At 27.3% G+C, this 144,179-nt stretch overlaps 6 protein-coding genes across 9 annotated transcripts; 3 read left to right on the top strand and 3 right to left on the bottom strand.

The window, feature by feature from the left end:
• Positions 1-708: 708 nt before the first annotated feature.
• Positions 709-23,670, bottom strand: LOC135930000 (serine/threonine-protein kinase Sgk2-like). Of its 2 annotated transcripts, XM_065466758.1 has the most exons (13): positions 23,546-23,670; positions 20,237-20,577; positions 19,995-20,078; positions 19,657-19,808; positions 6,614-6,779; positions 6,222-6,286; positions 5,799-5,856; positions 4,646-4,882; positions 4,406-4,518; positions 3,868-4,146; positions 3,436-3,749; positions 3,002-3,331; positions 709-1,759 (listed from the first exon to the last, which is right to left on the bottom strand). In XM_065466758.1, exons 2-13 carry the CDS (start codon positions 20,294-20,296, stop codon positions 1,524-1,526), a joined length of 2,094 nt encoding a protein of 697 aa, XP_065322830.1. In that variant the 5' UTR covers positions 20,297-20,577; positions 23,546-23,670; the 3' UTR covers positions 709-1,523. The 2 variants fall into 2 exon arrangements, with proteins under 2 accessions (XP_065322830.1, XP_065322831.1); XM_065466759.1 differs by lacking the exons at positions 19,657-19,808; positions 19,995-20,078; positions 20,237-20,577; positions 23,546-23,670 and adding an exon at positions 13,076-13,189.
• Positions 23,671-29,922: 6,252 nt separating this feature from the next.
• On the top strand, positions 29,923-37,498 carry LOC135929381 (peroxiredoxin-2-like). Its single transcript, XM_065465927.1, has 6 exons — positions 29,923-30,064; positions 30,107-30,224; positions 30,269-30,385; positions 30,425-30,547; positions 35,144-35,309; positions 37,168-37,498. Exons 1-6 carry the CDS (start codon positions 29,962-29,964, stop codon positions 37,234-37,236), a joined length of 696 nt encoding a protein of 231 aa, XP_065321999.1. The 5' UTR covers positions 29,923-29,961; the 3' UTR covers positions 37,237-37,498.
• Positions 37,499-50,510: 13,012 nt separating this feature from the next.
• LOC135930559 (peroxiredoxin-4-like) lies at positions 50,511-56,772 on the top strand. 2 transcript variants are annotated; one of them, XM_065467378.1, is made up of 8 exons: positions 50,511-50,614; positions 50,736-50,783; positions 50,826-50,943; positions 50,988-51,104; positions 51,145-51,267; positions 52,774-52,939; positions 55,158-55,207; positions 56,604-56,639. In XM_065467378.1, the coding sequence occupies exons 4-7, from the start codon at positions 51,034-51,036 to the stop codon at positions 55,182-55,184; spliced, it is 387 nt and encodes a 128-aa protein (XP_065323450.1). In that variant the 5' UTR covers positions 50,511-50,614; positions 50,736-50,783; positions 50,826-50,943; positions 50,988-51,033; the 3' UTR covers positions 55,185-55,207; positions 56,604-56,639. The 2 variants fall into 2 exon arrangements, with proteins under 2 accessions (XP_065323450.1, XP_065323448.1); XM_065467376.1 differs by lacking the exon at positions 55,158-55,207 and having other exon boundaries at positions 56,604-56,772.
• Positions 56,773-79,127: 22,355 nt separating this feature from the next.
• On the top strand, positions 79,128-85,540 carry LOC135930568 (solute carrier family 52, riboflavin transporter, member 2-like). Of its 2 annotated transcripts, none has more exons than XM_065467394.1 (7): positions 79,128-79,243; positions 80,148-80,492; positions 81,451-81,781; positions 82,070-82,300; positions 82,358-82,569; positions 82,803-83,054; positions 84,718-85,540. In XM_065467394.1, the coding sequence occupies exons 2-7, from the start codon at positions 80,202-80,204 to the stop codon at positions 84,913-84,915; spliced, it is 1,515 nt and encodes a 504-aa protein (XP_065323466.1). In that variant the 5' UTR covers positions 79,128-79,243; positions 80,148-80,201; the 3' UTR covers positions 84,916-85,540. The 2 variants fall into 2 exon arrangements, with proteins under 2 accessions (XP_065323466.1, XP_065323467.1); XM_065467395.1 differs by having other exon boundaries at positions 79,169-79,230.
• Positions 85,541-86,208: 668 nt separating this feature from the next.
• On the bottom strand, positions 86,209-96,884 carry LOC135930319 (alpha-1A adrenergic receptor-like). The gene is made up of 6 exons (XM_065467101.1): positions 96,723-96,884; positions 94,892-95,009; positions 92,988-93,108; positions 89,957-90,071; positions 88,195-88,702; positions 86,209-86,330 (listed from the first exon to the last, which is right to left on the bottom strand). Exons 1-6 carry the CDS (start codon positions 96,882-96,884, stop codon positions 86,209-86,211), a joined length of 1,146 nt encoding a protein of 381 aa, XP_065323173.1.
• Positions 96,885-140,011: 43,127 nt separating this feature from the next.
• Positions 140,012-140,732, bottom strand: LOC135929860 (PAT complex subunit Asterix-like). Its single transcript, XM_065466595.1, has 4 exons — positions 140,626-140,732; positions 140,473-140,584; positions 140,332-140,429; positions 140,012-140,288 (listed from the first exon to the last, which is right to left on the bottom strand). The coding sequence occupies exons 1-4, from the start codon at positions 140,658-140,660 to the stop codon at positions 140,219-140,221; spliced, it is 315 nt and encodes a 104-aa protein (XP_065322667.1). The 5' UTR covers positions 140,661-140,732; the 3' UTR covers positions 140,012-140,218.
• Between the last annotated feature and the right edge of the window lie 3,447 nt (positions 140,733-144,179).

The following is a 144,179-nucleotide window of genomic DNA, read 5'->3' on the forward strand; positions in this document are numbered from 1 at the left end:
ATAACAAAAGGAGTTGCTAGAAATTGAATCCAATGAACCCGTAATCAGAAATGAGTCTATAAAACATTTAGTGATGAGAAAGGAGACCTATGGTAACAAGTGTGACCATTATCTGTAGAACATGCGAATAATGTAGACTGGTTTGATATCTGCAATGGTTCAACTCATGAAAATATTTTGTTATTTGGGACACACTGAAGGTAGATGGAGGTGTTGATTTTGCTGTTGTTGCAAATGTCAGATATGCGTGTTCGAAGCTGCGAGAAACGCCGTCTATTCCAACAATAAAACATGTATCTCTATGCGAGAATGTATTATGATGGTGAAATATGGGTAATAACTGTAAAGGAAGCTAAATTTAAGGAACCGAGATGAAAATGTTATAGCTATCGAGAGAGAAAAACAAGTAGTGAAGTGTGAGATTGGATGGGAATAGAAGAGATTGGAGGGGTGACGAAAAGAAATAGATTGAGGTTAGATATGTAGAACGAAAGATGATTGGGTAAAGAGATGCCCCTAGATGGGAGAAAGGGAATTAAGGCTTCGAAGACTCAAAACTCGTGGATAAGTGATAACGGATAATCAGAACAATAAATCTGACCAAATAGCGATGATCAGGAGCGGTAAAGGGGGATCATAGAGGAAACCGATATTTAGGTAAGCCTTAGTTAACGGATAAGTTATTATATATTTACCAAATAAATATAATTCATGTTTCTGCGTGTCTTTTTATATTAATACAAATTTGTTAAAATATAATTGAAAAATCTTTCATAATTTTGCTAAAATCATGACCGAAACCTTTTAAAATGTAAGCCCGAACCGTCACATTTTAATTTCTCGCCCCAGTTCGGGTGCTTGATGGAAAAATTATAACTCAATAAGGTATAACAATTATCATGGCGAGTTGCGTTTGTTATTCATAACTAATATTGTTTAATTTCAATATATATAATATTATATTCATTATTTAAAAAAAAAAAAATTAAAATTTTAATACAATATTATGAGTAGTCGTTAAATGCTCATTTAAAAACAAAAATGTCAAATTCGAATTTCATTCCTATAACCATCGGAAAAATTTTATGGATATAAATCAAGACTAAAATTTTCATGTCCCCTTATAGAAAAATAAAAAAAAAATCGAAAAATGAAGATAGAAATAATAATAAATGTAAATAAGTTGTCAATGTCAAATGTCGATTTAAAAAAAAAAATTTTTTTACTATTTAAAACAATTGATTCTTTTTTAAAATAATTAAATTAAAAAAAGGAGAAGAAAAGAAGAAATGATAAAAATTTTTTTTTTTTTTAAAAAGCGCGAAAATAAATTTCCGTTTTTATAAATTAAATCATAATAAAAAAAATGCAACAAAGCCATAATAATAAATAAAAAAGGATATTCATCCACCATCTTCTAACGTTATATATTTAATTTACTAATTTGGTCAGTTTTACTTCCATTTTTTTGTGATTGCATATTATAATATCTATTCTTTTATAGTAAATGGAAATAATTTTCATTATTCTTCAAGCGTATGATGAACGTAAGAAAATCCTAAGAACTCGCTGTATTCATCATCCGTAAACTTCAATTCGATATTATCTTCCCGGCATCCTTTGCAATGAGCAGTCCCTAAAGGGTGGTGTTCTGGTCGTGAAATTTTCGGCATTTTGACGTGCTCGTCTAGCTTTGACATCACCGATTTCGCACATTCGCAGTAGAAGCCACTATCTTTTTTGTTTCCTATACTTTGACCTAATTTTTAATTTTAAGAAGTTTAAAAATATAAGTTAAACAAATAAATAATGACAGATAATATCAGTCATGTTTCTATATTAACCAACCACATAATATTTCCTTTAAAGAGAAAAATAATTTTATATGAAAAGGTTCTATTAATTAAAAGCTGTGTCGACCTCAATGACATAAATTACTTACCCAAACTGAAGTTTTAATCTTTAAAATACACGTTAAAGCTAAGAATATGGATCAGCTGATGTGATACGCCATTTTGATTTTTTCAAAATATTTTTTAATACATAAATTGAACTCCGAATTTTTCTTCTTAAGGTTTTCATAAAATTTTTATGTAAATTATTTATATGGTTTGCAGTTGTTTTCGAACAAAAACTTTAAAGCAAAAAATTTTTAATGTTTATTTCTCTTTCAATTTAAACATATCATTCATAGGAACAAATATCTTAAAATATAACTTTTGCAGTTAAATTTATAAATTATTCTATATCAGCTGAATATCTATAAAATTGTTTTAAAAATTTTTAAATAAATTTCTTTGTATAAATAATATTGTATCAATTGGCATTGTATAAAAATATCATAAATAATCGAAATATTCTTAAGAAAATTAATTTATAGCTAAAATTAATATTAAATACATGTGAACTTCTTTTATATATATTATATATCATAATAATTAATGGACGCCATGACTGAGCAAGGATTTATATATTCCTTTAATTTAATAGTTAACCATTTTCATCATTCAATTTTAAAAAATATTTATAAAAATTAAATATTTCGCAATAAAATTTTTTCCTTCAAAGTTTCAACAAAATTATGCTGGCGATTTACATTTTTTTAAATATTATTTTTTATAACAATGTTTGTGTTTAATAGATGATACAATAATGGTTTTAAACTTTGATGTCATTCTTTTAAACTTCCTTCATTAAGATAATTTTATTCTATATTACTTTCCAAATTTTATATGGTAAAATTATCCTCGTAAAAAATAAGGAGTTCTATTAAAAAAGCCACAATTTTCTATTTATTCAAAAATAAGTTTATAGAAGTATCGCGATTTTGCTGAACCCTGTCCTATATGTCATTAGCTGTCTATAAAATATTAAATTTTTTGATCCAATATTCCCTCAAAACAGATCTGATAATCCATTTTAGGCGGATATCAGAACACCTAGGAAAGGGTGAATCGACGCAGTTTTAAAAATGTCATATTTACGGGCTTAAAAAGCCTACCTTTTTTAGTGAAACTATAATTATTGGTGTCGTCATGATGCTCGTAGTTGTCGAGTGATTTATAAATATTTTTAGCGGAATGGTCATTAGTCAGTTGATTTTCGGCGACTGTATGTTGACGCGAGTGCGAATTATTTTCGGCGAGAGCAGTTTGGTAAGATGCCGGAACCGGTTCTTCTATGAATTCTGGATCGAAATGTCGGAAGTCCAGAGGGTGGGTGAGGGATGGATCGAAGGGGGGAGTAATACGAAGGGCCAGCAAGGCTTGCCAGTCCAGATCGGCGAAAAAGGGGTGTTCTTGAATTTCTAACACGTCTCGTTTGGAAGCTCCTAAAGTTTATATCGCGTATATATTATAATTGGCGGTACTGTGAAAATCCCGTGATTTGTAAAATGTCTTATAATTAACTTTAAAAAAAATAAGATAAATTTACCCAATCTTTGTTCTCTGTCTTTTTGTAGCAAGGCCTTTAATAACTTTTTAGCTTGATGAGATGTTTGGTGACCTTCCTTTTGTTGACAATTGACCCCTTTTTCGTTTTCGCGATATTTTTGCGAATTAGGTTGACTGTGTCGATGTTTCGAGTTTTGTTCAGGAAAAGTTAGGGGTTTTGTCAGTATCGCTCTGTACATTTTGGCGGTATCCCGAGAGTAAAATGGCGGAAGGCCGAAAATCATTTCGTACATTACTGCTCCCAGGCACCACCAATCAACCCTCCTGTCGTAGTAATATATCTCACTTTTGCCGCTTTTACAAAATTTTTAAAAGATAGGTAATAAATAGGGTTAAAATATTTTAATGAGATATCAAATAAATAGTATAAAATTATAATGTAATGTCATAAATTAATGATAAATAAAATTACCTATTAAAACTTGGTAAGGCTTCGCCAGCATCTTCATCGCTTTGCTTATGGCCGAAATTCCTGTGGGACAAAATTTCTGGGGCCAGGTATTCTGGCGTTCCACAGAAGGTGGTAGCCAATTGACTCACCCAATCTGGTTCTGAGTCCGATATCGATTGACATTGAGATTGGTGGGGGGTGATGAGAACATCGAAATCAGGACATTGCTTACAAAGACCGAAATCGGTGAGCTTGATGTGACCGGCACGGTCCAACAAAATATTTTCTGGTTTAAGATCACTTTTAATTAATTTATTTTTAATATAATAAAATCAGTTTTTTTTTGAAAGCAATAAAATAAAATTTCACCCACCAATTTACTCTATAAGCCAGCTTCCTGCATTAGTGTCAATTTACTTTATATCTCTCCTTCCTCATTAGCGATTGATTTGGCCATCTTTAGATAAAATGATCCCCTCGAAACGCAAAAATAAATTAAGTAACAGAGATAAAAATATCCTTTTATAATACTTATGCAGAGTAAATAAAGTTGTTATACCGATATATAATATCCATGGAATGTAGGTAACCCAAAGCGCTAGCTATTTCCGCTCCATAGAATTTGGTCCTCTGCTCACTGAATCGCTTCTCCCGTTGTAAGTGCAAGAACAGCTGGAAATATTTTTATATTTATTTTAAAAAAAATGTTAAGGCTATGAAAATAAATTCAAGGATAATTAATGTGTGTTTTAAAAATTTTAACATTTTATGCACCTATAAAAGTTTATATTAAATGAACCTCCCCTCCATCCACATAGTCCAGCACGAAGAAGAGTTTATGCTTAGATGTGAAAGCGGCCCAAAAGCGAACCAAGAAAGGATGAGGTCTCGCTTGGACCAGCACATTCCGTTCCGCCATCACGTGACCACTTTCGTTTCGAGCAGAAACCAGAGCCTTATCCAGAACTTTGATAGCGTAGTATTTCGTGGGAACATTAACGTCGGCGTCAGCTGAACGTCTTTTTGATAGCAAAACCTACCGCAAAAACGAATTTAAATTAAAGACATGCTAAAGTTAATAAATATTTTATATGGTTAAATCATAGGAGGTCGATTTATTCCATCTTTCAAACATTGTAGTTGGCTAATTGTTCTATTTTTTAGCAGGCCAATCCTATTAGCCGAAAACGATTATAGACTAGGAATTTTTTTTGAAATTCTAGCTTAACTTCGAAATATGCAGAAATACATTAATTCTTCGTCCATTAAAAATCTAATACCCAACCATACTAATCAACAAGCTCTTTATCAATCTTATATTTTATCTTAATTTCAAACATAATATTTAAATTCTCTTTCACTAATATTTTTTTAAAGTATAAAAATATATTAATAGTCATCATATAGACCTCACAAAATCGATATTCGAACTATTCGTTATAAAAATTTTTATCGTTTTTTAGAAATTGAATTTAATTTGAAAGGCAGGATTGTATGAATAAGTTATATAATGTTTAAATTTAAAACAGGAGTTAATAAAATATGAGATTCATAATTTTTTGATAAGATTTTATATTTTTAAAGCTATAAAATTATTAATTTTGATTGTTAAAACAGATATAATATGATGGAGGTGCAATCAAAGCAATGTTCCCCTACATATAATCTTATTTAAAAAATTTCCATGACTCCTGATATGCCCGAGGGAGATGATATACATATAATGATATCTTATTTTTTTTTAAATATTTAAGTATATTTTTTTTTATATGTATATGGACAAAAATAAAACTTTTTACTATAACAAAAACAAAAAAATTATCAACACATTTTTTTCCGCACCGGAAAGGGTTAAATATGGTTTAATTATTCGTTTCGAATAATACGAACATCTGAAATACTCGATTATATGAGGTCTAGCTAGACACAGATAATATTTATATTCTTTTTACTTTGCCAAAGCTTCCTTTTCCTATGACTTTCAGAAATTCAAAATCGCTAGGCTTCATTCTAAATAAAATTAAGAATGTCATTATATTTATTTGTATAAATCAGAGACCAAGTAATTTTAGGCCCAGATTCTCGAGCAGGATCAGGGCCTGCTGGCCTCGGATATCGCTAAAGTGACACCTCCAAATGTGAGTCAAAGGCAATTGGATAGAAGATATGAAAAGGATTTTGGATGAGGGGAGTTAAGATAGGGTTTGTAGGTTTCACTGTTATTCATCAACCAAATTAAAATAGCAAAAATAATAATCGGATTTAAAAGAGTACGAAATTGATAAAATAAATGTTTTGATTGATGCAAAATAGCAATCGACTTATTTTAAAAGAAAAGTTCTATAAAGGATATATATATATATATATAGTTTTACTGATTGGAAAATTCTTTGTCAGTCGTAGCATCTTTCCCAGTGAAAAAAAATCCTCCTTTCTCGTCCTAAAAATCAATAAATTAGATTTATAATGAATTCATATTTTATTTCCCGCGTTGTTTATAATCGGTTATTTTATATTAATAATTAAATTACAAAATGATAATCGAAAGCATGATAATTTAATTTTTGAAAACTGTTTCCGATAAAGTAAAAATCATGTGGTCAAACTGTCATCCTTAAATTTACGATTTATAACTCATCGTCTTAGTTTGATAACCACCCATCGAGTTATTTGTGACTCCCCCCCCCCTCCTCAAATAATGAATTAGCCGATAATGGCAATTTAATAATATTTATTTTATATATAAATTATTATATACGCGTCTTACTTTAGCAACTGGCGGATTCGAAAAGTTTGATACATTCCCAGAGGAACTAGAAGAGTTCGATTTATCGTGACTGCCCGAACTCTCGAGGGATGAATGAGAAAGGGTACAAGCTTTCGAGGGTTTAAAACTTTTGGATTTTAACCCTAGGAAGTTTTGAACTTCGGCCCTACAATAAATTTAAAAAATTATTATTTATTATTTTCAGTGTTGGAAAGTTTATTTAAATCCATCTTTATCACGCCATTTACTTGGAATTAAAAATGGTTGCCCTTGATTGATATAAATCCGAATTAAACATGAAAGCAAGGTTCGTTTTGTTTTTTTTTTTAAAAAAAAAGTCGAGAACAAATCAATCACATTATTTCGGCGATATCGGATGCCCCGATATTTTTTATCGGATCGGATCGAGCCCATATTTCATATTTTTTTAAAAATATCGGTTATCGGCCAATACTATAAAATTTTCCGGTCAGATAAAATGGTGTCTTAAATTTAAAAAAAAAAAATTATTTCAAATTTGATAATATATTTTGTATTATATAAATAGATTTAATGTTTTATTATATATAAAATAAGTGATTTATCAATAAAAAAAAAATATTTTATAATAATACTTTTAATATAACTGATCATTTTAATATATTTAAAATGACTTAAGTTATAGTTAAATTGTAGATGTTATACTATTTAAAAGTATATGAGATAAGTATAAGATGTATGTAGTGATGCAAAATCGCTCACCCTTTATAACCCAATTATTAAATTTAATAAAAAAAAATTACATTATATATCATTTATTTTTATAAAAGGTTTACAATTTAGTCAATTATCTTCTAATATAATACACACACGTGTCAGAAATATATTAAATTATTTCCTTTTTACGTCAATTTTACATTTTTTAAATTAGGCCAAATTTTTATTTTGAAGGCAATTGTGAATATTATTTCAAAAACCCATTATATAAAGATGGATATAATTTTTGAAAAGTTAAGTGTTCAATTACGTCATTTTTTTTTATTAAGCGCAATAACGCGCTATATTATGGCCCCCCAGGGGAAAAAATTAACTCAGCCATCCTTTAATACCACCTAAGCTTTAAAAAAAAAATTTTTTATAATGGGATTTAGTGTTGCAAAATCGCTCCATTTGAGCCGATTTTTAAAAAGGACTAATCAATATTTCAGCCAAAAAAAATATTGCTTAAACCTCGAGACTTACCTTTGTGATCTACGAGCAAACAGGTTTGAGTAATAGTTTTTCTGATGAGTTAGCCGTTTTTTAAAAATCGACTCATAATGTAAGAAAACGATTTTGCAGCACTAGATGTATACTTTAAAAAATTAAAACGATTAGTATGTTCACAGAATACAAAATCAGATGATATCGATCGGTAATCGGCTATTAAATCGGCCTCCAGAAAGTGGTATCGGTACACACCTAGTAGGAAGGAAAAGAGTATATAGAATAATAATTTCTCATTCTCATTTCAAGTATCTGTTTTTAAACATGTCACATTTAATTTAATAATGTTTGTAAAAAAAACCCTTGAAATTTAAAAAATAATAATATTGATAGAGAAGAACGAGAACAAAAAAGAATAAGATAATTAATAGTAATAATATTTTCAATGACAATTACAATTGTATTCACAACTTTTAAGTTTTAACATTATTTTTAATTTATTACATTTACATCGAAATTCAATCGTAAAAGAGAAACAAAGAAAAATTGGCAAATATTTTAATTTTCAATATATCTTTTTTTTTCCCAATAATGAACATGGAAAAAGAAGAATGGAATGGGGTAGGGGGTAATTTAAATTATATTTTAATTTTTTTGCCAAAAAAAAAAAAATTTGGGTCACCACAATAATGACAATTTAAAATGTTTTGATCTGGAAAATTAAATATTTATTATTTACAAAAATGAATAACATTTATTTTTAAATTTCGAAAAAAATATAAAATAAATGTCGCTATATGCCTGCGGGGCAGAAAACAAATTTATTTTAAAAACGCAGTAAAGGATGGTTCGGTAAGCGCTTAGCATATGACAAAAAAAGGCTTCTTTGCCATTAAATTAATTTTGGAAGCCCTTATTTTATTTTATAATAATCCCCCTCTCCCCCAATGTTATATCGGTTTTTGAGCTGATATTATCTTAATGCCCATAAAGCCGGGTATTTTACGCAAAACCGGATATCGGATTGGCTTCGAAGATATCGAATTTCAGATACCTTTCCAATATTTTTCTTTTTTTGTGATTTTTTTTTTAAATTAAGAGCCAAATTTTGATAAAAAATAACCTCCCCCCCCCCACATCCAAATAAATTTGAAAATTAAATAATAATTTTTGCCAATTTGAAATATTTTTTCTTTTGTTATAAAAACGTAATCAATTTTAAATCTATTTCAAAAAAGATACAGTTGATTTGAATATAAAATTTGTTAAGTTAATTGAAATGATATTGTAAAGGTAATTAGGAGGTTAAATTGTAATCAAATTAAATGACAATTATATGAAATTATAGGTGATATATATTATTAATTAAAATTCTAAATATCTGCCTGAATAGAATGTGATTTTTGGAATAAAGATATAATACACCGCGTTATAAATTAAAATAAAAAAGGGTGCTCTAGCTGCATTTATGGAAAGGCTGTTCTATTCAGAAATAGACAAAAATCAAGACCTGCTAGGACGTATTCCGAGGATTGAATCCCGCTTAAAAAAAAATAAGGACATTTTTATGTCATAAAATGATACGATACGAATAACAAAAAAACAAAGTTACGATATTAACCAAAAAGGTGTAACATTTCGTAAAAGAATTGCAAAATTCAAAATTAATAATCAGGTGGCGTATTACCAATAAGTCATAGGATATGTATTTAATTTTAAAAGGCGTGATAATGTATCTAATAAGGAAGTGGCGTGGTGAAGTGACGTCAATCTAATGGCTATAATTAATGAAGTAACTCAATTAGTTACTCCCAAGTATGAGATACTTAAAGGTAACGTTTATAGCACTTCTAATAAAAAAATAATTATTGCTTAATTTCCCATAAGGGGGGGAGAGGTGATTCAAAATCAGGACCGATATGCCGCGATGCGATGAATACTTAATACCGTATTCGTTTTGTAAGGTATAAAATCCATAATGGATATGTAGCGTTAAGGTAAATACCCATTATTAGCTGAATACTGTGTTGTATAACACTTAAATATATTGGCGACCATCTTTACAAAAATTTATTAAATATCTCAAAAAAAATCAATAGTAAATATCATTTTTTAAAATATATTGGCTAGAAAAATAGTATTTATAATTTATATAAAAATTTCAGCTTCAGATATATTGGCGGCCATCTTTATAAACATAAAATAAAAATACCAATTATAAAAATGAGTACCCTAAATTGAATACAATCATATTGTCACAGGTGGATAATTATATTGACTCAGATTAAAATCAATGACAAAATTTTTATAAATTTAATAATTTGCATATCATATAATAGTCAGTTTGTTGCGATTTCGAAGAATATTGATTATGCAATTTCTTGGAGTTGATTTAAGAATAGGTTATTAAATTAATAAAAATGGGTTCTCCATAAATATTGGTTTAAATGAAATCTATATATAAATTTTGCATTATTATTTTTGTCACGGTATAACATAATATAGGAAAAAAATTTATTGATTTAATTGATAATAGGGATGTGCCGATATAGTTTATCAGATCGGGCCAATTATTCCTCCTTTTTATTAATATCATTAAATTTACCGATCCGATAAAATGGCATCTTGATTTAAATTTTTTTATAATATTAATATTTAATATTTAGAAAAAAATAATTTTATCAAGTTAAAGAATTCTTATATAATTGGGGTGATAAAATTTTTTTTATTTAAAAAAACGAACGAAATAATTAAAAATTATGTTAAAGTAATTAATATAAAAAATCATTTATTTTTTATAAGCTTATATTGATCGCGAATAGACTATATATGGGATATTACTTTCCGCATTATAGAAAGATTTATGGAACAAAAAAAGGATAAAAACGATTTCACTATAATATAATGTTTAGATTAGATTTGATGAATATAAATAAATATGCATAAAATATTAGGTTAATTAAAAGTTGATAACTAGTGATATATTTTAAATGGCTTATGTTATGGTATAGTCATTACTATATGTTAAATTAAAATATATATTAATATGTATAACGAATATAATCAGATTTGTAATATCAGATAGGTAGTCGGCCGATATCGATATAACGTCGGATAGGAACGGAAGTGGTATTGGTATACCTCTAATAAAAAATCTTCTTGTAATTTCCGTTATTTAAATATATGTCGATCAAGGAAATATAAATGCGCACTGGCAAAATACTGGTATTCATCCGCGATTGTTTAGGATATTTGTCTCATAATAAGGAATAAAAAAAAAGAAAGAAGGTGTGAGTCGTAGATAATTCAAGCGCATCTTTCCTAATTTGAGCAATATTTATGAGAGCTCTCATAATTTTGAACGAGTAATTTAAGACGAATGATGATCAATTTAGTCTACCGCTGTCTAATACTTTTCGATAAAATGAGGAAAATTGGACACGCTTTATATATATTCTATTTGGGTCTTGTGCCATGTTTCTAGAGGGCGATTAGGGTCGACTCTGAATGGGAGGAAATGAAGGGGGGGGGAGGAAGAACGTTCGCAAATTTTAAACGAACATCAATGCAAAAAACACTCTTTTTTTTGCAATCATCATCTCATTTTATGTCCAATCTCTTCTTTATTTATTGATTTTTATAAAACTCGGACAGACAATTTAATTTAGAAAATTTAAATTATAGTTTATAAAAAAACCGTATTTCAACAAAATGACCTTCTATAATAAAAAAGATAATATATACGCGATATTTTAATAACCTATGGCCAATTTTTTAAATATTTTATTTTATTTTTTTTTAAAAAAAATAATTGGTGATGTTGTATGAGAGACAACGTCTAAAATGCCCAGCCCAGAAAAGGATAAGGTTAAAAGTTTCCGAGGTGTGAGCCTTTTAGTGTGACTTGGCCCTCGAGGCCAAAACGTAGATAGTTGGCGTGTAGATAAATCAAATTTTGGGGAAAAATTAAAAGTTGAATAAATGTTCGATAGAATACGAATAAAATCTAATTCGATTTTTTTGTAATATTTGTTTAAGGTGCGTGTTAAAACCTAAGGCCCGACACTAAGTCTTTACGACGAGCAATCAATAGCATTAAATTAGGTTGACATCCTTTCAAAACCTAACTCTAAAGTACTCATTTTTTTAGTAAAAGTTATTCCGTCGAATTCAAATAAACTAATAAAATCTTCATTTTCGATTGGTAAATGTTGAACAGAATAATTTAGTACTCGTTTAGGTGCGAATCGAATGATTAATTCGATTTTGTATAAAAAAATTTCCATAAGATATGCAAATTTAAAAATAAATTTTTTTAAAAAAAGGGAATATTTTTCTCTTCGGGCAAAACATTTCTTGATTATTTCATATTTTTGATAATCATATTTGTGCCTATAAAATAGACACTCCCAGTATAGTTGGTTAATTACAATATTTTTAACCAAATTAAAAAGCCTTAGTGTCAATGAATTTCTAGGCTCACGCCTGTAGATTAAGCCGATATTTAGCTAACTATACTGGCAAAATGTAAAAGATCTCTATTATTTCCTTTACTTCTGATTGTAAAATCTTGCCATTTCAAATAGTATATTTTTTTAAATTTTAGTTTTAGGAAATTTTAAAATGGTATATAATTGTCAACAATATACAGCGAAAGCCAGAGAAAATTAAAATATTATTAGATTTTAATTTTATAATTCCAAAAATTATTTAATCTACGAATAATTTATTTATTGTCATAAATATTTTTTGATCTATTAATTTTTCATATTCGATTCCAATAATTTTATTTTAACATTATATTATTATTGGTATTTGAATAGAATAATTTGTTATTAGTGTTCGCAAATTATGGATAGCATGAAGTATAATTTTTGATAATATTAGTATATCTAACGACATTACAGCTGATTTAATTCGTAATCTAAGTATGGCGATGCGATGTCCGTAAATCTCAAAAAAGAACAAATTCGGATTCCATTTTTGGGGATTCGAATTATAATAAAAATATTTTATAACCAATAAGATTATTTTTTATTCATTCTGGGGGGGGGGGGGGGTAATGTTGTTAAACGGCTCAATTTGGCTAGAAAATCGGTTAAATCGAGCCTAGTGGAGTAAAACAAATATGGCCTTGTTAAGGTAGTAATTTATAGTTATCGCAGCGATGAGGAGAAAATTACGAAATCAATGCCGCTTTATACTATATAAATGGATACCAGAAGTATGTCGAATATATATATGCAATTATACATTTATTTATTTTATAGCAATTACTTAAAATGATGAATTCCCATTCAAATATGAAAGAAAGGAGAAGAAAAAAATCTTGATAAAAATCTTGAAAAAAACGATTTGAACTATATATTCATATACCTATAATTAATTATCAAATTATTTTTACATTTTTTATTACTTTCAAATTAAATTTAAAAAATAAAACATTTTTCAGATGACATACTTCATCACAGTTAATATAATAATAAAAAAATACTTTTTAAAAAAAATTGGCACAATCTTAATATTTATATTTATGATAAAAAAAATAATAAATTAAATTATAAAGATAGGGGAGAATGAGTTGTATCCTTCTTCGATTTTTTTTTATCTTCTCTATCAAAGAAAAAAAAACTAGCCAGAATAAGTCGGAACCTAATCTTCTCATAAATAATAATGATTGGCATTATGGTGCAGCGCATCAAATAAAGAGTTAAAATTTAGGAAACCAGCCAGAATGAGTCGGAATCAATTCTTCTTATAAATAATAATGACTGGCATTATGATGTGGTGCATTAAATAAGAGTTAAAATTTCTGAATGAACGCCATATTCGATTTTAATAGTAGTTAGGGTGATAAGAGGAACTAGTGCATTTTAAAAATTAATTCATTCGTTGACAATTTTTTTTTTTTAAATGATAACTAAAAAAAATTTTGACGTATAACAAAATCAAAATCACATTTATATCATATCATTATATTCCTCAAAAAAAAGACGGGGAAAAAAATTATAAATTTAAGTTTCTAATAATTTAAATCTAATGTGTGTCACTCACGTTAAAAAATGGAAAAGAATGCCAAATTATATTATACTTCCCCTTCATGTGATTTTTATTTTTTTTTGAAATGGGAAGGGTGATCAAATGCTATCGCCACCCTATTTATTCGGTGCGCACAAAATGAGCGTTAAAAACGCTGGATTGCAAGCGCGAATAATGCATTTCAAATGGCTTAATGCAAATTGGTAAAATTACCGTTTGGCGTTAGCAACCATTTTAAAAAAACGCAAATAGGTTTGCTTTTACATAACTTTTCTTATTTGTTCGCTTTATAATATTACGTAAGATGTATTATTATAAATAACTTACTTATAATCCTAAAAAGGAATATTTAGAGATTAAAGAAATAAGAAGGGACGATAATATAATTCTCAAAGACAAAATCCTTTTTTTCTAGAACTTATTTAAAATTTTGAATCGACGATATTAATAAAAAGTCAGCCTCAACTTAACCAAGGGATGCGCTACGCTATGCTACGTTTATTTTATTAAAAGAATTAGGGCAAAACGTGAACGCTCAATTTATGTGTTTAGCCACCTCGCGAAAAAGCCCAATCTTTAAAGAAAGAAGGAATAAAAATTGATTATCGAGAGAACCCATTTTTATCTTATATTTATCGAAATTTAAATTTTTCCGATTGCCACCCCCCCCCCCTCCCATCCATTTATAAAAAAAAATATATTTGTTAATTTGTCAATTTTTTTTTTGGCTGCGATCAATTTTGTATTTTTTTTTTCTCGCTAATTTGTAATTTTTTTTTTTAAATGATCGGGAAATAAATTTGTTTTTTTTCTCCCCAAAAAAAGTTAAAAATTGTTTTTGGAACTGTGAATCGAGATAGAATTTGGGGGATTAAGGGCGTGGTGTCCAAAGTCAAAAAAAAACAATAAACTTCGTAAATTTCAATAAATTAATTTTTTTTTAAAAAAAATAAAATTTTCACTTAGGACACCTTCCCCACATCTATAGTTTTGACTTTCTTTTTTTTACAAACGATAAATAAGAAAATTTTCTCCCAAACATTTCGATAGAAATTGGAAAAATAATAGTTTTTTTCTGAAAAAAATTTATTAAATACGTCCATATGGTTTACTAATTATGGGTATTTTTTTTTGCAATCGTTTTTATTGAATTAGAACATTTCAAATGGAGTCAAGATAAGGTAGCCATCAGCTTTATAGGTTTCAGTGCATTGCGAATCGGTGAGGGGGAAGTTTGTTAAACGACTCTCTTTTTAAAACCTACCCAATATTTTAGCCAAAAAAAAGTTCACGCATAAGAATTTGCTCATAAATGGCGGCTAAAAATGAAATCTCGAAGCCAATCTCTTAATTTAATATCGGCGACGTTTAACGATATTCGTGGAAGGTTCTTACGTTACCCGAATTTTGATTTATTTTCAAGTAAAATTTTCATATATTATTTGCCAATTTTTTTTTTCTTAAGAATAACGTTAATTTTTTTTTGGAGTACTATTACCTGTGTTTTTATTTTTTTTTTTAATTTTAAAAAAAAAATCGATTTTTAAAAAGTTTTAAAAAATATATATGTATCAAAAAAATTGAAATCATTGATTTACTTAAATTTCGATTACAAAGAAAGATAATCGTGTTTAAAATATCTTATCTATACATCTTTTTTCAAAGCAAACTCCCGGAGCTATTATAACTGATCCCGTCAAACCGATTTGGCTGACAAAATGTGAGTTAATAATAATTGATAATGATAATTCTAGAACATCGAATCAGATCCCAAATTTAAAATACGGGTCCATTTTGCCCTCGTTTGGCAAGGGGACCAATCTAATATTATAAATGCTAGAAGCAAGGTTTGTGGAGCCTAACTACAATGATTAACCTAAATATCAAAAATATACTTAATAAACTTTCGTAACTTTAACGAAAGAAAGAAATAAGGTATTTTTAATGTAAAAATAAAGTAGTGGCCTAAATCATTTTTTCGAATTTACCAAAGTTTATTAAATTTTTAAAGTTTATAAAGTAGTGAAATTATAACGAAAAAAAAACAATATAAATTTATATTTTTCAAATTAAAATAAGAAATAGTCAGTTATATTAATCAAAATGGGAAGTATAAATAATTTGATAGGAGGAATTATTAAATTTCAAATTTAGAAAACTTTAAAAAAAATTTATTGGAAGATTATGAACATGATTCATAATTTAATAAAGTTAAGAAAGTTTTGAGGTTTTTATTAAAAAATATATTTAGGTCATAGCCTAAAGTGGCGCTGGTGCTTAAAATTTTTCGGTAAATCATATTCTGGGTTCTAATGATTCCAAACTTGGTTAAAGCAAAGCAAAAACAAAGATGAAACAAGAAAAAGACCCTCTAAAAATAATTTATAATAAATAACTTAATATTTATATAAATTACTTCCGGTTCTTAGGGAAATTTTAAATAGGTTCTGGTTCTTAGATTTCAATAAGAGAGGTAACCAGGTTCCGTGAATTCCAAATCCCCAAATGGGGAAAAAATAAATGAATAAATGAAAACAGAAATGCTTACAGTATCCTATTCATCATTTCCAAAAATATTGGGATATTTCCATTTCTCGAGATTGTAAACGAGAAAAAAAAATGATGAAAAACTTCGCTGATTTCATTATCAATTTTTTTTATCAGCTATTTTTAAATAAAAATAAAAAAAATAATTAAACTTAGATTAAACCAGTTCTGTAGCAACAGTCCCCTAAGGATGTTAAATAATCAAATTTGTTTCTATAGAACGGGTTTAATCTAAATTAATTATTTTTAAATTTGTTTTCATCCCAAGATAGATATATTCATTATCATGCCAGAAATCGATTTCCCCAATTTTTTCCTCAAATTTTTTTTTTTTTGATTTATGAATAAAATATGCTAATTTTTTTTTTTAAATAATAAATTTAAATTTAAAATAAAAATACATTGAGTGATAATTAATTACTTGTCATAAAAATGATGTAATAGGATATGATGAATGACTATAGTTTGGTAATTGTTTTCTTCGAGTTGTTTTATTTTCAATAGTTCTAGCCGGCTAAACCCTAGTTATAACTGAAAAAATATCGCTTCCGTCCCTGGGGGTTTTTTTTAAAAAAAAATGGAGTTCAACTTTAAAGAACACAAAGATACATGAACTCGTGCTTCAATGATTAGCGAATTCTCTAATAGTTGCTAGATTCAAAGGGTGTCGTTAGACGAGAATACATTCAATTTACTTTATTTTGCATAACATATACTCAAATTTTGGAAATCTACTTTCTAAAGTAACGTTTAAAGACACTATAATTGGCAGATTTTAGCTATTACCCAACCAACCCTTAACCAATTTTAACACTTAAAATTTTTTCAATCATTATTAATACAAGTTATAATCCTGATTTTTCTTTCTTCGTTATAAATATTTACCCCCCCCCCCTACGACAAAGTGTTTACAGTGTTTTTTAAAGTCAAATATCGAAATTTTTTTAAAATTATCTTTCATCTTGTCAAAATATTTATTTTTTAATTGACTCCTACTATTTACGTTTTGATATCTAGGTCTATAAAATAGCAATCCGCTCCACCTTACAAATATTGTCCTCCAAAGATAATCGCATTCATTCGTTGAAGGTCGGTTCAGCCCAAAAAAGATAGTTGGGGTGGGGTAAAAAAAAATTTACGGGTTGGGATGGACAACTTTTACCGAATATATTTTACGGGTCAAGCCAAAAAATATCTAATAGAATATTTACACGCCAGCCCGTACCAACCTATACACCAATCATTCATTTCATTATACCATTTTTTTGTAATTAATTAATTAAATATGTATTATATCGTATCCTATTTCAAAAATAGGAAATAAATTTTTTTTAAAATTCTATTTCAAAGCTATAAAATATTAAAGGTTTCTTTAAAAAAAATTTTTTTAAAGTTTTAATAAATTAAGTAATTCTTTCTTTTAAAATATACAATTCAGGTATAATGTTTAAAAATAATTTATTTTTTTTAATGAAATAAGAAATATAACTTTCAAGGTCCCATCTAAAAACAATTATTTATTATATTATATTTTTAAAATAAAAATTTTAATCCCAATAATTGTGGTTTTTATTTTTTTGCAATTTCTCTTCCTATGATTTTCAAAAAAAAATGGCCTTGCGAATTTGTGATAAATATATAATAATAGATATTTAACAAATCCGAAATGTTTGTTCATAAATTAATGGCCATTTACAGCAATTTTTATGGTCATAATGTTAATATATATATATGGTTCATTAATCATGAATATTTTACCAACTTTAAACAATTTATCAATTCTCCACCAAGTTATGTATATAAAACAACATTTTGAGTAAATATTGTGAACCTCGATTCTGCCAATTTTTACATTTTAGCCAGAAAAATTACCTTACGTCCATGAAATTTTCGTCAAATATTATATTCATCTCTTGGGGAAAACTCGAGACTAAAGTAATACTTTTTGGCTAAAATTATGAATTCCAACCCTTTTTATAAATAGACCAAATCAAGGTTTCCAATTACACTAATCTAGAATTTATTTGTATAATTTCCTTTATTTAACATTACCCCCATACATTCATAGTTTTTATATATACCTAGCCGATAAATAGCATAACCAGCATTTTCCTTTGTGAGAGAAAATAGTTTAAAGGCGGAAGGTTAAAAAACAGGATAATTTTTTTTACATAAAAATCGATTTATTTGATTAATTTGCATGATTTTTTTTGTTCTAAATCAAATATAAAAATAATACAAGTCAATAATGACAGCAGAAGTGTAAAGTTAAGAGAGATCTGAAATGTCCGCCTCATAGGCCGGGCGGTGCCGAGTAAAGTCTGATTTAATTTTATTTTTGCCAGGTTGAGGGTGCGAAAAGTAGAGTTGAATAGAGTAATAAAAAAAATATATTTTAAAGCCTAGTTTTGTTAAAATAATATGTATTATTTTTCTTATAGTCTTAATGATTAAATGACCGGCTAATATGATAGTTTAATTCATAAATACGATTTCCTTTTCCTACATTTTGTGATTATTGCTATAATAAGAAAATCACATCATTATTAATTAATTTACCATATGATATATTTCTAAATTATAAAAAATATGGCTGGGCAATCTTTGTAAAAACTGTTAAAGGCCGGGTTCAAATGAATGAGACAGGCGCAAAACTACTCCAACGGGGTCTGGGCCATATTCAGACCCATAAAAGGCATTAATTGAATACATTGATTTATTACATTGTAAATTAATTAAATAAACCATTGTTAAATTAGGGATGTTGAATTGACTAAAAAAAACTTTAATATATCAAATATCTGACAGTCAATAAAAATTAAATTAGTTTTTATAAGAGTATTTTAAAAAAAATAAAAATAATATAAAAGATTACCACAATCACGTCTAATAAAATTGAGAAATTAATTAAAGCCTACACGTAAAATACAGTATTAATATGATTTTTTGTAAAACATTTCCTTATATTTGTAACAACCTTTTTTTATATATAAAATTGTTTAACTTTGCTCTAATTGTTTGTTTTTTAAATATTATCAATATGTTAATTTTTATACTAATTATAGCAGGTAAAAGAATTTTGTAAGAAGGTTACAAATATTTGGAAATATTTTACAAATCATTTATATGGAGTAAAAAAGAGTTATAACTAAAATGTTTGTATTTGAAAAGGAAGAAAATTGAAACCCCCTCACCCCCCCCCCCTCTCTTTCTGGGTCATGTAAACACTAAAAATAATTTTTCAAATAATAGAGCGAAAAAAATGAATAAACTTTTCAAACAAGGTGGCGTTGTTGATAATGTCACCCACGAATTGTGTCATTCCTTCGCTAAATCTTTTGACACTTGCTATGTAATGATAGAATACCAATTTTTTCAAGCCCGGAATTTTTTTGAGATGAGACCCCGGGAAACACGTTTTAAGCTGCCATTTTGTGTTGAGAGATAGAAATAATAAATTTGCTCTAAAAAATATAACGCCTTTCCATATTTTATCACACTATTCTTATCTATAATCTAATTTAATACTATAATTATGTTTAAAAAATTACTCACCTTTATAAAGTTCATGTGATATAAAATATATTTTTTTTAAAAAAAATGGACTTACAATGGTCCTTAATTGTTGAAATTCGGAATATTTTCTCAGAACTGACCAAGATTCATTGTCAGAGGTAAGCGAAAGTTTATATAGCTATTATAAAAAATTTATAATTAAATTAACTCGACTTCTCTCTAGCGAAAATGCAAAATTATTTTAATTTATTACATGTTTAAATAAAGATTTTTTTTTTAAAAAAAAGAGCGTCTGCGCAATATAATTGAAATTACAATAATAATTAATATACTTACTGGATTCTTAAGATCAACGTTCCATCCTTCGATTTTAACGTCGCTAATGCAAGCTTGCATGTCTGGAAATTTTTTTAGCGGTCAGGATAATATCAGGTACAATTTTAATTTTCACTTATATTCAAATAATCTTCGATTATTCAATAAGAATCAATAAAAAAATGGTGTCGAGATTATAATAATTTGATTCGAGGTCATAAAATGACCATTTCTTTCATTCGGATTTCCGTATAATAAAAGGGATAAAATTGCATTTAATTAATTATTTGTCTTTATATCTTTGCTCGGAAAACTGCACAAGGAATCATATGAAATTTTTGCTTTTCTAATCTGTATTTACACTATTTATTTTATTTATTTAAAATAAATATATTTTTGTTAAGTTATTAGATTAAATTAAATTTGTATTTCATTATTCCTTGAAAAAAAATGTAATAAGGGAAGGAGTACCGCCATATTGGAATTTAATAAGATAATTGCAGACTTGTTTATAATAATCATTCATTTATTTTCGGATAAAAAATTTTACAAATTTTAAGTTAAAAAGGCAAAAAATAGCGGCCAATATTTATGATTATAATAATACTCATAAATAATCTTGATTATATTTTATAAGTTGTAAATATATTTTTATTTTTAAAAATATCATATTCTGTTTTCAAGTTTTTAGATTTAATTTTATACATTTTATAAATGTTTTTGAATGTTATTTTGGCATCAACCTATTTATTTTTTCAAATATCTAATTATCGTCAGGTAATAAAATAAAATTTTTTTTAAAGAAAGTTACGAGAATATATATTTAATATAAAAGATAGAATCATTATATTTTTTTAAATATTTCTTAGAGATTTTATCTCATTTTCTCTTATTATCCTAAATGTATAATTAAGTGCGTAAATAATCATTTTTTTAAATAAAATCGATTAAATTTAGCTAAAACCAGCTTATAAAATAAAAAAGTAGGTAATCCATTAACCCCCTATTATCTTTATTTTTCCAGGAAATTTTATTAAATAGTAAATTTATTTTACAGACGTTTTATATTATATGATTTCCAAGAAAAAAAATAAAGGCAAACATAAGAAATATAAATTTGCCCTGCAAGTTAAATTTTACAAAAATTAATATTTACTATTTCTACAGGTAGCGAAATTTTTATATAAATCGATTTTATTAAATGCTCATTTATAAGAGGGAAGGCCCAGAATTGATTGTATATTTTATTTTAAAACAAATCAAATACTAAAACACCTTGGCATATTTTTATTTTCGTAATTAATACTTTTTATAATAAAAAAAATATGAAAACGATAATTAATTAAAATCCTTAAAACTCTGATGGGCAATTTAATTCTTTGATAATTATAGTCTAATTTATGCACATCATATTCATTAAGATTTGACATTTATATGAGCATCCATAGGGATTGATTTTTTTTAAAGCAATCTACATATATATATATATTTTTTTAGGTAAAAAATTATGCATAGGTAAATTCTTCAGTTTAATCATTAAAGCACTTAATGGATCATTTATTAATTTTAATAAAAATCAATTTAGAATCTATGGGTAATATTATAAACTCCTATCAAATAACTGATACAAAATACAACATAACTAACAAACATCGTAACCCATGATTTTATCTTTAAAGCAAGAAATCAATGTGTTATTTTTTCAACTTTAAATCATTTTTTAAGCACGTTTTATTTAAATTTAAAAATCTGATTTTACTAAAAATATATTCCAACATGTTTAGAATATGTATCTTATGAATTGTGGACAATTTTTCCATATAACTTTTAGTCATTTTAAATTTATATAATAAATCTATGGAAAACCTATACAAATTATATTAAGTCCCAAAGTTCATAACAAAATTGTATGAGTTATATATTCCAAACATGTTGGAATACATTTATGGTAAAATCAAAATTAAATATTAAAAAAAATTTTGAAAAATAACACATTGCCAGAAAAAACACATTGAAAGATATGCTAGAGAGCTGCAGAGGTACCATCTGCACAGCTCTGCCAGAATTTATTTTAATAAAATTTTGGCCCTGTTTGGCTCGGATTTTATATTTTAAGGCCTGACAGACCTGATTTTTTTTAAAATAAAATTTCAACTGTCCCACATTTTTTTTAAAAAATATAATTTTAAACTTAATAATGGTTATTTAAAATATTTGGCTTAGCCTAAGTATTTTTTTTTTGAAAAATTTTAAGGCCTGGCTAGGGTATTTAAAAAATTAAAATATGGCCCAGCTTGTGTACCCTGGTTGGGCTTAGGGTCATGCCTGCATACTATGTAAACTAGTTATTTTCATTGATCTCTCAGCATTTAGATTAAACCTGTTAATTTTAAATTTTATTTTAAAATAAATAAATTATATATATATATCTGAAATTATTCAAGATAACATTTTTTTTAAATTCAAGGTTGTCTAAAAGCATCAAAAAAAATCCAGGTCAGGCTTAAAAATATTTTCAAATCCTATTATGTTATTTATTAAAAGGTAATGCTAATAATTTTAAATAAAAGATTTTTTTTTAAATATCCAACCTTGTGTAATATAATTTTTGGGCCAAGCCAAATTTGGCAAATTATTTTATAAATGAATAATGCAAATATACACTTTTTCTTTAAAAAATTTGTTATGGGCCAAGCCAGCAACCTTTATCAAAGGGTATATTAATTAATTCTTTTTTAATTGATAAGGGTAAAAATAATAATACACCCCTTGAAAAATGCAGTAATAAAAAAATTTTGGTTGGTTAAGCCAGGCAGAAATTTTCACAAGTAAGGCTAGGTCAAAGAAAATTTGGATTAGTTTTACAATGGACAAATCTTGAAATAAACTAAATTTATATCATTAAATTTTTAGAAATACACAATGGGAAATAGGAGATTATTTTATTAAAATATATTAAATAAATAAGCACCAAAATACATCACTATTAAAATTTTATAAAATGAATCTAATAATAACTTTATTCAATTTTATTAATAATTAAATATTATTTCTATAAGTGGCAATTATCAAGGTTTAAATTAAATGACTATTTAATTATTACAAAAATATTTTCTATAAACATTAATATGCAAATAACTTGTATATAATAAAAACTCATAATAAATTTAAAAATATTTTATAAAATTATTTATATGTCCAGATTCAAATCATTTAATCAAAATAATAAATATAAATATGCAACTTTAAATTTTTTTCCATTGAATTATCATAGATATATTTAAAATACACAGAATAAACATATATATTAATGTTTGATTGATATCTTACATGCAATGATGAATTAAAATGATAATATAAACATAATAATAGGAGTCGCTAAAGGTTCAACTTCTCCAACCTAACCCAAAAAATTAAAAATAATAAAAAATATAAATTTTTTTAAAAATAGTGGAAGGATTAATTTTTATATCATATTAAATTGCATTTTCAAATTAGATTAAATATATCTATTTTTAAATAAAATATAAGGCATTTAAATTAATCATGGATAGTTTTTAAGAGGCGCAAGGGGCGGAAAGGGAAGCTGAATATCTTTCAATTCTGTGGCCTTCTATTCTATCCTCTAGACGAATTGTAAATATTTTAAAGGTATTTTAATATCTTTTATATCATCTTTCTGCACATTTAAAAATATTTATGTTGTTAGTTTTACCCGAACAGGAATAACTTAATAAATTTAATTTATATTTATCTTTTATTTTTATAACTTTCAGGTAATAATAATTTCATTTTTAAATAAGTTTAATAAATTGAATAAGGTTCGTTAAATATAAACTTATTGAAGTTTTAAATAGAATAAATGTGAATAAAATATAATATAATAACATAAGGTAATAGAATCTTAAGCTGTACCAAATATTAAACTATTTAATTTGAATATTGAAATATCATGTTTGACAAAATTAAGAAAGTTAAATAAAAATTTTTATTAATCGGTTTTACCAAAGTAAAAGAAATTTAACTTAAAGATAATTATAAAAAATGTCCATGAAAAACAAAATATAATTTCTGATGGAAAATATATATGGTGCATGTTAAATATAATATCTATGTGACATGATAAGGAATTTACATATGCTAAAGCTATATAGGCGTAGCCAGGGGGGGGAGGGGCAAGGGGAAATTCTCCCTCCCCCTTCAGAAATTTATCACTTTTTGTGAATATCATTTTAAGCTAATAATAAATATCCCCCTAAGTCCTCCCCCCCACTCCCTGACCCCCCAAAAATGTATGCATATATTTTAAACAATAATTTGAAAGAAAGAATGTAAAAGTTGACATTTTTTTATAAAACTATTCATCATAATTTATACATTTTTGAAAAAAGCATTTATATATAAAAAAAGTGAACCAAAAATGTTTTTAAGAAACAAGGATAAAGAGAATTGTCTTATAATTATTAATAATTGATCCATAAAATTACTAAATAATATAATATATCAAATATAATTTTTTATAAAGTGAGTAATTTTAATTTATTTATCTTAATAAAATTAAATAATTATAAAACTATTGATAAAGATCATAAATTAAATAAAAAAATTAAAGCACAATACAAACAATAGAATATTATATGTCGTAGATTTACAATATATCTAATTTTATCAATTATCATATGACAATCAAGCAATTTTTACCAATTTAGCGAATTATATATTAAACAGAAAACTAATATTGATAAGGACATCAAAAAATATCTTTTAAAGACATTGTGGGATGAATAATATGAAGATTAATTTTTAATATCATTTTTACTTAAAATAAATAGATGGCGTTAAATAATTAAATACAAATTGTTGCTTATCAAGAGCATTGATTAGTAAAATTTGTTAAAATAAAATATTAACTGTGATATATTCTCTAACTGTCAAATATGTCTGTAAAAGTGGAATTTTATCTAGTATTTTGTAACTAATTCTATATAATAGAGGAATATCAACTATATGTCTATTAACTTTTTATAAACAAATTTCTTATGCTTGTTTGGAATAAATTATTACCATGCTTTTATAGGTTCGGGTGCGCTCTATATACTCTTAAAAATATCAAAGAGGCAAATAAGCTAAAATGCTGTCAAAATGGCCTCTATAAGTTTGAAACCAGAGATTTAAAGACGAATCCGTTTTTTACATTCGTTCCGTCAAAAGTCAATCTCATTAAAAATGATATATATGTTCAAAGTGCGTCCGTTCCGATACCAGCTCCTTCATATTTCGATTAATCCATTGGGATATAGGGAAACACATATATTGTGACTTCAAAGGTATACCAGTTACTAAGCGTTAAGTTTACTACTAGGGGAGCAATCAAAAAAAATATTCTTCTTTTTATTTATAAGTCAAACCATAAAACATTAAGATTTATAAATAAGTGGAATTCGTCTTTGTTTTTCATAAAAATGTTCAAGTACTAAATTATAAAAGTTATTGCTGGATTTTAAATTTTTTAACAATTTTTTCCCAACCAAAATCAAAGATAGATTCGATAATCGATTTTGACTCATCCAGCTTCTGCAATAAGATTTGATCCTTTTTAAATATGAAAAACCGTTCTGCAATTTCTATTGTTGAAGCCAAAGTTAGTATGAATTAGCATATTTTAAAAAACTCTTTAAAACTTTTCATCAAATCAGTACATATAAAAATTCAAGTATTTCATTAACATTCTTTTTCTTTCTAAATTCTTCGTCCCGAAATACTACTTTTAATTCAGTTTCCAGCTTGTGTAGGTCAAAAAATTGAGAATAAGTGCCATTTAAATTAACTAATAAATATTTTGGGAAATTTTGATTATTTGGTATTTACTAATATCCAACAATTCGACGAATTTGATATTTTTTAGTGTATCTAACTGAAAAACAATTTAATTGATTATATTATCTGTTATTTTAATTATTATATTTTTATTAAATATTTTGTATTGAGCTATCCTGAACAAAAGAATCCCACACAAATTATAGGGAAAATTTACAGTTCCATAGTACAACCAACTATTCTATATAGTTCGGAAACATGGCCAACCAAAGAATCAGACGAAAGAAGTCTATAAACTACGGAGATGAGAATGCTGAGTATGATTGCTAGGGCAACAATAAAGGATAAAGTGCGCAGTACAAGAATACTAAGTAGTTTAAAGGTAGTGCCCATTAAGACTAAGTTAATGGTAGACTTAGGTGGTATGGGCACACAATGAGAAAGCCTATGAACTACATAGGAAATAAGGTTGAGAGTTTGGAAGTGATGGACAAACGTAAAAGAGGAAGGGCAAAACTTCAATGGAGCCATAAAATTAGAGCCAATATAAAGAAGTATAAATTAGATAAAAGAGATTGTATGAATAACATAGAGAGGAGAAAGATGTTGAAGGAGCTTACCACCAGAAAAGGTGAAAGCTAAAGAGAAAAAAAATTTATCCCAAAAACATCAAAGTTTTCTATGTTTGTTAATAGAATTTCGGAAATCTTTAATACTTTTAAGACCCTTATATCGTTAATTTAGTTTGAAGTATATCAAATAATAAATCAGATCTAAAAATATTTATTGGAAAAATAACAAAATCAGAAAATTTGCGTCATTTAATATATTTAAATAGCTACGAGGGTTATTAAAACATCATTATCCCAAACAATATCAGATTTTCCATCATTCATACTTTCAAAAAAAAACGACTAGATCCTTTAAATAATTGAAAACTGTTTGAACTAGCTGACCATTGTATTCCCATCTTGTTGGGGCTACTCATGGTAATCTTTTTCGACATATTTATTAAATTCCGCTGTCCGCTTAGATGATGTACTAAAAAAACTGGTTAAACCAGATAAAGTTGCAAAATAACCTTACATTCTTTAATTTTGCTACAAGATTTTATAATATAAGATTTAACCTATGGTCAACGCAATGAATATAAAGTGCTAAAGGATTGACGTCTTTTATTTTATCTTGCAGTCCATGTGAATCGCCTGACATAATTGCTGCGCCATCGTAACTTTGACCTATTAATTTTTTCATAATTTTTTTATCATTCAAAAATATAATGACAAATTTTGAAGAATTAGCATCTCGAATAACATAAAAGAATTAAATCAATCTTTCATACAATGTCCCATTATATAAAGCATATTTAAGAACAACAGCCAGTTGAGATTTATTATTTATATCAGTTGTTTCATCCAATATTATTGTTATAAATTCCGTTTCTTCCAATTCATTTAATATTTTTTGGTATACGACACATGAAATAGAACTAATAAAATCATTTTGAATATGGCTTGATAGTCCAATAAAAACTGCACTATTTTCTAAATGATGTTTCAATAGTAAATTTTCTTCCGCCAGCAAATAAATTAATTCAATATAATTTCCTCTATTTATTGAATTAGAAGATTCATCATTACCAAAGAATAAGAGCTCCTGAATTCCAAGATAGAGTTGATCAATATTTTCAATATATTTTCACTAAATGTTTTTAATTGAATCATCGACAGTAAAGAGCGGTTTATTCTTCATGACGTTTAACTGCCTTTGAAAAATTTTTCATATCCGAAAATCCTTTATCATATCGAAAACATATTTTTCCTTTGGAAATAATAAGGATGACCAACAATATAGAGAATTAGAAAATTCATATCCAGTGAGCCACTCATATTTTTCATATTTATCAATAGAAAAATTACGAATGCAAGATTTGATTTTTTGTAAAGTTTTTTGAAATTGGTTTTGGTTTTCCTTTTCCAATAATTAATCGCATTAAAATTTCTTGAGCTAAATAATAATATCAATAAATTTAATAATACAATTAAAATAATAAAGCATTTTAAAAATGGGAAAATTTTTTATTTAGAAAAAGTAAGAAAATTTTTTTTATTTTCTCTTTAATTTATTTAAAAAAATAAGCATTTTTTTATTTGCTTCCCCAACGCTTATATTTTAATCGTAAAATTACACAATTACCATAGCATGATTTCAGGGTTGGGCAAATTTTCAGAAAAATGTATTAGGATACAGATACTTTAAAAAATTTTGTATTTAAGTTACAAGATACTAGATACTTTAGAAAAATTTCAATAAGATGTGATACAAAATATTTGTATCTTTTTTTAAGAAAAAGTATATAAGATAAAGATACTTGTATCTTTTTTTAAGGAAAAGTATATAAGATACAAGATACTAACTTTAAATAGTCAAAATCCAAATGTATAGAGTATTTTCTTATATAAATATAAATTTATAAAAAATTTGAAAATAAATTGTAGAAAATAGCAAATTTATTATATGATAATGCGATATTTTTTTTAATAATTAGTAATTTTAATACATAAGCATCATAAATCAGCATTATTTTTTAATATTATTAATTTTTCAAATAATTTATCATTCAATCTTTGACGATTTGTTTAGTCAATTAACCATATTAGCAAAGCTAAATAATCGTTCAACGGGGGCATAGGAGGGTAATATTGTGTTATATTTAATAAATATTTCTTTTAATTAATTTTATAAAGAAAATTATATTTAAGCATATATGTAAAAATTAAAAAAATAAATATGAAAGGTGGTTTAAATATTGCTAAGTACTATCAAACATATAAAAATGGTGCCCCAAATATTTGAATATATTTTGGCCTAATATTTAAATTAACGACCTCTTTTTTTATCAATATTAGTTTTCTTATTCTTTTCATAGATGATTTTTATATATCATTTTAATTTCATTATCAATCAATAATATAAAAATTTATTTTAAAATACTTCTAAATTTAGCAACAGATATATGGAATATGAAATGATAATGAATATGATTATAAATATGATTTATTATATAATTATATATTATATTTTTAAATGCTTGACAAAATATGATGACGAGTTTCGCAGAACCACTTATAGATTTGTGGCATTCTTATCTTAGATACAAATATCCGTGATACTGCCCAACCCTGCATGATTTTCTCCTATAAAAAAATAAGCAATATTAAATTTGTTTCCCTCGTATATATATTTTTTAAACTAATAAAAAAATTACACCAAAAAATATCGTACGTGAAACATGATTTTTTAAAATATTAATCTTAAATAATAAGCAATTTTAAATTTGCTACCATCATGTATATTTATTTAACGTAGTATTAGTAAAGGTAATAGAAAATATTTTAATGTAGTAAAAATTATATAAAATTTTTTTTAACGAAGTCAGTTAAAATTTTTTATAGTATGGAGATTATATTAAGTTTATTTAAGAATTTTGTAAAAAAAAATCTTAAGGGAAGCAATGCTTCCCTTGCTTCTATGGACTATTTAAATTTTTGGTCTATCAAACAATAATTACGACTCCTTAGGTATAGCGAAAAAAAGTCCAGACATATTTATATCTAGCCTACAACAATATATTTAAATTCATGGTTTCAACTAACTGTTCATTTGGGAAAGGTGCTATAACCCTAATCAAATTAATTAGTCATATAAGCCATAAAACAACAATTTCAAGGGCCCTTCGGACTAAACAAAAATCAACTAAGAATATTACTAACTAACAAAATTTTATTTATTTACTTTTTTCTAAATATGTTATCATATATACATTTTATTCTAATTGCTTTATATTCGATTAATAATTTTATAAAAATTATTATATTTAACAATTGTCATGTTATCAAAACATATGATAAATCAGGCACGGATTTAAAATGTTCCTGAAAAAAATGCTAAATTTTTTCCTTACTTTATTATATTGCGGTATACAAGTAGGTCCTATACATTCTGAACATCATCAACATTTGCAAACATTTAGTAAATTTAGATATAATATTTTATAAATTATTTAATATTAAGTTGGTAAGCCAGCGCCAAAATTTCATACAGTTGCTATATTCGGAGATAAATTTATTCAAATTAATTCTTCTTATCATGCAGGAAAATATCTTGTTCTTTTCTTTTACCCTTTAGACTTGTATAATATGATATTTTTATAAAAAATATTGATCTTTATTCAAGCACTTTTGTATGCCCAACTGAAATACTTGCATTTAGTGATAGATTTATGGAATTTGAAAATTTACAAACAAAAATTATTGCATGCTCAGTTGATTCAGCTTATACTCATTATGCTTGGTCAGACACTATAAATAATTTTATAAAAATTAAATTTAGGGTAAAAACTCCTAGAAAGGATGGTGGTCTTGGAAAAATTAATATTCCACTAATGTCAGACTTAAATCACAACATATCTAAATCATATGGAGTTTATTCCAAAGAATTAGGACATACATATAGGTGAAATAATATATGAAATGATAAATTGTTATAAAATAATATTACAAAATGTAATTATATCAATGCAATATGTTGTATATAATTTTGTTTAACTTATTTATACCTATAATTTTGATTTACTTTTTTGAATGGCATCTGGTACTAACCTTTGTTAATTGGTAATAGATAATCAGTTTTTGAATAGTTAGAAGCTTATCGAAGCTTGCTTGTTAAATACCTTTTGGCAACAAGGAATTCAGATATGCTATGGCAATTAGGCTGGGCTTAGATATTTTTACTGTATAACTGTCAAAGATATGTGTTATTGTGTGATTCTGATGCTAGACATCCACTCCATAGTCTTATCAATAGATACAATTATATACAACACGAAAAAATCAATAAAATCATCTAAAATTTATTATTAAAGCCAATGTACCCTTATCTAGGACATTGAGACACTTCAATCATAATTCATGGCCTGATTGTTGTAGTAATACCAACTACTAATTATAAACAATACGACCACTGATTTATATTTCAATTTATTTTTTATATCAAATTTTATTTATTATTTTTCGAATGTTCGATTCTATTTTTAATATACAATATACATAAATAATCATTTATTAATTTATTACATTTCCTTCAAACAATTTAAAGTTAGATTTCTTCAATAAACCTCTTTGTAGGTTTACGGTTTCTTGATGAGCAACGTAATGTGGTATTTGTATTTGTGTTTGTATTTGCTTCATTCACTGGCACAACCATTTCTGTAACTTCCAAAGAACTTTCATGATTTGGGATAACTAAACGATTTCTTAACTGATCTGCATGCTTCCGTAATGTTTTCCCGGAAGATTCAACAATATAAGAATAAAGTCCTATTCTTTCTTTAATTACTCCCTCTCTCCAACCATTGGTATTTTCATTATTTAACCATATAGGTTGTGAGATTTCAAATTCTCTTTCCTTTGAATGTAAATCATGATGAAGGCTTTGTTTATCATTAGCTCTTACTATTTCGTGTTCGGCATTTGGTCGGATCCAATCCAGACTTGTTTTCAATTGCCTCCCAAACATAATTTTAGCAGGAGATCTCCCTGTGGAACTATGCTCTCCCAATCGGTAGGTTGTTAAAACCTGTGTCATAGCTTCTTCGGGATCGCTAATTGAATCTCTCGTTGCATAATACCGACCTTTCAAAGTTCGTACTGTACGTTCAGCTAATCCGTTAGTTTTTGGATGATAGGGTGCTGAACGTATATGACGTATGTTATTTAAATCACAATACCTACGAAATTCCCCAGATAAGAATTGTGGTCCATTGTCTGACACAATGTACTTGGGTATTCCAAACCTAGCAAACCATTTTTTTAGTCGTTTTATCATAGCATCAGCAGAGGTATTTTGCATTAGATCAACTTCTAACCATTTGGAATAGGAATCGACACCTATTAGCCAGTATCGCGAATCTACTGGTCCAGCAAAATCAATATGGATTCGCTCCCAAGGTTCCTTTCCAACAGTCCAAGAATATAGAGGTACTTCTTGAATACTAGGTCTATTTTTCTGGCATCCAGAACATATTTTGATAAAATTTTCTATATCAACATCACATCTGGGCCACCAGCAATACAATCTAAAAATAGATTTCATTACATTTTCCCCAGGATGTCCCCGGTGAATCATTCCTAACACTGCATTTCTTAATTTATTAGGAATAACCAATCTCCCATTCCATTCTATAATATCACGATTGACAGAAAGCTCTTCCCGTCGATTATAAAAATTAACTATTTCTTTATCTTTATGACGATCAAAGTTTCGCCAACTTTGCTGAATATGTATTGCTACTTTTTTTAATATTAAATCTTGCTTCGACTCTTTTCGTAGAATATTTTCTGACAATTGCATATCATCTAAATTAATACTTCGAATATCCAAAGCATGTTTAGAATCTTGATTCTCTTCCGAAATTTCTTGGTGTTTATTAATCAAATCTCGAATTCTAGGATCTAGTGTTATGCAACATTTTTCTTTTTCAATATTGTTGACCAAATTGCGTACTTGTTTAATCATAACCTGACGAGGCATTTCTAAATTGAATGCTATAATCCATGGTAATCCGAAAAGAGGCACCCCAGTTGTATTCATTATTACCACTGGTAGAGTCCTTGTCTGTGATCCAATCCTAACATTGACTTGGGTCTCGCCCTTGACGTCTAACGGATGATCACCATATGCAGTCAATGGACTGGTTGGCCTAATTTTTGGTCGCCCAATACTTGTCCATATATCAATTCCTATCAATGACGCTTGTGCACCAGTGTCAAATTCAAATTCAACATCTAACCCATTTATCTCTGCAGTTAGTTTTGCTCGATTCTCTCGATTTTGTTGAATCTTCCAAATATTATGAATAGAATCACTTGATGACACTCTTATATAATTTAAATTCTTTGATTTACAGCAAACTGCAAAATGACCAATTTTTTTACATTTATTACATGCCGCATTTGTAGCTGGACATCTCACTTCTCGGTTATGAATAAAACCACATTTATAACATTTAAGTTTATTATAATCTTTATCATTATTATATTTGTAGTTATTATTCTCTTTATCAAATGTATTATTATACTTGACTTTATTATAGCCTTTATCAATTGTAGTCGTCGTTTTTATTGGATGTTTATAATTACTATCATTATCATTTCTTTTGTTATTAACATTTATCTTATTAACAACTGGCATATTTTTATTTGCCATTTCTTTATCTGCTCGCTCAGAAGCTAATGCCAGATCAAGAATAAATTGAAAAGTCAGTACATTATTATCTCTATCAAGACCGTCGGGATATAGAGCTCTAAGATCTCTTTCCAATCCCGGTATTTCCATGCCAACCATAAACTGATCACGTAAACGCTCGTCAATATCATTAAGATAATGACAACGCTTTCCAATTGTTCTAATTTTATCTGCAAATTCAGTTATGGTTTCAGTTGTTCTCCGTAATCTAACGAAATCAAATCTAGAAGCAAAAGCTGTTGACGTCGGTTTAAATAGTTTAAAACATATTGACTTAATTTCCTTAAAAGATAAAGTTTCGATCGAATCAGGATAACAAAAACGGTCCACCAACTCAATATTCTTATTGCCAAAAAATGTTAAAAATATATCTTTATATTGACATTCAGATGGGCTTACGTTTTTTAACCGAAAACTGGCTTCCCATTGAGAAAAATATCTGTGAATAGAAGTATCCAACTCGAATTTATCAAATTTAATCGTAGATAAATCCGCTATTTTTTTTGAATCTCCATTTAAGGAATTATTTTCTCCATTTAAGGAATTATTATCTCCATTTAAGGAATTATATTCTCCATTTATCGTCGCCATTTGTAGTAATACCAACTACTAATTATAAATTATACGACCACTGATTTATATTTCAATTTATTTTTGATATCAAATTTTATTTATTATTTTTCGAATGTTCGATTCTATTTTTAATATACAATATACATAAATAATCATTTATTAATTTATTACAATTGTATGCTTTAGCTACCTGGGATATGGGCAAACAAATTTTATGGAATTTTACATGTATAAGCATTTTTGCCCCTCTTCACAATAGTAATTGTGTTCCATTAGGAATTACTGAGAAATGATATTTTTACAATATTCCCAATTAGCTAAAAACAATATACTTATATCCATTTTTTTCAACAAACTATTAATTTGGAAAAGAGATTAAGTCCCTAATTAAATTTATCTCCAAAAGTTCCCTAAGACAACAATTTTGAAATTGGTAAAACAAAAAATTAGCTTTGAGCTCATAGACCACAATAAATTATTTAAGGCTTCCTGGCTATCTACTGAAGAAGATGATTATTATTAAAAAAAATTTTATATTGTATTTATATCAGAGACCTGCTGAGGTACCATTAGCATGGCCCAGTGTATTTTTTTGGCCCAGAGCCCAGATTTTATATTTTCAGGCTCATTCTAATTTTTTAAAAATATAATATTTTTATAGCTATTAATGGCTATTTAAAATATGTGGCCTGGCCCAGGTATTTTTTTAAAATTTTTTTTTAAGCCAGCTCTGGTATTTAACAAAAAAAAAATTATGCACTCTGCAATTGTATGCTAATCAGATACCTGCAGAGGTACCATTTGTACAATATAGCTTGGCCCCGAATTTTTTAATAAAATTAATTTTCAGGTCTAGCCCATATTTTCTTAAAATATAGTATATTATTTATAATTTATTTAGGTAAATATTTCAAATTTTGCCAGGCCTGGGTATATTTTAAAAAATATTTAAGGCTTATCCTAGTCCAGTTATATTTAAAAAAATTAAAATACAGACTGGGCTTAGAGCCTAGTCAGCAGGCCTCTGATAATCATACATTAGTAGTGTTGTTAAATAGCTCAATTTGGGCGATTTTTAATCTAATAGCAAAATCTTAAGGCTTGTGTAATATATTTCTGGATAAATTGAGTTAGCTCTTTTTAAGTCCGCTAAAATTGAGCTTTTCAACAACACTAATCATTAGCTTATGTTCATTTAAATTTGAACTCTATTAGAAGTTTTATTTAACCTAGGGGTTTGTTCATAATTGATCCACGGGGTATATTGAGGCAAATATCGATAAATGATCTCCCAGTTGGTAGATCAGTTGAAGAAACGTTGAGACTTTTGCAAGCTATTCAACATGCTGATAAATATGGGGAAGTATGTCCAGCTGATTGGAAACCAGGAGATATATCGGTTATAATATGTTTACATGATATTTCAGTACATTTATCGTTTTCTAGTGAATTTATTTTATTTTAAAAAATAAAATACGTAATCAATATTAAATTTAAGTGGTATATCAAAGATCTAGTAAGAGTTAGTGCTGTGTTGCCAAATATTTAGCAAAGAACCGACTAAAGAATCCACAAATTTTAGTTCACTTATATTGCTCAATTCTTGTTTTATAAATTTGCACTTTATAGCTTTATTTTTTGAAATTAATTAAAAGTCATTTATATCTATATTGAGTTTAAAAATTTTCGATAAATATGGTGATTTTTCTTCTACTTATGCCATGGAGATACTTAATTTTTGATACTTTTATTTCAAATATCTGAACAGAATTGTCTATATATATCTATATATATATTAATTTTATAATACTTTAGGTAAATAAAATACAATTTTATAAAAATCACTTAAGGCATATAAAATAATGATAACAATTTTATAAAAATCAATCAATACAAAAAATGTTAAATCTCAATTTAATCTTTTAATTTTAATATGAATAAACATCATGTTGAGGACCTCAACTGTAGAGAGTACATTTGAAAGAAAGATCTAGATGCCGATAAATTAGAAAGGGCAGATAAATGTTCTTAATCTTGAGATTTATATTTAAACCTAATTGGGAATGATTTATTGTTAAAAATGTACCCCCATGGTTTTTTAAATTCACCCATCTGCTCATTTAAAAATTTTGCTGACCACCCGTACAATATAAAAGATATTTTAATAACTGGTTTGGCTCTAATTATTTATTTGAATGCAATTTAATCAAACTTATAAAATATCTAATGTTATGAAATAATAAAAAAAAAGACAATTTTTTAATTTAAATAAAAGTTTTTTCCGCTCATTTCTCTCGAAAATATTTAAAATTCACCTGCCCATCACCCGCCAATTATTTTTAATATCCGCCCTCCACCTGCTCACTGTTAAACATATTTTCAACATTCACGCACGCCCGGAAAGTGGGCTAGCTAAAAACCTGCCTATTACAGACTTCTAACTTTAATCGATACCTCCATTTCATAAATACCCAAATTATCTTCTAAATATTCAATTGTCTCTACTTGTCTCATAGTTAATTTGTCTCACCTCGAAAATATCTTAAAATGATTGTAAATATTGTCAATTTTAAAGATAAATACCAGACATTAAATTTAAATGCTAAACGGGACCTCACCAATGTATAATAACCGAGATAGATAGATTTGCTAAACGAATCTTTAAAAAAATTGCATAGGTTTTGGAATTTTAAACTCTATTTAGCGGAAATTTTGATAATAGATCGGATCCGAGGGGGCTAAAATACATAGGTTCATATTACCCCGGATTCGATGGATTGTCTTTAAAATCAGTTCTTCTTCTTCTAACAAAATAATTTTAAGCTTCTGAACCCTAATTTTGGTTCGCAACTTATTATATATATTTTTTTAATTTAATTGGCTCGCATAGATTCAGAATTTTTTTTTACAAATTGCTCCATCGATTCTGCCAGTACTACGTTGTGTATAATTAATAATTTTAATTGTTTCTGTCTTAATTTTAGACTGGATTCTTTGTGGTAACCGATCCGTCACGATTAGCTGATTGATTTTAAAAATCTTGTTTATGAGATCAATTTTCCTATGTTATTATTAATTTTATTTTTAATTTCTATTCATGATAATAATCTAAGGATTATTGATTTTAATTTTTAAAAAATCCATCAGCTGTTAAATTGTGACAGATCGGATCCCATCATGAATCCACCTTACTCGAAAATAATTTTTAAAAAAAAGGATTAATATGAAAATAAATTATTTTTTAAAAAATAAATTAGATAACACCTGATCCCGAACAAAAGTTACTATACTTCCAGGCTGTTAACAAAGTCAAAAAAGAACTTTGAATAAGAGTTGTATTATTCAAAATGTGATATTTTAGTTATTATGATTTTACTATATCTATACTTTATCTGTTGTCGTAAACACTGACCAAAAATTATAAATCCAAAATTAGAAAAGGCAAGTGATTAATATAATTATAATTATTACCGTAAATATTCACATTTTATTTTCATTAAAATATATTTGTTGCATGTGGGATTTCATAAATGTAATATTTTCCTCGGATTTTACATGCCTTTTTGTTCCTATCTAAAAATTATTATTTTTGTTTCGATGAAAGGATATGAAAATATTAATAAATTCCCTTTTAACCCCATACTTCTCGTATTAAATATATTTTTTTATATATTTTAAAAAAAATCCTAAAACATTAGGTTAATTTTTCAATAGTTATTAATGATTTTAATTTTAGTAATATTTGTTCAAATACGCTTAGCTGGTAGAAAAAAAAATAAATAATTGTATATTATGATAAAGAATTAATAAAATAAATAATTAAAACAACAAAAATTAATAAAATAAAATTTTTTTTTTATTTACATTTGCTTATTGTATAGAAGGTACTAAATATATTTTATTTTCAAAAAGGTAAGATATTTTGTATATTGAAAATTATTATATATTATAAAAATGAGAGTGTGGGGGAAAAAAATACAGAAAGAATGGCTAAAGATAATGAACTAGAGAAGGGGATAAATAGATATATTAAAAAATTGGGGAAAAGGATCATCCTAGGGGTGTATGGATGTTGAGAAAATTGGAGCGAAATCTCCAAAGAGATCCTTTGGCGGAGGTAGAACATCTCGTTATGATCTTCAGTATTGATGGTTATTTCCCTTAGCAATTTGATAAACGAAAAGTCATCGCTGATGATTTCTAAAGTATTGGTGGCGATGGGGACATAAATTACTTTTAGCTGAATATTTATCTTAAAGATTTGATTATTGATATGAACTATTAGACTTGGTCGATTATTTTATACTGGTGTAGTCCCAGATTGGCTGATAAGGGGGGGGGGAAGGGTGCCATTGGACCATGATATTAGGATCAATATCGTCTGATCTTTTGAAACTATCACGTAAAGAAAACCCTGAAAATATTTGTAATAAGGTGGCTGCCTATCGTTTAACCACACAAGTGGAATAAATAATGTTGAGAGAATCAATCCGAGAATGGTAGTGGATGGTTTCAAGCCATTCGTAATCTGTCTTGGCTTTAAAGATAATTAAGTTGAAGTTAATCTAAAGTAAATCGTTTAAAGAAAAATAATTTACGGAACAAGCAATAAGAGGAGTATTCCATTGTTTTTATATGTGAGCGGAATATAGAATAAAGGATTGTTTTTACTAGTTGTCCAAGTCAGGTGCTAAGTTTAGAAGTTGGATGGGTGTTTACAGATCATACGAAGGTTTGCATCCATAATAGAGGTCTACAAACCCCAACCCTCTTTGGTCCTAGATTTGCCCGGCATATTTAACAAAATATCAGGCCGGCCCGTTAAAGTTTTACAGAAAGTCTATTTTACTCTATTATTTATAGATTCACCATTTTAGTTAGACAGCCCTTAAAATACAAAGAAACAAACATGTTGTAATTCATTTTCACTAGTATTAATAAAAATCAAATATTCGCTTTAAAATTCTAAAAATATACCAAAATTTTAAGGCTTGGCTTTATTAAAATTTTACGAAAAATCAGAAGGCCCTGCATGATATTTGATATATAAATTAACCGACCTGAATATTTTTTTTATTCAAGAATCTTCTAACGGTTAGAATATTTTTTTAAAAATTTGGTCTGGTGGGTTTTAATTTTTTTCCCCTGTCCCCAGGCCGTATTTTCAGACTGGCAAGGATTTGCAGATCTCTAATCCTTAATGACGGCAGTGAAAACGGATCCCTATCTCACCAATTTTGTAGGCAAGGTGACTTGTTTAGAGAATCTTATGTTCATGAGGGATTGAAATAGATTTGATTTTAAGTTCACTGGGAGCCACGAGATCCTCTTGGTGTGTTAAAAATAATTTTTTAGTAGAAAAGAAAATAGATTGTAGCTGAGAGGGTGAATAAATAAGAATATTTCATTTCAGTTTTTTATAATAATTTTGGTTGTTTTTCATTTACAAAATATATTTTTTTTAATATTAAATAGTTGAGATTTTAACTTTGCCATTTTAAATACAAGTATAAAATATGCTATTGGATTCATTTATTTATATTCAAAACATATACAGTCCACAAAAGGACGACACATAATCATACCATTCCATATTTACATCTTATACATGTATATCCATAACGTGTGAAAACATTTCTCTGATCACCTAATTCCTTGGATCACTTCTCCCTATTTGATAGCTAATCGTTACCACAAGTATTCCCGATACTCCCAACCCTGAACCTGAATTCATAGTTAGCGGCGAAATATATAGAATATGGATATTTTGATATTCCTCTCAGCGAATTCACGCTAGCTTTGAATTCAGGGTGAACGTAGTAAGCTAATCAGCCTAAGTTCAGTCCCATCCTTGGTTATATTTTAAAATGGTTCCATAAATCATAATTTTTCCCAAACATCATCTAAGTAAATAGAGCAATAATAATACCCTTTTTTAAAGTTATTTATATTAAACACTTTAAAAAAAAATTAGATAGTTATATTTGTTAACCATCATTTTAAAGAAGTTCCCTCTTCTACCATTTCAAAAAGAGCGAACTTCCACTCCTGCTAAAAAGTTTTTAATAGAAGCGTATCGTCTTAACTGCTTCTTTGATTTTAATTTTTATAATATAAAGTGCGCACAGTGTTGTTAAATGGCTTGATTTGAGCCGGTTTTTATAAACGGTCAATATTTTCGTCAGAAAATTTTTTGACTAAACTTCGAAATTTCGCTAATACCAAGCCTTTGTGATATCTATGACCAAAATTTTCAGACTTGAGTAATATTTTTCTGTATAAATATTGAGTTAGCTGTTAAATTCAGCTCAATACGAAACTTTTAACACTATTAAATTAACATTTTTTTTTGATCTATATATTTTTAATCAAACAAAATGATATATAAAATTTTTTTTTATAATCTATTATTTTCTTTTAAAGGTAATGTATATTCTAAATTTATATAGTATATTATATTACTGATAATCAGGGTTGTGCATTTGACCGGTCAAATATGGTCAAATTCAAATAAATGTTTTTTAAGACAATATTAATCCTATATATATAATAGTAAAAAATGTATGTATATTAAATTATTTACTAAATTCTATAATGAATGTTTCGCTCTTTATGGCAGAGCCTTGTTCTAATTTATATTCAATCTTATCATTTTCTTTAACATTTTTTAATCAATCTTATGTTATGATATACTCCTGCCAACTTTCTGGTTGTCGAGATCTTCAATCGAATTTCTTAGACACTTCTCTTAATATTCAATGTGAACAAAGCCCATTCCAACAACATGAACCCGATATCTGATTGTTTTTTATGAAAGTTACTGGTTTCCACATATTTTGGCTATTAAATACTCCGCTTTTACTTCTGAAATTTATGATTTCACTTAAAATATTTTGATGATCATCTCTTTATGAAACGACTAATTTTTGTATTATGTCATATGCTTCATCAAACTAAAGTAAGATGCTCCCCTTATATTGGGAATTTAATAAATAATCAGCAATGCAGTGAGAGCACATGTATATGTTTTCTTTTTCAAACTTATCTATAAATATTTTTTCTTTAGGTTGGTAAATTATAAAATCATGGACATGATTGTATTATGTGTTTTCTAAATTAAGCATCTTGTTTTTTACGTAAGCCAAGGTCAATTAGCTAAATGTTTATGAATAGTTTAAAATTTTAATGTCCAAAATATCGTTTAATATATTGATAATTTCTCAAGGACAAATATCCAACTTCTTCAACAGGTGCTTTCTTTCATTTTTATATTTGCTCATTACATTTTATTTATGATACCCATCTTGTTTGAATAATTGTACATAATGTAATATAAATTGGCAATTAGTAATTTTCTCAAATCATGCTTAAGTAAAATTTTTATATTTATTTATATATTTAGATCCAATCAAATTAATAATGAGAAAAATTCTTTTTTTTTTATATTTCAAATTGAAATTTTAATATTTTAATAAGAAAATTTTATATTTTTATATAAAATTATAAATATACTCTAAAATAATTTGTAAACAAATTAGATTGATAAATATGCTTTAAATACATATTAGATTAAATAAATGAACAATTATGTTAATAATATTTTTATGGCATATGGATTAGATGTCGATTCCTTTTTCATACGAAATAATAGAAAACATAAAAATTCGAGAACAACAATATTTGCAAAATAGTGTTGTATACGCTTCTATATATTTAAACCCTCGATATCAAGTTTTATTGAGTATTGAGCAAAAACAAATGGCTCTTTAGGATATATGTCATACGCTAAACTATATTGGAGGCTACGACATTACCTACTGGTAGTAATAATAATAATGATAGCAACATTGATGATCTTAAAATTTTACTTTTAGATAGAGAAAAAAAATCAAATTATCATCAGATAGATAGGAGGATTAAAAAATTCATATTGCATCTTTAATAGAAAAGTTATCAGAAGTTTAAAGAATAAATAAGGATATAAATATTTTAAAATTCTGTGAAGAAAATTCTTCTGTATATTTAGAATTATATATATCTTATCTAAAATCGTCATGAATGTACCTGCGACACAAGCACAATAATTTATGTATTATATAAATATCTATCTATTTTAGGTAAGAGTAGAACGTGGTTTTTATCTTTGAAATATATATTGTCTAATTTACGTGGAAATCTCAAGGATGATATTTTAGAAGATATTATGATTGTGCGATTGAATAAAATATTTAAAATATAAATTATTTCATTTAAAAACTTTTTAATAGTAAATTATGAATGTGTATATATTGAAGTATAATAATAAAATAAATAAATCTTATTTTGAGTCACTTTTTTTATGTTCCCTGAACCCGGACCCTTTAAATTTTATTCCTGTACCCGGACCTGGACCGTTTTTTTTGTCGAAGCACATCCCTGTTAAAAATAATAATAAATGTTTTAACGTAATAAAAATAACATTATTTTTTAAAGTAATAATGTGCTAAAAATAATAGGAATTTTTTCAACATAATGATAAAAGAAAATTTATAATGGAGGCTTCGTCACTGGCGATAATTCATATTTTTCAGCATAGTCTTACGAAAATATTTTATTTTCTGATTGGCCACTAGCCTTATTACTATTAATTCCACCAGTTATTTACCACTTATTCACAACTATTTCCTAATCCCGTTATTAGTAATTGGTTAGCCCGTTAGTCTTATTATATTATCCATGAATATATTATAAAGGAATAAAATCAAAATTATAATGATGTAATATTTGATTTTTTTTAACCGTGTTTACAAAATTATTCCTTTAATAGTGAAAGTAGTTAAATAAATTAATAATTCAAAAAAAATTATTTTGTAATCTCTAAAATATTCTAATAGATGTTGAAATAATATTTCCAGATTTATTATATTATTTGATATTAATTTTAATAATAATTAAAAAAATATTTAAATAAAATATAATATTTATAAAAATAAAATCTAATCGATAGTTATATTTTACTTAATCAATTTTTATTTATATTCAAAAAATCCTATTTTATTTTTATATAATATATGTACAGCATAAATTTTATAAAGAAAACATGGGTACCTATTTTTCCAATATAATATAGAAAATATTTGATATAATAAAAATAGAAATAGAAATAAAGTATTATCAAATATCATGTTTTGTACCAAAATAATGATTGAAATACATAATTAAAATAGCATTATATCTATCGGCCACTTTAGGAATCAATAATCCCTTAACTAGGTTTAGATATTGTATGCCAAAACTATATGCAATTTAAGGGGAAATTTTTTTTGGACTATAATATTTTATTGTAGAGATCAGAAACGCCGTATACTAATTATATAAAAGAAAACTAAAATACTAACTAAAAAAAAGAATAAGTCAGACTACCTCTTCATCTTTACGAAAATAAATATTGACATCAGACTACAATTCCCTAATTCCAAATCTCAAAGGTATGGAATATTTGCAAAAATACGTATTAAAAAAATATAAATATATCCCAATATTTTGTTACTATTCGAATATTCGAGGATATTAAATAAATATTATTTGAATATCGCCATGAATTGTGGCGTATTTAGTAATTTATCTGAGAAATCTATATAATATCTGAAATTATAGAGTTATTTATAAAAATATAGATATACCTAATTAGTGTTGTTAAACGGCGCTATTTGGTTTGGCTTTAAAATGGCACAAATACGGATTTAATTAAAATATATTATATAAGTCTCGAGATTTAGAAAATAAAGGGCCAAACTTTTTTTCCATCTATGAGTAAAATCTTCAGGCTTTTATAATATTTTTTTGACTAAAACCTTAATCGGGCCTTTAAAATGGACACATGTTTAGCCGTTTAGTGCATTATACCTCATATACAACTAGCCAATATGGAAGTTTTGTAAAATGCCTTTTAGATGTAGTATTTTATATTCAACTATAAATTTAAAAAGATATTGAAATAGTATTAAAATTTACAATTCCAACATATCTAAATAATTGTAAGATAAAATATTAGCAATTTATAAAATATATATATGGTCTATAGATTTCTAAAATTATTGTTATCATCAAAACTCCATATATTATATTTTAACTATATTTCTGAAATAAGATTAAACAAATTTGGTTTTAATAATATAAATTTAAATTTTATTCACTTCATTCTTTTTTCTATCACAATCTATTTATACTCAAAATATCAAAACAAAGTTAATTGAATATATTAAACAATAAATAATATAAGATATTCAAATGATATAACGTTAATATATTTTAAAAATAAATAAATATTCAAATGACATTAAAAATAAATTAATATTCAAATGACTAATCAACATTCCCCCTCTACTACAAAGAACAACGCTTCTTCTCAGCACTCATCGAGAGCTTGTTGTCCTAGAAGTTTTTCCTGTTTCGATTGTACTCGGTTTCTTCTTTGTTAGCGCATAAGTCTCAAATATTCTCGTAGGCTTGATTCTATCATGTAGGTTTGATAAAATCGTTTATTAGAGTTGCGTGAGTTTGTACGTTTTTTATAGGCTTGAATCAATCGCGTAGATTTGATAAAATCGTTGAACGTTATCGTTAGCTTGATATCCTTATCGTATGTTGTTCACATTTCTCAAAATTGTTATTATCATGTTTCATAATTAATCCAGTCGAATATTAGAATTTGGAATAAATCGGAATATGTAATTTGGAATAGTTGATCAAATCAAATATATGAATAATATCCACGAATAAAATTTTGAATTTCGGAATAATAAAATATGTAATAAGGAATGATAATTTATGGAATAAGGAAAAAAATTTTAATCCAGAATAAGGAATGATAAATCATAATGATTATTATATTATTTTTTAGGTGTTAAGTTAATCATAGCGTTTTATACTTTTAGCGTTTTATGCGTTTTATATTTTTTGCGTTTTACATTTTTTATAAGCGTTTAAATTTTGAGCACGTAATCTTTTAAGTAATCAGGTTTATTTTTAATTCTTATTGGTCTAGTAATTGGTATCTTAATCTCATTCTTCGTGTCCACACTTCCCCCCTTAGAGGAATTTTTAGGGTCAATTTCATAATATTTTAAACTGTTGTAACATTCTCTTCTCCTTAACTGATCAAGATGCCTACTTACTATCCCTTTATCAGTATAAACTTGAAACATGGTGTTACTCTCTTTAAGCTTGATGCTGCCTTTGCACCACGTATCATCACCCTGTTTCTTATACCAAACATAGTCTCCTCTATTAAAAGTTCGATTTCGTGGTAACGACATGAAGACTTCACCAACTTTATCCTCCAAAGGTTTTAATAAATCCCACTTTATTCTAATGTCGCGGTTAAACATTCTCTTGGACGGTGTAACTCCCGTAGTGTCATTTGGCGTGTTTCTATAGTTGAACAAAAATCTGTCCAGCGCAGTTTCTAAGTCAATCTTTATGTTTCTTTTCATATGAGCTTTAAATGTTCTCACCATACGTTCATCTTTTCCATTAGATTGCTGATGGTAGGCCGACGTTAGTACATGTTTTATACCATAATTGCTGCAAAATTTTTCAAAATCTTTGCTCGTGAAATTGGTACCATTATCTGTAACAATAGTTTCAGGTATATAGTTTTATAAATTTCCTTTAACGTGAATTCAGTCGTAATACTCTTTACCGGAACTATAACCGGAAATTTACTGTAAGCATCAAAGATTATCAACCAATTCTTTGTAAAAAACGGACCCGCATAATCTGTGTATCCTTTCAAATGGTTTAGTTGCTGCTACCCATGGATTTTGTATTTTCTTTGGAATGTCATGATAAATATTACAATCATCGCAACTTTTGACTTCCATATCAATGTCGTTGACCATACCAGACCACCACATACGATCTTTGGCTAAGGATTTAATTTTACCTGCTCCCAAATGACCTTCGTGTAACGCCTTCAGTATGTTCTTTCTCAGACTTGATGGAATTATTATTTTGTCGCTTTTGTACAGACAATCTTTAATGATACTTAGTTCGTATTCAATATTTTGATAAGTTTTGTTTTTAATAGGCACATTATTTCTTATGTCACTCGTAACTTGGGATAATTCAAAATCTTTGGACGTTTCATCACGTATTCGGTCAAAACTAAGAGGTATATCGCCAAAGTCATTTATAATCGCGATATCATCAATAACGTCATCATCAATTACTTGTGGTAGTCTTGAGAGGCAATCAGGAACAACATTGTATTTACCAGCTTTATATCTGATGTTAAAGTCGTAACCCCCCAAAATTATACTCCACTTCTGTAACCTTAATGACATGGTGCTATTATCTTTGAGCCCTTTGGTGAAAATATGGATTAGCGGCTTGTGATCCGTTACAATAGTGAACTTAGTCCCTATCAAGTATTCTTGAAAACTCTTGATAGCAAACATAATGGCCAGAGTTTCACGCTCAATATTGGTATAGTTTGTTTCGGATTTTGCTAAAGTTCTTGATGCAAAAGCTATCAGTTTTTCTTTGCCATCTTTTTCAGTGTGGAACAAAACAGCTCCTAAACCTCTTTTAGATGCATCAGTCGCAATTCCGATAGGTAGTTCAGGATTAAAGTACGTCAAAGCTGGAGGAAGACTAATCAATGTCTTTAGATCATCAAAACTTTTGGAGTGTTCCAAATTCCACTCCCATTTTTCTTTGTTAACAATCTTGTATAAAGGATCAGCTATTTCAGCGAAGTTGTTCAAAAATTTTCTGTAATACCCGGCCATACCTAGAAACGTTGACAATTCCGTGGCTGATTTTGGTCCCGGCATTTTAACGATCGCCTCGATCTTGTCATGGTTAGCGTGGATCCCCTTGGCGTCGATGTCGTGTCCTAAGAACCTTAGACTTTTTTTGAAAAATAAGCTTTTTGCAAAATTAGGCACTAAACCATGAGATAGTATTCTTTCAAAAACCTTCTTTATGTTGTTGAAATGAACTTCGTCACTACTTCCCGTAATTAGTAGATCATCAATATAAAATATGACATCTTTCATGTCACCGAAAATTTGATCCATAATTTGTTGAAAAATCGCAGATGAAGTCTTTAACCCAAAAGGAAGTCTGATAAACCGGTAGTACCCCCTGTGTGTAGATATAGTTAATATGTCTCTGCAGGTTTCGTCGATGGGAATTTGTAGGAACGCATCCTTGAAATCTATCTAGGTGAACTTCTTCCCTTCCTTGAGTTTAGCGATAAGATCGTTTATTCTTGGAAGTGGGTATCTGAAGTCCTCAAGGGCTGTGTTGACAGTGTCTTTGAAGTCGGCGCAAACCCTAACGCTCCCATTATCCTTGTAGACAGCGGTTATCGGACTTGCCCAGCGGACATCTGTTACCGGCTCAATGACTCCATCTCCTATCCATCTCATAAGTTCTCTAGTAACAGCGTCTATCTTTGAATAAGGTAACCGTCTAGGTGGTATAATTTTCGGTTTGGCGTCATTACGTAGATATATCTTGACATTCCCTTTGTTGATCGGTTTTTTAGTCAGTTTAGATTCGCAATCATTTATTAATTTCTTTATTTCATCTTCATAGTTGGTATCAATGTTTGCTATAAATTTGTTCAAAATATTACTAAAGGCATTAATCCACATACGTCCCAATAACGCATTTTTATTAGATTTAACGACCACGGCTTGCAAGTGTTTGGTGATACCTTTATAGGTTACTTTAACTTGAGTGACGCCAATAATTTGAATTAAGTTTCCATCATAAGCTGTGAGTTGTAGAGTGGACTTTTTAAGATCTTTAATACCTATTTGTTTAGCCATATCATGAGGTATAATTGTAAACTTGGATCCCGTATCAACCTACATAGTAACAACAGCATTATTTACTTTTAAAGTAGTCATGAACGCATTATCATTAAGTTTAAACTCAGTTATTTTGTTGATATTAAAATCACTACCATTATTATTTTGTGTAGGGTTATTTTTTTTTCAACCATACTTCAATGTTCATGTTACAATTGATGTTACTTTGATTCACGTCATTATATTGTAATGGTTTTCTTTGATTAATATTTTGATTATAATTTTTCCACGTATTATTTACTCCATTATTGTTGTTATTGTAGGATTGATATTGATAACCATATCGATTATTATATTGACTCTGATTTCTTTGATTGTTGTAAGACCTCCCATTATAATTATTGTTTTGCCAAGTACCTCTACCATAATTATTTGAATTGTTATTGTATTGCCAGGCATTGTTTCTATCATAATTGTTTGCATTATTGTTGTTGTGCCACAGTTTCTTCCGTAATAGTTTGAAATGTTAATCGAAGATTGGTTATTACGAAAATTTCTAGAGTTACCCTCACTGTCTCGAAAAATATTGTTTTGATAGTTTCCGCTAGCACTATCATTAGGCCTAAAATCATTATAATTCCTCTTCTTAAAATCAAAATTTTCCTTACGAGTGTTACGTCCATTATAATTAAAATTATTTTCTTTAAAATTATTATGTTCATAATCATTAGAATTATTCTCATTAAAAAGTACTTTTGCATGGTATTTTATCCATGTTTAAATTGTAATTTTTTTTATTTTTATCCAATTTTTTATCATTGTATGCATAATTTGTATCGCTAACGTCTGGTTTAATATTGCTGCCATCTAACTCCACTCCTAATTTCATCATCTTATCTAAGCCTTCGTGCTTATGTTTATTTAACCTTCTGATATTATCATTTAAAGAACAAGTTATTAATTTCTCAATCATTCTTGTATCGTTATCAAAATCGCATTTTTTATGAAGTTTTGAAATTCTAAAATAAAAAGTATGGAAGGACTCCTCGGCACCTTGTACCGCTAAGTTAAAGTTCTTTATATTTACATTAATGTCCTCACTTGGAATTAATAGTTTCAATTTACCAAAAACAATATTAAAGTCTTTTAACTGTGCTTTAGAACATATCGACGTAACTTGGTCTACAATCTCAATTGGTAAGCTACATAGTAGTGTCCTAACTTTAGATGAGTCTGACTCAATATGTCCTTCAAAGTATGTTTCTATTAAGTTAAGATAAGTCTCAGATAATTTTCCTGATAACTTGGGAAATTTAGGAACATATTGAGTGTGTATAAGAGTTAATTTTTCGTCCATGATAAAATTTTATTTAAGTAAAGTAAACTTTCAATATTTAAAATGGGTAAAAGCAAAACATTGTAGTTCATTAAAATCAAATTAAAGTTGTCTAAAAATTTTAATTTTAATCAAGAGAATATGGTCTACTAGGTTTTAATAGTTTATCTATAAAAATTCTAATTCCTAAAGAGGATTTAGTCCACTAAATTTTAATTTGAATTATCTATAAATATCTAGACTTAATTCGTCACAAGGAATTAAAAATGTTTTATTGATATTCTATAGGTTAAACATCGCGTAAATTTATATTTAATAACGTAACATAGGGAAAATTTTCTATACCCTATAAATATAGTATGTCAAATATGTAAAGCGTAAAGATATTTAAATTTTAATATTCCGTAATTTCACAAGATATAAAAATGAAATTATTTTCATCAAAAACATAGGGCTTCCCATTTAGAGACATATAGGCATCAATCATTTTTCGTAAGGACTTAAAATAAAAGACAATTTCATTCATTCTATTATCACGGACATAAGAGAATTCATTACATACTCCCATTTCCTTCAACATTTAATCAATAATAATGCACTGAGGTATATTATAAGCTTAAAAACAAAACATTGTAACGTAAAATGCAAAGATTCCGATCAAAAACTATTTTTTTATCATATTACTCTTTTTATTTATATATATATATATATATTTTTTCTTTTTTTTTTTTACCTTTTACGATTTTGTAAATTTGGATAAAATTTTGACTATCAAAAAGAAAAGTCAAAAAATTTTGTCTGTCCTTTTATCATCTCCAATATCGAACGACGAATTTTCTTTTACGATTTTGTAAATTTGGATAAAATCTTGACTATCGAAAAGAAAAGTCAAAAAAATTTTATTTGTCCTTTTATCATCTCCAATATCGAACGACGAATTTTCTTTTTATTTTTACAAAAGAAATCAAGGTAAGGATATTTTTTTAATTTTTTTTTTAAAAACTTTTATTATTTAACTTTATTTAATTTTTTTTTTAAAGAGAAAGAAAAACGAAAAACGTACGTAACCGGGGCACCATGAAATAAGATTAAACAAATTTGGTTTTAATAATATAAATTTATATTTTATTCACTTCATTCTTTTTTCTATCACAATCTATTTATACTCAAAATATCAAAACAAAGGTAATTGAATATATTAAACAATCAATTTAAATAATATAAGAAATTCAAATGATATAACGTTAATATATTTTAAAAATAAATAAATATTCAAATGACTTTAAAAATAAATAAATATTCAAATGACTAATCAACAATTTCTTAATTATTTAACCAACTTATTTTAATATTTAAAATTGTATATTATTAATAATTAATTTATATTAAATATATTTTGTTATAAGCATAATTATTTAATTATATCAAATATTGAAATTTTATCATTTAACAAAATGTGGTTGATTAGTATAAAGTCGCAATTATTTTTTATACGTAAAGTTTTTATATAAATGTTATACCAACCAAATCAGGCACGGGTTTAAAATGTTCGTGAAAAAAATGGTAAATTTTTTCCGTTATTTTTTATATGTAAAGTTTTTATATGAATGTTGTACTAACCAAATCGGGTTTGAAATGTTCCTGAAAACAATGCTAAATTTTTTTACTTTATTATATTACCTAGGTCCTATAAATTCTGAACGTGAACATCATCAACATTTGCAAACATTTAGTAAATTTAGATATAATATTTTATAAATTATTTAATATTAAGTTGGTAAGCCAGCGCCAAAATTTCTTACAGTTGCTATATTCGGAGATAAATTTATTCAAATTAATTCTTCTTATCATGCAGGAAAATATCTTGTTCTTTTCTTTTACCCTTTAGACTTGTATAATATGATATTTTTATAAAAAATATTGATTTCTATTCAAGCACTTTTGTATGCCCAACTGAAATACTTGCATTTAGTGATAGATTTATGGAATTTGAAAATTTAGATACAAAAATAATTGCATGCTCAGTTGATTCAGCTTATACTCATTATGCATGGTCAGATACTAATATAAAATTTTATAAAAATTAAATTTAGTATAAAAATTCCTAGAAAGGATGGTGGTCTTGGAAAAATTAATATTCCACTAATGTCAGACTTAAATCACAACATATCTAAATCATATGGAGTTTATTCCAAAGAATTAGGACATACATATAGGTGCAATAATATCATATGAAATGATAAATTGTTATAAATTAATATCACAAAATGTAATTATATCAATGCAATATGTTGTATATAATTTTTTTAATTATAATTTTGTTTAACTTATTTATACCTATAATTTTAATTCACATTTTTGAATGGCATCTGGTACTAACCTTTGTTAATTGGTAATAGATAATCAGTTTTTGAATAGTTAGAAGCCTATCTAAGCCTGCTTGATAAATACCTTTTGGCAACAAGGAATTCAGATATGCTATGGCAATTAGGCTGGGCTTAGATATTTTTACTATAACTGTCAAAGATATGTGTTATTGTGTGATTCTGATGCTAGACATCCACTCCATAGTCTTACCAATAGATACAATTATATACAACACAAAAAAAATCAATAAAATCAACCAATATTTATTATTAAAGCCAATGTACCCTTCTATCTAGAACATTGAGACATTTCAATCATAATTTGTGGCCTGATCTGTATGCTTTAGCTACCTGGGATATGGGCAAACAAATTTTATGGAATTTTACATGTATAAGCATTTTTGCCCCTCTCCACAATAGTAATTGTGTTCCATTAGGAATTACTAAGAAATGATATTTTTACAATATTCCCAATTAGCTAAAAACAATATATTTATATCTATTTATTTCAACAAACTATTAATTTGGAAAAGAGATTAAGTCCCTAATTAAATTTATCTCCAAAAGTTCCCTAAGACAACAATTTTGAGATTGGTAAAACAAAAAATTAGCTTTGAGCTCATAGATCACAATGAATTATTTAAGCCTTCCTGGCTATCACCTGAAGAAGATGACTATTATGAATTTTAATTTTTTTTTTGTATTTATATCAGAGACCTGCTGAGGTACCATTAGCATGGATCAGTCTGTTTTTTTGGCCCAGCCCAGCCCGGATTTTATATTTTCAGGCTCATTTCTAATTTTTTAAAAATATAATATTTTTATAGCTATTAATGGCTATTTAAAATATATGGCCTGGCCCTGGTATTTTTTTTAAATTTTTTTTGGCCAGCTCTGGTATTTTACAAAAAAAAAATTATGCCACTGTTACAATTGTATGCTAATCCTTGGCCCCGAATTTTTTTATCTAGCCCATATTTTCTTAAAATATAGTATATTATTTTTAATTTATATAGCTAATAATGGCAATTTAAAATATACAGCCAGGCCTGGCTATATTTTAAAAAATATTTAAGGCTTATCCTAGTCCAGTTATATTTAAAAAAATTAAAATACAGACTGGGCTTAGAGCCTAGTCAGCAGGCCTCTGATAATCATACATTAGTAGTGTTGTTAAATAGCTCGATTTGGGTGATTTTTAATCTGATAGCAAAATCTTAAGGCTTGTGTAATATATTTCTGGATAAATTGAGTTAGCTCTTTTTAAGTCTGCTAAAATTGAGCTGTTCTACAACACTAATCATTAGCTTATGTTCATTTAAATTTGAACTCTATTAGAAGTTTTATTTAACCTAGGGGTTTGTTCATAATTGATCCACAAGGTATATTGAGGCAAATATCAATAAATGATCTGCCAGTTGGTAGATCAGTTGAAGAAACGTTGAGACTTTTGCAAGCCATTCAACATGCTGATAAATATAGGGAAGTAAGTCCAGCTGATTGGAAACCAGGAGATATATCGGTTATAATATGATTACATGATATTTCAGTACATTTATCGTTTTCTAGTGAATTTATTTTATTTAAAAAAATAAAATATGTAATCAATATTTCATTTATGAGGTATATCAAAGATCTAATAAGAGTCAGTGCTGTGTTGCCAAATATTTAGCAAAGAACTGACTACACAAATTTTAGTTCACTTATATTGCTCAATTCTTGTTTTATTATAGCTTCATTTTTTGAAATTAATTAAAATTCATTTATATCTATATTGAGTTTAAAAATTTTCGATAAATAAGGTGATTTTTCTTCTACTTATGCCATGGAGATACTTAATTTTTGATACTTTTATTTCAAATATCTGAACAGAATTGTCTATATATATCTATATATATATTAATTTTATAATACTTAAGGCATATAAAATAATGATAACAATTTTATAAAAATCACTTAAGGCATATAAAATAATGATAACAATTTTATAATAATCAATACAAAAAATGTTAATTCTCAATTTAATCTTTTAATTTTAATATAAATAAACATCATGTTGAGGACCCTAACTGTAGAGAGTACATTTTTAAGAAAGATCTATATGCCTATTAATTAGAAAGGGCAGATAAATTCTTAATCTTGAGATTTATATTTAAACTAAACCTAATTGGGAATGATTTATTGTTAAAAATGTACCCCCATGGTTTTTTAAATTCACCCATCTGCTCATTTAAAAATTTTGCTGACCACCCGTACAATATAAAAGATATTTTAATAACTGGTTTGGCTCTATAATTATTTATTTGAATGCAATTTAATCAAACTTATAAAATATCTTATGTTATGAAATAATTTAAAAAAAACAATTTTTTAATTTAAATAAAAGTTTTTCCCGCTCATTTCTCTCGAAAATATTTAAAATTCACCTGCCCATCAAATTATTTTTAATATCCGCCCTCCACCTGCTCACTGTTAAACATATTTTCAACATTCACGCACGCCCGGAAAGCGGGCTAGCTAAAAACCTGCCTATTACAGACGTCTAACTTTAATCGATACCTCCATTTCATAAATACCCAAATTATCTTCTAAATATTCAATTTGTCTCACCTCGAAAATATCTTAAAATGATTGTAAATATAGTCAATTTTAATGATAAATACCAGACATAAACGGGACCTCACTAATGTTTAATAACCGAGATAGATATGCTAAACGAATTTTTAAAAAATTGCATAGGTTTTGGAATTTTAAACTCTATTTAGCGGAAATTTTGATAATAGATCGGATCCGAGGGGGCTAAAATACATAGGTTCATATTACCCCTAATTCGATGGATTGTCTTTAAAATCAGTTCTTCTTCTTCTAACAAAATAATTTTAAGCTTCTTAACCCTAATTTTGGTTCGCAACTTATACATTTTAACTGGCTAGCATAGATTCAGAATTTTTTTTACAAATAGTTCCATCGATTCCGCCAGCACAACGTTGTGTATAATTTTAATTGTTTCTGTCTTAATTTTAAACTGAATTCTTTGTGCTAACGATCAGCTGATTACTTCTTTAAAATGATGGTTAACAAATATAACTATCTAATTTTTTTTTAAAGTGTTTAATATAAATAACTTAAAAAAGAGGGTATTATTATTAAGATTGCTCTATTACTTACGTGATTTTTGGGAAAATTTATGATTTATGGAACCAATTTAAAATATAACCAAGGATGGGACTGAACTTAGGCTGATTAGCTTACTACGTTCACCCTGAATTCAAAGCTAGCGTGAATTCGCTGAGAGGAATATCAAAATATCCATATTCTATATATTTCGCCGCTAACTATGAATTCAGGTTCAGGGTTGGGAGTATCGGGAATACTTGTGGTAACGATTAGCTATCAAATAGGGAGAAGTGATCCAAGGAATTAGGTGATCAGAGAAATGTTTTCACACGTTATTGATATACATGTATAAGATGTAAATATGGAATGGTATGATTATGTGTCGTCCTTTTGTGGACTGTATATGTTTTGAATATAAATAAATGAATCTAATAGCATATTTTATACTTGTATTTAAAATGGCAAAGTTAAAATCTCAACTATTTAATATTAAAAAAAAATATTTTGTAAATGAAAAACAACCAAAATTATTATAAAAAACTGAAATGAAATATTCTTATTTATTCACCCTCTCAGCTACAATCTATTTTTTTTATAATAAAAAATTATTTTTACACACCAAGAGGATCTCGTGGCTCCAAGTGAACTAATAAAGCCAAGCCTTAAAATTTTGGTATATTTTTTACAATTTCAAAGCGAATATTTGATTTTTATTAATACTAGTGAAAATGAATTACAACATGTTTGTTTCTTTGTATTTTAACAGAACTGTTTAACTAAAATGCTGAATCTATAAATAATAGAGTAAAATAGACTTTCTCTAAATTTTTAACGAGCCGGGCCTGATATTTTGTAAAATATGCCGGGCAAATCTATTAAAAAATTATAATTTTAAACGGACCAAAGAGGGTCGGGGTTTGTAGACCTCTATTATGGATGCAAACCTTCGTATGATCTGTAAACACCCATCCAACTTCTAAACTTAGCACCTGACTTGGACAACTAAGATAAAAACAATCCTTTATCCCATATTCCGCTCACATATAAAAACAATGGAATACTCCTCTTATTGCTTGTTCTGTATAATATTTTCCTTTAAACGATTTACTTTAGATTAACTTCAACTTAATTATCTTTAAAGCCAAGACAGATTACGAATGGCTTGAAACCATCCCCTACCAATCTCGGATTGATTCTCTCAGCATTATTTATTCTACTTGTGTGGTTAAACGATAGGCAACCACCTTATTACAAATATTTTCAGGGTTTTCTTTACGTGATAGTTTCAAAAGACCAGACGATATTGACCCTAATATCATGGTCCAATGGCACCCCCCCCCCTTCAGCCAATCTGGGACTACACCAGTATAAACTAATCGACCAAGTCTAATAGTTCACATCAATAATCAAATCTTTAAGATAAATATTCAGCTAAAAGTAATTTATGTCCCCATCGCCACCAATACTTTAGAAATCACCAGCAATGACTTTTCGTTTATCAAATTGCTAAGGGAAAAAATAACCATCAATACTGAAGATCATAACGAGATGTTCTACCTCCGCCAAAGGATCTCTTTGGAGATTTCGCTCCAATTTTCTCAACATCCATACACCCCTAGGATGATCCTTCTCCCCAATTTTTTAGTATATCTATTTATCCACTTTTCTAGTTCATTATCTTTAGCCATTCTTTTTGTATTTTTTTTTCCCCTACACTCTAATTTTTATAATATATATACAAAATATCTTACATTTTTGAAAATAAAATATATTTAGTACCTGCTATACAATAAGCAAATGTAAAGAAAAAAAATTTATTTTATTAATTTTTGTTTTAATTATTTATTTTATTAATTCTTTATCATAATATACAATTATTATTTTTTTTTCTACCAGCTAAGCGTATTTGAACAAATATTACTAAAATTAAAATAATTATTAACCTAATGTTTTAGGATTTTTTTAAAATATATAAAAAATAATAATATTTAATATGAGAAGTATGGGGTTAAAAGGGAATTATTAATATTTTCATATCCTTTTATCGAAACAAAAATAATAATATTTAGATGGGAACAAAAAGGCATGTAAAATCCGAGGAAAATATTACATTTATGAACAATCAACAAATAGATCATAATGAAAATAAAATGTTATTTATTATAATAATTATAATGATATTAATTTGTCTTTGCTGATTTTGGATTTATAATTTCTGGTCAGTGTTTACGACAATAGATAAAGTATAAATATAGTAAAATCATAATAACTAAAATATCACATTTTGAATAATATAACTCTCATTCAAAGTTCTTTTTTGACTTTGTTAACAGCCTGGAAGTATAGTAACTTTTGTTCGGGATCAGGTGTTATCTAATTTATAATTTATTTTCATATTAATCCTTTTTTTAAAAAATTATTTTCGAGTAAGGTGGATTTATAATGGGGTCCGATCTTTCACATTTTAACAGCAGATGGATTTTTAAAAAATTAAAATCAATAATCCTTAGATTATTATCATTAATAAAAATTAAAAATAAAATTAATAGTAACATAGGAAAATTGATCTCATAAACAAGATTTTTAAAATCCTCCCTCTTCTACCATTTCAAAAGGAGCGCACTTCCACTCCTGATAAAAAATTTTTTTTAAAGAAGCGTATAGTCTTAACTGCTTCTTTGATTTTAATTTTTATATTTGCTCATTACATTTTATTTATGATACCCATCTTGTTTGGAACATAATGTAATATAAATTGGCAATTAGTAATTTTCTCAAACCATGCTTAAGTAAAATTTATATATTTATTTATATATTTAGATCCAATCAAATTAATAAGGAGAAAAATTCTTTTTTTTATATATTTCAAATTGAAATTCTAATATTTTAATAAGAAAATTTTATATTTTTATATAAAATTATAAATATACTTTAAAATAATTTGTAAACAAATTAGATTGATAAATATGCTTTAAATACATATTACTCCATTAAATAAATATAGTTTATTGAACAAGGGGAAAAGTTCAATTCGCCTGTTAAGTCAGAGATTGATTGGAATTAGTGGTAATTTGTCTTTATTTGACGTATTTATCAAGAATGAAATAAAATTAATAAATTTTATCTGTATTATATCAAAAACATTATTTATATATCTCGTAAATCAATTGTTTCCAATCACGTTATACAATTAACAACCTTTAATATATTATTACAATCTAAGTATATATTCTTTTCGCCTTAAGTGAAACATTTGTCAAAAAGTAATTGAAAACACCACTTTCATGATGTAAGTTGAATCATACAACATAGTTATTCACCAATTGACCCACTTGCCAACCCTGCTGATGAATTCAATTCAAAGCAATTCTTCTACATTATTAGGCTATTTTTTTCTTTGTTTTAGGAACTTGTTTTATTGTAAAATAAATTCATATTTTTAATATCTATTTTGATCTCTGCTTATCCATTACCATCAATTTAAATGCAGGATGAATAATAGCAGCGATGATATTATCATTATTGTAAAAAGGTCATTATAATATTTTGAACACTCGTTTTTAAAATCAACTTTTTACAATCATAGTTTTCATACACACATTCTTGAAATACCAATGAAATCCTATCATAATAGTTTTCGCACACACCTTTTTGAACAACCAATGAAATTAAATCATGGTTTTCAAGCATACGTTGTTGACCAACGAATGAAATCTGATCATTACAATTTTTGCCCACACGTTGTTGAAAATAACGCATGTTTTACTTTCAGCTATTATTAAAATAATGTTGCATAATTGATCTCGAATCTTATTAATGATCTAAAATAAAATTCCGATCTCTAATTGAGTTCGATTGTGGAATAATTTTTCAAATGATGAAAACTGTTTCTTAGATCTTGGTATCTTGGTCAATCAACAACCTAATATTTTACTAAATATTATCAACTTAGGCGTACCTTATTCACATATTAGATCATTAAGCCTGTTTTATGTTTCGCAGCCCTTAAAATAAAAGTTAAACTTTAATACGAATTTATTTAACACGACATGAACATATTTTCTAGCAATAATTTTATATTCCTATTAGTTTCTAATCTTATTCTCCGAATATTTTAAATTATAGTATATCAGTCTTTATTCTCAATCTGCGAATATTTTCAATTATATCTTTTAACAAATCTTAAAATTATTTAATCTCTACAATTTATGTTCCTTTTTTTATCACAGTTATCTATAGTGATCAATTATATAATAACTTATAATATCTAAAATCTTGAACATTTTATAGTTTCAATTAGATTCTGTTAGATTCAGTAGGTTTCTAAGTTTACCAATAACTTCTCTGTTAAATAAAAAATTCATAAATTATAACCTTTAAATAACTATATTTTTATATTTTATCTGCTATGAATGCTAACTTTATCAATCTCTATTTTTCATTTTGGATAATCTTTAATTTTGCTACCCAATTTTGTTTAATCTTATCAATTATTTACAAAAAATAGCCTGTTATCTAAATTAGCTAGATTGTGACTTACATTCCTCTGATGGAAGGCCAACCATCAGAGCCTAACATAAAATAAAAGTAAATATGTTTGATTAAGCTCGCTAAATAAATTCAATTACTATCAATCATTATTTTAACTTTTCTCAATAATCTCTAATAATTTCTTTAAGTTTTCATCATCACGTTTCATTATTTAGTTCCGTATTAATGATTTTACTATCTCTTTATTAGATGATCCAATATAATTATATAAATATAATTATTATTATTATCGTCGAATATAAAATTAAAAAATGTTGAGTTGGAGTCATATATTGCTATGCTTGTTTTATAAATGTTAATCCTATCTGTCACAATTTTTTTATATTTTGTATAAATAATTTTATATGGATATCGATTATGTTAGCAACAAAAATTACGAATGATTGATTATTTACTCATCTAATCCAGTTATAGAAACTTGATGCGTCGAAATTTTATGCCTAAAAAAAATTTTTCGAAAGATGTAACAGCTTTTTAATGATTGTTTGATGTTGCGATCAAAACCAATGTATATGTATATATTCGTCGAAAAAAACATTATTACCAATATGTTAGCTATATCGATACAATTGACGAAAAACCATGATGGATTGGGTTTTGATTGTATTTCCTCTATTTGTTCTTGAAACACCATGACCAAGAAATTGGGCAAATAACAAATGAAATAGAGCAGAAAATACAGTAAGGGTGAAATATTCCTCAGGAAGCAATGTCTTAAATCAGCTGTTGATTCTTTGAGCTTAAGTGCTAATATATTAAATATCTCGTTAGGGTTTATCCTGCGTTTCCTCGAGTATAATTTAAACAATGCATGAGTTATACTGCACCCGAAATAGAGTATTAATAAGCCAGGAATAATCGACAATAATATTTCCCTAAAATAATTGTATGAAACCGTCCATCTACCTGCCTTAGTCCTGTATTCGATATATCTATAAAAAACCTCATTGTCATTATAATGTGAAAGGATAGGTAAAATTGATTTATTGGACGAAAATAGCACCACACTATTCGTGGCAAATTGTTCTGATAAAGAGAAATTGAACATAGGAGCCATCTTGTAGACGAAACACTCACTTAACTCGTACCAATAGTAACTGGAATAGCACAATGATATGCACGCTATTATTATTATGTATGGTAAGTATTTGAATACCCTGATGTTCGTGAAACTTTTATATTGATGAGGATACATCACGGCGACAAATCTTTCGAACAAAATAACGCAAAGGCACCAGATGGAAGCCTTGCTCAATCCAGTGATGATGATAAACGCATAATGAGCTCTGAATATCGCCAGCCATTTGAACTTCATACCTTGTTGCCTGGAGTGGACAAGCAGGAAACTGTAGGAGTTCCTGATCAGGCCTACCCAACACGTGACGGCATTGAGAAAAGCGATGAATTTTAAATTGTAAAAATTCAAAGTATAACGCCTGATTCGTATCAGCAAATAAAATACCAAGGAATTGCCCAATATACCCGAGACGAGAAGCATGGGTATAACTACCACGTTCAATATTGTCTTGAAATCCCAAATATGTAAATTATAGGGGCATTGTGGTAGCGGTGTTGGCATAATTTTTTTTTGTTTTTTAAAAAAAAAGATTTTAATTTTATTTTACGATAAATGGATCATACGAATATATTTTTTTCCTTTTTTAAAAAAATAAAAATAAAAATATACGCTATACATTTATAAATTTTAAAACCTATAAAAAATGGTAAATGATCACTAAGTGCTAATTATATTGAATTTAAAATTAATCCTGATGGGGGAGGATTAATTAGATCCTTAAAATGAAGATAATATGATTTAAATCCTCTTTATAATCTATCAGATTATTTTACGGATATTTTTCTCGTGCTTGATTAGTGTAGTAAGCTGTCTTAGAATTTTTTTAATAAAAAAAAGGCTCCAAATAATTAAGATAATAATTGCTATATTTTTAATATTTAAAATTATAATATAAATTGAATTTTTTTTTTCTATTGAATGCGGGTTTGTCCAATTTGAATCTTAAATTGCTTAATTTTATCTCAAAACATTTAAGGCGCAAAATGATTTTAAGCGTAAATTTAATCGAACAATCTTACTAAATATATTCATTGTTTTCTCTAACAAGGGCCCCATAGTTAAATAATAATATTCATCATATTTAATATATTTGTAATGAAATATTTACTCTCGTTCAGAATAGTAGCCTGTGGGTTTTGCTTGCTCGAAAATTCGTACGATCATATATTTTTTTCTACCCCCATTAAGTATTAGGTCTAAATAGCTGGCAATCTTCAGAGTGCGTTTTAGTGGCAATTAACAGCGAGCTTTTCGATGCTATCATTTGATGTCTGCGCATTATCATGTTTGAAAGACTTATGGCTATGAGATATCCCTATCATTATAAAATCCTCATGAACTTGTAAATTTTCAAATACTTCCCTTATGTCATAGTAGTCTCTTGCCTTTGATTGTGCTTCTCACTAGAGACACGGAATAAAAATGTGCATGTTTACCAGGCGTCCACTTTCAATATATCTCAAATCAATCTATCATTTACAATGAAGAATTATTTTCGAAATATTAGCTTCAACTCTCGAATTATGATAATATTTCTGTTTCCTATAAATATTTTAAATACAAGGGTAACAAAAAAATATGGATGATTTTGTACAATCAATTTAAGGAAGCTGTCCATAGTGTCTGCAATTCTTATTCTCTATTTTGGTTGCAATTCAACTCGCGCGTTGTTTAAGTTACATTCAAGAAGGTGCAAAATAATAAATCCTATCCGAACAATGAATATCTTGCTTGGTAATTATCACTTTCTTAGGTGATCAGCAATTATCGATTGGAATCATTGCTTCCTAAGAAATATGTTTCCCATTTTGTATTTTCTGTTCTATTTTATCTGTCACTTACCCACTTTCTTGGTCAATATTTTATGGGAACAAATAGAGAAAGCAAAATTAAAACCTAGCCCGTCATGATTGGTCAAATATGTCGATATAGGCAGCCTATTTGCTGTAGTGTTCCTTTCGACGAGTATATATATTAAAATGTATATACATATTATCTTTCGATCGCAACAACAAATATATCATTAAACGTTATTTCACCTGCCTAAAAATATCTTTTAATGGACGATTTTGAACTTGCTATGTTTGGATTAGAAGAGGATCTGATTGAACATTAGAATTAGTACTATCCTTATAGTTTTACCGTTTTTTTTTAAAATATAATTTAACCTTTAAAAACTAATGCGATTATAACAAAATAATGAAAAATTAGAACACGTTATGACCCTGTATCAAATCGTTTCTTGTATACATTTTAATATTTTTATTTGGTTTTCAGGTAAACTTTATCATAATTTCTTACCGCAAAATAAATAGTAACTCAAAATTTTTAGAAATGGCATGTATGGGTTGGTAATCAGCAGAGTTGATAAAAAATACTTTTAAAATAATTCTAGATACAGATACATGGTCTAAAATAATATCTAGATACATATATTTTAATCAAAAATCTATCTAGATACAGGTACAGATACCACATTTTGTATCTAGATCCTTTAACAACTCTGGTAATCAGAAACCTGAACCTCTATTTATAACGGTTTGATTATGGTTAAAAAATCATCATTATTAAGACTCTTGGGAATTTTGTACAGGTTCGGGATTGGGCTAATTTTAAAGGTTTGGTTCAATGAAGTTCTAATTATTTTTATTGACTCAACATAATCGGTCACCATCGCATATAATTTTAATTTGTAAATAATTTTATTATAATTTTTGCTAACACTTAGTTTAATTTAATCTGATTGATAGATGAGATTAATTTTTTTTTTTTTCATTATAAATATTCATGAATGATATATATAAAAAAAATATACATTGATACAAAAGTATCATAATTCATTTCTAAAGCATATTATTTGAACGTAAAGAAAAATGTAAAATTATTGATTTTATTTTGATTCAAAAACGGTTATAACCGTTTTCCTCGGTTCTTTTGCTCCTTTCAAAAAATTTTTATATCGGGTTAGCTACTGTTATGGTGCAGATATTTATAAAGGTTTAATGCTGTTTCGTGGTTTATTACGATTTACTCCAGGTTCCTGATGGTATTAGGATTCTTTAGATCTTAAAGTACTGACATAATTTTAGTGTGCATTCTAAGACAATCCTGTCACATAAAGTATTTATTGAAATAATTCTTATTATATAAAAAAATTCATAATATTGTTAATGCGTAACATTTTTCAAAAAAATGATATGGATTTGGAAGTTATGAGAATTGCGAAAATTAGTTTACCAACTTAAAAAAAAAACTAAAAGAATTTCTCTAGATCTATGTGATTGTCAGCGAAACAAACTTATATGATTATAAGGTTAGCAGGCCTGACTTTCATTGACAAAATCGTTTCAATATTAACGTGATCTCAATGAGTATTACTGTAAAATAACCGTTTTTATTATTTTTAGATTAATTTTTGACTCAAATCAATAAACGATTTACGATTCATCAAATTGCTCTAATCCACAAATAATGTATCTTATAACTCCCTATCTATGTTCTATCTGAGGATATATTAAATCTTGATATTGAAAAAATTAAATATTTAGGTAAATTGTATTAAGAAGGTTATAAATGTATTAGCAAATTAATTTCAAAATTTAAATCATGAAAGATTAATTTTAGTAGATAATTCTAGCAACACCGTTCACGTATTTTAAAATAGATTGTATGAATTATTCCAAATATATTAAAATTACTGTCCATTTTATGATACTGAAAGGCACAAATGAAAGACCTTTTCTTCATTACAGAGAACAAAAACCTATATCTAAAGTATACACCATCTTAAAATCGATTGAATGGAGGACTAATTTTACTTAATATACACAGAGACCTAATCGCCAACACAAAACAAATTATTAAAAAATTGGCACAATCGCAAAAAAGGATTAATTTTACATTTAACGATATTTTGATTAAATTTTTAAATCATTATAACAAGAATTTTAAATTTTATTGTGATTCACATACCGGTTTATATTTTTTTTAAACAGTATTATATAAATAACGGAAAATAGTGCAAAAAACACCAAAATAAACAGCAAAATAAAAATGCCAGAAAACACAAAAAATTTATGCCACATAAAATGTGACAAAACGATGCAAAATTTGCTAAAAAAAACTGATGGCTAATTATTTATAGTGGTAGAATGCTATAAATTTACAAGTTAGGGCAGTAGGATATCCAAGGTTTTATTCAGGAACCCATCCAGACGCTCTATATATACCGGATGAAATCACGACGTGTTGATGAGAATAAAGGGGAGTTGAGGGTTTTGTCTATTCGAAAAATTAAATAAATATAAAAGGGTCTAGCTAATTATTAGAACTTAAAATCACAAAATATGTTTTTTTTTACTTCGGGGTCCGTCAAATTCCTAAAACGGGTCTCTAAATACTTTACTGGTTAGGGTTATTATCTATAAGAAAATAATGTTTATGATTTTCGATTCAATTAAAATGATGGGGGGGGGGGGGTTTAGTAAATTGCCACTGATTTGATGTCATATATATATATATCCATTCATTCCTCCAAAAATATTGTTAAAAAGAAAATGATTTTAAGGGATTTATAATCTTTATTTTTCGTTATTAAATATAATTTCGAAAAAAAGAGCAAATAAAATAAATAAATTAAATTGCACATATTTTCACGTTAAAATTGAATGTAAATTCTATTATCGTTATTTATTAATTTCAAGAATTTAAATAATCCTTAATCCAACAAAAAAAGGTTTAAAATTGAGATAAATATAAAATTTAGTTTTAAACCAATTTACAGGGTAAATATGATAGAGCATAATCATCCCAGCAATAGGGCCTAAGGAATTTTAAGATCATAGTGGCATACTTGAAAATTCCTTGGGATTTTATTCAATTGACATAATCAAACGTTTTAACCTGCATAATTATAACTTAAAATTCAAAGCTTATTTTCAACATGGTTGCCTTGTGGTATGCTTGCTCGGAAATTTCTATAATTTTTTAATTTTCTGATCCTCGCAAGGGGGTTACGCCTAAATAGCTTGCATTTTTAGAACCTATTACCGTCGCATATTTATCAGCGAGTATTACCGTGTTAGCATTTGGTATCTGTGTATTATCATATATGTAAGATTTGTGGCATGAGGTGCCTTTACAAAACCATCAGAACATCAAAATCTTCAAATATTTTCCTTGTGTTACGGTGGTGTCTTGGGTTAGTTTGTTACTATAGACACAGAATAAAAGTGTGAATTATTTACTAGGGATTCCCCTAATATGTCAAATTTCTATATCTCAAATCAATCTATCATATACAAAGAAACGGTTAATAAAACATTCTTTCCTACTCTTTCGCATTATATAAAAAAAATTTTTTTCCTATAGATACCTTGAATAGAAGAGAAAAGAAGATATGTGGATATTTAGCACAAATCAGTTAAAAGAAAATAGAACTGTTTATATTGCATGAAGTTCTTATTCTCTACTTGGATTTTAATATAATTCACGAATTGTTCAAATTATATTCCGGAAAATATAAATCCTACCATAAGAATGAATATATTGTTTGGTAATTATTTTATTGCGGAACAGCGGGTTCCAGTAGAATCACTTCCCAAGGAATATATATTTCTTGTTGTATTTTCTGTTTTATTTTACTAGTCAACTAACACTATTTTATAGGATCAAATAGAGAAAGCCAAATTAAAACCTAGCCCATCTTGGTTTTATCATGAATTGTGTCCATCTAGTTAACCTATTTACTGTTGTGTAGATGAGCATGTACATTTGCATTGCTTTCGATCACAACGTCAAATATTTGAAAAGCGTTGCTTTACATGTTGAAAGCTCCCTTCTAATGGATCGACTATGAAACTTGCTATAGTTGGATTAGAAGAGAATCTACTTGAACATTAGAATTATTTTGTTACTATCTTTAAGTTATTACTGTTTTTGAATTGATCATAACAAAATGAATAAAAATTATACAAACATTACTGCTCTATAGTTGCATATATAAATTTACATATTTATATTTGGCTTATGGTTCACCTTATCATGTTTATTATCCATAATCAAATAATAACTTAAAGATTTTATAATAGGGAAATATGGGGTTAATAATAGGATTCTGTAAATTTTAAAATAAAATTAAATACACTCAAAGACAATTTAGTCACATTGGGAGTTTTATTGTAATAAATCTTATAAAAAAAATTCTTGCATTTTCAAACTAATTAAACCAAATGTACCCTACTAGAGGAACATAAATTAGTCCAAACCCAATTTAATATAAATATGTAAAATTAAATTATATTAAAACTTAAAAATTAATTCAATCATCATCATCAGTATTAAATAAACAATAGAAAAAAAGGATTCTAATTATATATTATATAAAAGAAAAATTATTAGATCAGCATATTATATATGTTTAGGAGCAAGTTATAAATAAAATAAAATAAAATGTTGAGTAAAGGGTGCCAAGAAGAAGGAATATAATCATCTCGTTTATGACTATTTTAAGTCTTTTATGTATTCCCAATCGCCTCTTTTTTAATATATATTTTTTATAGATATGGTATTTTAATATTTTATAATCAAAATTTTATTTTATTGTAAATTTTTTTTTTTAATTATGAATTTGAAAATAAAAGGATGTTCAGTTTAATTTTTCACAACCGAATAATTTATTATTACCTTGAAAATTTTTTTTTTTGCTTTCCTAAAAATTTTTGGATATTTTTAATTAAATTTTGGGATATTTTCAATTAAATTATGGATATTTAATTATTGAATTGACAATGAGATAAGTGTAGCGCTCCAAAAACTAAAATTTTATAAAATTTAAAGAATTATTTTAAAATAATTTCCCCAAAAAATTTACTATTGATTGCTATTCAAATTTTTTAAAGATGGTTTTCTGTCAAATTATATTTGAAAGAAAAAAAAAGAAACATTTTATAGATAAAATAATTCAATACGCTAATTAAGGTAGTCGACACTATCAAATAGTTAAATGCAAAACTATATAAAATATTGATTGACCAATCAAAATTGATTGATAATGATCTTTATAAAATTATAAAAAGATCCAAATCGATATGCTTACCTTCTTTGAGGTTCGGCTTAGAATAGGGTGAAATATCTTAGGGTTAAATTCAGTTTAGGATCAATAAGTAATTACGGTTAATCTCGGCGTATCGGTTCGATTTGAATTGCTAAGGTTTCCTTCCTAAAAAGTAGATACAGTATGTTCCATAATATGTAATCATCTTATTAATAATAATATTTTATGATTCAAAACTAAACAATCCCTTCCTGGAAACAATAATATCTCATGATTTACGAGAATCTCTTTGTTCGATAAAAATTTTGTTTAATACACTCTTTTGAATTTATAGAGATATTTCAGGAATCTTGCTAAAATTTCGTGAATATTTTACTAAAAGATTTTCTTATAAAATAAATAACTACCTCTCTTCCTCCAAATTTCAAGTTTTCGCTCCCACCTTCTCGCTGTCAACTTTTTCCTAACCCGAGGCATGCTTTATTCTAGAGAACATATAAATCGTCGGTCTAAAATTAGAATTCTCCAGCTGCAAAATTCTTGAAACTGGGGAAAAAAAACGAATTTAAAATTTAGATCCAAATATAGTGGAGCAAATTAAACACTTTATGAATCATTTTTTTGTAAAAAAATTCTCCAGAGAATTTATAGAATAAAAAGAAACCTAAATTTTAAACATTTCAGCATGTATAGGGTAGAGGAGACCGGGGCAAAACCAAACGGGGCACATGTCAGAATACCTTTTCATTTAAAAAAATAATAAAATTTGGAGCCTGAAAATTCAGTCACAAAATAGATAATGCGATAGAATGACAAAAATATTATATATATACTATATGAATGTATGTAAAATTTATTACCCTAACCTGAACGAAATCCTCAAAAATGTCCGTTAACCGGGTTACCCTTTCGATTCATCTGCTATGTATTATAATCTATAAAAATTTAATTGTTAAGTATCAACTGTCATATTTAAATTTTTTTTCCCCTACATTGTTTATATGGCGAATCGCTTGCTATCCTTATTTAGCATAAAGAAATGTCCTCAATCATCAGAGTTGTTAAAGGATCTAGATACAAGTATCTAGATATAAAAATGTGGTATCTGTATCTAGATAGATTTTTGATTAAATAATCTGTATCTAGATATTATTTTAGACGTTGTATCTGTATCTAGATCCATTTAAAAAGTATCTTTTAACAACTCTGTCAATCATCGATTTTATTCCTTCTCCTAAAATAGATATAATTTGACAGAATAAAAGGGACAGATTGGTCTCAGGTAAGGTGTCAGAATGTCCAAGAGGCTACCACAAAATACAGATTTAGAGGACGCTTGAAAAAACATTTAAACTATTTTTTCTTTGCTGAAACAAAGTACAGCGAAATTAAAAATAGGTTTTTACTTAGACACAGTTTATAATTAGTTTATTCATTTTTTTTAAAATAATCATGTATCTTTTTATTTTTTAATTTGAGCGCTCATTTTTAGTGAGTTGCCAATAAAAGATCATTGTTTCAAATGTTACCTAAAAATATTGTCATGAAATGTTAATTACCATATCATAGAATTAGTAGCACGAAACAAGCTGAAAGACCTAATATGCTATGGATCTTTATAGAGATATTTGCTTAATTCTTATAAATATATATACAATAATAAATATATATGATGTTTATTTTCTTAAAGCTTTATTTGTCTAATGCATTAAGGAACTCATATGATTATTATTTTATTTTTAAAAAAAATATTCAACTAAAATCTAACTATGAGATTTGAGTGACTGTAACTCAAATAAGATAATTATTATTTGTGTTTTTGGACAAAGTAACATTTTAATGTAACTAGTAAATATATTTTCTATAACAATATCTTATAGCTTTTTAAAAATGTTTATAACCACCCTACTGTATAATTTATTTTTTGATGTTGGATAACCTTATTTAAAAACATTTGATATTATGTCATACGCTATTTATTCTAATTACAGACAACATTATTAGACAGTGAAAAATATAGAACATCAAAACTTTTATATCTAATTAATACAACATTTAACATTATATAGATTTACAAATGGACTAATTAATTAATTATACAAATTAAAATGTAAAAACAATTTTGATACAATTAATGGTATTATACTATATTTACATTTTTAAAAAAAGACACTCATTTTATAAAATTCTAGATTTGTTTAAGGTAAAGTTCGATTATGAGGAACTAATTTTTTGACGCTGTTTGCCAGATAAAGATTAAGCTTACGCAAATATGTGTACAATGGAGAAAGTTTAAGAACCTTAACCACTTCTACCTTATAAGCAGGATTTACTATTACATTGAGGTAGAAGGTCAAAGATATGTACATATACTCTAGAAGCGTACAGGTAGCGAAAGCGATATCAAAGTCTATGGTTGATAAAAAATGATCGTAAAAGTCTACAGTGGTTATATAGATCGAAACGGGTAGCAAAAAAATAACAAATTCCAGCATCAAGATGAATAGCATGCTGAGACCAACGTTGAAATTTTTGCGCCTTTTTTCTAGCCTATTCGTGGAGCTGCAATGCATATTAGTTTGAATATTTAGATTGTTTGTCAAATGTGTGTTGACTAGTCTATTTATAGTAATCATCTTGATGTTACTTTTAATAGTACTAGAATCGCCTAATGATTCCATAATTTGGGAAGCCTTTGGTGATGTTTGGATAACATCATGATTCATTATTGTGGGCTTGGTCCCCACTTTGGTTGTAGTGGATGCTGTTGGGAAAATAAAAACCGGGTTAACCATGTTTTTCGTTCTCCAATTTAATAAAGACTTTTGGCGTTTCAGATAATAATAATTAAAAACTAATATCGTGCAAACGGGTATATATTTCGTAAATAATTCCCGAATAAATCCATATATAATCCAGCGTTTTTTAGCGGCGGGGGTGTAAAATGCGAATTGCCTAGTATAGATTGTGGAATTGCCTGATTCGCAAATGTAATTGAGTTTAATATTATCAAACCACCACCCCGAAGGTATAAACCAGAGCATGAGAAAAAAAAAGCATAAGCATAACAATACTCTCACTCTAAATACGGTAACGTGACGCCTATATAAATATGGATGCACGGTGGCCATCATCTGCGATAAGGCGAACAAAAGGTATATCATGAAAGAAAAATTGACAAAGGTTTTTGCCAAGGGAAAATGATAACTTGACAGATATTCCTTCCAAGGTCTCCGTAACCAAAAAGGTGACAAATGATATTCTGCCACGGTATCCAAGATAGGGTAGAGAAACATAAAGAAGCTATTTACGCTGTTAATGGCGTAAAATGCTCTGCTCAATTGTACCGTAATGTATAGAGGTTTGCCTTTCATTGCAACATATAACCCTGCCCCATTACCCAGTAAGCTTATAACTAGCAGGATTGGAGATATGCATATAAATATGAGTTTAAGTCGCCTGTCAGTAGGAATTAAATTTTGCCATAAGGCACAATTAATAATGATATTTTCTTTTTTCAGCGCATTGTGAAATTTGTTCTGATGGTTAATTAAATCATTGAGGTTAGGAATATTTGCTGGAAATTTCCACAACATATCGTTTAAATGTTCTCTTTTGGTATTATATCGTTCATAATTAAAATTATAGTAAAATATAAATAAGATCAATTTCACAATGTTTAACTACCTTGAAAAAAAAAATAATCTTGCTTTTTCTATAAATTTTTAAGATATTGTCAATTAAATTCTTCAAAATAGGAAATTGAATTAATGAAGATACCAATAATAATTAATGTCGCTTTCCCAAAAAATAAAATCATATTTAATATAAATAATTATTAAAAAAAAAATTTCCATAAAATTACTATTTAACACCTTACAAATATTTTAAAGATCATTTTCTATCAATTAAATTATATCTATTAGGTGACAGAACTTCATTGTTGAAAATTCTTAAACACGCTAATTTCGTTAGATGGCATTGTCACATACCGGAATTCCGAAGTATCTCAAATGGTGATTTATGTTGACCAATCAAATTTGATTAATAATAATCCTTAAAAAAAGATTAAAAATGATATGTCCGCCTTTTAGTAATATATGAAAATCATGAATTATAAAATGGAATCAACTTATTAATAAGTGACGTTTAACCCTAAATAATACCGTAAATACTCAATCACGATATATCATGATTTTAAAAAAATCGTTGTTTATTAAAAATTTTGTTTAATGCATTATTTAAGCTATTTCGTTTTTGCTTTATATTGCGTGACTTTTGCTATAATTTTATGAATTTTACTTAAATTTAGTGAATTACCAAAATTTAATAAATGTTACCTTAATAAATTTAGTAGATTTTATACCTTAAATTTAGTGAATTTAAGTAAAAAAATTTATTGTGAAAATTTTGCAACACAAACTCGCCATCATCAATCCCCACCCCCCATCCTTTTCTCCGCCAACAAAATTTAAAATAAGATTTTCATGCCCACTAATCAATCACCTATTTTTATAAAAATCTTCACAGCCACTAATTTTCCAACATAAGATGAACCAGACATTTTAAATCTCCATTATTAACTCTAAAAATTAAAAATAAATAAAATATTTTTTTTAAAAAAAAAAAAAAAATCCTAGCCGGGCCTGAAAATTTAAAACCCGGACCGGGATCGAAACCGAATTTTAAAAAAATTTGGGTTGGACCGAGCTTTAAAAATGGTACCTCGGTGGGTCTCCGATATATCATTAACGCCTCGTAATTTTATAACCCCCGAGGTATTCAGCAAATTTGAACTTAAATTATTTATAAACCACGCGATTCTTTAAGAACCTGATTTTTCAGGGATAGTATTCCAGCACCCATAGCGGTAGAGGAGACTAGTTCAAAACAGAACATGGACGCATCTCAGAGCACTTATATTTTGTTTGAATTATTTCTTCTTATTTTTTTTAAAAAAAAAGGCAAAAAATAGAACCACCACTTTTCAGATTTTCACCACCTTATCCGGCTGTAACTAAACTGAATGAGAATAGACATGGGCCTATCAATTATATTTTAATAATATAAATATATATTTTTTCTTTTTTATTATTTAAAATCATATTTATTCCAAAATTAAAATTAGCTAAATATAGATAAAATAGTCATTATTCGGATTTTGATTTGTAAAATTTGATTTTTTTGATAATATCATTATGTATCGTGTTTGATGAGTCATTTTTATGTATTTTTTAATTTTATGATTTTGTTTAATCGCGTTAACCTTTTATTTTTAGATTTATAAAAGTTGATTACATTATAATTATGATTATTGTAATTAAGATTATAGTGAGTTGGATAAATGAAAAGCACGGGCTAAAAGTAATTAGAGAAAAGACGGAGTACATGTTGACAGGAGGAGATGAAACAGAGAGTATGAATGGCAGATATCGGTAATTAAAAGCTGCATATTTGGGCTCCACTATACAAACAAACGGCACAATAAAAAAAGAGATAAAGAGTAAAATTAATCAAGGGTGGTTAAAAAGGGAAAAATTTACAGTTCCTTAGTACAACCAACTATTCTATATAGTTCGGAAACATGGCCAACCAAAGAATCAGACGAGAGAAGTCTACAAACTATGGAGATGAGAATGCTGAGGATGATTGCTGGGGTACAAGAAAGGATAAAGTGCGCAGTACAAGAATACTAAATAATTTATAGGTAGTGCCCATTAAAGACTATGTTAATGGTAAACAGACTTAGGTGGCATGGGCACACAGAAGGCCTATGAACCAGTGATCTGAATCGGGCCTAATTTTTCAAGCCCGGCCCGGCCCGAAATTTTTTTAAAAAAGTTTTGCCGGCCCAGCCCGAATTTATTTAAATATAGAAATTAATTTTTATAATTACTCAAAATAAAAGACATATGTTATGTGGCGTTTAGTTTCAATAAATAAAATCCAAAATCTTTATTTTACATAAAAAATTCGATATAAAATTGATAAATTTAGATATATAAAAAATTCCACGACCAGACCCGGCCAGAATATTTTAAATAGAATCAGGCCTGGGCCGGGTCTAACTTTGCAGATCTCTACTATGGATGACATAGGAAATAGGGTTGAGAGATTGGAAGTGATGGGCAAACGTAAAAGAGGAAGGCCAAGAGCCAATATAAAGAAGTATAAATTAGATAAAAGAGATTTTATGAATAACTTAAGGTGGAGAGAGATGTTGAAGGAGCTTACTACCAGAAAAGATGAAAGTTAAAAACAAAGAAGAAAAAAAATAATTTTTAGTTCATAATTTGAATTTTGAGCATGATAAGCTGGTTTGTAATTTTTAAAAATTGTATTTTTAAATTGTTAATTTTTAATTATTTTTTTGAATTATTATTCGCTTCCCTATAAAAGGGGATAAATGAATTGATTATATTCGTTTTCTTTTATTTTTAAACATTCGTTGGTTTCTTTGAATAAAAAAATATAGTGAAAATATTCTGAAATTGTGTAAAATGGATATTCTCCAAGGGCACAACATAAAATATAATATAGAAGAAAGAGTAGTCCTTAATATAATATGTGCAGAACCGATATGTTACATAAAAATATAACACCCATAATAAATTTTACAAATCATAAATATATTTCCGTTAGATGGCGTGATAGATTAAAAAAAATTTAAGTTCCTATCATTATTTTTGGAATTATGATGTCAATTCTCAGTTTAGTCTTTGGTCATTTTTTTGGGGGGGGATTTAAAATAAATTATATTTTTTTGACTCATTTTGTGTAAACTAACTTATATAAACATTAAATGAAAGAAAAAAAAATAAGTTTCCATCGTTATTTTTGGAGTTATGATGTCAATTAGCTATAGTGAAACCTTTAGGATCTAAAAAACCTAATCAAGCCAAAAGAGTCAACGCGGAAAGAACGATAAGGTCACAGATTTATTTGTTTTTTATTATAAATATTTAATTTCCAACAATTATACATCCAATAATTATCTATATAATTCTTTCTATATTTATAAAATATAATTTATCATATCAGTAAATATTCAAATTAAGTAACCCATGACAGGAAAAAATAAATAAATTCTCAGTTTAGTTACACCGCTTTATCCAATTAGTTATTTCCAAGAATGGGTTATTCTCTATTTTTAAGATTCTAGGTTAAAAAATATTTATTTAATTAATGCGAATCTTGAATAATCCTCTTTTAAAATATTATAATTACCTCAAATCGCCGTGTGCTGAGGCAATTGTGAGGGACCTCTTTCTTCCTAGGCAGACTAGTATTTATTATATTGAGATATTAATATATAATAAAGTGTTTTCTGAAATTTATCGAATTAATTATTAATATATATATTATTTTTTTATTAAATCAAATTAGTATTTTTTAAAATAATCAATTTTTCAAATAATTCATAATTAAGCCTTTGGTCTTTCGGGGTTTATAATATTGTGCCAAAACTGAGTAACCATTCAACCAGAGCTGTTGGAGGTATTGCAATATTATAAAATCCTTAATGTTAGAATAATAATTAAATAATCTAACGTGATCTTATTTATCATTCAATACCTTAATATCAAATCGAACCCATGCCTAATTGTTTCATTAAAAGAAAAATAATTTCTTTTTCTTGGTTATTAGATGTTAAATCTGATGGTGTCTCACTTTTTATGCCCTATTATATTTCGGGTTTCTTTTAATAATATATTTTGAAGGTATTTTTTTTTATCATATGCCTCAAAGTTCTAGTATGGATATGATAATTATGCCAAAAATGATTCATCCTAATTTATCATGAATATGAAGTTATTACTCATATCATCTTGGAGAGCTTTTAATATTAGACAATATTGCAAACTTGAATTTTCAATTACCTAAGTCCCTCTTAACCATAATTAGTTTGGACATTTAATTCTACATTAAATGTTCTACTCTGCCTTAGTAATTTTTCTAATGTAAATTTATACTGGCCCTAAAACTTTACACTACTCTCCTATATCAGCAATATCTAAATTAGAGATTCTGCCAAAATATTTACTGGCCGGACTGGGCAAAAAAAATAAAGAATAGAAAGTTAGAAAAAAAATTTATTTCGAAAGTCTAATTTTGTTTAAAATAATTATTTTTAATTGCTTGATATAACTATAAAATTTAATTTAAATTATGGCCTGCTATATATTTTGTTGTAATTTCATTATTTGTATTTTCTGCATATAGTCGAAACTCGAAAAGTCAGTAAACGATTATTGGGATAGGAAGTATGTGGGGTGGGTAACAAGCGAACGTTACAAAAAATATTACCCTATATTAAAGATGGCTGGGAATCCAATCTTCCACACTATTATGATTTTTTTAAAAATTTAATCTCAAAACGAGGTATATGATAATAATTTTAAAAAACCGGCGTGGACACTCTTGGCAAAAATTATAAACTAGTCGTACAAAAAAATCTCAACCGAGCCAGGCTGGACCTGGAAATTTTGTCATTTACAGGCATGTAATCTATATAATTTAGAATTAGATAATAATTTTTTTTCAAATAACCAAATTTAAATGTGTTATATATTTGAGCAATGATGTTATACTTTCGTAATGGCTATTCTACATGGTTATGCATGAAATTTTCAACTGATTATCTCTTACCTTAACTTTTTTAATATTTTATAAATGTTTTGTATTTGAAAGGAACAGCATAACTTAAAATTATATTATATTTGACCATAAATTTGGATTTTAAATTTGTAATATATATTCTATGAATAGTAATTAAATTTATATAACATATACTTTAATTTTGAAATTTAAACGATTTAATTATTTACTTGGATTTTTATAATAATAAAAATTATATTAAATTGTCTATTAGTCTGCTATCTCAGTATAGCAATTAAGGACATACTGTGGCAGACACACCTCATGTGTCATGGTAAATTATTTTGATATTTCATTTAAAGATAAACATTAAAAAATAGTAAAAATACCGTGTGACCATCATTAATTTAACTAAATTCTAATAGGTCATTCTCATAATCATTGTCAAGATTATTTAATTTTACACCAAAATCAGTAAATGACATTAAATTGGAGGCGTTATCTGTAACTGTAGAAATCAGCTTATCTGAAATCTCGAAATTTTATAGACTTCTTCCAATTAATATGCTATTTTATCTTATAAATTGTTCCAGACATTCTTTTACATGGCAGGCTCTTGATATTTTTCAAGGATTTCAGTGTTATCCTTATAAAATAAAATAATTTGAAAAATATATATTACCCAATGAGCAGTTATGCCTATAAATATACCAGTTTGTAGACAACCCATTGCGATAAATAATTGAGCTTTAAGAATATTTTTCAGCGATTCTATCTGATTCTCGTACATTTCCTCAATTTCCTGTTACAGAGACCTCCTGGTTTTTTTAAAAATAATTCAATATTGCTAAAAATGGCTAGAAAATAATGTTAAAATTTATATACAACCTTTCGTCATTGTAAAAAGTGTTGTTAAAAGGCTCAATTTGACCCCTTTAAAAAGGTATAAGCCGATATTTTAGCCAGAAAAATATTGCATAAGCCTCAAATTTTGCCAATAGATGTCCAAACTTCTATGTAATTTATGAGCAAATTTTTTTAGGCTTGCGTAATATTTTTCTGAATAAAATATTGAGTTAGCCATTTCTAAAAATTGGCTCAAATGAAACCGTTTAGAAACACTAAATGTAGCAAATCAAGGCTGTTCAAATAAGGTTAAATAATATAAATCCTTGACAATAAATTCAGCTCATCAATTTTATTTGTTTAATTAATGGTTTTATTTTATTAATTCAATAAATGAAGTGATATGCTGGATTAGATAAAAAAAATTTGTGGTGATAGTTAGTTGGGTTTCTTCTCTGCTATTTTAGATATAACTGATACTCCTTAAAAATGCCTAAATAACATCTCTAAATTTTAATAACTTGATTCAAACAAAACAATATAATCATAATCAAGCTTATAGAAATCTAGTGGAATGGAAACAGATCAAATTCCTCCTGATAATATTTGATCCAAACATCGTTCCCATTTCTATGATACAAAAAAAAAGATTAATTAATTCAAAGATTTTTGCTTTTACAGGTTTGGCATTCAGCAGTTACTTTACATTTTACTATTAATTAAAAAAATTATCTAATATTTTAAAAATCAATTACAGTTTCATTACTTTCTTTTCTTATTCATTGGTAATATTTTATTCAATTATACTAATTTATAAAATGTAAGGTTTGTTTTGTTTATTTATATCTTGATGTAAGTTATAGATTTTCAAGTTGATTTTTCCTCTATTATATTTTTCAGATATTTTTAAAACATGACGACAGTAAAAAAGAATGATTTATGCGAGGGCATCAAGTCAAGATGGTCACCAGATTTAAGACGGATATCAAGAGTAGAGTGGAGGAAGAATTTTAGTGACTCCGCGGATCCTAGATGAGTTAGATCCTCCTTAGAGGTAACATTGAAATTGTAGGGATTTTGATCGGAGGAGTTTTCTTGTACAAATTCGGATTTTGTTTGGTTGAGAATGAGACCAACAATGCATCCCATTTCCTTTATTATGTACGACCTTATAGGTTTTTAATTGAGGTCCAGTAATGATTCTGTCGTCTATTTACTAAACGTGTAGTGGAAATAAGCATTCTGAAGTAATGGTTTGAATTATATTAATGATTACAAGACAAAATAAAAAAATTCCTAGACCCTAGCTGAGAATGTTAAATTGCAAAATTATTGCATGAATGAGTTACGGGAGAGGGTGTAGAATGCATTAGCAAAATCAATTTTGATAAGTATTTCATTTGTGGGAATGCTCTCCATATAAAGACGAGTAAGGTATACAGAGGTCTCAAATACGTCAATGATGTGTTGTTAAAAAGTTCGATTCGGGTCGATTTTAGATACCTGTCGATTAAAATTATAATCAAAATAACATAAAGTCTAAGCAAATAGAAATGTTGAACATCTATTTGTCGAATCTTATGCCTACATAATATTATTTTAGCTAAAATCTTAATAGGGTCATTTTGAAACGACCCAAATTTTTAACAACACTTGACTCCTATTCTAAAATGAAATATGTGAGGCCTCATATTTTATCCAGGATGTAATTATTAGCGACAAGGCGGCGGAAAATTGAATCAATAATTATTGGTCTGATATCTTTTTTAGGCTTCTTTACAGAGACCTTCATGGGCCTTAATTTTTTGACCAAGCCCGGCCCAGACCCTCAGAAAATTTTTTTTGACCCAAGCCCAGCCCGGCTCATATTAATGTTAATAAACTTCCTAAGCCCATAATAAGTTTTATAAAAATTTTCCAAGCCTATATACAAAAATTTAATTTTTTTTTTATTTAATGAAAATTAACCATAATATTTAAATATATTTTGGCAATTATTTTATTTACAATACTGAAATTTAATAATTAGAAGAAAAAAAGGCAATATTTCATTAAATTAGCAACTGTTTTAAATAATCGAAATTTAAATTTAATAATTTTAAGCCCAAGCCCTGCTCAAGCCCAGCCCTGCCCAAGCCAATTATAAAAAAAATTTTAAACTCAGGCCCAGCCAGACCCTATAGAAAATATGATATTAGGCCCAGTATGCTGGCCGTGGGCCGGCCGGGTCCATGAAGATCTCTGCTACTGTAAGGCTATAAGTCTGGCTCTAAAAAGAATGTGGGATACATACTTGAGAACATCACCATATAAGATTCGGTTGCATAAGTTTGTGATTTTACGAGAGATGGAAGTTTGCGATTTAATCAATGGAGAAGTTGTATCTTTGAGGAATATGTCTGATTTTATCTAGGCCATGAGCGGTTTTGTAAAGATAATTGTTTTTATTTAATTATTTTCAAGTCAGAGCATTTAAAGGTTCGGCTAAATGATTATTAACCAAAATTGTCATTTTTTTAAATGAAAATCCTGGAGTTAGAATTAATCATCCTCCAATAAATCACCAGAAGTTTATTAATCATGTATTTTTTTTTTATAAATTTGAGCTTATAAATATAGACATTAATTTTTGCCTTAATTTGTTATTAATTTATATAAACAATATGACAATAAATATTCCTCAATATTTTTCTTATGTTAATCAGATCTTTTATATTTATCAAAATCAAGACTAAACTATGACTACCATTAATTTAATTACGGCTTTTACAAGAAACAAAGATATATATTAATTTTGGTTGTGCCAAAACTTGTTTGTAAACTTTCACAAGTTTTATAAAACTAAGAAAATCATGTTGTAGATTTTTGGAACTTTAAGAAAATCTTAAAAAAAATATTTTAGATTGTATATATCATTAATAGAAAAAGATTAATTTGTTTTTTTTTGATAGATCTAAGCTTTAATGAATTGTTAAGTATAAAGGGTGAAACATTTTGTAAAAATTTAACATAATAGAAATTTAATCTTCTATGTATTCATTTGTAATATCAATAAAATAAAAATGAATAAGCCTTAAATTCTTAGGTTTAGTTGGGAGAAATCTTCTATCAAATTGGCATGTTTTTATAAATATCACTCACTTTGTCCATCTTCATAAAATTAAAATAATATAATATTACTAAAAAAGAAATGAGTTAATATAATAATGACTAATTTTTTAGATAAAAAAAACTTAAAGGAATGTAAAACTAGAATTCCAAAAATAAATAATTAAAGCCTGATTAAGAGAAGCAAGTCTAAAGCTCTTCAATAAAAAACTTATGTAGAATTAGAAAAGTCCTGGTTACACTTATATTAACAAAAACATGCGTATGCATTTATCAAATAAGAAATAAATTGTCTATTGTTGGCAGTGTAATATACATTACTTTATTCAAAATATTTTTAGGACTTATTAAATTTTTAAATTATATCTAATTTTGCAGACAACTAGCCATTCAATCTTCTATTAATCCAATCCATTGGAATAATTATATCACATGGTAGTACCCAAATCACTAAAGGTAGACATTGTAAACTATGTTCTGATTGTGATTTTTGGGATCAGTTCTTGGATCAGTGTTAATAGTGTATGGGTGGAGTTACCTGTTTTTGTGAATGCTCTCCCAGAAAAATGGGCTCTTCCCTCCTACTTTTCTATAATTATCCAATTAGCTAACCTAATCATTCTCCTATCAACAGCTGGTTTCAACCTATTCAAAAAATACAGATCTCATCGGTCATCCACTTTAATGATAGATATCAACAACAACATCATTAATGAAACTAAGGTATAAAATACAGTACAATAATGATGGGAATATTTGGGGACCAACACTCTTCAAATTTAATGTTTCTACCCCCCACCCCTCCCACATTTTGCCATAATTTGGATAAATATCAGCCCTATAAAAGTACCATTTGCTTGCTTGGAAATAACTGATTTTTTTTTCTTTCAATTATATAGTTCCATATTAAATTAAAGTAATTAAGTTTAAAAAGAATCTCTTATTCTAGTATTGTTAAATGGATAACTCAATGTTTCCAGAAAAATAATACGCAAGCCTGAAGATTTTACTCATAGATGTCCAAACTAGTGAAGACATTGAGTTATTGGTTTAAATCGAGGTGTTTAACAACACTTACTATTATTAATTTTTTTGTTTTGAAAATTTTGAATTTAAAATATTATTAATTATTTTCTAACAAGCATTAGAGTTAAGGTTAATATTTGAAAAAAAAAATATTAAATAACCTTGACAATGACAAATTCAATTTTAATCGAAAGGTCAGAATAAATAAACATATTTTCATTTTATATGTAATGTCATAAAAAAACATCTTATTAATATTTCTTTATTTTATATTTTCATAATAAAATGAAACCTGAGCTAAACAATAGGTCCCCCAACCCCTTTTGGGGGTTTTTCTTTTTATTTATGAACTCTAAATTATAATATCATTCTTAAAATTTTCTCAGTGACCTTCAGGCCCTAATACACAGGCATTTTAATTTTTATATACTCGGGTCTGGACTAAATTTTTTTAAAATAAAATACCAGGCCTGGGCCATATATTTTTTTTAAAACCAAATATTTTAAAACGCCATTATTAGCTATTAAAATTGAAAATAAATATAATATATTTATCCGGGCTGGGCCTTGAAAATTGTAACTGTACAGGTCTTTAATATTTTTTAAATAATGCTTCAAATAAACATAATTTTACAAAATTTCTTTAATATCACAGAGACATTCCAATATCAACTGGCACGCTTCGGCTATATATGCTGTACTAATACTTCAACTCTCGGTCGTTATGGCTACCCCATTCCGCTGGGACCAGTTGACTTTGGTAGCCGGTTCGTCTCGCAGCGTCTCCCTGTTAATCCTGCTATTTTTCATGGCCCTGGCCAACTGCTCTTCCAGCATCCTGTTCATGCCTTTCATGTCAACTTTTCCTGCCCCGGCTTACGTGACAGCCTATTACCTGGGATCCGGTCTGAGTGGACTCTTGCCCAGTTTTCTCTCTCTCGCTCAGGGCATAGGTGGTAGTCCATCTTGCGTTAATTCTACGACTGGTAATACCAAAACAAAAATTTATTCATTAGAACCTAAATAAGATGGTTTTTTTTTCTTGTTCATATTTTAAACAGGGCAACTTTTCACTATCAATTTAATGAATTGGGAGTCCACTATAATTGTATTTTAGAGATAATGACTATGAAACTCCAAAATTTTAATTTAAAAAAAAACTCATGATGTTCGGAGGACATTTTGGGCCACAAAATTGAATTTACTTTTTATAGAAATGAATGGTCATAACTTATATTTACATTACACGCACAACCTGTCGATCACACGTCAAGCCGACAATCACACATTTCGAGTACCATCTACCTTGAAGCCTCGTTTTGGTATTTCGACATTCTTCGGGATCATACTGGCTGTTTTGTTAATATCCGCCTTTGCATTTTACGCGCTGAGTTGGCGCCGAATCATAGAAAGGAGGCTCAGAGTGGCGAATTTCACGGAGACTGCCTCGGAATCGAAAGACATGAACGATGTCAATTTTCAATCTTCCGAAAAATCCATCAAAAGTTTTTTAAACTACAAACTTATCCTAATAATTTTTTTTTACAATTTAAATTTAATAGTGGGAGATGATAACCAACAACTCGTGCCCGAAATTTCTACATCAATCAATCGAATCAATTCACCGTCATCCGATCAAGTACCCGTCAATACCCACACCTCTTCGACAGCAGTTTCATATAAATTTGGCCCCGATGGTCAGCGGGTGCCAACGACTCTCACTTGCTCTATCCTACTCTTCCTATTGGCTTGCCTAAGCGCTCTCGATAATGGGGTAACCTATAAATTAAAAATAGCTAACGAAACCTTTTTTTACGCTTACCTCATTTATTTGATCGATAGTTTGATTAATTTACTTGCAAAAATTTACGTTTATTCAAGTTTGGGCATAGAGCTTAATTTCGTTTTTATAAATATTTAAATCATTGGCTATCGTTAGCTATTCAATTGAAGTAACAAAATTATTCAAAATAAACATATTTTATTCCCTAAATTATCTTATTCAAGGTAATTCCATCTATCCAGTCCTACGCCGCCTTGCCTTACGGCAACATGGCTTTCCATTTATCCGTATCGCTTTCGAGTCTCTCAAACCCGCTGGCCTGTTTTATGGCGTTTTTTAGGCCCCTAGCGTTAGGCGCTAAGCATTACTATTTTTTGGCCGGGATCTGTGCCTTACTATCGTCCATTATTTTGGGATTTGCGCTCAAAAGTCCCCACCCTCCATTGGCCGGAACGCTCGCAGGAACTGTGCTGACGGTTTTCCATTCTTTTTTTTTGTGGAATATTTTTTTAAAAAATTAATTGGGGGAGATCGAAAAAATACACTATACGTTTTTTTAATGATATTGGTTTCAGACTTGGACTTAATCTCCCATTTTGTTAATTTGAAATCGTTTTAAAACGCTATTCGAAGAATCGGCCTAGATAATTCCATACCGAATCGATAACTTTTCGACCCGACCTTTTTATTGATAAAATTTTGCATACTGGGAGAACATCACTAGAAGGCATCGAATCCAAAAATTTTACTCCTATTATCCATAGTTCCTGAAATATTAGTAATGAAAAAATGACATTTTTATTAAAATAAGTTAAAAATAATGGTGCTTAAAATAAAGATTATATAATTTTATAGCAGCCATAAGGCATTTTTAGGTAAATATTAAGAATCTTTTAAAAATAATATATGTTGTGGTTATAATTTATGTTGTAAATTTTAATCGCTTTACGAATTTCTTTCAATTTAATACTTTTATTACTCACTTGCGTTATATATATTTGTAAGAAAAATTTTAATCATTACGATTTTAAAAAAATAATAAATTAAATTTTTTGAAAAATAACGCTATAAAATATCGCATTTTTGTTAAAAATTATTTTTTTAAATGACTTTTTATATTTTTAAATATAAAATTCGATTTTTTAGCATTAATATCATGAAATGAGGTTTTTTAGCTGCGGTTATAATCATTTTTTCTTGTAAAATATTTTTTATTTTCTAAAATTATTTTATTCGTTGATTGACTCATTATTGTTAATATATTATGTTTTTGGTACGAAAGGGAGATCTGGTGTCGCTAGATAAATAAAAGAATTTTGCTGGTCATTTAGGATGAAGAGAATTTATTTTTTATTTCATCTCTACTGACATCCACTTTTAGCACAAATCATAACATTCAATTCGTTTTTTTTACACAGGTCGCCACAATATCCTCATAATTTCATCTATTAACAGATACTCAATCAAAATGTCCTCCCATAGATTTACTATCTCCACAATAAATGCCGGCGAATTAGAATATATTTTATTGAGCTTAGTTAAACCGATCGGAAAACTACGTGAATTTTTTGCATCCCAGTCATTGAGGTCTTCTCCTTTCTTTCTTTCTTTCTTTCTTTTGGTATGGTGGCATAATAAAATTACATTTTACACTCTTCCGCAAATTTATAAAATTTTACCATGTGCTAGAAAGAATGGCATTCCGCTTGAACACCAAATTCGATATCATGGTAACAAACATTGATCAAGTTTTTTTTACTATTTTTTTTGTTGCGCTGCTGAAATAAGAAAAGTAATAAAAAATTTCGTGGTGTGTCGAATTGTTTTTTTTTAAATGAATCATTTTGGATTCTATTTTTTTCGAATGATGTACTCTCAGTATGCAAGATTTTGTCAATTAAGAAGGTTGGGCAGAAAAGTCCGCGATTTTATATGATATTCCCTCCCCCCTCCCCCATAAAAGGTGGAATTGGTGAGATTTTCTGACAGCCTACTCGGATTGATATAAAATGATTTACCTGTGAATAACTTATGATATTATTAGCACTCTCAAAGGTCGGTTTTATTAGCTGTTAAATATTTTTCTCGTTTCATTTTTTAAAAATTTTTTCTATTCATTTTTTAATATTAAAATATTAGGTTGTTCTGTGGATCGTTTTGGAAACGCTGTTTTCGTACATCAAAGTAAGTTTAGCTAGCGAATTCCACCGGAAGGGCAAAAAATGGCTGATGTGGCACGGAATTTGCACTCAATTGGGTTCGGCTCTGGGGGCCTTCCTCATTTTCGTCATGATCAATTATCTCAAGCTGTTTAAATCTAGCAAAGCTTGTGTTTAGAAGAAAAATGAAACTAAAAATTACTATGCCACTATCTTGGGTATCATTGGACTGATCTCTATCTATTATATGACCATATTTCAGATGAGTCAACAATATAAAAGAAATCTTATGGAATGTCGTAGGAGTTAGAACATTCCAATATTTACAAGCCACTCATATACTCGATGAGGTCTCTTCTATCGCTTATTTGTGAAGGTTATATTATAATATATATTTTATCGATAATTGTGTTTATCTGTTTTTATTATTCTAAATTTTGGCCCTGATACAAATAATTATATAATTTACTTCTACGAAATCATACTATATAAATTCATTGCGAATTATATTATATTTCTATCATATATTAAACCTGCATAAACAAATTTTTATAATTCCTAGTCCCTTTGCATTTGATCATCTTCATACAAAACGTATGTAATTTTTATTAAATATTATAGCGATTTATTTTAAAAATTATTATTTCAATTTTACTTTTTTTTAAGAAACATCGAGTCAAAACATCCTTTTTTTATATAAATTGTGTGATATTATATTTATTGTCTTATCTTATTCGCTCTATAAAAAATATTAAAAAATGACTTATAAAACATAATTTTATTATTTTTTATCTGACCAAATATTTTTTTTTTAAAAATATATTATACATATTTAATATATTATATTTTATTATTATACTTATAATTGCGTGATAAAGTAAATAAAAAAACAAATTATTTTCATTAAACTTAATTTTATCTTCATAGGTGTAGCCAGGATTTTCTTATGAGAGTGGGGGATTAGGTGGAAATTTCTCTTATAAATTTTATTGGAGGTCTTAGGGCCACTAAGTATATGCTATTTTCTTTCTAGTAATTTATATCATGGTTAGAGGTAACTAGTAACTAAAATGAAGTATAAAATGACAACTTTTTTTTTTTTATATATAATTTTTTATCCTTATTTTTTTTAAAGTTGGTAGTTTTCGAGATCCTAACACTTTTAAAGAAAAGGAAAAGGTTTAAATGATCTATGATCCAATATGAACTTCATTTTCAAACGTCAAAAATTTTAGTTTCTTTTGGTTGGAACACACTTCGATTATAAAGCCACGTGAAAAAAGTATGGAAGCATTGGCATTGTAGAATTTCTCTCATATAATAAGATCCTTTAATAATATCTTGACATCTTAAAATAAATGTATATACATATTTATTATATAATAATCGAAAGGTTTTAGGTTTTTTTAAAAAAAAATTATTCCATACTTTAAAATCCCAAGAGATAAATATCATTTACTTAGCTCAACCGTCATTTTGTTTTGATACTACTTTCAAACGTTTGCAGAGAAATTTTAGTCGGCACATCTTGCTTTATTCCCATTCCAACTAATATGAGTTTAATGGGTTTTTGAATCAGGAATTCTATCATACCTTGTATTAAATAAAGGGTTGTTTTATATTGTCCAGGGTTATTTATTAAATATAACCAGTTATTGTAATAATTTTGACAATTATTTTCTTATTGTTTGTGAATATATACGAATATTTTAGGATTATTAGGTTCTAGTGGAAAAGGTCAACGGTTTCGACCGATGAAAAAATTATATAAGGTCATGGTCCGGACAGATCCGATGCACTCCCAGACCGAACAAAGGTCTTTAAAAAAGATTGATTAAGACCGTGGTCCTTATTTTTTTATTTGTTTATAAGTAAAAATATTTATTTGAAAAGCTTACGGTTTATATTGCAAAATAAAAAATAAACTAATTCACAAAATTTAAAATAACTCCTCTAGAAAAAATAAAATATACAAAAAGAACCGAACCTTTGACTTTTACTAATAAACAATTGCAAGAAATATCTCTTTTTTTTATTAATTTTAAGCGAATCAAATTAAAATTTTAAATTACAAGCTTAAATTAATTTTTTTTATAGATAGGGTATAATTTAAAATATAAACTCAATTTCGTACGGTTTTTAACTTATTTTGTTGGTCTCATCAATATAGAATTACTATTGATATCATTGTATGTACATTGGTTATATATATAACCACTAGAATAGTAACAGGAATAAGGATCTGACCTTATCCTAAATTATCTTACATTTATCTTAGAAAGGATTTCATTTTCCTCTGATTAAATTTAAAAATAATTATCCATAAAATAATCAAATTCTAATGGCTATATATACATCATAACCAATGTACTACAATCATATCAAGAGGAGATATGCTATACACTGGTTAAATCGGGTCTTATAGTTATAAAATTAGTATCATAAATGTATTTTAAAGTTCTATAACTTATCTATAAAAAAAAATAATATTTAAATTTTTTTTAAAAATAATTTTTTAATAAACTTGATTGCTAAAAATAAAATTAAATTAAATACCTTGTACATTTTATTTTTATACAACATTTAATCAATAGCAAGATAGTTACAAGATATATACAAATTCTTTTGATATACAAAACTTTTATCAGAACTTTTTACTAAATATTGTATTTATCATTAATAATGTTAGATCTGTGAGTTTAAAGAATGATAAATTATTTAACTGTTAAATGTAAAATCCAAATGGTTAAATCATTTAAAAATTTTAGCTTCTAAAAAATAATGTAAGCAATACTTTCATCGTCTAAAATCTTTTCTTAACGTCTATATGTCCAAAGGTATATTAGATTAAATTAATATAATTGAATTATGATAAAACTAAATAATATTTCTATATAATTATACTTAGTTGTTGTTCAGTAACTGTAACTAATTATATTTTTAGGTTGGGGACTACAAAAGTAACTAGTTATTTTTTAAAATATATCAAATTTTATTATAATATTAAAACTCATCTTTATAAATGTATGATTGCGCACTCTTCCCGCTCTTTGTAAACTCTTTATGAATTACAATAAACAAAAGTAAAATAACTGAATTTTATCCCATTTTTTTGACGCACCTTCTGGTTACGATTTACTAAACTCTGTTAATGAAATTATGGAACAAGATTTTGTATAATATATAAATTGATAATTGATTGCACCTTCGTTAGAAACCTATTCCTGTAAATCTTAAAACGGGATTTAGTTCTAGGAAGCTTTTCGGTTACTTAGATTTGTCTTGGGTTTCTTAAAACTTTTGCTTTTGGGCTCCGAATTAAAAATAATAAATACTCTACGTTCTACATTTAGATGTACAGTAATATCTCTCTCGGGGATTAATTATTTATTCATATGCGCCAGGTTAAGAATTCCCAAATAAAATGGCGCCATATTATAGATATATATATATATGCCTGATCGGAATAAACTGTTGGAGATATAAATGAACACATTTAGAACGGCGATCGAATGGGCCACCTGAACTGTGCTAGCGTGCACCGTTGCTGGAAGCTCGTTGCGGTAATCGCATATCAATATAAGTGTGTATTGTCCCCATAGTAAGAAGACTAAACCGAAATGGGCAAACAGCGTTCGAGCTAGTTTAAGTTCTTGATTCAACCGTCTTTTACTCATTGAAACGTGAGCCTTGAAATACAAGGGATTCGTTGGTTTTGGTGCGGGTATCCCGATATTACTTTTTGTATCTTTACAATTTTCCTGAAAGTGATGTTTTTCGTGAGTTTCCAGGCCTTGTCTAACTTTTCGGACATGTAGGAAAAGCATGACGTAGAAATAAAATATCGTGATCATAGGAACATAAACGTAGACTACAGAGAAATAAAGGGTGTAACCAATGGAGTACGTTCTATCCCATATACAGATCATAGCTTTGAGGTCATAAACGTTCCTTCCCCAACCGACCTTTTGTTTAAAAAATAAAAATAAATCGATAATTCATAAGATATATATATCTTTCTTACTAATGATGCGGATAATCAGGTGATACCTAGAGGTGATATTCTATGAACACATGTTTAAAATCCTATTTTTAAAACAAAAAAAACGCGCTTCATATACTTAACTCGTATTTTTTATTGAAATTCAATCCAGCATCATGTGTATTAGAAGAACATGACAGACAACCTTATTTCAAAAAATTTCCTGATCAGAACAAAATCGATTTTTACCGGTCCAAACCTCCCTTATGTTCAGCTGTTAATAAAAATATTTTTTTTCACACCTAGGTCCGACCTAATTTTTTATGAATGGAATTTAGGAAATACATCTCAAAATACTTTCTCCTTCATCAAATTTATAAAGGTTTTTTTTGTATATTAGATTTAATATAATCAGCCATATCCCGAATACTTTAATAATTACAAACAAAATATTTTGACCCATTGTTTGGTAACAATGTAAGATTAAAAGGTAAATCAATTTTAATCAAGTATTATATATTCGCAGTGGTAGAGTATTATTGAAATTTAAATTTTAATTATTGACATATCCCATTTTTTTACTTGTTAACTGGAATCATATTCCATCATATGTGTAGTGTTCTGACTTATGTATCTCAATGGATTTGAATTTAAAATTTTTTTAATAATAACCTATGAATAAGAGCCTACGAATAATTAATAAAAAAAAACATGTTTAATATGTAAAACAAAGAACTATTGCAAATTACATAATAGTGAGGACTGTCTCTAATATAGTAAATGACTTTTGGCTTTATTGCAATTTTAATTTTATTTCTTTAATTGTTTAAATTGTCAAATAAAGTTTACTAATTCTTTAAAATTATCAACGGCATCTTACTTTCAATAAGGTAGCTGCAATAAATACAAATATTCATTTTTATATTTAAAAATAATCAATCAAAATTATACAGCTCAAAAGTGCCTCACAGAAAAGCTCGAACTTCCCCCGGGTGTAGATCATCCATTCCCAAATTTTTTTTTTAGAAAAAATAAATACTGTTTGTAAAGGTATATAATATTTTTATGTGTAGCATATGAAAGTTAATAAGTAGTATAAAATAAGATATTATTTATTAAATATTATAATGTAGTTTTAATTTTATTGACGTTCGTCTATTTGGGCTAGCATGCCTCCCGGGTCTCCCCTACTTATATTTTAAATTTAATAATATATTAAAAATTTCTTTTGTATTACATTTGGCGAAATTTGAAGCATAAATGCCATGATCCATATTAGGATACAAGTGATGATGGTAGATTTCCATCTTGCGTTATCGACAAAGGTCGCGTGATAACGGATAGAAAGATATCTAAATTTATTTATTTTTTGAAATATAAAGAAAAAAGATATATCACTATCTATTTATTTTGAAACCCTTTAAATGTAAGCCTTAAAATTTAATCATATATTAGATAGTTAAGATATCTATACCTTGCAACAAAAAAAAATATTTACCTTACGGTTAAGCCGTCTCATTAAAATTTTAAACTCAAAAATACGTTTTTATCACGATGATGTAAAAAAAAATATTTATGTTCGATTAATCGTCTAGAATTTACCTCCTCTCTCAACCTATTAGTAAATTTTTTATTTCATATTTTATTACCATTGAGGCCTAGGAGCTTGTCAGACCGGGGTACTAGGACAATTTATATCATTAATATAATCTCTAGTGAAAATTTATTTTTACGTTAAAAATCCTATTACTATCGACCCCACCTTTTATTTACTCATGATTGTCAAATACATCTACCCAGTCCGAGCGACAATAAGTAAGGAATATATAAAAGAAGCTAAGGAAATGTTTTTTTAAAGATGATAACCGAATGAAATGATACCTAAATTCAAAAAACGATTAATCACACTCGATATCAATATGAGAAATCGTGTTGCGATTCATGAAGTATAGCAAACTTGATATTTTATCCAAGAAAATATCAGGCAAACCTGAAGATTTTGCTTATAAATGGCACGAAACTTTGGACATGTATTAACGAAATCTCGAGCTTTATGTAATATTTTTATAGTTTTTAAAATCGACCTCAAATCGAGCCATTTTACAACCAGTACTTCTCATGTATGTTTTTATTCTTGTTAAAGAAGAAAACGTTTTTTCATTGGTAAAAATAAATGTATAAAAATTTTAAACATTAGTAGGAAAATAGTCTCAAGTGCGAATTATTCGAGGCGGCATATATAGCATTTCTGGAATATTATCAACCATATCAAAACATTTTACACCATCGCATTCAGCTAGTAATGCATCATTATATACTTTAAACATCCTCACAATAAAAAATCTACCAAATTATTTGCCCTATCAAAATTTGAAATAGATTCGAGGAAGGCTTCTGTGGTAATAATATTTGTAGATTTGTAAGTGCTGCCTGATTAATTAAGAACCTTTCATTCATTTAAGTTATTAAAGTATTCAAGTAGGGGATAAAGAGATTTATTCTAAATTTTTTAAATTTATTTTCGTTTGAAGGCATCTGGAATTGAAGCGGTAAATGTAAAAAATGGTCTTTTTTTTAATCCTTTCATGATGATTTATTTTTATAAAAAAAATTCTTTAAAAGTAAAAAGAAAACTGTTTTTATAAATATAATAATCAGAAATAATTAGTTTTATAATTATAAATATAATATCTATAAAACATAAATTATTATATTAAAAGCTTAATAGCTATTATTAAAATATAGATGGTCTTTTAAAATATCTCAGTATATATTTTACGATGACATTAACAACATCACATTAATAAGCGATTACAATTATTAACTAGTTAGCAGATGCCACAAATAGTTCATGTTGTGATTCCCACATTTATGATTTTTTTTGGACTATTAAAATAAATATATTATGGCTTTTTTATTTTTAAATTACCAATTTTTGAAAATATAATGAGAATAAACGAAGCATTAATGTTAATTGAATTCGATTTACATAGGTTAAAATCTTTTTAAATTTTATTAGTTGGCAACTGACTTAGAAAATATCGTTAGCAACGCAATCCCCATATTTCTTAATCATATCTTTGAGGGTTACTTTGTAATTCATTCTATAGGTAGGAGAACTGGGGGATAATATAGGATATATAATAAGAATTTAAATTTTTTTTATATATTATTAAAAGTATATATATAACGTCATGTATTTACAGTAAATAAGGTAGAATTGAAAATTATAGCTATGGAAACCTATTTTCCAATAAATTATCTAATCTTTAAATTTTCTTTCCAATACTATCCTCTTAAAATTCCTAATTTTTGTGTTATTCATTATAATTTATAAACCACCCCTTACTTAACTAAAAAATTTCAAATTTTGCATTGGGTTATTAGACAAGTTAATTAAAATATTTTTATAATTTTTTTTCCTCACATTCTAATATAAGTTTTTCTTCAAACATCCTTATATCTAGGATATGTTTTAACAAAAAAAACTTTGTATAATTTACAGTTATCAATTCGCGACTTTATTGGAATATATTCTTTGGCAAAAATCAGATTATTAAAATGCTTAATAAAATTAGCAAATGAATGGGCTATTTCCAACTCTAAATCAATTTGGAGTTCTCCACGTAGGAAATTGTTAACTGTGAGAAACGGTTTTAAAGTTTAGATTCAAATATAAGAAAAGGTAGGTAATTCATAATATTATAAGCATGAATATTTAGTTATTCGAAAAATTTATATGAACAATTTGATGAAATCAAAATGCAAAAGTTAAGCATATTAAACTTATGAGTTGTAAATTTTTTTGCTCAAAAATTGCTCCATTTCAATTTTTATTAGAATAATTTATTTAAATAAATGCAAAATTAAAAAGATAAATGGCTATTATTATCATTAACTTATATGATATAAAGAGATAATCGCTATTTAATTTTTTAGGAAATAAAAATTCCAACTGAATAAAAATGATATTTATTTGCGTTAACGTCTCCAAAAATTAATATTTCATATAATCTAAATTTTATTATTATATTTACGGGTATATTAGAAACTTTAAATCCACTCCTAGCTTAACTATATTTAAAATGCTGCACTCCAAGACGAAAGATTTATAGTATATAATAAATTCCACTTCTAGCTCAAAAATATTGAAAAATGACTGGAACACTCTAAATTCTGGAGTAAAGATATATAGATATACTATGCTATAATATTATAATTATTTTATTTTATTTTTTAAAATTTAAGGGTTACATTTATAAATAAACCTGGTAATTGCGATGGTTGCATGAGTTAGGATGGATACGAGACATGATGTAACGCACACATTGGCGATTACGCTGCACAATACATGATTCTGGAGAAAGACTTGGTGGCCTATTGTTAGACCTTTTTTTTGAATAGATAGATATTTTAAATTATTATTAAGTGGTCATTTAGATAATAATTTCCGTTCTTCTTGATTATAGGTTAGGGGTAATATTTTAAAATGATAGACACACAAGGTCACTGAATTTCTATATAGGAAAAATTATGGAACGTAGAAAGAGACGGGAAAGGAGATCCTAAGAACATTCTAAGAGAAGATTTTTGAAAGGTTCTTAAAAAATAATATTAGCATATTTAATTTACATTTATAATACTTATTTTGTTAATTTCTTAATCCCAAGTTTACTAGGCATGACTATACATTATTTAATTTTAAACAATATATTATTTTTTTGTAATCAATCAATACTAACATAGTGGTAAAAATTGGTATTATATATAATAAATGTTAGAAAAGAAAATTGAATAATTGTTTGGAAACGCGTTTTGAAAACGCTCGAAAATTGGAACGGAACAAGAATCATAACAAGAAGAATACGAAGGTTTACCGTTTTTAAAAAAATAAATTGATTTATATCAAACTAACTTGTCTCTTTCTAATTATTCTATTATATACATATAAAATTTCTAAAAATTGATATTGTTTTTACACTATCCAATATAGATGTGGTTGGTGTCTGGTGTTGTTAAAAAGTCCGAAAGCCCAATTTGGGTCTATTTTTAAAAACGGTTCCATTCAGATTAAGCCTGGGATCATAGATGGCAGATAGATGTGTTCCTCTATTTAGTGTTGTTAAAAAGGGCTAACTCAATGCTTCATCCCAGAAAATTTGTACCCAAACCTGAAGATTCTACTCATGGAAGAAAAAAAAATGTCTAAACCTATATTATCGAAATCTCGAGGTTATAAAATATTTTTCTAACTAAAATATTGAGTTGGCCGTTTTAAAAATCGGCTCAAAAAGAGCCGTTTAACAACACTACCTCTATTTGCCAAATCTAGAGAATTACATAATATTATTTTGGTTAAAATATTAAGGGTCGTTTTTTTAAAATCCCCAATTCGGGTTTTTACACCAATGGTGTCTCAGTTAATCGATAAATTATTACTTTTTTGAAACTAAAATGTAGATTATACGAAACGCGATTAAAAGCGTTACTCCCATCGTTCATTTTTAAAACACAAAACTTGAGAATTCGATTTAAATGATCAAATTATTCGATTAAAACTCGACTCGGTAATTCTTTTTTAACTTGATCCAAAGTTGGTCGTTAAATCATATTTACTTTAAAATTTCCGGTAAAACCGGGTTGGGCTTAAAATTAAAAGTATTATTTATTTATTTTTACCATTTATTTTTTCAATAATTAAAATCTGAATATTGTGGTGGATGAGGGCCAAGCAAGTGTTATATTATATAACTTTATATATCATCTGGGTAAGGATGTTTAGCGTTTTAATATTATTGATTTCTTATTATGTGCTTTATTAAGAAAATATTAGATGGCTTTGTAATTTTATCCTTATATATAAAAAATTGGATGTTTTCGAGTGGCGACCGTTCAGGTTCAGAATGCGATAGTTCTGGGTTCGAATTCAGTATTGACCATATGTTTTTTTTTCTAAAGCCAACTAGGTGGTCCTATCTTTTAAAGGATAACATATGGTAGTTAAAACTCTACCAAGTATGTCTTTATATTTTTTTAAAAAAAAATATGTGTGGTCGTTGTTTTGCAGGTGGATTAAAGTCATATATCGATCATATGATCTTCGATGGGTTTATACAAATTATTTTTTTTTTATAAATCAATAATTTTTATTCATTCATTTTTTAAAAAAAACCTGTGATCGATGTCGCGCTGATCAATGTGACCTCTATTAGATCCGCCAGCGATAAATTTATTATGAAAATATTCAAGGGCTTCCATAGTAATTTTTTCGAATATATGGCACCAATAATCTATATAAGTAAAATGTATTACGATGAAAAGCTAAAAAAGGTAAGGAAAAAAAAATTAATTAATGGATCGCAAAAATTTGCCTTGTGGAGGGCAATTTTTTTAAAAAAAAATTCAAAATAACACTAAATTTGGGATTTAGTGACTGGCAGTTTCGGTACAACGTAATAATATCTAAAAGTTAATGAATGTAATATAAATTATAAAATGCATAAAAATGGTTTATAATAAAATTAAATGTAATATGTAAGCCGTTATAACTCAGAGCTTTTGGCTAAAAACTCGGGTTCCGCGGTTTTCGGGATCGGGCGAAACGGGTAGGAGCTATTGCCTAATTATTTACAAAATCACTTATAAAATAATTAAAATATATAAATTTTTTGTGCATTTTAATGTTAATAAATTTATAAGAATAATTGATTTAAAAAAATGGCTCAATCTTTAATATATAAAATTAAATTTGAACGAATATTAAATTCATAAAAGCTCTGCTTTGAACTGTTCTTTGAAGTGAGCGAATCACGTATTATGAAATTCCTCATCAACATTTGAATAATTTCTTTAACAACAGTAATCGGAACTAACTCTTTAAAATTTCCAGTTAAACCGGAAACTGGTAAAACAAATTTGATAGAGGCCCAATTGATATACATTGGCAATTAGGCTAGGAACGGAAATATCTCGAAACTACAAATGTCAAATATGTGTGGCACAAGTTGACCAAAATATATGGCATCCTATCCATATACATCACCTTTATTGTAATAGTTATAGAATACATTAGGCATGATATAATTAAATAAAATTATTCGGTAAGCGCTATTTGATGTGGACATACTTTTCCAACTTAGCTCGAACTACGTGATCATCACTCATTAACAATATTCAAATCATGAATATAAACTCCATGCGACAAATTTGTATTGGGACTATACCTATATTGACATTTCCACCTTGTGATAGCAATTACTCACTTAGAACCACTGGGGAGAAGATAAATAACTTAAAATTCCTACATAAAACCTCCCCCTTCTTCTTTTGGAAAAGAGAAATCTCAATTAAAACTCTTTCAAGGTAAACATAATCTTGTTTAAGACCGGACACCTTCTAAATAGTTTAAATAATCTAAATCTGACAATAATTATAATACCCGAAAATATGTATTATTTATGAAATAAAATCTTACAAAACATAGGTTGTAAAAATTAAATTATTAAAAATATGTCTTTAATTAATAATAATAAAAAATCCAAATTAAAAAAAAATTATTTTAACATCCCTATATTTTAGAAAAGTGTCCAGGTATATCCCGAGGATGTGAAGGATTCGGTTTCTCGTTCTGGTTGTCAAGAGGGGATTTAGGAGTTGGAATCACGAATAAAAAAAATCTTATAATCCCTAGACACTTTATGATAAGCTTTATCAGTCACTTTGTTCCAATTCACTTTCCCCTAACATCTAAGAAATATCGATGAATGGGTAGCTACCGAGCTTTATAAAATAGTGTTATTAATTTTCTATTGTTCCGATTACCAGCGGGAACAATATTTTTCCGCCACTAGGTTTATTGGACGAGGTTAGGGTTAAGATTAAAAGGCAAGCAATAGAAGATATGGGTTAGGAAAAAAAAATAAAATAACGACTCAATATCTATACCACTTATCGATATTAACTAATTTATACAATTAATATTTCTCTATTTTATTTTTTTTTACCGCAATATTTCCTAAAAGCCCTATCATAATGTATAGCGTTAGCAGGGTCAGAAGTCCAATAGTCAAACCTCTTCTTTCAACAAGTGAATCGTAATCCTTGTGATATTCAGCCAGAAATGTGTAGTTGTAGATAAAATTTTTGTCGAATTCGATGTAACGCATTACTATTAATCCCTAGTAAAATAATAGAATTTAAAAATTGAAATATGGGATATTTACTTTTCTTAATTTTCTCTTGTATTTCTATTATGTTCGTATAAGGTGATTAAATTCACTATTTATAAGAGGGAATAAAAAAAATAAAACATTAAATATTATTTTATTTTTTTTTGTTAATTAAGACCATTATATTTTTTAAATTTATTTTTTATACAAACTTTAAATCATTTTGAGAATTTTGGCGGGAATATATTCCATCAAGTAAGTTTGGAATTCCTATCTTATAAATTGTGGACAATTTATTCTGTTAACCTTTGAGTGATTTTATAATTTATATTTAATAAAAATATGGGGAAAATCTAATATAAATTATATTTAGTTTGAAAGATCGTAAAAATATTGTCTGAAATTCATAGGGTAGGTATTCAAAACATACTGGAATAAATTTCTGGTAAAATCAGATTTCTAAATTTAAAAAAAAAGGCTCTCAAAAAATGATCTAATGTTCAAAAAATAACATATTGACCATAAAATATAACATCATTATGAAATAGGAAATTTTAAACAAAACTTTAGCAAAGATTTCCATATAAATAATTATGTAGTGGTGGTAGGGGGTGATATAGCAAGAAAAATAAATATAAGAGAAAGATTATTAACAATGTAACTTTTTGTCATCATGAGAAATCACGACTTTTTGGGGAAAAGGGGGTGGGGAGGGGGGGGGACTTTGTTTCTCAAACTTCCTTTTTGCTCAAGATCACTTAGGTTCCCATATATAGTATTTTCTATATTTTCTTTTATTTATTTTTATTTGCTTTTTAAAAATCTTTCATTCTCTTAATTTTAGGATCTAATCACAATATCAAGTACTTTCAGGCGGGTAACCAATGAAAGGAAGGGACAGGATAGATACCACCCTCCACCCCCCCCCCCTTAACAAAAATTATATTTTTCCCATTACAATTAAAAATATATTTTACATTTTTTTTAAAAAATACTCTTTAATACCTGAGTGCTTAGTTAGCATAATATTTCTTTATTCGGGCTTTATAAATAATATAATGGGTAGTTTGAAAAAATATCCAAACTTGGCACCGTGCTCGAACGGAAATTGTAGATGAACATAATAATTTGTTTACGATAATATTTAATTCCTGGTTAGTACCTCTTACTAATTATCAATCCATTTTGTCAGTAAACAAAGAGACCCCAAGTTATAAGCTAAATTTACAGGAAGACGTCATGTCTTAGCCGGAAATTAAAATTTTTGGAATCTTTAATTTCTATTGTTCAGGCCGATATGTAGTAAATGCTTGATTTATATATTTTAGTCTTTAGACCTCAATCCGTTTGGTAGAGTAGTAATTTTTAAATATATATGAAAAATAAGAAAATGGCTATAATTGACAACATGAAAAAGATTACAAAAAAAATATATTACGAAAGCATTAGAGTAATTTATTGTGCCGATGAATTACTTTGCTAGAGAAAAAGTAACGATTAACGCGTTTCCCTTTTTTTAGTAACGTAAAACATTATTCGTAACTGTAAATTTATTCTTCAAAAAAATATATAGCACTAAGCGCTCTTGTATATATTCCAAAAAAATTTGAAATCAATTGTCAAAAATAAAAATATATTACTAAGAAAACTTATCTCATAATATATAATTTTTGCATAATTTTATTTTCATTATCTGCTAGTAGATAACCGACCAAGAATGACGGGTAATGAAAACTTTCTCCTTAATTTGATGATAGATGTTAACTTTATTTGATAATCATATGATACACCCCCCCCCCCCCTCCAGACTTAAGCGCAGCATATTAAGATCAAAATGTGAACACTAATTTGAGTTAAAATATATTTTAATTATTTTTTATTTAATTACTATTATTTATATTTTGTGTTGATAATATTTTTGAGCCCCCCCCCCTCTAAGATCTAGACCAGCCACTTAGAATGATAATAAATCATTACAATCAAAAGATTCCTGAATTATCTTTTATTTGATAACCATCTCGAATTTTTATTTTTATCTTCACTCCCAGATCAAGTCCACCCAATAAAATAAGATATTTAAATTAGCTTTTATTTGATATCCATATTTTATGTTAATTAAAATTTTACTGGCCCCTTCCTATACCTAATCTCGTACATTAAGGGGGCGAGGTTAACCACCTGTTGGATAGATCCTTTAATTAACTACATAATTAATAGGCGTAGTCAAGGGGGGGGGCAAAGAGAACCCCCCCCCCCCATTCAGAAATTTATCACCTTTTGTGAATATCATTTAAGCTATTAAAAAATATCCCCCTTAGTCTTTCCCTCACTCCCTGACCCCCAAAAATGTATGCATATATCTTAAACAATAATTTGAAAGAAAGAATGTAAAAGTTGATATTTTTTAAAAAAAACTATTCATCATAATTTATACATTTTTGGAAAAAAGCATTTATGTATAAAAAAAAAGAACCAAAAATGTTTTTTAAGAAATGGAATATAAACTAAAGATAAGAAGACAAAAGTGAAATGTATTATAATTATTAATAATAGATCCATAAAATTACTAAATAATATAATATATCAAATATATTTTTTATAAAGTGAGTAATTTTAATTTATCTTGATAAAAGTAAAATATAATTATAAAACTATTGAGAAAATTAAATCATAAATTAAATAAAAAATAAAAGCACAAGTGGAATATTATATGTCGTAGATTTACAGTATGTCTAATTTTATCAATCATCATATGACAATAAAGTAATTTTCACCAATATAGCGAATTATATTTTACATATATAAAATATTGATAAGGACATCAGAAAATATCTTTTGAAGACATTGTGGGATGAATAATATGAAGATAAATTTTTAATATCATTTTTTTTAATATAAATAGATGGCGTTAAATAATTGAGTGCAAATTGTTGCTATACTTATTATCAAGAGCATTGTATAGTAAAATTTGTTAAAATATAATTGTAATATATTCTCTAACTGTAATATGTCTATAAAAGTGGAATTTTACCTAATATGCAACTAATTCTATATAATAGAGGAATATCAACTATATGTCTACTTACTTTTTATAAATAAATTTCTTATACTTGTTTGGAATAAATTATTATCATGCTTTTATATTTATGCATATACAAGTAATATTATATAAACTAATAAAAATATATTTCATATAAACTAATAAAAATATATTTTATATTTGTTCCAGGCTTATTATTTTCATTAAAATTAACCTCCTATCTGTAAAAATATTTTAATATATAGACTAAGGTAACCCGGCCGAAGACCGGGGAAAAACGGGCCGAAGGCCCGCCCAAATAAAGTCTGGGGCGAAGTCCCCAGTAATTTTTTTCCCCCACCGCCCTTAGGAAAATCCTGGCTACGCCTATGTTATTATTAGTATTAGTATTTTTATTATTTTGATTTTAGATAATTTGAATATTATTTTGATATACATTTTATTGAATACAAATAAACGGTGAAATAACTTTAATTTGATAAATATACTAATTCTATATATTAGATATCTCTTTTAAAGGGTATAAATATATAAGTTCATTTAATACATAGACATTTTAGGTGGGGTGTGTATTTTTAAATTACCAATTAATCTGTTAATTCTAAATATAATTTAAATAATTTTATGATTTAAATGATGGATATACCAATATTTCTGTAAATTTCATTAAATTCTATCAACAGCATGGTGTTAAAACATTTTAACCGGTTTCTAAAAAAGGTAACAGAATTTTCAAGTGAAAACTACCATCTTAGCCTCGATTAAATAGTGTTGTTAATTTACTTGGTCGTAAAATTTAGGCCCCTTTTATGTGCTCGCCGACCCGTGGTCCAGACCCGTTGTTCAGACCCGTAATTTAGACTCGAGGTCCAGACCCGGGGTTCAGACTCGTAGTACCCGGAAGGGGGGTGTATAAAATATTTTTTTGATATGGGTATCAAATAAAAGGTAATTAAAATAATAATCACTCATAGAGGGCAGGTTTAGGTCTTGGGGGTCAGGAATATTTTTATTAACATAAAATATCGATATGGGGTATCAAATAAAATCTAATTTAAATATCTTTAGATTAAAAGTATTCATTTATTGTCTTGATGGGTATGAATTGGTCTGGGGGGGGGGCGGTGGTTGGAAGGGGTGTCTAAAAAATATTTTTTGATATGGGTATCAAATTAAAGGTAAATAAATTATTTTTTATAATAATAATTAATAATGAATCATAGATGGCGGGTTAGGTTTTGAGGGGTCAGAATATTTTTATCAACACAAAATATCGATGTGGGTATCAAATAAATGCTAGTATACATATCTCTTGTAAACTCTGAGAAGGTGGGATGTCTTAGTTAGTCAGGAATATTAATATAAACACAAAATATATGTAGGAATCAAATAAATGGTATTTTATATATCTTTTGGAGGCTAAAAAAATATTTTTTTAATATGGGCATTAAATAATAGGTTATTAAAATATTTTTTATGGTGATAATAATTAAACTCTAAATGGTCTAGGTCTTGTAGGGCCAGGAAATTTTTTATCAACACAAAATATTAATATGGCGATATAGAAGCCAATTAAAATATTTTTCTACAAAATAACAGTATCCACTCTTAGTCTCTTAATGGTAATGTTGTTAATTGGTTGGTTGTGTAAAACCCAGACCCGGGGTGTGGGTCTAAAAAATCGACCAAACCAGCTGTGAGCATGAACCTTGAGCACAGACCCGAGGTTCAGACCCGGTGTCCAGATGAACAATGTTCTTTCAAATATTTCAAATAAAAAATATTTATAAATAATATCTAACTTAGATAGTAAAATCCTGCAAGCAACTCAGCTTATGGTTAAAAAAATTTTTAATCGAGACCACTTAGGGCTTATAAATACCAAAAAGGATTATAATGAATTATTATGTAGGTTAGCTGAGAGATTATCTCTAGCTTTACCATCTGATCCTGACCCCTCAAGACCTAGACCCGCCCTCTATGAGTGATTATTATTATAACAATAAAAAAATATTTTAATTACCTTTTATTTGATACCCATATCAAAAAAAACTATTTTATACACCCCCCCCCTACCCGAGTAATGGGTCTGGATTCCAAGTCTAAACCCCGGATCTGAACCCTGGGTCTGAACCCCGGGTCTTTGCTCGGGGTTCGTGCTCAGAGCTGGTTTGGTCGATTTTTTAGACCCAAACCCCGGGTCTTTTACAAAACCAACCAATTAACAACACTACGATTAAGGTTTAATCTTAAAGGATAACTTTATCATGTAAAAAATATACTCTTGCCTCAATACTTAATATTTTTTTTCGACTGTTAAGAAGCCGATTTGACAATACTACAAGCAAAAATAGTTCAATTTTTTACAAAAGTGCAAAATTTCATTAAATTTTTAAAAAAAATTATCTTGGATCCGTACTTAGATTTTCTTCTCAAATCTTTTGGTTTTCGTAAGCTCAAGAAGTGTTCAACGAACAACTCGAACTGTCGTAAAAATATAGATTATAAGAATAACTGAAAGTATCAGTTTGTTTTGAATAGACGTTTATAGACATATGTCCATAAAAACATGTTTCGATTTTAAAAATTAAATTATTTATTAGCCCTTTGTTCACGTTTAAAATATTTTTTTTCCTTGGTTGTTTTTAAACAGGTAAAATAAAAATTATTGACAATATTTTAAAATTATGAAATATATAATAAATATATAATGTAGAAGACTAGTATGTTATAAAATCAATGTTAATGATTCCAATCTTGTTTTCTTAACCAACATTATATTCTCTATCACCTAAAAGCTCTAAAACCCGAGAACCAATTAGAAGCTCCCTTTTGGTTTTGTTTATTTTATCGAAATACTAATGTTAGTATTTTATATTTGTATAACAAATTTAAATAATGGGTTTTTGTCTCTCCAGAACAATTTTTAAAAATGTTATTTTTCAAATTTTGTAGTGTGGCTTAACGATATAAAGATAAAGAATCATAATAGATTGCTAAAAAATATTTCATCTTTTTTTAAAAATTAATATATTAGTTACAAGCATTATTATATATTTTCCATGATCGTTATTCTTTAGTAAATTATATTTTCATTGCTAACAACAAATGAAATAATGGTAAGGCGATATAAAATATGTTTTAAAATGACAACTAATTATATATATATAAATAATTTATTTTAGCAATATTATTTGAATTTTCATTTTTGATTATTATTGTTCAAGCTGATAATTTTATTCCATATTATGTTAAAACAAGGATGTTTTAAATGACTCATGGTCCAATATACGATCCTTTTTAAAAGTAAACAATTTTAGTTTCCTTAGAATACCCATTGATTAGCAAGTCACGTAGTAAAATTCCAAGATGGATTGTCACTATAGGCTTGACTTGTTATTTTATATATTATAAAAAAAATAATATTTATATAATCGAAAGTATTTATGCTACTTAAATGAAGATCACGGTCAGGTCTTGGATACGGACCGGATCAATGCACTTAGACTGGATCGCGTTCTTTAAAATATATCGACCCAGACCGTGGTTCTAAATAAAAAGACCTTTCTAATACCATTCTTTGTTTTTCGTTATTTTAAAAAATTTACCTAATTTATTTCTTGTGAGACTATTAATGCTTCTTTAACAAACTCATAGTATCCATATTGTAAAATTAAAATTAACTAAAAGAATTCACAAAAACTAAAATAACACCTCGAGGAATGAATATATAAAATAAAATATACCAAAAAAATAAAGTTAAAAATTTTTTTTTTATTATGATGGAATAGTAAAGCAAACTTAAATATCAATAATAATAAAACTGATCCGCACCATGGTCTTCAAAAAAAATATCGGTCCAGGCCCTGCCTAAAATCGACAGGACCAGACCGCTGACCTTCATTTACACTATTCTATAACTAATTTTTTTTTTAAATGAAAAATCAAGAGATATATATATCATTTACTTGGTACGACGGTTCGGTTAAACCCTCTCCTCTCGTTTTGGTACTACTTTCAAAGGTTTGCAGAGAAATTTTGATTGGCACATCTTTTTGCTCTATTCCCATTCCAGCTAATATGAGTTTGATAGGTTTGCGAATGAGGAATTCAATCATACCTTGTATTAATTAGTATCATAAAATATTCAACATTTTTATAGAAAATATCCTATTGGTTTACATAGATTCAAAATCTTATTTGTTTTAAAAGCCCATCCCCCGCCCACAATTTTTTCTAAAAATCTATATTAGTGACCGGCATTGGGCCCGAATTTATTTAAATCTAGCCCCATTCACAATTTTTATAATTACTCAAAATATTAACGATCTATGTTAGTACCCGTGGCGTCTAGTTTCTATAAATAAAATCAAATATTTTTTATTTTACATAAAAAATTCGACAAAAAAAAATTGATCAATTTTGATATATTTTAAAAAATAATATCCAAGGCCCTACCCGACCCCGAATTTTCTTAAAAAATATTAAACCCGACTCAGCTCGAAACTAGTTTTCTTAAACGGCGGCCGCAGATCTCTAGCAGGGGCGTCGCTAGCCTTTACAATCTCAGAGGGCTCAAACGCCCTCCATATCTCCCATTTAAGGGCCTTCGGTCCGCTTTTGTACGGCCTACGGCCGGGTTTTATATTAATATATTATACTTTTAAAAATTTGCTAACTTTGAATATTTATTACTGAATTTCATATTTTGTCATTTATTATATTACGCATACAAAATAAACTAGCATATAAATAATTAAAACAATATAAGACATTTCTAAAAATGATATTTTTTAATATAAAATCTATTTATTACAGTATAAAATATTTTCGATTGCTGATATAGAAAAAATTTTGCGTCTAAAGAATTACAAATGATTAAAAAGGTTAATTAATTCATACATATGCCTCAATTGATAATGGTTTTTAAAAACTACATATTATAAAATTAGCAATTTACATTGACAAAAGGTCAAGAAACTAATATAACACTCTGTTACCATTTTTAGACAATGTTTTATAGAATGGACTAATAAGGAAAAATTTATAGACCTTACCAAATCAACAATCATTGGAGAAGAGAATATAAACGACCAATCCAAACCATAAAACTATATTATGGTTAGAGCTTCCTCTTAAATGACATGATGGAAGCTAGATAAGTAATTTGAGAAAAAATTGTGAGATATTAAATTTCTAAAAGATAATCTTCCATTTTTAATGATATATAAACAACTACACACTTTGCCATTATAGGCTTATAAAACATGCAATCATATGCTCTGGCTTTAATAATAATCTTAAATTACATAGCCACATAAATAATAGATGGTGGTTAATTTGCAGTCATAGCCATGACACTCACTATATTAACTTATATCAGAATTTATTATGCTAGATAAATTGATAAAACAAAAACACTAAAGAAATTATACAAATGTATTGAAACCTTAAGTTATTTACAAGGCAGGGATGCCATATTAGAAATGTAATATTTTGTATTTATAAAATAAGAACAGAGTGATATGATATGATATGATAAAAGAAAATAATTAAGATTTTATATATTATTGTCGCACCACCTCTAGTTGGTATATTATATCTTAAAATAATAGTAGTTTGTAATAATATCAAAAATATTACTAGTATTAAAAATTTAACTCAAAACTGTTTTTCAAATAAGAAAAAAATAACTTTTCCAAAAACACGTAAAAAAAGAGGAAAAGTTATCTAATTTATTATATCCTTTCTGGGATAAATAATAAGATGTTAAAATTTTAAAATATTTGTAAATAAATAGATGGCGTTAAATATTTTTAAAACAAATTTTGCTTTAGGGGGCAATTCAAATTTTACAGGGGGCTCGAGCCCCTGCTTTCCTCTCCCTAGCGACGCCACTGACCAATTATATCTAATAGAGGATTATAAACTATAAGTTTACCTATATATAAATCTCTTATTCTTATTTGAATTCGGACCTTGTAAATAATTTTAGGAAGAGGCATGGTAATTAAATTTAAATATCAATTATATAGTTAATTAGCGATTTTGAAGTCAGCTAATTACAATATTAAAATAGTTTAATTTTCAATTAATATTTATTTATTTAGGGTTATGTTAAACAGTATTAACTTTAAAAAATTGTTTTTTTTTTTTTACATCCTTAAGCCATTTATGGCGTAACTTAAAATATTTCAAATGTAATAAGAATTGTTTCTTTCTTTGTCTTAAAAACAACTTTTATATTTTAAATCAATTTGTTTATAAACTAATATTAAATTTTATATTTTATAAATCAATTTACTTAATAAACTAATGTTCAAATTTTTATTTTTAACTTTAAAAAAAAAGATCAATTTATTATAAGTTACATTAAATTAAATTGTCAATATATATAGGAAACTATTTTGAATATGTGATCATTATATTTTTTAAATTTAAATATCAATAAATTTACGTAATATACGTCTATAACATTTATTTTCTGCCTTTGATTTCTGCAACCTTTTCATGGTGGCAGTAAAATTTTCTAAAATATTAAATATAAATTAACTTCTTAAAATTTTTATAAAATCCAATACTATAAAATAGAAAAATTCAAGGATATTGTAAATTATAAATTATGAAACAGACCTCAAATAATAACGTTAATATTAATATTGAATTTCCAACATATACAGGTAATGGCGATGTTTTTCTAAGTCGTTTCGAAGACATATTCAACGATGCTCAGATCTCTGATATCGAAAAAGCAGGATCCTTCACAAGAAGACTACCAGACGAAGAATACATCAAGCTCAAATCGATATGTTCACCTACCGATTTCATCAATCCATCGATATTGATTGAAAAATTTAGGTTATTACACCCGAGGAAATCTACAAGTTCGAAATTGTTATTATTCAATGCAGCTGTACAAGGTAAAAATGAAAGTTACATCAATTGGGTAAGTAGATTATGTATTTTACAAAATGAATGTTCGTTAAGCGATAGTAGAGTCATTGAAAAAGTAAAAATTTCATCAAATAGCAAAAGTATCAGGCAGAAAATTACGTTGAAAGAGAATATTACGTTAGCAGAAGTCTTTAGTTTAAGAGATGATTTTAAGGAGACAGAATTAAAAGAAAATATAATAGCTAAAGTTGAAAACATTTCATTAAATGAAAAGACTGAAGAAGAAACAAGTGTAAAACATTTGGAAAGACATAGAGGCATAAAAGTTGAAGAAAACAAACAGGTGGTCAGATACGACGATAGACATAATCCACGATCGAATAACGATAACAGACAACGATGGACAGCAAGAGGCCATGACTTTCAAAGAAATATTTATTAAGGAAATAGTTATAACCCCAGTTACCAAGGAAATAATTACAACCCTAGATATCAGAATTATAACGCGAATTATTACAACGTCAGAGCAAACTATCCAGGATCGTACAATAATTCTTCGAGATTTGATAATAGAGCTAGTTATAATAAAAATGACTATAATAATAATAGATTTAATAATGATTATAATTACAGATATAACAGACATTATAACGATTCAAGATGTATTCAAAGATATAACGATAATCATAATATTGGAAATCGAGGAACTAATCAAGTATGCAATTGTAAATATCATAACAACGACAATAATCAATCACGATATACAAATAAAGTAAACACTGTAAATATAGAAGAGATAAAAGAAGATGATAATGACAAACTAGAAAGAAAAGAATATAATTTATACAATTTAGACAATTTAGACATAAACAATATGGATACCGATAATAATTACACAGCTAACGATGCTTATAAGGTCACGGTATATTTGAACGACGTGCCTATTTTGATGCAGATCGACACCGGGTCAAAGTATAGTATTCTACCGATTCATATCGCGAAAAAGATTGGAGTAAAAATCTTAAATAAATCAGATATTAAATTAACTGGTTATGATGGAAACACAATAAATGTTTTAGGAACTACCAAAGTCAAGGCAAAATTCGAAGACAAAAGTCAAATCTTAACTGCTTATGTAGTCCAGAGTGATAAGATTGCACTGTTAGGAAGGACCTGGATAGCAGTCTTTAGAAATATACTAGATAGATTTGTAAACTTAGTCGAAGAAGATTATGACAATACTATTCAAGAACTGATCAAACAATGCGAGTCAAAACTTAGCAAGAAACCAATACTACGCAATTATGTCAAACTACATCTAAAACAAGGTGCTACACCGAAAATCATACCTCCCAGGCGTGTACCTTATTCATGAATTGACTTGGTTACAAAAGAACTACAGAAGTGGATAAGCGACAAAATAATCGAACGTGTTGAAGAGGTAAGATGGGCCAGTCCTCTCACTCCTGTTGTCAAGAGCGATGGTTCAATTCGGCTATGTGTTGACTTCAAGAATACTATTAATCCTGCGTTAGAGGATTTCAACAACCCAATTCCACGCATCAATGACCTTATGGCAAAGTTATCGAAAGGCAAGAAATTTACAAAGATCGACTTTAAAAATGCATTTCTTCAAGTTCCAATACACAAAGAATCAGGAGATTTTCTCACTATTTCAACTCATAAAGGCTATTTCAGGTTTACAAGTAAAACTTCGTCAGCAATATTCCATAAAAACTTCGTCAGCAATATTCCAACAAACCATGGATAATATTTTCGGGAACATGAAAGACGTCGTGTTTTATATTGATGACTTATTGATTACTGGGGAGGATGATGAAGCTCACGTGAACAACATAAAAATGGTATTTGACAAAATATCAAAGTACGGGCTTACACCAAACTTCACAAAGAGTATATTTTTTAAAAAAAAACTACGGTTTCTAGGTCACGATATAGACGACAATGGAATCCATCCGAACGCAGATAAAATAAAGGCTATTTCTAATATGCCGGAACCTAAGACAAAAGAAGAGTTGGCAACTTTTTTGGGGATGGCGAGCTATTATCGAAAATTTCTGTGCAATTTTGCTGACATCGCCGATCCCTTATACAAAATAGTAAATAAAGACAAGTGGTCATGGGATAGTACACATCAAGAAAGCTTTGATTACCTAAAAAAACTCATAAGCACTCCGCCTACGTTAAATTTTTATAACCCGGATCTACCAGTGGGCATTGCAACTGATGCTTCAAAGAAAGGTTTAGGCGCAGTCTTATTTCATATTGAGGGTGATGGCAAAGAAAAACCCATCGCTTTCGCGTCAAGAGCACTATTGAAATCAGAGTTAAATTATACCAATATCGAAAGAGAAGCTTTGTCGGTAATTTACGCGGTTAAAAAATTCCAGGAGTATTTAATAGGCACAAGATTTGTAATAATTACCGACCACAAGCCACTCTTGTATATATTTACGAAGGGACTCAAGGACAATTCTTCCATATCAATGCGACTCCAAAAATGGAACTTGGCTATGGGAGCGCATGACTTTACGATAGTTCACAGACCCGGGAAACGAAATATTGTACCAGACTGTTTGTCCAGATTACCACTAATGAATACAGAAGAGATGGTAAAAAAGTTAGATGACGAAATAATTGATGACAATTTTTGGGACACACCAATAAATTTTAAAAGAATAGTTAAAGAAACTAATATTGATCAAGAACTAATGGAAGTAATCAACGATATAAGGAATCATGAGCAGATAAAGAACAAAACGTATAAAAATATGGTATTGGAATTGAGTTTAATCAAAGGTTGCCTTTTTAAAGAGAATAGGATCATAATACCGAAAGGTATGAGAAAAGAGATTTTGCAAGAGTTGCATAATGGGCATCTCGGTGCTGGAAAAACAAAATCATTAGCGAGAGACTATCTGTGATGGCCTGGTTTAAATGCAGAAATAGATCAGGAGGTAAAGAATTGCGATGCTTGCAATAAATACGCAGACAATCCTCATAATATTCAAAACCCATGGGAAATAGCAACGAAAGTATTCGAGCGCGTACACATAGACTTTGCAGAGTTCAAAGATAATATTTTATGGTATGTGTTGACGCCTTCAGCAAATTTCCTATTATTAGGAGAATGAGAAACACAACTACGGAATCAACGATTAAAGAATTGATGAAAATAATAAGTTTATTTGGTATACCTAATAGAATACAGTGATAATGGAACTAACTTTACCAGTAAATTATTTAAGAAATTTTGCGAAGATCACGAAATCGAACACTTGCTCACCGCACCTCACCATCAACAGTCCAATGGCCAAAGTGAGCGTATGATTAGATCAATGAAAATGAATATGAAAAGGAATATGGAAAATAATAATAAAATAGACGTAGACATAGCTCTAGAAAAGTTTCTTTTTAATTATCGTAATACACCCAACGCAACGACCAACAAAATACTAAGCGAAGTAATGTTCTCCAGAATGATTAGGACAAAATGGGAGTTGATAAAACCGAGGGATGAAAGAGATCATATACTAAATCGCAAGATATCAATAGATAGGGATATAGAAATAGGAGACAGCATATGGTATAAAACTTTTAAAGATAATAATTGGGAAAAAGGTACAATAATGCGCAAAAACGGAAATTTGTTGTATGATATAGATACTGGGAACAAAATTATAAAAAGACACTTGGACCAAATAAAAAAAAGATCAACTAATGTAGAACTTTCTTCTAATGGTGCAACAGTTTTTAAAGCGAATGTTAATAATAATGCATCACCTTATACATTGAATTTTAGAAGGGGAGGTGATGAACCAAGAAACCAAAATGTACAAGTAAATGATCAAAATCGCAACGTTCAAAGACCAGTTAGAAATAGTGTGTTGCCTAGAAAATTTGAAAATTTTATAATGAATTAAATTTGATAATAAATTTTTTTTCCTCTTCCTTATATTAAAACAAAATTAGTTTTTTTGTGTGTGGAACTAAATTGATAAAAAGTACAACAAAAAAAAAGATCAACGAAGAGGTGAACGAGCAAGAATGACAAACGACAAAAATTAAAAAAAAAAAGTGTGAAATGTTAAACAGTATTAACTTTAAAAAATTGTTTTTTTTTTTTACATCCTTAAGCCATTTATGGCGTAATTTAAAATATTTCAAATGTAATAAGAATTGTTTCTTTCTTTTTGTTAAAAACAACTTTTATATTTTAAATCAATTTGTTTATAAACTAATATTAAATTTTATATTTTATAAATCAGTTTCTTTCTTTTTGTTAAAAACAACTTTTATATTTTAAATCAATTTGTTTATAAACTAATATTAAATTTTATATTTTATAAATCAATTTACTTAATAAACTAATGTTCAAATTTTTATTTTTAACTTTAAAAAAAAAGATCAATTTATTATAAATTACATTAAATTAAATTGTCAATATATATAGGAAACTATTTTGAATATGTGATTATTATATTTTTTAAATTTAAATATCAATAAATTTACGTAATATACGTTTATAACATTTATTTTCTGCCTTTGATTTCTGCAACCTTTTCAGGTTATATAATAATTTAAATAATAAAAGTCATAAAACTTCAACTGTTAATGCTAAATTAATATTTAGTGAGGGATATTAATATTCTATTTTTAACACAGAATTTGATTGCAAGCTGACATAGTGAATTTATATGTATTAATCTAATCTAATAATTAAAAGAGTATTCATTTTAAAATAATTTTGATAGACTTATTAATTTTTAAATTATAAAATTAAATCTATATTATTACTCAATAGAATTATAAAAGAAATCATTCAGTGGGCAATCAAAAATATTTATTTTTATTTCAAGGGGATATTAAGGAGACATTAAAAAAGCTTCAGGGTGCTATTCAAAATTTATAAAACTCATCATTTTTAATAATAATTATATAATTTATTATTATATTTATGCAAAAGTCGCGAATTTATACATTTTTTTAAACCAAAAAAAAAAAAATAATTCAAAATAAAATAAAATTTTATCAAGAAAATAATTGCGTTAAAAACATACCACAGAGTGGGGAATGGGGAAAGTCTTTCCGTCGCTCCTGTCCGGTCCAAGCCCCTCCTTATAGTCCTAAAAAATGATTCGCCTCTTTATAATATCTAGAATACTTCCGTCCTAAAACCAAAAAACTGAAGTAACGATTATTTTTTTAATATAGAAATATATACTTTTATATATATATGCGTAATAGTAAATTAAATAAACTAATTATTGTCTAAGCTTTTTACATTCTTTATATTTTATAGGTTTTTTTTCCTGGATATAATTTTTTGATTTATAAATGGGATTAAAATATTAATTATGATATCTAAATTTGAACACCGTAAAATCTCAAATTTTAAAATTATAAAAATAAAACATTGAAAAAAAAAACTAAATATATTTTTATAACTTAATTTTTTTTCCCCCTCATTTTAATTTAATAAATATATATTTAATAAAATCTGTTATCTCAAAATTATGAATTACTTATATATTAAATAATTTAACTACTATTTTTGGAATATACCTATGTTTATATAATACAATAAATCATTTCTAGGAAGAATATACATTAATTAATTATATATATATAATATATTTATTATTATGGATATATTTATTAAAAAATTTTATTACTTATTTTATTACACATTTTTATCTTTATGGTAAAATAAAATGTTAATATTTTTTTCCTAAAAAAAACTGCATTAAGCTAATTATTTTGAATTTAAAAAAAGTTACTTAATTTTTAAATCAAATTTTTTAACTAATGGCTTTTTTATATTTCAAATATTATTACTTTTTATACCTGTTCTCGGCAATGTGCATAGTCAGGCAATACGTGAATTGCCACGATATTTTAAGTCAACCCGAGTAAGTTTAATATAATATAGAATTAAACGTAATTTGAAAAAAAGTTTATGACCAAATTGTTTGAAATTTATGAGGATCAGTTTGGACATAAATAGGATCCTCGAAATAAGAAAAACACGCTTTTAAGTTGTTTTTTACTGCTATCTCTCAATTTTAATACACTTATCTAGGCTCGTTTTTTTTTTAAAAAAAATATGAAATATGATTCAGCCAGAAATGTTATTTCAGAACGTGCAAATTATCTATACTATAAAAATTTTTTAGAAAATTTTTATGAGCTATTCATACATACTGCCTGATTAGGCGCACTGCTAGCAGGTAAATATATATTGTATGAATTTCGCTAAAATAAAATAATATAAATGTTATCTTATTTTAACCAGGATTTTGAAATCTAAATTGAAAGGCGTTCTTGGTTCAGGTTTTAAATATTTTAAGGGAATTTGGTTCCAACTCAAGGTAATTGCCGATATCACAGCTGATTTATTTTAATAATCATTGCTATTGAAAAACGATTAAAATTTATTTTAAAAAACCATTTTTAATATATCTTAACCCCTATCCAGTATCCCTCAAACATTTAATTAACCCTAACCCATATCTGCTTAACCTTCATTACTATACACCTTACTGCACATACTTGTTCAATTTTGAATATATTTCGTCCAATTAAAAAATGTCATTCAAGTGAACATTTCTTGAGTTCAGTTATTCGTATATATATACCTGATCGGAATAAACTGTTAGAGATGTAAATGAACACGTTGAGAACGGCGATCGAATGGGCAATCTGAACTGTGCTAGCGTGCACCGTTGCCGGAAGCTCGTTGCGGTAATCGCTTATCATTACAAGCGCGTATTGCCCCCATAGCAAAAAAACTAAACTAAAATGGGCGAACAGCGTTCGAGCCAGTTTAAATTCCTGCTTCCACCGTCTTTGACTCATAGACGCGCGAACCTTGAAATACGCGTGTTTAGTCCTTTTTGTTAAGAGCATCTCGTCGTTACTATTTTTATCTTCATCATTTTTGTGATGCTGATGGTGATGGTCCTTGCGGATTTTCAGGTTTCCTCTAATTTTGCGAAAGTGTAGGAAAAGCATGACGTAAAAAAAGAATATCGTCGTCATCGGGGCAAAAACGTAGACTATGCAAAAATAAAGGGTATAGCCTATCGAATACGTTCTGTCCCATATACAGATCATAGCCTTGAGGTCAAAAACGTTCCTTCCCCAACCGACCTTTTATTAGAAAAATAATAAATTAGCGATTTATAAAATATATATATCTCCTTTACCTAGAAAGCGCATAATCAGCTGATGCCTAGAGAAGATATTCTATTTCTACGTGTTCAGCTAAAATCGGATTTATTTTCAATTTTTTTAAAAAAAACGCGTTTTTTATCCAATTATAAATCATTAATTTAGCGCTTCTTTTTTTTTAAAAATTTATAAAAAAATCGATTTTTATTTGAAATTTAATCCAACATGTTTGAGTTAGAATATTCTTATCTCATTTCACACCCTGATTAGACCCGTCAATTCTTTCTTTCCCCGAACTTGCTAGAAGCCTAAGTTTCAAAAATGAATAAATTTCAACCCTAGGTGTGACCTTACTTTTGTAAATGGAATTTTAAAAAAATAATATTTTTTATTTACATTAAATTTTAAATGTTCAGCGATGACTCTGATAATTTAATAATGTTTTATCAATTTTATCCTTACATAATATATGATAAATGAATATGAAATATTTTGGCCCATTGACCGGTAACCTTACATATAAAATAATGTAAGATCAAAAGATAAATCAATTTCAATCTTCGATGGAAAGTTTTATCAAATGATGGGTCTATATTATATATTCGTAGTTGTTGTAGGGTGTATAAAAATCTTTGAATTAAATTTTATATCCCACATTTTTTTTAAATTTGTTTAAGAAGAACTTGATTTTGTAGGAATTGTATTACAGCAATGTGCATAGTGTCTAACCTATGAATATTAATATTGCGTGTGAACTGTAAATATTTTGATTTTTAAAGTTTCCAATATACCCTGAATTCCATTATACCCTATGAGCCTACGGCATATTGATATTAAAAAAACTTATTATTAAGAATTAATTAAGTACTACAAAATATAGAAATCTTTGCCTCATAGACCCTCCCCGTATAGAGGGCTTTTGCGAGTAACCTCTCGCGCATGCTCCAACTCCAGAAATAAAAAAAACAATTTTAGGAAACTTTCTATTTATATACATTTGGTGGAGATTGAAGCACAAATGCAATGATCCAGATGAGGATGCAAGTGATGCTAGTAGATTTCCATTTCGCGGTATCGATAAAAGTTGCGTGATAACGAGTAGAAAGATATCTAAATTTATTTATTTATTTCCGAAATACAAAAAAAAATAAATAGCGCAGACTAAGGGGCACCCGGATCAAATTCTTTATATTTTTAAACCGTAGTTAACATTTCTTTCTTTCTTTCTTTCTTTCTTTCTTTCTTTCTTTCTTTCTTTCTTTCTTTCTTTCTTATAGCCCACGCCAAAAAATATTTGCGCCAACTCAAAAATATGTTTTATCGTGATTATATAAAAAAATTTATGTTCGAATAATTTCTGGAGTTTGACTAATAAAATTAAATATCACATATAGTCAGGCGCGTACGCAGCGAGAGGAACAATTCCCCCCCCCCCCGGAAAAAAGCCAAAAAATGCAGATGCCGGATTATATTTTTCAAAAATATTATTGTTAATATTAATTTATATTTGTTAATATTTATTCCTATCTCATATATATATTTAATTACATTTATTTATCACATTCATCTATTAAGTTATTTTATCAATTAATTTCAAGTTTTCCTTGGCGTAATTTACCTATTATTTTCAAATTTTAGTAGCGTATTATTTATCTAAATTTCTAGTCAAATAATAATTATCTCTGAAACTCCTTGTTCAATAGGAAGAAAGAAATTGCAAGCTTGTCCAACGAGATCGAGTCTCCGCCATCAAGCACAGCTTTTATGGAGTTAGAGGAGCCGATCATTATTGCTATTACTGAAATATCACAATGGCTTGAAAGAAATATTTCCTAAGAAAATTATTGGATTCATAACTTATTTCAAATTTTTTTTCTCATTAGAATGTATTATTTAACTATACAATTATTTTATGTAATACTATTCAAAAACATGACATTAACTTGATTAAGAAGATGAGAATAGTGGAGAGCATTTTATTAGAACTCATGAAAATTAGAGCTAATTTTGATGAAGAACATATTTCACATGTTATTGTTGAGTTAAAAGCAACGTGTTTAATATTTGTCCCCCTCGACTTGCAGTAAGCAAGCTTATCGTCAAAACATTAATATAGGATCAGTAGAAGAGTATTATTTAACAAATGTCCCCTCTCTTAGATATATTTATAACCCAAATAAATGAATGGTTTTTAATATCATGCAGCACTTACAATCCGCAGATATTACTTCCACAAAAGCCTTTCCAACCTTTTTCAGATGGTGATAGGAAAAAAGTAAATATTTGTTAGATTTTTATCACGAAGATGTTAAAATATCTTATGATGCCTTATTAGCTGAATAACTATGATTAAAAGATTAACTATGGTTGATTCAGTCCCAAAAAATGCTACGGATGCTTTGCATTATTTCAAACACATTTTAGATTATATTCCCAATGTATTAAAATGGTTATATATATTAGCAACTCTTCCCATAAACATTCTCTTTTTTAAGTAGAATCCCTCAAAGGTACCATTCTCAGAGCACGGCCCGGTTTTTTTGAAAATAAAATTTTCAGGCCCGGCCCGAATTCTTTTAAAATAAATAATATTTATTATTGATTTTTATAGCTAATAATGGCGATTTCAAATATTTAGTTTTAAAATTTACAGCTCGGCCCGGATATTTTTTCTAAAAATATTTTCAGGCCTAGCCCGGGTGTTTTTTTAAAAAAAAATTACAGGCCCGACTGGGTATATTTAAAAAAATTCCTGCAAGTCTATGAAAAACATACCTATGAAATACAACATCTGAAATTAGATTGAATGATTTGGATCTTTTGAATATTCATAGATATTTAACGCCAAGCAATGATAGATAATTGAAAAATTAACTCAAAACATACAAAATACAATTATTCCTAAGAAACTTTTCGTGTATTAATTTATATTTCCAACATTTAATTTTATACTTTCTATATAAATTTTAAAGGCTCAAAAAATTCAAATTTCAATTTCGGGTCATTTAAGTGATTCATATCGTGGTTATATTCACTTTATATTTTATAATTCACATTTTTTTTTATAGTTATTCAATGACGGTTTATCTATATAATTTTTTTAAAATTGTGTATTAGAAAAGTTATTAGTCCTAATAAATTTATGCTTAATATTTTTAAATAAAAATAATATTTCTTAAAAAATTTTATTATCCCCCCCCCCCAGACCAAATTCCTGCGTACGCGCCTGCATATAGTGTATAAAATGGAAGCTTTAACACTCTTCAATATAATATGATATATTTTATATCATATTATTGAAAACTAGTGGCTTTTCGAACTGGGGTTCATAGGATCATCTATATCGTTAAAATTGTAACCTCTTATATAAAAATATTTTATTTATTTTTATTCTATAATAAAATTTGATATTTTAATATTTCACACGGTATAACCTTTATTAATGATAGAATATTTTATCATTAAAATATATTCTTTTCATGCTCTTATGTGTGGTCCTACATACCCCATTATTTGATCCAATTTACCCTGGTTTTTTTTACTTGAAAAAATCGTAATAAATTAAAAAATTGAATCTACCAAAAAAATAATAATTAATCATTTAGCCAGCTACCGTTTGAAATAACTGCGACTTCGGTCCGTTTATCCTCGGGTTCCTCTACATTTCTATAGAAATTATTTTTGTAGCTTGAAATTAGAACCAAACCTTAATTAGATTTCAACCGGGCTCAAATAAGAATAATAGTTATTGGTTCATGGCTGCTTCAGAAAATTTTTTTTTTCAAATCTGTTTGGTTTGAGGCAAAAACTTATTCTAACCCTTTCCGCGTGGTGAATTCAGAAGAAGCACATTTATTTCTTTTTAAAATCTTTCATTAATATAGACATAGTTAAGGATATCACTAAAAGGTGATTTACGAGAGAAACTTCGTTCCTTATATAATTTATTTCCGGGCTCAACTTTCTGGCCCGCTTCAACTTTTCGATGGGTTAATTACCATCTATTTAAAATATTGATTTTATACAATTATACTACATAGTAGTAGGTAAGTTTAAAAAATATATAATGGTTGTTACATAAAACTCTATATTTGTATAATAAAAAAAAATGATATGATTTCAATCATTTTACCGATATTATAACTTAAATTCGCAGCTATTTTGTGATTTTCGTGAAGAAATTATTTCAGTTTTAATTTCTTACAGACCGGGCCAGCAAAGTTTGTCCAAAATTACCACTCCCTCCCAACCCCAATTATAATAAATGTTTAAATGTAGAATGGGCGTGTCTTTTTTGCGATAGTAATTTGATCATCATAGTCCTCTTTTGATATGATTTTGTGTTAAATTAATTAATACTAAAAAAAATATGAACATAAATATCAGAGCTCGCTCTTTCTTAATTGGGTTTCTTCCCAAGAAATAGCTATGAATATGTTTGAAAAGGTTCTATCTGTTTTTCGTTCGAAGCACAGTTTATAAAAGTTGTGCGTTAAAGGGGCAAGAAAATGTTTATTTTATGAATGCTAAACTTAATGGAGTGTATGCCTAAATATGAAGGATAATTAATCACTCTTGATATCTATATGAGAAAATCGGAGATAAAGTAGGGCGAAGAACCAATATTTTAAACTGTTAATTATTGATGCAATGCATGATGCTAGTTTAGTCATGATCATGGTAAATATATACCCAGGTAATAGGGCCATGGTTGCCTCTATCTCGTTAGCTGTTCTGTGAAAATAAAAACAACTATATTCATGGAATTAATATGCTTTTGTCTGGTAAATATATTAGTAGTAATTAGGCCGTGTCCTAATTTGACTTATTTCTAAATAGCCGGCTATATGGCAGTCTAAAAGTAAGAGGCGATTTAGTTTTTTTTAAGGTATGGCACCACTTCATTTAATTTTTAAATGAAAATTGTACATATCATATATCAATAATAGCTATTAGTGAATCATAATAATATGTTAAAATTTTATAGCTTTTTTTAAAATAATTATTTTAAACATCTCAGATATTTTACGACTACATTAACATCTCATTATTAACGATTACCATTATTAGCTAGTTAGCAAATGGCATAATAATTCTTGTGTGGTTTTACCATTTTTATGATTTTTAGACTATTAAAAAACATATATATTATATGCCACATAAAAGATACATGCTTTTTATTTTTTAATCTCCAATTCTTGAAAATATAATGAGAGATATAAACGATACTAAAAGTAATATTACTATATAACACAAGGGAATTTTCCCCCTGTAGTTTTCCTCAATTTTTATCATGTGTTTCATTGATCAAATAATCACGATTTTTTTTTCCATAATTTTACTATAATTTTTTTTTTCTAGTGGTTCATAAATCATAATTGTATTTTGTTTTTTTGTATATATAAGTTCATTTCATTCCTAATCATTCTCGATAATATAATGATAGCTTATCTCACGTGATGTTCATCTGAAAAATTTTTTTTTAATTATTTAAAGCTAAAACATGTAATAACAAGAGGTAAAGGGGACGTGGAGTAGGAATTAAAGGTTATGGGATAGCTATTTACTCAGTATACATTGGTTAAATAGTTAACATGCAGGGATTAAAAATATATATGGTAACTAAGGATTATATCAAAATAAAAATTTGGCCCCTCATTAGTAATAGTTGGTCAAATATAAGAAGGAGAATGCACTATGAAAATTTTATTATAGCAATCTCAAGCTAAATGTTCTATAACTAAATTGAAACAGGGAACAAATTATGCATACGTGAGGATATATATATCTTATTAAATTTTATAAAGCAATTGAAGAAATAGGAAACACAAAAATTGACATTATAATAACTGTGGTGAGAAAATATATATCCAACTATCGAATGCATTGGGGTTTGCATCGTGGACTTAATATGGTTTTAAAATATAGGAGAGAAAATATTCCTAATTCAAAATTTAGTAGCAAAGAGCAAAAGTTTTATAAAATATGCAAAATCTAACAATATTCATTACCAACATGTAATGGAAAACAGCTACTTAAAGATGAAAAATCTAACCCATCGGCAGTTATAGCTTTGATGATTAATGACCCCGTTAAAAGGTATTTTGCAGGAAATGGCAATACTTAATATTTTTACACATAGAGATAAGACATTTACTCTTCTTCATAATGAAAATTTTTCTTTCTTTCTTTCTTTCTTTCTTTCTTTCTTTCTTTCTTTCTTTCTTTCTTTCTTTCTTTCTTTCTTTCTTTCTTTCTTTCTTTCTTTCTTTCTTTCTTTCTTTCTTTCTTTCTTTCTTTCTTTCTTTCTTTCTTTCTTTCTTTCTTCTTTATAAAACTATTTCTATACAAACAGATAATGTAAGCGGATAAACCCAATTTATCTTACCTTCAATCATTTAATTATATCGGGAAACAATATCAAATCTCTTATGGGGAAGAATTAATGTTGACTGATAAAATAAATATTAAAATGAAATTTCCCTATTTCCGGTTTTCTCTCCAAATTTCCAGGGTAAATTCCCCTAATGATAGTTTCCCGGGAAATTTACATCCTCAAATATTACACCTACAATCCCCATAGGGCATTATTAAACTTTTCTAACTTTGATTGGTTGGTGTCTGACTACGCATTCTTATACTATTCTGAGGGGTATTTTTATGATTCGTTCCATTGTTGGGAATTAAGGGGAATGATAAACCGCATAATTAATTAAATGTAAAATATACAACAGGAATATAAAACGCTTTTATACATTATTTAAAATAAAAGTATATACAATAAATTATTTTTATTTAAAACGTAAATAAGATAGAATAGAAAATTATTACAATTTTGGTTTAAAAAAAAACGTGGCTAATAATTTATTTTCTTCCAATGATGCTCTCCTAATGATAAATGCGAAATTTTAGTAAGGGCCAAAAATGGATTCAATTATAATACTCCCTGGACAAATACTGCAGATCCTGAAATTCTTGTTTCCAAACCTCGTAGGATTTTCCATCCTAAGTTTATCAGTTTTTCCATGCATCAAAAATATTTCATAGTTCGATTAAGTTTTATTCAAAAGTTAAAATAGTTTGATACCCCTCACCCTAATCCTCCATTTCTAATTTAAGTAGACTTTAACATCCCTTAGCCCTACCATACGTTATATAAGTTAACTTTACTTGGATTCCTATTTTTTGAATATAATTAGATTTTAAAAAAATAATGATTAATGCTATCCACCATATTTTAAAATATATTTTTCCTTTTGCCGGAATTTAAGAAGAAAATAGCTATTTTTTTTACTATATATATATATAGGAGAAAAATAAATCAATAGTTAGGCTATTTCCTTGTTCGACTTATTTTTGATACTTATTGCTATTTAGTCTTGGCTAAACAAAATTTGCTTTTAAACAGGGCACCCTATTTTTGGTTTATTTTAAGTGTTTGGTGGTTGTTTTTTTTGTTGTTTTGTTTTCTTGTTTTCTTATTTTGTTTTTTATAATTGCGTTTTTTAAAAAAAAAATACTTTTAGACTGTTTAATCGAAGTAAATAACGTGCTAAACAGCGGCTGTTTGGAAATAAGCCGAACCAGAATACAGCCTTCTATGAGCTACGAATTAATTTCCATTTTATCTCGGGGACCCACCCGCGCACAACACGTGATTATAAAATATTAAAATATGATGGTCAGCGCATAATGTATAAAAAATTATGAAAATAAGGTGTAATGGCAGTGTTCTAACATGATCAAAAATTAATATATCTAAATCTAGTCTCTATTTAGAACTCGAACTCTGGTCCATGACATCGATACTATAATATTATAGTTAATTTTAAATTTAAGGGTTATATTTATAAATATACCTGGTAATTGCAATGGTTGTGTGGGTTAGGATGGATGCGAGACACGATGTAACGCATACATTGGCAATTACGCTGCATAATACATGATTTTGGAGAAAGACTTGGTGGCCAATTGTTAGACCTTTTTTTAAAATATGTAAATATTTTAAATTACATTAACTTTTTTTAAGATTTGGATAATGTACACTTTCGTTAGTTTTGCTGTTTATCGTGGAAGATTCAGAAAATTAGTTATATTTTTAATTCAAAAATTCACGATTTTATGGATGATTAAAAGATTTAAATAAATATTTTTAAGATTTTTTTTAATTTGCTGCATGCAGTGGCGTAGCTAGGAATTTTCCTTAGAGGGGGTCCATACATATAAAAGCCTGGGGGGGGGGGGGGGTGTTTAAAGGGTCTTCGGCCCTTTTGCCAGGCCTTTGGCAGGGTTTATCTTACAAATCATAACCATATCTTCGATAATATATAATAAAATAAATTTTTATGCATCAATAATTTGTTTTATAATTTAGTAGATAATTCTCAATGACTTTATAATAATAGTATCCTGATTAATTTCAATAGTAATATAATATCCTTCCACAAACATCAAAACCCGTATAAATATTAATGTTATTTATTTGATATAAAGTCACCACTTTTAAGTCTTTTAAACGAAATCTAAAAATAAATTTTTGCTCTGGGAGGGGTCCAAACCCGAAAACCACCCCCGTAGCTACGCCACTGGCTGCATGTAAGTAAAAAAAAAATCATTTTTTTTTGTCATCTTTACAAAAATCAATTTCTCATTTAAATATTAAAAGTTTTTTAAATTGTAAAAAAAAAAGTGTTTAAAATATCAAAGGTTTTTTAGAGTGTGGGAAAACGATACCCCGCCCAACCAAGCGCTTAATTTATTGTGCTACGTATAAATCAGTATCGAGGATATACCTCATATTGAAAGTATATTTGTTTTTGGTTTAAATAAAAGCATTATACACATGGGCCAAGGGCCTGATTAGGCTAGTGTATATTTGACATAGATGCTTGATATTGGCTAAGAACTTTTTCCAAAAGTTTAGTACCAAAATTTACTATTTTTATAATTCTTTTAAAGAAAATATTCTTGATCTCTTTATCTTGATTTAACCAAAAACACACACACACATATAATATATATATATATGATTAGGGCAGGAATTATATTTTAAAATGAGAGAAGAGAAGAGAAGAGAAGAGAAGAGAAGAGAAGAGAAGAGAAGAGAAGAGAAGAGAAGAGAAGTTGAAAAGTTCGTGGCAAAAAATTATTCGAAAATCACGGTATGGGTGATTCCATTTACAAAGATGACGAAATACTGGATGATGGTAAATCTTGAAGATTCGCTAAAATCCCAGATTTATTCATCCTCTACAACATATGTTAATAAAACAGATGATTTATACATATTAAAAGAAAACGAAAATATATACCGTTTTTGCGATAAATTATTTTCGAACGACCGACCTTGTTCTTTTCTAATTAATCTATTACACTTAAAAATTTCAAAACATAAGAAATGGATTTTTTATTATCCAATTTTTAGATGTGGTGTGGTTGGTGTCATAAGTTAATCAATAAAAGATATTTTATTTTGACGAAAATGTAAGATATAATCAAATGTAATTAAAAAAAAATGGCGTTGCGCATTCCCGTCCTCCATTTTATAAATTAAAATCCTCATTTAATAAATTTAGACTTATAAAAATAAAGTTAAATTCAATTAATAGTTGAATACTGAATTCGATTCAATTTGAAATCATTCGAAAAAAATTTAAGTTATCTAAACCCGACCCAAAAAAAGTAATTTTGATATGGGTAAAATGGCATTCCTTTAAAAATTCCGGCCCTACCCGGCCCTTAAAAGTATTTGTTTTAACAAAACCCGAACCGCAATCAGTTTAAACGGATCAAAATTTAAAATGTGCTTAAAAAAATATATAACTCGGGCAGGGACTAAAATTAAATCCAATCGGGTTCTTAACATGGATTTTTTTTATAAATTTAGTCCTAAGAATTTGATATTTGCGGGTAGCGGAAAGTTAATAATTATTTTGATCACGGTATTTACATTTATTATAAGAATATTTCACGAACCGCGACACCGCTTCATCCATCTAAAAGCGTGTGAGTGCGATAGGGATAAGGGGGGGGGGGTCAACTAATGCCTTTTTTAAAAAACCGGTTATATGGCCAACTGAATTTATTCCACGGAATATAATTTATATTTTATATTTTATATTTAAAAACGTAACTCTCATTTTTCCTATGCCGATTTTTTGCTGAATTTTTTTTTGTTAGTTTGTAGTTGGTTAATTTGTCGCATAAATATTATATTTTTTTTTACAAAAAACAATTAATTATTTATTAAAAAATTATCTATTAAAATGACTAAAAATTTAAAAATATTTATATTGACTCATTTTTAATCGTTTTAATAATAAATAATCAATTTGACGAATTTAAATTTTATTTAAAAAAAAAGATATACTATGTCTGGTTGGGGTGAGGTAAGAAAGAAAGAAAGAAAGAAAGAAAGAAAGAAAGAAAGAAAGAAAGAAAGAAAGAAAGAAAGAAAGAAAGAAAGAAAGAAAGAAAGAAAGAAAGAAAGTTTAGTAATCACTATAATTTTATTATGGATAAGTGCCGGTTAATTCTGCTAAATCTTCAAGCCGGTGCCGAAGAAAATCCGTTAACTTTAAGACATTTTAATTTCTATTCCTTTCTTTCAAATTAGAGCTGCTATGACCCAGAGGCCAAAGTGATATTTTTCGGCAAAAAATTTTGTATAACCAATTTATAAGTCAGCTAAAAGTTGAATAGTAATCGTTAAAACTAATAGTGATGGCTAAAATTGGGATATTAAAATTTTAATTTAGAGGGTCGTGAAGAAGTAAAATTTTCCAAGCATCGCGAGACGCAATGATGAACCTTATATATTTCTCAAGCCTTCTCATTTAGATGGAGCAAAGGTTTTGAACATCTATTAGAATCTCGAAGTTTAGGAAAAAAATATTTTTAAGCTAAAATTATCGAGTTCGCCGTTTTTAAAATTGGGCTTTAAAGTCGAGCTGTTTAAGAACAGTTAAAATTTAGCTGCTTTTTTGTAACTAAAAAAAACTCTGAAAACGGTTTAAAATCTAGCAATTTACATAACTTATACTCGTTGGTTAAGGCTTCTGCCAAAGTAAATTTTCTTAATAAATTAGTATAATTCCCCCTTAAAAAAATTAACTAAATTTCATAATAACCCTTAAAAAGTAAATGCAATTAAATTCTTAAAATTGTCATGGGAACAACCCCGACAAAATAATTATTATTATTTAATATAAACTTTGATATAATTAAATTTCAATGGCTTTTTTTTAAACCTGTAATCGACGTTGCGCTGATCAAGGTAACCTCTATCAGATCTGCCAGCGACAAATTTATTATGAAAATATTCAGGGGCTTCCATAACATTTTTTTCGAGTATATGGCACCTATGATCTAAAAAATATAAAATTAAATTTTACATATGCCAGATGAAAAGAAGAAGAAGCCTAACCAAGGAATTTTTTTTAGTGTATTATGTCAGAGCTTAGAACCGAAACCAAGGCCAAAATATCGACATCCATCTTTAGAAAATTTGCAGTTACTCGAATGGGGATGGGTATAACAAAAGTTAAAACTAATGTTTATTCAACTTGTTGTTAACAAGAGGAATAAGTATTTTAACCGGTCTAGTGAAGGTATCAACGTTCGTGGTACCGACCGCTTTAGGCGTAATTAATTTTGAAAGTCGGTTGGGTTGTTGGATTTGGATCATCCTTAGAAACCATATAGAACTTAGTAAAATTTTGAATGATTAATGAGAATATACGGGTCAAAACTTAAGCCTCTTTTAAATTCTTCTATCTAGCTATCCGAATGGAATGAAAATCACCTCTGTAAAGAAATTCAGGGATCTGAATATTTTTGTCTGGGTAACCTTAATTTTCTTCTAGCGCGAATTCGCGCCAGATGTAAATTCGGAGTTAGCCTCTAAACTCTCATACAAATTCCTGTTCGCCAAAAAAAAATACAAAATGTTTGTAATTCATTTTATTTTTTTGGGAGGAGAAGGGAAGGAAGATATTTTTTTTATTATTATTAGTTATTGTATTTATAAAAACTTTCAAGTTTGCCAATAGTAGGAAATATTTCCAAGCAACCCCTCCCTTCCCTACCTCCTAATTAATGACAATAAACTATTTTAAGAAAATTATGAATTCAAACTCATACTACTACTACCTTTAAGCAAAGGCGAGGTGTGTTATCTTATCAACAGGGATGAGAACCCTCACTCTAAATGTTTCGGTCCGGTTTATGAAGCAGTTTGTGTTAAGGAATTCGGAGTACAATCTTAGATACATCAGCCACACATTATTTTTTAAAGAAAACATCATTTTGATGCTAAAAAAAAGGATAACTTAAACCAAATGTTAAAATTAAAATGTTCAATTTAGATGCCCATGCCCTAAATAGCTGGGATTGTAACTTGAATTCGATAGTTTTTGACTTCTTCTTTTTTTGGGGATTTTGCACTTCTTATCTTATCTTTTGTCTTACCTTTTAAGATAATCATCTAACCCAATAATCAAATATATACACCCATACGTATAATTACAAACTATATAATAGTTCAATTTGAAGATATCTTTTATACGAGGCAATCAATAAAACAATTATTATAATAAAATTGTGCCAATTTATGATTTCGAATAATATATACAAATTTTACAAAATGATGGGTAAGGGGGGGGGGGGGGTGGTAAATAAAAATTAAATTTTTATATTATAATTTTTAAAAAAAAAAGATTCCACGAAAAAAAAATATGTCTTTATTTAATGAAAAACAATTCTTGATTCCTATATTTAAAAAAAAAATGGATCTATTATTTAGCGAAGAGGCATAAGCAATATATTTTTCTGGCTAAAATATTGAGTTAGTCGTTTTTAAAAATCGGCTTAAATCTTTAACAACACTATATTGGACGAGGCTAAGGCTAAGATTAAAAAGGTGATAGAGATAAGGGTTAGAGTTAATATAATACTATAAAATAAATATTGATTCAATAAGGCTATCTAGTCTCCAAAAATTATCCAATTCATATAAATATTCTTCTATTTTTTTTTTACCGCGATATTTCCTACAAGTCCTATCATAATGTATATCGATAGCAGGGTTACGAGCCCAATAATCAAGCCTCTTCTCTCAACGAGTGAATTGTAATCCTTGTGATATTCAGCCAGAAATGTGTAGTTGTACATAAAATTTTTACTGAATTCGAGGTAATGCATTCTGATTAGAATCTTTTTTAAAATCAAATAATGGGAGGGGACTTCAAAATGACCTTTTTTGCTAATTTTCTATGCTGTTTTGAAGGAAATCAAATTGACTATTTATAAAAAAGGAAGAAAAAAAAATATAATATTACTATTTTAAATTATTCTTTTTTTTAAAAAAAAATATTTAATATATTTTCTAAAATTATTTTAAATATAATTATATGTCATTTTAAAAATATGTAAATTAAAAATAAAAATATTATCCAATTTTTATAAATAAATTATTGCGGTGGAAGAACATAATAAAATAATAAATAAAATAACTGGAAGATTGATAAATTACGACATGTTACTTGGTAAAATAAAATCATGGTTTTATAGCCAAGGTATTTATTTTTCTCTAGGAAGTTATGACTTTTTTGCAGGGCTTTTATCACCAAGGCCTTCTCTCGGATCCTTAAACTTGGCGGAACGCAAGCGGTAGTTTTATCATATCTTGTAACATTATATTTACTTTATTATTAGTTTTCCCTAGACTGCTTTAATATAAGTTTAGTGTGGCTTGGCTAGTATAAAAAAATATAAAGAAAAACATAAATAAAAATCTTTGCCCAACGTTTACAATTAATAAGAATCTTAGTAAGTACTAATAATTCTGAAAAATTTTATTAACGTTTCATAAGTATTTATTTCAAAGTAATGATGGGAAGAAGGAGAAAATTATCAGGGGAAATAAGAAAAAAAAATTCTGGATTAACTTCTTATAAATTTCTACAGGTTATAAACTAAATTTACGGTATGGTATCACGTCTTTCACACCAAGTTGAAAATTTTGGAAACTATGATTTCTATTACTCAAAGCCAATAATGTAGTAAATGCCAATTAGTAAATTAAGTTTAGGAAGGCTTCAATCCTTTTAGAAAAATAAGAAAATTGACAACATGTCAGGGATAACGAAATAGATGGATATATAAAACGGTCTTTAATTAAAATTTTTTTTTTTTTACTATTATCAATTAAAAACAAACCATATTTTATGTGACTGGGGTTAAACGATACGCATATATATATGCATTTGCAAGTGATTTCTTTTATTGTTAATTTTCATTTTCAAATTTCTTTAAACTAAATCAAAACAAATATGATGAGATTGATTATGCAATCTTGAAGAAATAAAATGATAAGGATTTTCTACATCTTGTGAGTGTCTACTATATACATGATTAGCAAAAAATCGCGCGTTTCTAAAAGAAGACTATTAGGGAAATTGTATTCCATTTAATTTTTTTTTTTGAATTATAAATGCATCTTACCTAATCAATTAGATTTATGCATCGGAATGTTTAAATTTCTTATTAGTTCAAACATTCGAATGTCTTAATTAATATTGAATTATTTAATTCGAAAGTTTACGGTCGAATGCAAATTTTTCATTATTCACATCAATTTCCTCGTTACAGGAAATTCGGAGATCCAAGTAGTTCGTTTTTTTTGAATCTCTGCCTGTATTGCAGCGATAGCAGAAAGAGGTAGATAAATACTATAATTAGACTTTTCAGTAAAGAAAATGTGAATGCGATACCCCCAAATAAGATAGAAATGATTCGATGATAAATAGAATATTTATATAAAAATTGAAACCTTTTGATATCCTAACTATTTTAAAGATTATATTATAAATCAATATTTTATTGAGCAATAAAATGGCTTGGCTTCTAATTTAAATGAAACACTTTAATATTTAAAGCTCCTGGAGAGTATCAGGGTACAGAATTCTCTGCCAAAAAATTGAATAGGACGAGCGAAGAGAATATATAAGGACTAATGCCAAAATAAACTATATCAAGAATCTTGATCTATAGATTCGGAGTATTTCGTCCTATAATTGATCAAATTATGAACAGCTTATCGGAAAGGCTCTCTGCGAATTGAGAACTTATTTTGAATGTGCAATATTTGCATTCTAGACATTTTGATGATATAAATAGTAAAGATATATATATTGAGTGTTAAATTACGTAACGAATAATGTTCATTTGTCAGGGTATTCAAAGATTTGGTAGCAGAATTAAATGAATCGGACGATATCATCGTATGTACAAGTGAGGAGTCAAATGAAAAAGATGGAATATTACAATATGATAATAACTCAGAGTGTGATAATAAATGTAACAAGTGTTTAATATGCGTGTATGAAATTTTTAAAAGACGCAATATGCATACAAGTGACACTAATTATTTTTGGTATATGAATACATTTTAACTTTGTCATTTACGCAGGTTAATTGCGAGAGAACATTTAGTAAATTAAAAATTAAAAAAAATAGATTGAGAGCTTATATAGGCTAAGATAAATTAAAAGCGTTTTTAATTATGTCAGTTGAGAACCATTAGCGCAGATTGAACTAGAAGATATTCCTGTATATTTGCGCAAAGGTTCAAAGTTAATGAGAGATTTATTAACGTAAAAATTATATATTTCCTTAATTGTTTTATATGAATTTTATTAATAACTATTGCAATATGATCGGTGCCTGATTTTATAAGTGCAGCAATTTTATACTCTGTAATATTGTATAACTGCAATAATTTTATATGTGTAATTAATTTATTTGATATAATGAGTATGTATTTTTTTATATTTAACATGTGATGTATGATTTGATTTTATAGAGCAATATCGTTATAAATCTAATATAAAATATTGAATATTATTTTATATTAGATGCATTTTTTTAAACTAAAATATATGATTATCCTATATTACTATTCTTTTTTTTAATAAAAATGTAAATCTTTTTAACTTATTTTTAAAAATAATAAGTAATAAAAATCATTGAAGAAGCCATATAAAGGAACCCGATCGGAGACCGGGCAAAAGCGGGCCAAAGGCCCGCAAAATAAGGGTATGGGGGCTTCGCCCTTATATAAATGCCCACAAGGCCGTAGCCTCGCCAGTCCGCCCCTGGTCAATATCAGTAGCCATTTTTATAATGATTGTTATTTATATTATAGTTAATTGATTACTATTTATTTGTTTATAAATTTGTTAAATTATAATTTAATAGAAAAAAAATATCGAAATGTATCGATCTATAAAGCGATAAGGCTACGATACATTAAAATTTTGAAAGCGGCGGATAACATTTTATACAAATAAAAGTAACGGATTTACTTTCTTCGTTACAACATAACGATTCATTAAACAAAAACAAAAAAAATATTTTATTAAATTATATCGAATAAACAGGAAATGAGCGTTGTTAAATAGAGGAAAATAAAAATATGGCATATTCAATGACATATAATAATACCTAGACTGACGATTCATTCATAAGTGTATACATCATGAAAAACAGCTGGGGACGCCATTTTGGTTACCCCTAGCATTATTAAAAATTTTAAACGAGGTCTGACGCAAACTTTATTATAGAATAGCCTGAACTTCGAGATAATAAGGAAGCAAGTTAACAATTTAATAGTAGTTTTTAACATGAGAATAATTAATATATGGGTTTACCAAAATGGCGGGTTCAGCTGATTTGCCTTCAACGACCTTTTCAAATGCATTATTATGAATGCATCGTCAGTCTAGGTACTATTATATGTCATTAGGCATATTTGAGAAATCTTCAAATATATTATTAGGTTCCCTTGAAACAGGTTTTGGAACGCAACCTAACAGAGTTTGAAAAGAATTAATCCTCAAAGATTTGTTGATAATTTTTTTCAAAACAAATAATTTTAAAAATATGATAGGTGAGCCATACGTTAAATAAAAATTAGGAAGATATGACAACATTGACTATGCTCTAATATCACCAAATTCGGTAATTTAATAACTTCAAATTCACTCCTAACTATCAAAAATCTTATAAGTCTCCAGTGGAATTATACTCCAATTCTAGACAAAACGAATGTATTATAATATGATAGGAAATTTAGATAAATAAACTTTTGTGAAAGCAATAAAGATGGCTTAAATTTTTTTCTATAAAAGAATGCAAATATTCCTTTTTTGGGGGGGGGGAGGGAAGAATTATTTGTTTGCCATGTGTTGGTTCCAATTTTTCTCTCCCCTAGAGTAGCATCCTTATAATATAAAACTTTTAGAAACTTCTAGGACCAGTATTTATTTTACTATTAAACAGGATATAATATTAAAAATAGGATTTTCCTTATAAATTTTTTTTTTTATTAAAATGATTTTAAAAATATACCGTACAAATAAATAAAAAATGAGCTAATTATGGTCTATAATTATAATCACATATTGTTTTCGTTTTTTTTTAGGGAAAGGGAGTCAGGGAGAAATTGGAATGATCTCATTTTTAATCATATTTTGGTTTCTATTTTCTTAGTTATAAAATGATAAGTTTTTTTTTTCTACAAATATATGTAAAAATATATTTGAAAATTTTAGATAAATAAAATCTTTTACGTATAAATATTATAGATTTCGTCGATATTTGTATTTTGTAAATATTTATTTTTTCAATTTATAATTATTAATTTTCTTTACATCACATATATAATATATTAGATAAATATTTATATAATAAATTATTTATCATTTTCAATCATAAATTTTAATATATTTTAATTAATATATATATCTTAAAAAATAATTCTATTTTGAATTTTGTTAACCTTAACATTTTATACGACAAATTTTGGCTATCTATCTAGATTCAATGACATTTAATGATACTTAGACTGACGATGCATTCATAATAATGCATTTGAAAGCGTCGCTGAGTTTCAAATCAGCTGGAACCGCCATTTTGGTAAACCATATAGTAATCATTCTAATGTTAAAAACTAGCATCGCTTCCTTATTATCTCGATGTTCGGGCAATTCTTTAATAAAGTTTGCGTCCGCCATTCGTTTAAAATTTTTAATAATGATATGGATAACCAAAATGGCGTCACCAGCTGTTTTTCATTCGTGTACACTTCTGTTAATATATGTCATTGTATTATGTTAATGACTGATTTCATTTTATTCCTAATAATATGTGTTTAGTAGAATTCGTTTTAGGTTAAAATTCACTACAATCATTTTAATTTTAATGACATGGCAGTTGTGGCCACCGGTATTCATATGAGACTAAGGTTTATGGCGATCTCTGACATTTTCTTCTAAAAGCTCAAAACTTTCAGGATTCATTTTATATTTAAATTAAATATATATATATACATTTCCAAAATTATGTAATTAGGCCGCTATTTTTAATTTTATAATATTGTAAAAATTACAGGAATTATTCATCTAATAACTGATTTTTTGGCAAATGTCGTGGTCGAAAGCCAACTAAATGGTTGCGTCATGTAAAAGAAATTATATAACCGCTATTATTATAAATGTTACTACATTTAATACCCATAAATATAATTATAAAAATATATATATATATATATTATTATAATATAAATAAATATTTAAAATTATCTAAATCTACAAAACAAATTTTAAGAGAAATTATTGTTGCTTGCAGGATTTAAGATTTTCAATGAACATTATACAAATAATGAAAATATAAAAAATCAAAAACTACCAAAATAAATATCTTCTAACCCACATTTTCTTTCAAGTATATGATATCATATCTACCATTAAATTATATGTAAATTTAGATTTGTTATTCATCTATTTACTCCCTTTTATTTAGTCATCCTTTTTTTCTCTCTAATTAATAGCTTAAAATTACACGTTCATCAGAACTAATAGGTCACACACGAAATTTTAATTATTTATTACAATCATTTTTAAATTAAAATAAATTCTTTTCTTTCTTCAATAAAAAAAAAAAAAAGAGGGGGGAAACATTAATTTTAAATAAGCATTTATTTAGCTTACTCTTTTATTTAGATTTTATTTGATAATATATTTGAATTTATTTAAACATCTCCTCCTTTAAGACTTCGAACTCACTCTATAGAGATACCTGATAATAGGTTTAAATTGCCATACAGTAGATACTAATCTACTGCACTGGATTCCCCTCCCTCTCTACTTTTCCCTTTCCTCTACCTTTTATTTCCCTTCTCTTTCATTAACTTTTCCTTGCTTTTTGCCTTTCCCATTTTCCTTTTCTATCACTTTCCTTCTTTCTTTTTTTTCCCCCCATTTCCTTCCCCTTTCTTTTTTACTTCCCCTTTCTCTTTTCTTTTTTCCTTCCCCTTTTCTTTCAATTTACCCCTCTAATTTTCTTTTCCTTACCTTTTTTTCTTTCCATTTCCCCTCTTCTTTCCATAATCCTTTTTTCTTTCCCTTCTCCTTTTCCTTTCCCTATTTCGTTCCATTTCTCCTTTTCTTTTCTTTTCTCCCTTTCTCTTTATTTTTTCCTATTTCAGCATTAGTTTTCATTCTTAGAATGAGTTTAATTCCAACTTATTCTGGCTTGCCATTTTCCTTCAAACACCGGCAATTTCCCGTTGGACTGCTTTTTTTACAATTAATAAAGATCTGGGTTGGACAAAATTGACACACTTTTCTCAACCTGTCTTTTCATATAGGCAGCTATATGTAACTATATCTCGAGTTTGTTCTCGCAAGCTAAAGATTATGATATAACCAATGATAAAACGAACTACAATGTGGTATATCTTCTGATTAATATTGACTTATACGAGTAACTGATGAAACTGCCATTCAACTATGATTTGACAAAAAAAAATGGAAAGTAGTAATCTATTTATATCATTGAAACTTACCAATCGATCTCCTAATATTCCATTTTGTTCTAGCTATTTTGCACAATAAAAAAACGATGTACGTGGTTAGCTAATTTTATTATTTAAATAGGATTTTATATCTATTCCAAAAAGACAATACTAGTACAATAATTTTTATTATTCTTTATCTATTGACAAGATCCCACCTTTTCTTTAAAGTTTGCCAAGTGATTTCTTAGAACATAATTAACTACTATTCATGATCATGATGATTATTTTGTTAAACTCCTTTAAAAAATGATGGATAGTGCGTTATTTTTATTAGTATAATAAGATTTTATATCTATTCTTATGGATCATACTTTTTTGTAGCCTGTCAATTGGTATCACCGCACAATATTCCGCTATATTTTACTTTGCATCTTAATTATTAGTTAAATAATATTATATATCTATTATTCTTAAGGATACTAGCTTATAGAAAGCTGACCACAGATCCCCAAACATATTCGTCTTTATTCGAATATACTTAATATTCTGCGTAATGTTAGTAAATATTTGCATAATTTTTATTTCTAATCTATATTATAATTTTCCGATGTCCTCACTACGTCATTGTGACGTCATGTCATCACTACGTCATGATCGGTACGTATTTTTTATTTTATTTATTGATTTTATTTATTTATTTTATACAAACAGATGATCCTATAACTTAATTTTTTATGCAACTGAAGGAGGCTATACTAAAACCAATTGTCAAAGTAATACATTATTTATTAAATATTACAAATTATCAATATTTTATATAGAAATTCAATTTTTGGAAAAAGTAATACATTATTTACAAAATATTACAAATTATTAATATTTTATATAGAAATTCAATTTAACTTGTACGTCAGAGATTTTTTCTCCATAACTTATTTTTTGGAGTTATCTCCAATAATACGAGGTAATGTTTTTTATTTCTTATAATAATATTAGGGCAGACCTTATTTTGTCATGATTCTCTAATAAGTGGTTTGCCCAAGCTTTTTTCTCATTCATTAATTATAAATTTAATCTCTAGGCTTGGGAAAATTTTTTCAAAATTATTATGGGTTGGACTGGGCTTAGAAAATATTTCTCAAAATTAATATCTTGGTTTTCAAAATTATTAGGGATTGAAATAGGCTTGAGAAAATCTTTTTAAATTATTAAGATCTTGGATGTTCGGAAATTTTTTACGAATATTGTGGGCTTGAACCTAGATTGGGATTTTTGATGTTAAATGTTAGTCTTAGGTTAATATTTTTTATAAATAAATATATTTTACCCGTAGACTAATTGGTAAATCAGAGATTTCCCTTTCATTAATTATAAATTTAATATCTCTGGGCTTGGCTAATATTGACCCATCTACTGGTTTACATTATTTTCATGTTTGTTTAATTTCAACATTAGTTTATTTATATTTTTGCCTATTTGTCTAGGCTAACCCAACCTTAATCCCTCACATTGCTACAAAACAATGATGAATCTATTAAAGATAAGCAAAGAAAATAATGACGAATAAACAAACGCATTGCCCATTCTAGAGTTACTGGTAGCCAAAATAATAAAGAACTACGCTTGAAATTAACTCCTCTGGAGGTTTATTTTGTTTTCTTTATCTTATGTTTTATATTTATATGTTTATTTTATTTTCACCCAGTTGCCTCCAAATGATATTTCTATCACCACTACCACAATCCCTATGCCACCTCCGCCTATTTTTTAACAAATATAAGCATTCAATTCCATACTATCATTCACTTCACTAGGAGTTATTATAAATATTACTTTATCCGATTCTCTGAGAAACTTTCATGAATATTTAGAGGAATGTTCAAACTTGAATGTGCAGTACGGCCATTTTCATCAACTTTATTAATGGAAAAATATGCAGTAGTTCTGTCGTGGCCTTTATAACAATTCTCACTACCTTTTTATGGTTGAGTTAACATTGTCGTTCATGATTCTATTTTAGAGGGGGCTACCAATGCTCTGACATTGACGGAAATATCATTTTGCGTTCTTCTTTTACCAGTATCCCAAGGCATAGGCATATGCCTCATCTTTATCAGGACTTAATGTGTTTTGTACACTGTTTTGGTAATCCGTCATTACTTTCATCTACAACCCTAAATGATATGAAATTGTACATTTATTATTTCCTCTCCAGACGACCGCCCAGATTTATTTTGTCGCTTTTTCCATTAAAAATAAAAATGTCAACAAGGATTTGCTCTTAATTTCATCAAATACACAACATAATAATTATTCCTCATTATTTTTTAAAAAAATTAGCTTAAATTTATGTCAATAAAAAATATATAAATAATTTGCATATAAGTTTCATTAGTGTTTAATGGCATTTTTGTAATTTAAATAGATAGCATTTTTTTTTACTTAACATAAAAATATACACAAATAATTTGGGAAATGCAAGACATACATTAAATTTATCCAAAAGGCTACAATAACCCTATATAATAAACAACAATTTTTTTATATATAATTTTATTTGATCATATTACCAAAAAGTATAAGAGTCGGTTATTTTTATTTTATTTGTCATAATTCTCAATAAGTGGTTTGCCCAGTCCTTCGCAATTTCCCTTAATAGGGAATTCACATGTTTTTTTTACATCTTAAACTAATTATTAAATCAGATATTTCCCCTTCATGTGATGATAAATCAATTAAAAATTTAACTATCTCCGAGGTGGGAAAAAATTTTCAAAATTATATTGGATACGACTGGGCTTGGAACCTCAAAATTAATATTAGCTTGCACCTGACATGGGAATATCTTTTACAAATTATTAAGGGTTGAGCTGGGCTTGATAAACTTTTTTATAATTATATGCTTCCTAATATTGTGAGCTTGGACCTGGCAGGACATCTATCGTAAAAAAATGAATAAAAATCTCATCCCGTCATTATTGACGGGCTTTCTACTAGTTTATCTTATTCAAATAAATTAGTCACTAAACATACTCATTCATATTGATTCGCTCTACGTCTACATGGCAGGATTTTCACTGGATGCAAACCTCCCTCAAAAACTTACGCCTATCCCGATAAACTTTTCCCCGCTTTTCTACATTATTAATTGCACCTATTTAATCATAACGGTACCCCTTCATAAATTTTAAAAATAAAAATAATAACTTAAATTATTTTAGCTCTACTACCAAATATCAAAATATTGTGAATATAAGAGTGATTTTTTAGATCATGAATTCAATTTAATACCTACAATGAATGCATTATTATAATATATTATTTGGCATGAATATGAGTTTTCTGAAAATGTTTAATTTAAAAGGAAGCAGAAAGTTTTATATGGAAAATAATGTCTATGATTGTATGCAGTACATAGATTTGACCGGTGAATAACAATATCATTGTATTATAGGTCTGTAATAAAAGTATTAATTTTTATAGCAATATATTTTGTCCTATTTTATCTAAAATTTAAAAGATAACCTGCCAATAAAGTTATACTACCTCCTACAATTCAAAAAAATTTGATGCAAACTGTTGCCCCACCCGTCTCATGTGGATGTTAATGGCGATACATAAATTTATATTTTTCAAATTTGCCTCCTTAGCCTCATACCAATATATATTATATTTTTGTGTAAACATTGATATCTCGTAATCCATCGCCATTTGTTACTCACCTCACCACTAGTTGTGATTCATGGACATTTGTGATTCCTTGCCATTTATGATTCCCAGATTTTACTCCCTCCCCCCTTTATGCTGCTAAACTCCTCGATTAAGATTTTAGCCAAAAAATATCATGTAAGCCTCGAGTTTTTTCAAATAGAGGTCCAAACTTTTTTTACCGTTTTTGAACAGAATCTCCGGTCTTACATACTATTATTTTTTCTAAATTTTAATCAAACCGTTTTTAAAAATCGGGCCTTTTAACAACACTACACCTCAGGCAAGGCCAGGGCGACGCCCTATTTCATGGAATATTATAACCTGATATAATATTGCAAAATCGGATTCAGAAAATATATGGCGAATATGATTAAATTATCGTAATAAAACCAATCAGAATTTTAAATTTAAGAATGAAAACTTGTCCATATACATTAAGGGAAAAATAAATTCAAAAAAGCATTCTAATTTATGGAAGAATAAGAATTAATACTATTATTAATTTATATTATCATTCCATATTCACCTGGCAGACTAACATATGGCAATGATCACATTTAACTTATTTATTATTTATCTTATAATATAAATTTATGACTATAAGGTTTATTGGCTTCATTGCTAATTAAAAACCTAAGTGATTGTTCAGAGGGGTCTTGCATAATCGGGTGTTCTCCTCAGGAAGGGCCCTAGACCAATATGCTAAATGGATGAATTAATATTACTTTGTTACTTTTTAGAAAAACATGTCATAAAATAAATGGTATTGAAATTTTATTATTAAATATAAACGTTATCTCATTAATTATTTCCAGATTCAACATTGGACACTAGCAAATGCATATGAATGGCTTATAAAAGGTACTCACAGCTTAAACAAATTGACACTATCCTTAATTCTTATAATATATAAATAATTTTTAATAAACTGGATAAAATATATTTATTATCTTTTAAATTTTTTGTTTACCAATATAAATACCAAAATGTTGAATTATAAATTTTAGACTCAACTTATTACTCAGGAAAATTTTTGAATATTAACTATATAAAAAGGTACTTTTGAGATAAAAGGAATATTAATAAATATGTTTTTTGGAATAAAAATTTAAAGTCATAAAGGGAAAGAATAATTGAAGATGTGCTATTTTTGATATAATTTTTTACATTCATATATTGTATTGATTAGTTTATACTAAAAGTGATAAATGATTGTAAAAATGCAATATTTTGTTCATTTGTACAATATAGTTATGTTAAATTTTATTTTAGCCACTTTACCCTTATGCTAATCCAATTTACCATGGGTATGTGATAAAATGGCATATTTCAAATAATATCACAGCTCCTAAAGTATTTAAGGTAGAGAGCTACACTTTTTTTTATTTTGTAGTCAGGTGAAGGATTTGACTTGACTGCATCATATAAATCTAGAATTTGTCCTGTTTAACTATGTTTCAAAACTTTATGGTAAAAATGCAAAATACTCATTGTTTTACCCTGGTCTCCTACAATCTACCAAATGAATTAAAATAGTATATAATTAATAGAGACCTGCAGGCCTGGCCCAGGTATACAGGCTGAGCCATATTTTAATTTTAAATATACACAGGGCCACCCAGGCTAAGCCTAAAAAAATTTAAAAAAAATACCTGGGCCAGGCCATATATTTTAAATCACCATTATTAGCTATAAAAATTAAAAGAATATATAAAAATATTATGGGCTAGGCCTGAAAACATAAAAGCTAGGTGAGACAAAATATTTTTTTTAATCCCCAGGCCAAGGTGTGCACCTCTGCAGTCTGATAATTAACACAAAACAACAATAAAATTTTCAAAATAAATTCTTCCAGCTCCTTTTTAGTTAATGTTAGTCAAAATTCAGTAACTTTTAATTTTTTCTTTAGAATGGTCACTATACTGGTTAAAGAACCATTAGGATTATAAAGCATGAAACCATAGATTTTAGAATTAGTGCTTAACCTTTTCAGTGAACTATAATAGTAATAAAAGTAATAAATTACATACTATAAAAAGAAAAATTAATATGTAATTATAATTTTTCGTAAGAGGGTGGCAAAAAGCTAGATAAATTGAAGTTTGGGAGTGAAGCCACTAAAACATTTAAATAACACTCCTTAAATAAATCCTGGCTACACCACTAATATCATCTAATCTTCAAATTGAAAAGAATTAGCTGTTTTCTGCTCATATACATAAGATGTTTGTCAATTTTTTTTGAATATAAATATGATGTATTTTATCTTAAAAGGTAATTTAATAATTGAAAATAAAATCAGGCACATTTGGGTAGAACAGATAAAAATTTTAGTCATTTATATTCAAATCGTAATTAAACATTTAGTAATATTAAATTTTAAAAAATATAGGTGATATTTTTTTTAATCAGCCATAATAAAAAATTTTAAAAAAAATTTACATAAATCTCTCAATGTAAAAAGAAAGCTTAGTGCTAAAAAAATATTTTTTTTATATTGATCATATATATTAATCATTTATAATTTTAATTATATATATATATATATAATAGTTATATATAACTTAACCAAATTTTTAATTACATATAAATGGAAATACTTATATAAATAATATATGAAAACCAAATTATGAATTATGTCCAAGGAAATGAGATAGGTGTTGGATTTTGTAAATATGACATTACAACCGCAAATATGGATAACCTTTAATTAAACATATTAAATTGCATTTTATAAAAATGCTAACATGAAATTACTGACAATCTGCTTAGTATCATCAGATGTTTTTGCATTGGCAAAACTAACAAATGCGCAATAAAATGCAATCCAAGAACTCCATTTTATCTAAAAAAATAGTATTTATATTTATACTGGTGCGTTTATTTACTCTCATCATCAATCCAAACATGCTAAAAATTAGGCCCAATATATTCATATAATCATGTAAGGGGTCATCGGGTCTAGCGTAAGCTCCACTGCTGTTAGAAATATGCTTGTATCTGACAAAATATTTATAAAAACTACCTTAGAATTAGATTACCTCAAAACCTTATTCCTTTTTGGAGTTTCGTTCATAAAATCTTATTAATGTTTGAACGAGCACTTTTGTAAAAAATATAAAACAATTAATGAATGCTAAACTATGAAGTACCAAAAATAATATAATTTTGTCTTCCATTACTAAACGCACCATAAGCTGGGAACAAAATTATATTTTAAAAGCCTGTTCAATCTTCATTGAACTATCAAGGTTTCTAATTTCATAAAATCTATGCTTAGAACTCTCAAATCATATCAAAATTATTTTTATTTAGATTGTGATCAAAAATATATTACATATTTTAAGATTAGCTAGACTTTATAATTTAGTAGAAGAAATATAGACATATTCCGACCAGAATATGACACTTAGACTTTTTTTTTGAAAGCTTTTGTCGGATAACACCTAAAACATTCCAGATAAAATAAGGAAGAAAATAAGGAAGAGTTAAATAAGCATTTAAAATATTTTTAATATAAAAAACAATATAAATAATATAAGCCCAAATAGGAATATACAAAATTGATCAGTACCGCGAATACTTGTATCTAAGATACAAGATCCTTTTGTATCTTGTACTCAGTATCTTTTTGACATTTTTAATAAGATACTAGTATTTGTATCTAAGATCCTTTATTCTGAAAAGAGTCTTGTATCTTTTTCATTTTTTTGACAACAGATACAGGTTCATGTTTAATATTTTACATATCTCAGTATATATCTTCTTTTCTTTTAGAATCATTTTTACTTTTTTAGTCATATTTTAAATATATTGACAAAAATTAGCTACAACACCATAAGAGAATAAGTAAAGATTATATTTTATATATAAATGTAACTCGATAAAATATTATTACCAATTTAATGTAATATTTTTTAATTTGTGGTATGATTAACACTCATGGTAGTGAAGAAGAAGGTGGTGAAATTTAATTTATGGAAATTATTCTCCTAATCAAATTCTTAAAATTTTTAAATACTTTTTGCAAATTATTATTTCAACTCCAATATAAAAATACTAGTCTTCCTTCCCTATCTTTGCTAAGAATGGGCTAATACTAATATTAAAATGGCTGATTACTATAATTAGTTCATCATTAAATATTTTTATTAATTATTGTTATTTTTATTAATTATTGTAAATATTCATTCTTATTATATGCGTATGTTATGTTCTTCACAAATAAATAATAAAAACTGTATTTTATAAATTATTCTAATTTGGTAATGATAATTTAAAAGTATCTTATATTTAAGATACTCTAATTTATTAAAGATACAAGTATCATTTATCTTTTTGATATTTTGAAGAAGATACTAGTATCTGTAAGATTCATTTTTTTTATTCTAGATTCTTATTCCGGAGGACCTGTCTAACTCTGGGATTATATTTATAGTAGTATAAGATAAAATGGCTTAAAAATCAGAATCAGAAATACATTCATTGGAAGATATGTGAATATCTTTATTAATTGTTCCCATTTTATTGAATTCTGCGATCAGGGGAGGGGCGACTGGCCATAAGACAAGTGAACATTTAGCCCACGACAGTGAGAGTCGATTCTTGAGGCCGATCAGTAAAAAATGAAAAAAGAGGCCGATTCGAAAAAAATGTAAAAATATTTATTATTTCTTTTTATCATATAAGTTATGACTTTTCTCTTATCATATTCCTTTTCATTTCATATAATAAAAGTTGTCATATTTCCTTTTTAGCATTTAGAATATCATATATATTTTTTGAGGATTATCATTTAGATATTGCTATTTTATAGGTGTTATACATTTTTATATGTTATTTTTTAATTTATTATTTAAATATAATTAACTTTAAAATAATAAATGCAATATCCGCATACAAATCCTACCGAGGATCAGACCCTAATGAAAAACTTATCATAGATACTGAAATAAACCACAGGAATTTCATTGAGGTGATACAAATCATATCAAAAAAGGATAAAATATTTAGAAACCCTTTAGAAAAGGCTATTTTTAGGAGTAAAAGTAGAAAAGGAAATCTGAAACTTCCCTATAAACCAAAATTCAGGATAAGAAGTTCTCTAATCATTTTATGTCAAACAACCGTTAATAAATTATTAATGCTGTTCTAGTTACAATTATGAATTAAATATTAAAAAAAGGGAGATAGGGTTGGATTGGTAAATATGTGTTGCAATGAATATATTTATATTATTCTATATTTATGCTGTATATTTATTTCTAATGATGAATCAAGATATATGATTCTTTCAATTTATCTTTGTTTGTGAAAATAAAAAAATAATATTTTTATCAGTTCTATCTTCTAAGTTAATATTTTATAATAAAAAAGAGATAATGTTTTCAAATAAAACTTTTAATAATCGGTATATCACAACCTATAGTACAAAATTCAAGTTCACTAAAATACTATCATCGATTTAAGAAAATAAAACTATATAAGAAATAATAAAATCATGTATAATATAAACAAGCGATTAAAGGGATCCCAGCCGATGGCCCCCAAATAGGGTTTTGGGGGAGAAGCCCCCATAAAAATGAGGCCGTAGAAAACATTAGCCCACGAAGCCGTAGCATCGCCCATCCGCCCCTGTCTGCTAGAATTTTATCATGCAGATATTGATTATAACAAATTGAAACCAAATTTCTCATTCTTTCAAGGTGTACTTGATTTCTTATATATAACTTGTGAGGGGGGTGTTCATCGTATACTGTTATGTATACGCTGTAGAGGCGGAGTGACCATAAAACCAGGTGGGCCTTTTGCCCACGAGACCGCGAGAAAATGTTGATTTTTGAGGCCGATCAGAGGAAATTATCAAAAAAGAGGCCGCTTAGAAATTTTTTTTTATTATGTTCACATTATTTTCTCTTATTTTTATTTTTAATGATATCTCTATGATTTGAATATCACATTCCTTGAGAATTGTTATATATTTTAATACATAAAATATCAATAACGTCGCTTGACGTTATTTACCACGTTTCTTTGTTTTTTTTCAAATGAATGAAAACGCTTCTGTTTGATTAGAGTAAGCTAAGCTTTGATTAATTTATTATATTATATACATTGCTTTATTGTAGAAATAACATAGCCAACATTTCCTATTCTTAATTCATTGAAATGAAATAAAATTCAGGTCGATGTATAAGATAAAAGGAAGGATGTTTGGGTGAAACAGAATAATTTATTTGGCCAAAATAAGTTGAGAAGGCTGCAAAAAATAGGTATAGGGTGGAGGGGCACGTGAAAAAGCCCTTAGATGGATTTATGGTAAAGAGAGCATGCTCACAATAACGATAAATGCACTTCAATATATATTGGATAATAAATCACTTGAGGCAAAAACTTGTTAATTAATGTAAATTTAAGACTCTATGTACAGATATAATATATTTAGAAATTTTTGAAATAATGAGGCCACTGTCATATCTTCAAACTAAAAATTAGGTACTTTGTCAGCATGAAAAATGATAGAAGATGCTAAATCTTCTATATCATCGATTCAAAATAAAGCAATAAAATGGCTTCTAATTTAAATGAAACACTT

This window comes from Gordionus sp. m RMFG-2023, chromosome 5, assembly GCF_954871325.1.
Source record: "Gordionus sp. m RMFG-2023 chromosome 5, tfGorSpeb1-WG-v2, whole genome shotgun sequence".
Classification (NCBI taxonomy): Eukaryota; Metazoa; Nematomorpha; class Gordioida; order Chordodea; family Parachordodidae; genus Gordionus; species Gordionus sp. m RMFG-2023.

Coding starts and splice junctions, on each gene's coding strand:
- LOC135929381 (XM_065465927.1), top strand. CDS start 29,962: ATGTTCCTGAAAAAAATGCTAAATTTTTTCCTTACTTTATTATATTGC. Junction 30,065..30,106: donor TCAACATTTGCAAACATTTA/GTAAATTTAGAT, acceptor TTTAATATTAAG/TTGGTAAGCCAGCGCCAAAA. Junction 30,386..30,424: donor GCTTATACTCATTATGCTTG/GTCAGACACTAT, acceptor AATTAAATTTAG/GGTAAAAACTCCTAGAAAGG.
- LOC135930319 (XM_065467101.1), bottom strand. CDS start 96,884: ATGCGTTACATCGAATTCGACAAAAATTTTATCTACAACTACACATTT. Junction 88,703..89,956: donor TGCTTCAAATTTCGCCAAAT/GTAATACAAAAG, acceptor TTTAAACAAAAG/GTCGGTTGGGGAAGGAACGT. Junction 86,331..88,194: donor CAACAGTTTATTCCGATCAG/GCATATATATAT, acceptor ATTTAATACAAG/GTATGATAGAATTCCTGATT.
- LOC135930568 (XM_065467394.1), top strand. CDS start 80,202: ATGGTAGTACCCAAATCACTAAAGGTAGACATTGTAAACTATGTTCTG. Junction 80,493..81,450: donor ACATCATTAATGAAACTAAG/GTATAAAATACA, acceptor TTAATATCACAG/AGACATTCCAATATCAACTG. Junction 83,055..84,717: donor TCGCAGGAACTGTGCTGACG/GTTTTCCATTCT, acceptor TTAAAATATTAG/GTTGTTCTGTGGATCGTTTT.
- LOC135930000 (XM_065466758.1), bottom strand. CDS start 20,296: ATGCAAGCTTGCATTAGCGACGTTAAAATCGAAGGATGGAACGTTGAT. Junction 6,287..6,613: donor CGAATCCGCCAGTTGCTAAA/GTAAGACGCGTA, acceptor ATTGATTTTTAG/GACGAGAAAGGAGGATTTTT. Junction 4,883..5,798: donor GAAAAGGAAGCTTTGGCAAA/GTAAAAAGAATA, acceptor TTTTTGCGGTAG/GTTTTGCTATCAAAAAGACG.
- LOC135929860 (XM_065466595.1), bottom strand. CDS start 140,660: ATGAACGAAACTCCAAAAAGGAATAAGGTTTTGAG. Junction 140,430..140,472: donor TGTTTGGATTGATGATGAGA/GTAAATAAACGC, acceptor CTATTTTTTTAG/ATAAAATGGAGTTCTTGGAT. Junction 140,289..140,331: donor CAGATTGTCAGTAATTTCAT/GTTAGCATTTTT, acceptor GTTTAATTAAAG/GTTATCCATATTTGCGGTTG.
- LOC135930559 (XM_065467376.1), top strand. CDS start 51,034: ATGGAATTTGAAAATTTAGATACAAAAATAATTGCATGCTCAGTTGAT. Junction 51,105..51,144: donor GCTTATACTCATTATGCATG/GTCAGATACTAA, acceptor AATTAAATTTAG/TATAAAAATTCCTAGAAAGG. Junction 52,940..56,603: donor GGAAACCAGGAGATATATCG/GTTATAATATGA, acceptor AATAATATTTAG/ATGGGAACAAAAAGGCATGT.